General features: G+C 42.0%; 1 protein-coding gene across 1 annotated transcript; it reads right to left on the bottom strand.

The window, feature by feature from the left end:
• Nucleotides 1-6,063: 6,063 nt before the first annotated feature.
• On the bottom strand, nucleotides 6,064-111,996 carry SLC7A14 (solute carrier family 7 member 14). The gene is made up of 8 exons (XM_073232095.1): nucleotides 111,783-111,996; nucleotides 58,248-58,703; nucleotides 37,758-37,994; nucleotides 35,859-36,076; nucleotides 28,803-28,949; nucleotides 26,120-26,328; nucleotides 23,385-24,259; nucleotides 6,064-13,141 (listed from the first exon to the last, which is right to left on the bottom strand). Exons 2-8 carry the CDS (start codon nucleotides 58,549-58,551, stop codon nucleotides 12,819-12,821), a joined length of 2,313 nt encoding a protein of 770 aa, XP_073088196.1. The 5' UTR covers nucleotides 58,552-58,703; nucleotides 111,783-111,996; the 3' UTR covers nucleotides 6,064-12,818.
• Nucleotides 111,997-117,217: the final 5,221 nt, after the last annotated feature.

Genomic DNA, 117,217 nt, shown 5'->3' with positions numbered 1-117,217 from the left:
AGAAACCTCATATGACTATATATACACATATAGGACAAGTACACAACTGACTATGCTCCTCAATCACTATATTCCTGTGTCAACCTCAGCCACCAATTTTGCAAAGATTTGTGTTAAAATTTGGCAGTTCTCCATCTTCCTTGATGCCTTTTAGTTGTTTTTTTCAAGCTGTTCTGATAGGTTGCATTTTTATATTTCTAAAAAATTGTTTGAAAACTCATAGAGACCCTTAATTTGTAAGATTTCTTAGTCAGATTTAAACATCCTAGTTTTCTCTATGTATGGGACCATTTTTGTAGTTGACCCATAGGACAGTAATAAAATCACATATGGGTCCAGATATCTCTTTTAAAAAAGGCCTCTACTGCACTGATTTCCTTTAAAAAGCAATTGCTTTTTTGTGAATTATTACAAGATCTCAGATTAACAATGTTTATTTTGTTTACAAATTCTGGTTAGATGGCAAATTGTTATACCTCTGGCCTCCCTGGTTTTGCTGCAATGGCTATTTTGTGGTTTCTTTACAGGAATCTTTTAAAGTGACTAGCTCTTTATGTGGGGTTAGTTTGGTAAACACAGAAAATGTAATCTGTAAATCCACCTAAATGAGTATTTGTAATATACAAAATATCATGACTTGAATGAAATACTGAGGGTGGAACTGTCTATCCTTCCTCACTGAAGAGGATCTGTGCTCAGAAGCTCTTGGAAACCCTTGGAGGGATGGACTGATGAATATGTGGCTCAATATCATCCATAATAAACTTCATAATAGAATACAAATTAAGCCTTATATTCAATATCTTAAATATTTTATATGTTAATATATATTATAATTAACCTTATATTAATATTGTATAATATTATACAAATATGAAGCTTAAGTTTGTTCTTAACTTTTAGATTAAAATATTTTAGAAAATTAGTTCTAATATTTTCTTTATTGTATCTTTCTGGAGGCTGCTGATCTTTTGCAGGAGAGAGACATATAAACAAATATCTGTTTTCTACATGTAAAATACTATAGACATTAAAAAAAGAGAATGCTATGGGAACATATTGTTGGAGATAAAGGTAGAGCAGAGGTTAAATTCTGGAAGTTCAGAGAGGAGATGCATTTGAAGGGAGCTTGAAGGATGAATGGGAGTTTGCTGAGTGGGCAAGAGCTGAAGGAGATTCAAAAGGGCACAAGAAGACAAGACAGTGGGCCAGACACATGGAGGAATCTACTGCGGTCAGAACATAGGACACTTGGGGGAGGGTTAGACATGAAACTGGAGAGCCTGATGGGATGCAGGCTGGGAAGGGCTTCGTTCTGTTGGCAAAAGGGAGTCACTGGAGATTTTAAGTAGAAGAATGACCTTAGTGAAGGATGTAATTCATTTATAAATCATGAAAATATGTACATTTTGAAAATACATTTTTGGCAGGTGATAATGAAATTCTGTTCAATCTAATTTAACAAATAATTACTGACCATATTCTGTGTGACAGGCAGTATCCTGGAGACAACAAAGGAATGTTGGCACATATTTCTCTTGATAGAAGGACTAAGCTGAATACTGAACTTAGCTGTAATTACAGCTAAAAGCACAAATATCTGCATTTATCCTTTAAAATTGTGATGTCTTTTCAATATCTTTGACCCTGGAACAAATTAACACTAGTATTTAACACCTAACAGTATATAGTTGTCTCTTGAACAACACAAGGGTTAGGGTCAATCTAATTGCCACACTAACCCTCATGTCATGCAGTTGAAAATCCCCATACAATTTTTGGCTCCCTAAAACCTTAACTACTAATAGCCTACTGTTGGTTTTGTGGTAGTAAATGATGAAACAGACTAGCATCTACATCTATTTTATGGGTTCATGACCTACCTACTTTTTAATTTTTTGATATTTCTAGGGTATGTGGTTTGTTGATGAGTTTTTCCAAATTGCTGCAGATCAATAGATTTTCCAACATATTTATTGAAAAAAATCTGTGTATAAATGGACTACCATAGTTCAAACTCTTGTTGCTCAAGGGTCAACTGTATGTGTGAGCCAAGTATCTAAACTAATGAATCTATCTGAGTGTGGATTTCTTTTGCTGAGGGAATACAAGTGTCTTAAATTTTACATATGCCAGTATATGTAAGCAGAGAAATCTGTCTAAGGTATAGCTTTGTGAGGATAGTTTCTATTAATTTGTGTCATTGCTCTGGGAGAGGTGCTAGGGTGCTTTCTTGGTTTGCCATTTAAGAAATGACAAATATCTGAAAAGGCCCTTATGTTACAGAAAATCAAGATTAATTACATTTTATTTTTGAAAATCAAAGTTAAATATTTCCAAATGCTTTAAAGAACATTTGGAAAAACCAGAAAAATATAAAGAAGGAAATGCAAAACCACCCAGATCAGAGTTCTCAGTGGTAACAGTGGTTAACATTTGATATAATCTAAATCTTTTTATATGCATATAAAATAGATGTATTTTCAAAAATCAAGACATGTGATATATAACCTTTGCATCCCACTTTTAAAAGTTAACATAATTAATGAAGATTCTCATGTCATGAAACATTTTTTGAAGTTATTTTTGGATGGCTATACAGTATTGAGTTCTGCAATTACACTATAATTTATTTAAACAATCTCCAGTTTGGAACATTAGTTTATTAAATATATATTTTTTCATATTTGTTTCTATTGCTTCCTATAATTTTATATACATTCTTTGTCATAAACCTTTGGCCACATCTCTGATGATTTATTTTCTTAGGATCAATTTCAAAGATTCAATTTCAAAGATTTGAATTTGAATCAAATTCAAAGTGATTCAAAGAATCTGAAATCTGTTGGAGAGGTAAACTATCGAATATTTAAATACAGTGATTGAAATTGTTTCCCACTTTGACAAAAGTGTAAGGAGTGTCTCTGGATGATTTCATGTCTATTCATTCATTTCTTCAACAAATGTTCATTGACTGCTTCTTGAGTCCAAGCTCTGCACGAGGTGACAAGGTACAGCAGGAAGCAGGAGAGATGTGCTCACTCCCCTCATGGCAGAGATCTGAAAAGTCAGAAATCATGGGTCAGCACCTTGTTTACAGATGAGTAAACAGGGGAAGTGGCTAGCCAGAGTCTCCATAGCCAGCTGTGGAGGGCCAGGACTGGAATACGGTTTCTGTCTTGGAGCCCAAGCCTCTTTGCGCCACACTAGCCATCTCTCCCCTCAGAGTGACCTTGAGGGTGTCACTTCAGGGCAGGCTTACAGTGTCTTCTGCCCTCCCTGTATTTAGATCTGCTCTTGGCAAGGTTGTCAAGTGAATGGGACCGAGTGTGTCTTTGAGACCCTGGCCTCTCCCATCTGCTCCATTTCCCCTCTGGGTTCTCCGACCCCCTCTCAGGCACTTAGAGACCTCATAAGCTATTCTCATGACTAGCGAAATCTTGCTTTCTAAGAAGGAACCGATGTCAACTATTCATATCTCAGCCAGGATGACTTAAGACACTGTGTTCCTTCTTTCAGGGGGAGTTAACAGTGAAGGCATTTAAAAATCTCTTTCTTCCTGAGGGATGCCAGACTTTGTTTCCAGTAGAGGCATTTGGAGCATTGGGGAGCAGATAGGGCTGGTGTGCCCTTCCTCTGCTGCTCACACACATCTTTCCATGCCCTTGCCACCATAGTTGGTTAGCTCAGTCTCACCTTCTTGTACAAGACTGACAAGGCTGAGTGAGAAAGCTGAGGACGTGTATTCACACCATGACCTTATTTCCAGTACATTAAAGGGGCTCTTTGGACACAGAGCTTCAGTGAACAGGGAAACCCCATTGCTAGGAAACCCTTATCCTCCCCACCCTGTCCTGTGAGGAGTGTCTCTGCTAGGAAGGAAATTCAATCACTGTTTTCCAGTTCAAGAACTGAATTTGGATGGACTATTTCCTCTTTGGATTCTGTTCCAAATTGTATTCCTGTTGTGTTTGAAGTTAATTAGAGTCACAGATGATTTGTATTTCCCTTCTCTGAAGGAAAGCCTGCCACAGTACTTATCTCATCTAGTTAATTGACTTACAGAGGGCTCATCCCTTCCTGAAAACACTGTAAGTGGTTCTGATGGGTAAGCAGTTGTGAATCTGATGGCTCTGATGGGTAAGCAGTGGGCTTACACATATGTGTAATAAAATCTCGGATAATTCAAATTTCTAGGTCACAGAAATGGGGATATGTGGTTTTCTCTCTGAGCCTCATAGTTAGAATTTTTCTTGAACTGACTGAGGCCAGTGTGAGAATGGAAGGAACCTATCCTCAGGTAAGGAAAAGATGCATGTGGGCAAAGGACAGGAGGAGCAGTCTGTGAACTACTGATAGCTGGAAATAAAGCATGGGCAAGCTATCAATCTGATGTCTGGGATACAGGGAATCCCTTAACTTTCTAAGGAGGTATTTCATTTTTAAAATGGTTTTGAGTTTTGGTGAAGGAGCAGATGTCTCTAAAGCAACTTTGATACTCTGAATATCCTTTTAAGTTTTTTTCAATTTTAAAAATTATAGTAAAATATATGTAACATAAAATTTACCATCTGTAGCTCCAGGCTGAAGGAGGTTTCAGCTCCAGGCAAGTTTATTCTGATTCGGTGACAATGAAAAATGAAAACGGAATGTTGAGGATAAAAAGGGGCTTATATTCTCATGGCGGTAGGTCAAGGGCTAGAATCCCAGCTGCCTCCATCTCTGCGTCCAGCTCAGGCTCTGCCCCAGGCTTTGGGGGAACTGCAGGGCATTGCATGGAGTGAGATCATGTTCTGAGAACTTCCCAAAGGCAAAGAAAGGAGATTTTCCGGCAGGCTACTAAAGAGCACGATCTCATACCCTCAGTCTCGTCTGGGTCACCTGGGCGATGTGAACTTGCAAGCCCAAATCAGAGCTCTCAGCAGCTCGTCTCTACTTGTCTGAAGTAGGACAGAGAGCGTGAAGACTTGTGCTTAAGTCTAGAAGACAGAATGAAATGGTAGAGTGACAAAGACGCTTACCACTGGACAAGTGCAGAGACAAAATGCAGTAAGTTGAGCAGTGAGAAGTCTTTATTTAAGGCAAAGTACACACTCAAAAAAAAGGGTAGCATGAGCAACCTCAGAGACGAGGTGTGCTCAGAGTCTTAGGATTCTGTCTTTTAAGGCTTTCAAGAATGGGGCAAAAGGTTGGGGGGGAGGGCATAGGCTTGACATATGGCCTCATGATGTGTCTCTCCAGTGAGAGACATTAGGTCATCATCCGTAGTCTGACTTCAAGGTATTCTGTAAGAGAAACTTAACACAAGGAATTTCTTGATCCTGTTCTTCTACAAGATAGTCGTTATCTTCAAGCAGTGGGGGCGTATCATTTAGGACTGCTTGCCCTACCTTAATATAGGGTAGGTTACTGGCTGATTACCATAAAATATGTTAGGAATCTCACTTCCTAACTCCCTGGTTTTTAAAATGGAGTCTCATCCTTAAGATGGAGTCCCTCCTGTTCTTATTATACTATTTATATCTTGGCATTTTTCATCATAGGCAGGAAAAACTAATCATGATGCTTGTCCCATGTCTATGCTCTACCTCAGTGGTGTGCAAAGTATGTGACCCTGCCGTACTACTCTACCTTTTTCATGGTGTTACTACCTGTACCATCAAACAGTAAAATAAATTAAACTACCACTCGTGCTATTGTAATTGTGTTTTGGACTATAGACAGGTAATGTTCCTTCAGTTTGCCCTTAAAATGAATCGGGACAATGAATTGAAAGCTCGGTAGTGCTGAGGGTGGTGGGGGGTGTGGCTGTGACTAGGAGCTGGCACTGGGGTTAATTCAGGAGGCAATGCAGTGAGCAGGGTGCCAGACAGAGCCCTGTTCCTTGTAGAAGAAAATGGTGAGAGGGAGACTGACTCACTTGATGTTTTCCTCAGTGTCCCCTAAAGTGGAACTTTTGGTTCTCCTCATGGAAATACAGGGAATTAAAAAAGTTAGGATGGTACTGATTTTCTTCAAATTTAAATTTTAGTAGTCGATTAGCTGTAATTTTAAAAATATTTTTATTCTGAAAATGAATTTTCCACAATAACGCAGTTAGTTCCAGAAAAATGAGTTCATTTACTTAGCTTTTCTACAAAGGACAATTGAAACATTTAAGGCAAGATTAACTTATCATTCCCATTTTAGAATAGAAAGAAAGTACGAGACTTCAGGGACTGGTAAAGGTTAACAAAATATGGGAAAGTTCCTTTCTCTTTTCTTTTTTCTTTTGGTAGTCTCCTGTGTAAAAGCTTTACATTACTATGGATATTTTATAGTATGACACTTCTATTTCTGATATTCTTTATAAACACACCTTTAAATTTAAAGGCACACAATAAAGCTTTATGCATTTATTAAAATATACACATTTTGGTAAATTAAGAATTTTCCTGTAGTATCTTAATAAATCAATATAATGTCAACATCACAGTCATTTGAAAATAAAACACACTCCATAACATATCTGCATATCATTTCTTTCTTCATGAATACACTACAGCACCCATTGTACAGTGCACCAATGGGAATTAAAACCACAAAATGAACAAACTTTAACGAATACGGCCATTTTGTACAAAAAAAGGTAGCAGAGAACACCACCAGAAATTACCATTTGCAAAAAAGCAAGTTGTGTTTCTCAAGGACCAAACAAAACGAAGCAAGTTAGTTAAAATTTACAAGCTGTATTTATAACTTTGGATATGAATTAAACGGCAATGTTTCTTTTCCACAGTGAGAAAAAGCTAGAATGTCGAGTCCTGTCATCAAGGTGGTGTAACTACATGGGAGGAGGACAATAGCTGCTCTCTTAAAAACCTGCAGCCCCTTCCAGCAGCCCAGACAGTTGAGGTATTTAAGCGCCATCACAGCATTAACAGTGTGTTAGCTTGGGGAAGTGGGGATTTGTGATTTCCAGGAGGGTCTCCCCTTTGACAGCGTGAGTGGATGAGACCAGTGTATTGCGGCAATCTCTTGGAGATGTGGAAGGAACAGTCTCCTCATCGCAATATCAGAATAAACAAAGTCTTCAAAGTCAGCACTTCCTGGAACATTCACATGAGCCACAATTCCTGTCAGCCAATGTCTACCATGTCAATGTCAGGAAAGCATAATAGGACAGAACCAAACCAAACAAACACAGAGGGACTCCCTAATGAAAACCCCCGGGCTGCCCCTGTTTCCTAGTTCAAATACAAAGGTATTTTCTTGCCTTATTGCAACAACATGTACTAGATGGTCTCTTAAAGTAAGATATTACAGGTACCTGCTTCCAGAAGACTTCAAGCCCAAAGCTGTCTTTGTGAAAGTCCTATAAGAATTTGGCGATTCCACGCATGTAGAATACTGTTTAAGGGTTTCTAACACTATTTTAGTTGGTATTGCAGGTTATATGTTTATTTTTGATGGGCTTCAAAATGTCCATTAATCCCTCTTGGGCTTTAAGTCCTTAAAAAAAAGGGAACATTTTCTTGAGAAGTCATTTTGGGAAAAGGCAATTGCCTAGGTATTTCAGAATGAATCATGTGTTACTCAAGCTGAGCAAGAAGAGGAAAGTATTTTATTTTAGGAAGTGGCTCCCGAGGAGGAAAAGAAATTATAACAGCCTCTCTTCTGAAGCCTTAGAGAAAATGCAAATTGACACAGGACTGACAGTTATGTACATGGAAGGGTCTTTTCACTGCCCATCATCATTCCAATTAAGACACATGAAGTAAACTCCGTGGTGAAGTGGCATCCTAGTTCCTGCTTATAGTGAGTGGGGCCTGCATTCTGCAGTGCTGTTTCTGCACTTGCTCATTGTTTAATTACAAGTATTGGCTAGTTCATGGCCAGGCCATTACTGGTTACCAGCTGGCTCCTCTCTTAGAGATTCCAAAGGGACTCTGTGGACAGATGGGTGCTCAGCATCTGGGATACAGGGGAAACCAGGGCTTCCTGAAAATTTCAGATAGAAACATCTTCCTTGACTAGTCTCATTCTAAATGTCATGGAAATGAAATGCTCTGTTGCAGCCCTAGTGGCACACTTTGAAGTCTTGTGTTTCCTTTGCTCGCTTTCTCTCCACCAGCATAAGAAATTAAGGTCATCTCTGGACTGAAAGCTCAAATCCAAGAGTGGACCATTAACTGCCACCTGTACTTGGTGAGCTGACCCTAGTTCTAGCTATAGAGACACTTCCTGATTTCTGAATTCTCCTCCTAATAAGATTTTCTAATATGCGATAAAAAATCAGGTAAATCTGTGGCTGACACTCAGTGGGCTTCCACTGGTGTCTTGGGCGCCTGGTAAAACCTGGTGGGAGAGGGGACAGCAATTTCCTCTAGTTTTTAAAGCAGATTCTCAAACTCCTGTAGCTTTTATTTATAAGGTGGCCCCTTGTAAGGTAGACTTCCAACAAGTGTGAGGTAAGGGAGTTCAAGTTTATCAACTTTTTTCCAGGAGAATAGGGAAAAGACAGTTCTTTGGAGGAGTTTGTGTTTTTTCCCCCATTAACTGCTAGGTTTATATCCTGCTAGACCACATGTTCTAGAGAAGGATGGGTCATTAAATTCAACAACTTCTGTTCTGTTTACTTAAACAGGCTGGACATGACCACTATGCAGACATTTGATTAGCTCTTAGTTTGTTACTAAAAAGTAGAACTGGATTCTTAATCTAATTCTTTCATTCAATTTCTTTTACAAGTTCAGAGTGGCCCTGGGCTCAAGCTGAGTAAAGCCTTGAGGTGAGATTAGTTAGGCATAAAAAGTTAGGTTTGTGTTATTTAAACTAACTGTTGGAAATTTTAAAGTAGCTACAAAAACTTTGTGTTTTCTGTCCATGTGTTCAATGACTATACTTCTTCTAGGTTGATGATGAAATCGGACTCAGGGAAAGAGTCATACATGGTATGGATATTTTCCCTCTTAGTATGTTAAATCAACTTGGAGTGTCTATGTGATTTGCCAGCTCCTTGCACAGGCCCTTGAAGCCACTGCCCTGGCTTTTTAAAGTCCAGTCTTCCCTGATTCATACTCTTGTCACTTCCCCAGGGCCTCCCACCCAAGAAGAGCCAGCTCAGATGACATTCAGCTCTATCTGTGAGTGAGCCCTAACCTGCCTTCTCAGCATTATTTCCTATTGTTCTGTAAGTAAATCATGCATAAATCATAATTTGTTGATTCCTAGTCAGCCTAGTTTCCTAGTTTCTTGCTTTCCCTTGAAGGAGGCACAGCACAAATTATTAGTTGGGAGACAGCTTTTGGCTACAGTCTACACCTTACTCGTGCTGATGCTCCGCTTGGCAAGCCTTTCCCCCATTTCTACCTGATAAATTTCTGTCTGTTCCACAAGGTTCAACACAAGGGCTGCATTCTTTATCATTTTTCCAGTGGAAAGACCTCCACCACGCATTATAACTCCCTCATCTCACCTGTTACCTTCACCATTGTTCTTTAGTTATATGTCCTATATATCCTATTTCTCCTATTTCTTATGCCTTAGCAAATAATAAGCACTCCACAAAATATTGTTGAATAAATGATATTTCTTTTTCCATCCATCCATCCATCCATCCATCTATCCAATTAACAGATATTTACTGAATATCCACTGTATGCCAGGCACATGTGACTGGTAAAATCTAGGCCTGAAATGTATCTGTGGGTTTCAATAATCTTTGCTATTGAAATTTTCTGTCCTCATTGGGAAAGACTGGTTCTTATCATGAAGGAGTACTTACTCTTGTCATTACCAACAATTCCAGTATTTTTCAAGTTACCCCCTCATTGGCAAATTTAGCAATGCATATCAAGGTTCTTCACTTGCACACTAAACATACTTCAAGCTTTGTTTCATCCTTTCTATTTCCATTTTTATTTTCCTCAAGATCCTCATTTAATTTTTTTGGTATTACATGTATTTTAATAGCCACCTTAAATCCTTTTGAAGTGAAGCAAAGTGGCAATAAATAGAATACAATAAAAAAAAATCAAGTGCTTGGCTCCAAACCACATCTCCACATAACGAAACCTCACTGGAAGAGCTCTTGCTACAGAGAAGTACTCAATAAAATGTAGGTCTTCTTTGGACTCCATTCAAGGGGGCTAAGTTTCTATGGTAATGATAAAGCAATCTTACTTCTAGTGTAGCCCCCCAAATGCAGTCTTAAGAGAATTATTAGGAAACACTGATAGAATAATTCTAGTGACTGATGGTATTTGAACACTGCATTGTGAAATCTGGGTCTGTTTCACAGAGGCTAGTAATCATGGGGAAAAACATCTATTTACCTAAAAACTGTTTTTTATCATCTTGACTAATTTTTAAAATAAACCAAGGTTGCTAGGAAGATGACTAATGGACTTTAGAGAAATAAAAAGAGCAAAGCTTAAAAATAATAGATACACTGTTGGGAGAAATGGCTCCTGGAATGAGGATGGTTCCCAGCATCCTCCCAAGAGTAGTGCCAGTGGTGTTCACCAAAGCATGGTTCTCTCTTCTCAGGCTAGAGAAATTCCGTCCATCTGCCCACAGGCTACTGTGACCTGAACTCCTAAACTTCACTAGTGAAAGGAAGCTCTTTCACCCACATTACCATTTTGTTATTTGTGTTCATATTTCTCTTTGAACATTTTTAGTGGACATAGACCTATCCTACCTATCTGGGTATCTCAATGGATTATATTTAAACTAGGCAGATTTGTTGAGGCCTAAACCCAGTTCAAAATAGGTTTTACAAAATTGCCAATGATTAATTTACAGTTAATTCCCCAAGGATATATTTCACAGACCAGACGTTGTGTCTTTATGGTTAAGGTTAGGGAAGAGAAAACATGGCACTGCCATACCCTACATTAAAATAACAAAACGACCTCAGAAAACCAGAATTTTAAGCCATTAATATAGAGGAATAAAAAGCATATCTAGAAAACAGAAGTTACTTGAATTTAATGGCATTCATTGGCTATGGGTGTGATATGCAACTTACTTAAAAATACTAGTTTTAATTGAGCTTTCTTTTTACAATATATTAAAGCCCAGTGCACCAACAGGAAGACCTGTGAGGCCAGGTTGTTTTACATGCTTCAGACTCCAGCACTGCTCCTTCCCTGGGCTGTGAGCCCCCAGGGCAGATGTTACATGACTTCACTCCCATCACTTAGCACTGGGAACATTCTCAGTCAGTGGTAACTGGGTGAAAAAATGCACTTTTGTCTCATCTCCATAATCCTAAAGAAGCCAAGATGGCATAAACCTCAACCTTTAAGAAAGAATACTTAAACCTTAGTTGATGTATTCTAGAAAACTTCTGGCATAATGTCAGATTCAGGAGAGACAGGGCAAGAAATTTTCTATTTTGCTCCCCTTTCAGGAAATTCTCACAAAAGTCTTATCTCTATGCAGACTGTGCCCTTGTGTACACATCTCTATGCAGACATGTGTACACATCAGTGCAGCCCTGCGCATCTCTGTAACCCAAGAGTAGAATTTATAGACCATGTGTTATTTTCCTGATGCAAATTCTCTCATCTAGCTTTTCTGAGAAGAGTCCTTTTAGAGTCTCTCTTATGGCCCAGATTTAGACCTTCCCAGGTAGATATTTCTCTGGGCTTCAGGGAACTGATCTGGGAATAGACAGCAAAAACACTTGTCCCAAAGTGAGCTACTCTGGAGGAATGAGGTTCAGAAGTGAAATGTGATCTCATGGAATGCAATTACCTAAGTAGCTGAGCTTCAACATCTTTGTTTTCAGAGTAGCACTCACCAATCAATGGTTGTGTATTTAACTCCAGAATTTATAATTTCAAAAACCTGAAATAGAATTTGCCATGTGACCTCAGTGGCTGGCTCACTTCTCCTTGTAAAGATTTTTATCTGATTATAAAATAGCCTACATCTTCAAGGCATATTAGTGCCATGAAATCATTCTCCAAACTTTGCCCTCTTGCATCCTATCAGCAGGAGTCTGGTATATGAGAAGGCATGACAGAGAATTGATTTCTGCCAATGCCCTTCTGGCCTTCACTGCAAGAGATGGTTATTTACTTTTTCTGGGTGTTTAAGGTGAGCTTTGATGGTGCTTCTTACCGTGTCATCGGGTTTGCACGACTGCTTTCTGGTGAACCTGAAATTTCTGGGGAAATGATCTCAGAGTCCTTGACCTTTGCTGGATCCTAAAGTTATAGTTTGGGAACTGTGAGAACCTTAGTGAGTGAAAGAAGCATGTGTTTTCTCCATGACCTTGTTTTTGTGAGATTTCAGGAAGAAGGGCCGCTTGCTCAGGAGGTGTCAGTGCGCCCCTAACCACCCTGGCCTCAGGGAGCTCTCAGCCCAGCAGGTGGAGAAGAGCTCAGGTGGTTGAAATACTGCCGTGGGCCCACACCCACCTGCTTTGGCACATCTGCAGGAGGAGCCGCAGTGCGAGCGTGGCCCAAGGAGTTTTCTCCTGGCTTCTTGAGATTTCAGCAAGAAGCAAAAAGATTCAACCAGCAAAGCACAGGCCTAGGGAACATTTGTTGCCATCAGCTCTGATGGGTGCACCTAAGACAGAATGTCTTGTAGCTTCTTGTTTATTTTTTACAAGGGGGCCCATTAGGGGCCCAGGTGAATCCCTTCGACAGAACTATTCTGAAAAGCAAAAGCAGCAAATGACAGGCTATGCGTGGGGACTGACTTCGGGGAAGGTTGGATTTTTGAAATGAGAGCCAAACAAGTTTGCACCTTCCAGCCCACAGATTAGGTTACTGAAAATAAATCACCATGATTTCTGCATATTTCTTGTGTGCCTGCTCCTACTCTGGAGAATAATCCAACTCATCATTTGCAATCAGGGCCTCTGAGTTTTGCTTGTGTTTGCTTTTGCTCTTTGCTTTGCTACTTGTCCGGGTGTTTGCTTTCGCATCTGACATCTGCTGGTAATAGAAGCCTTTGTCTTCAGCAGGCCCGCCCCAGTTCTCCTGGCTCTCGCCTTCTGTGGCATAGGAGAAACCCTCTTCCACCGAGAAAGGGTCGTCCACGTCGTAGCGCTGGTACGTGCTTTGGTGCAAGGCTTCTTCTCGGGCGCTGATTTCCAGGGTGCTGTTCCAGATGCCATACCCAAAATAAATGAGCATACCTGTTGGGGGTGGAGGGGAGGCACAGGTGAGTACGCAGTTGCTTTGGCACCCATGGGACTAGGGGGGAGACCACTCTCAATGGTGAAGGCAGACCTGGCGGTGAGTGTGCTTTCTTTGGTCTACACAGTGTTTGGAAAATATTTGAATTAGATGTCATCTAAAAATTGTGTATCTTGCATTAAGCAAACCATATGTATAACTTCCCCCCAAAAATAAAAAGTTCTGAGAACTCTGTACCCACATTCCTATTTAGCTTGGCTGACGGTGAGAGCCAGCTGCCTCTTTAGACAGTATTTAGTCTCCCTAGGTCACATCAGTCCCCATTTTTCCTGTTGACATCCAGCCCATGACAACTCAGACGCCAGCCAGGAATTGCATTTTCTAGCCTGTTTATATATTTATGGACCACCAACAGTGTATTTCCAATCTTCTCATAGCATTTTATTATCCCATACCTCCACTTAGAGACTCCATCTTTTATTTCACCAGTTAGCAACCTGCATAATTACCCTATGATTTACCTTGCCATTTTTCACTCCCAGACACATAATACGTTACTGGCCACTCAGAGCTGTCCACTTTCTTCTGTGGGCCCTCAGAGTGTCTATTGCATGCCTCTGTTACTGCCTTTAGAACATCTATTGTGTGATTATTTGAATGAGGTGGTTCTAATTGGTAGACTCTGCAGAAAACTGTCCCTTAATATTAGTTGAATGAATGAATGAGCACTCCTGGTAAGCATGGACTTTCCAGTGCAACCTTCTTTGTTTTGATACAATTTCAAGCAAAGTAAGAAGCTTGTTGATATGTAGCATTAAATGGGCTGTTTCATTCCTATCAGAAGTGTTTTGAAATGATATATAAAAATAGTTTGAGAGCTCCCATTTTCTACCTTGAAAAGCTCATGAAGGCTCAGAGCCTGGAAAGCTGGGAACCATAGCTTGAGAGGTCATAGGGCATGATAGGAGTGTAAGCTCTGGGTTCAAATCCTGCCTCTGTCCCTATTAGCTCTGTAACCATGGGGCAGTTACTTAGCCTCTTTATGCCTCAGTTTTCTCATCAGTAAAACTGTGAGAGTTACTGTACTTATAATCTGGGGTTGCTGTGAGGATAAGCAGTGGTTCTCAAAACTCCTAGAGGGTCTCCTGAGGAATTTTTGAACCTCCTTAATAACTAAGCCCCAAGTCTGGAGATCTGATTTAATTGATGTGCAGTGTGACCCAAGCATAGGTTTGCTTTTTAAAGCTTCACAGGTGATTCCAAAGGTCAGCCAAGGCTGAGAACCCTTGAGATCAAGAACATAAAGCTTCTGTTGCATATACTTCACTGCCAACTCTGGCCTATTATGGCCTGGCCACTGGGCGCCATCAGTCATGCAAACTCTTCTGAGTAGCACTGGTCTCTTTGACTTTGCTGAGTTTGTAGGCATCTGCTGGGCTGTTTGCCCAGAACCACAAGATCAAGTCTGCTTTCCCCTCTGGTGCTGGAGAAATCCTGCTCTCTTTCAAGTTTGAAGTGTGTCTTTTTCAGCTCAGATTTCTCCCCTCCCCTCTCCCCATCCCCCAGTGAAATCATCTTTCCAGGAGCCAAAGTAAGCAGAGATTTATTTTCCTAATTGGTAATAAATCCTAGAGTTAATCATTTGCAGATGTAGCTATTACTTCTCAAACAGCCGCTTTGCTTTGGGCATGGATCTCTACTCTTGTCTGCAGGTGGGGGTTGGCCAGGGGGATAGTGATTATCCTTGTGTAGAATGGCATCACAGTAAGGCTTCTTCCAAAAGGGCCAGTATGCTGCTTCTTGCAGAAGGCCTCTCTTGGAAGCATGTTTCAGACCTGAGAGTAAATTTCACGAGACCAAGTGGATCAGTAGCAGGCACACACCTCCTTTTGCCCCATTTTGCTTTTTTGCCATCTTTTCTTCTAGACATCCTGGCAGGTGCCAAATCTTGCCTCCTACTCCTGCTTGGTATCTATTACATCGATTCTTTCCTCTCTGTTCCCCTCTCAGACTCTATTTATAAGCGAGTAATTTCCCTACTGACCTTCATATCATGTTTTCATACCTGGCCGCTAACTTCTCTTCTCTGCTACTGCACAGGCCATCACTCAAGCACTGATTTAACATCTATTGTGATAGACTTTCCTCTGCCTCCCCTTTCCCCCACCAGGTTTTGAGGTGTCAGGGAGACTGATTTATGAGAATTCTCTAAGAGACTTGGTGTGATTGCTCATAGAATCTTAGATACTAAAAGCTGGGAAAGAATCTACAGATCGTCCATCTACTGGAATACCTTCATTCCACAGAAGAAACAGAAGCTGGGAAAGACTGAGTCACTCGTCTGGGTCTGAGAGGGGCAGAATCAGCACTCCACAAGGATGGAGTGAAGGCTCTTGCACATCCAATCCTTCACATGCTGCTTCCCACTGCAGCTGGTTTATAGACTATGCTTAGCTCAGTAAACATGCAGTATGAGGTTAGGTCTACTTTTGGGAGTGGCTCGGCCCAGAAGGAAAACAAGTGTGTGTGTGTGTGTGTGAATGCATCAAGTATGATTACTTTGGGAAAGCAACCCATGGAAACCTGCCACATAAATATTTATGGACCTTTTAATGTTTGCTTAGAGCCCCCTACCGTTTCAAAGGTGTGTCTCTCTGTCTTCAAAAATCTATTTCCATATGAGAGCTGCAAACCAACCAGTGATGTGTGTGCCTGCAGCCTGCAGCATAAATGGTTGGCTGGGCAAAGGCATTCTCCCAGGTCTTGGGGTTCTGTCTGTCCTTATCCCTGCTGGCCCTATGGTTTAATTCAGGACACGTGGAAGGACTGGGGAAAAGGAAGAGCAGAGGGGGCAAAGAAACAGAGGAGAGCAGCTGAAGTGAGGGAAGGAGAGAGGGAAGGCAAGAGGGAGAGAGGGACAGAGAGAGATGTGAGAGAGAGAAGGAGAGAAGCATGCACTGCCATCTGTCACACTTAAACAAGGGCTTTGTGTTGGAGGAGTAAACAGAGCTGTTAAGGCCTCCTGTGTAGAAGCAGGGTGTTTTGTTTCTGTTCCTTTTTTCAGTTGGCTTAGAGAACTAAGCATGAGGTAGTTGCCGAAAAATCTGTGGGGACTCTGGAAGTCCTAAATCATCTAAATTAAACCTCACAGAACAAACACCTCTGAGTGCTGAGGTCCCATAGATGCATAATTTATGTTGCACCTTTCTCCCAAGGAACTCCAAATGTCTTACATGTTATCATGTTTAGACTCCTCCTAGCCTTTCTGGGAATGTGCATGTGCATGTGCGTAAGCGTGTACATGTGTAACGGTTATGTGCATTGCACAGACAGGAAATTGGGGCATAGGACAAAATAAGGGATTTTTCCATAGCAACGCAGTGGTCAGGCTGAATCCTTCAGGACCTCTCCTAATCCATGGTGCTTTCATCTTTATTTCTCTCACCTACCCAGAGGGGCTACCAGGTATGGACTGATTGAAAACAATTTTGCTTAACTTTTTATTTTGCATTATTCCAAACATATACACAGTGGAATCAAGCCTCAAGAGTAAAATGGCTAATTGATAATAACAATATTATTCTATTTGCGTATTTAATTCTGCTATTCCTTAAAAATTTAGCTCCATTGCTTTGTAGTTATACATCTTATATCTGTAATAAATGAAAGGCAGGTGTGATGCTAAAAATCAGAAGGGAATCTGGTTTGTGCTACAGCAGACCCTGGAGGACCCCTGCAGGGCTGGAGGAATTTTTTTCATTGATGGATCATGGTAGGGGCCACTCAGGGCAGCAACTAGTTAGCAGCAGGCACAGAAGTGTTTCAGCATTTTGGCAGCAGCCATGGCTGTGCCAGGCACCTGGCTGAATGCCAGCCCTGGTCAAAGGTGATGGCAATGAGTCCCGTGAAAGGCTGTTTGCAGGCTTTGGCTTCTCCTCCAGATAAAAGCTGGTGGAGAATGTGCCCATGAAAGCTTTGGGCTAGACAAGAGGAAGAACCATGCCTTCAGCAATTGAATAGGCTTTCTTTATGTAATAGAGCATTTTGTGGTCATAAAGCCCTTTATAAAAAAGCATTTCCCTGTCCATCATCTCAGAGAAGGCAAGAACTACACAATAAATGGGTGACTGAATGGCACTGGAGCTCATAGCTTTGAATCTTAACTGATGGCTGTTTCCATCCCACCAGGGCATCTCCAGGAAAGGTTATGAGTGCCAAGCCTGCTTTCAGATGCTGAGGTACCTCAGCATTAGCTGGAGCTGGTGGAGCACCTGCTTATTACACCTGTGCTCATCTATCCTGTGAAAATTAAGCAAATGACCCCAAACCCACAAGTAAGAGGGGGTAGGAGAAAGGGAACTCTGGTTAGTATGGGCAAAAGCCTAGAATAAAAACTCAACTCTGGAAAGAGACTGGGTGACCTGGGGATAGACGATAACAGCAGATTTCCAACCCTCAGCACAAACTGGGGCTGAGGAGCAGGTCCCTGAGCTCTCGAGTCCCCTGGGAGCTTCCTGTCCTCTGCAGGCAGCAATATGCTCAGGGCTGAGGGGAGCTGGGCCACCTGCCCTCAGGCTGGGTGGAGCTGCCTCTTCCTGGGGTGCACTTTCCAGCAGGAAGCTCTGCCCGCTGCAGATAACTAAGGCACTTTGTTATGCCCGGGGTCTTTTTTATTTTTACTGTGGGATCAACTTTCCAAAACAGAATTTACCAATGCAGAAATGAAGTCTGGATAGTAATGAGAAGGTGTCCTCTCCACCCACAGTATCTCCACCCACTCCCACTTTGCTGATTATTTTTATAAATACCACCACCAGCCCTGTTGATTGTAATAACAATAAGGTTTATTTAATATGGTGTGGATAGGAAGAACAGGCTCGGATGGAATTTGGGGATAGTCTCTCCCTGGCCCTGCAACTGATCTAACATAAGTGGCATTACTTTATGCCTCAGTTTCCCATCTGCTGGGGACCCTTTATTTTATTTGATGGGTCTAATGGCCAGGAGACAGAATGCAATCTTGTTAAAGAATATTTAAAAATCTAATAATCCAAGGCAGCAACTCCCCTTCTAATTCAACAGAAAGGCGAGGGAAATGTGTCCCTGTGTCCACCAAAAACGTGTACAAGAATGTTCATAGCAGCTCTATTTGTAACAGCCCCAACTGGAAACAAGGTAAATGTCTGTGGATACCAGAATGGATAGGCACATTGTGGTATGTGGCCACCCTGGAAGGACAGCCAGTGAGGAGAGTGAACAAGCTAAAACTACATGCAACAATGTGGATGAATCTCACAAACTGCATGCTGTGGGGAAAAAGCCTGGTGCTCACTATTTCATGGCGCTTTGTTGTTGCAGGCACACTGCACAAGCCTGCCCCAGGGCTTTTCATCTCTGCCAGGGTCCTCTCTCCTTTCATTCTTTGGTCTCAAAGGAGGGCCAACATTTCAGCTGTCACTGGGTGCAGAGCCGTGGTATCGCCAGGCCCCTTCCTACCCCAGGAGCCTCCCTGCCAGCATGCAGCCTCCACTATGGCAGGATCTGCCTCCACACTCCCTCCTTGGACCCGCACTGGCCCTGTTGCCTCCCCAGTCTGGCCTCCATGATTTTTCTTGCTCTCTGAGCATGATTTTTATGTTGAAGGTGCCACTTCTTTTATCCTCTGCCTACAAGGAGAATTTGTGGGCTGTATCATCAGGAGGTTGTTTAGCCTGGGGACCTCTCAGGTCCCAGCTCGTGGTCCCCTTCTTTCTCTGTCTTCCCTTTGTCACTGCAGCTACTTTGGGGTGATTTCCCACAGGGTTTCAGGTGGTTGCTCAGGTAAAGACCCTAGCGATGCCTTCTCTTTTGAACATTATGTTCTGATACAGACAGGATTTAGGAGACTCATTGCCAAATCAGTGTCTCTTCTCTGAACCCTATAGACAGGAATCTGTTTTCTCAGAGGGGCTGAAAAAAATTCTAGATGAAAACTTGGCACCCTCCAGGGGGACTGCGAGCTGGTTTAACAGATGATTAACTTATAATAAAGTCCTACAAGGAACAGTAGACCTGAAAGATGCCCTGGAAAATACCATTGCACAGTGTTCCCACTGGCCCCTGAGACTCTGCCCAGCCCCTTGAGGTGTTCTTTATGAAACTTCATCAGCTTAGAGAAAAGGAAAATGAAGGGTGCTCATTTGGTTGGGTTTCAACATTGGCTGTTTATCTTATTTCTCTTTCTGAAGGCAAAACATGCAGGGAAATCTTGCTGGGAATTATGCCTCATTTTACTCTGTGAGCCATTCTCTTCTGAAGGTCAAAAGCATCTTGACACATTGTTACAAAAATGCTGAAATTAAGATTCATTTAGAGAAGGTTGGGTGGAAAAATGTGTCTGAGAAGATTATCAAGTTATGACTCAGCTTAACCATGTAAATCTTTTAAAAATGTAGCTGATGTTTCATAAGAGGCTCCTTTTAAAAATATTTCTATTGTTCTCCCCAGGAAAGTTATACTATGAATAGAGATATTAAGAAGAAAAAGCTGACATTTTGGAGGCTCAGAAGTTTAGAGGTGGGACATTTATTCTATAAGATTATTAAAGATTTTATAAGCCAATTTGTGGTTCTGGGATAGATACATTTCATATATGCAAAATTTTGTGGTTGAAAAACAGGGAGTTTTTGAAATTAAATTATCTGTCTTCCTTGCTAATATCTTTTTATTTTTCTTTCTAGATCAGTGGCCCTCAAATCTGAGCATACATCAGAATCATCTATTGGGCTTGTGAAAACCTAAACTGCCCTTAGAGATTCTGATTCTGTAGGTCTGGGACGGGATCCAAAATCATATTTCTAACTGGTTCCATGTTGTTGATGCTGCTGGTCTGGGACCACACTTTGAAAACCACTATTGTAGATCTTTGTAAACCTGGCTGCACATTAAAATTACCTGAAGAAGCTTTAAGAAACACCCACATGTGGCTTGGCCATAACAGAACAATTGAATCATAAAAACTTTGTGGGGAAATCCTGGCCATAGAATGTTTCAGAAGCAACTCAAGTGATTCTGCTGTGGAGTTAGGGTTGAAAATCTTTGTTCTAGGTGATGTAGCAACCTTCAAAGACCCTGATGCCACAGCAGGTAGTAGTTAGCAACTGGGTGTTGAGCTGCAGGCCCCTGTGCCCTCTGTCTGGCCAGCCCCTGGCTGCATGGTGGCACCTTTCCGTGGCAGGGAGATTCAGTTTCGGGAACCAATTTGAAGTGTGTGTTATCCGCAAGATTACAGAAAGCCTTCGGGGAGTTTTCTTCTGCCTGGTAACTGGGAGGGTAGCATTGAATCAGAACAAGTTCACACTGTACTCTGGCAGGTGATAGCTAGTCTAGGAGATAATGAATCATTTTAGATTTTTAAAAGAAAAGAGGAAAAAAAGCAATTTTTACTGCTTTCCCCAATATTTTCCTATTTAAGCCTCAAATAGCAACAAGATTAAGACTGGTAGAATTATCTGCAGTTTAACAGATGAGTAAACTGAGGCCCAAAGGAGTTGAGTGAACTACCCAAGTTTACAAGATGCAAAGGTCACAGAGCTGTGATTTGAATCTGGGGCTGTTTAACTCCAAAGGTAAGGGACTCACCACTTCCGGAAAATGCCTTTGGTGCTCCAGTAACCATAGATTTTATGCAGAATCGACTACATAATTTGTGGGTCCCAGTGCAACATGAAACCATGGAACTTCTTGTTAAAAAAAAAAGTTAAAAATTCAAAAAGGCAGCAGCAGATCTTTAAACCAAGTGCAGAGCCTGTGTGCGCAGGTTATACACCCATGAAGCCTGATGTTATGTGTTCATCCTTCTAAACTGTGTATCAAACATTCTGATCAAATAAGAAGGTGTGCTCAGAGGCACCCTGCAAGGGAGTAGGAGCCCCAGATCTGAGTGAGGAGATACTGGATTATAGTCCCAGCTGTGTGAATAACTTCCTGTTGCTCCTGTTGACCTTGAGTATGTTATCTAACCTCTCAGAGGTTTGGTTTACTAATCTATAAAATTATTGAGGGAGAGAGTAGTGGGGAGGTGGTGGACTATGTTAGCATTTCTCAAACTTTAGTTATATGCCACGTTTTTGATGTAGATGTTGTGGTTATGGACTCTGGACCTACATTCTCTGAATTCTAACTTGGCTATGCTGTATGACCTCAGTCAAATGCCTCAGTTTTCTCATGTATCAAATGGGGACTGTTGTGAACATTAAATAAATTAGTAAAAGTAAGGTGCTCAGAATAATGGCTGACATGTGATAAGTACTATTCAAATGTTAATTATTTTACTACAAACTATATGGCACCTGTACTAATACTGATGTTTTTTCTTTCATTTGAATCACTTCTTAAATTTAAAAATAATCAGCAGATTCATGTATGCACATTTTTTCTAGTATATGTGGAAATGTTTAATAACTATGTAATATTTTAAAAAGTTCATTTATATACTCTATAAAATCAGCCCAGATATTACCAATGGAATGGTCACCACATTGTGGGTAACATTGTACTAGATATTGAAGGCCCCTTCCAGCTCTGATAGTCCAGGAATGAATGAATAAATCCAGGTGTCTTTGTGTTTATCCCTTCATTTATCTGACAGATACGTGACTGAAATATTTCTATCCACTTCACTCATTTCTACCCATAGTTGAATCCTTCCATTGGTTAGCCTCAGGTTCCAGTGGAAAAATGTTTAAGAAGAGAAGAGAGACTATGAATACATCATATAAATGGTTAAAACCTTGAAGAGTGAAGGGGGTCCTCTTGGGAAAACCCTCTCAAGTTTAACAAGGAATGAGACCTAGAACAGTGAAAAATTGGGACAAAATGTTGAGAGGAGGGCATAGGATGACCTTCGGGGGCAGGAATCTGCAGGAAGGCACACGCCCTTTCCTTTGAATACTATGTTTCCCCCACTTCCCTTTATCTAAATCTGATCTCATAGGCCCAGTTCAAATTCTACCTCAAAATCCTTTCTTCTGATTGGAAGTTATTTTTTCTCATCTGAAGAGTGCTTTATAATCATAGAAAAGCATTTGTTAAGCACTTACTATGTCCCAGGCACAGAGGACACAATGTTGAACTTCTACTGATCAATACGTGTCCTTATGTTGCCTTGGCCAGGCAAATTGATTTACGTGTATTCATCTTGCCTCTGCTTAAGGCAGGGGCTACTCATTCTATTACTTCTTATTCCTCAAAGCACCATAGGATTCTCCTTAGCTAAGTATTTGTTACCAGAGACCTCAGCTTGCCAAGTTGTGTAGGCAACATAAAAATAGTGACCAAGGAACTTTAAAGTTACTCTTCACTTAAACACCCCTCTCAAGTTATCATGAGCACCAGTTCCCAATCATCTCATAAACATCAGTGATTCTCAGATATGATAAACATGTAATGTGAATGTAAGTCAAGGAAAATTAGAAATCTTGAGAAAGTAACAGGACTTGATGGTGATGAAAGTGAGCTTAGAGAGCAAACTCTAATGCACACTCAGAGCTGTGGACAATTGAATACCTAATGGAGTCATATCAGTCATGGACAGAAGAAGAGAAAATTAGCAAGGATAATGGCCTAATGGGTACTTCCCAAGAGGATGACTGGAATATCAAAGGATGAAGAAAGGACCTTGGGAAAACATGAAAAACTCTTGAATATTTTATAAAAGTCAATCGAAATGACAGATGTTAAATAGTGCAATTTTTGTCCAGAAAATTATGCCAAAAAATCCATACTTAATTCATACTTTGCTCATTTAAAAAAATTAGGACTTGATCAGTATTTTATTTTAATTTTGTCAAGTATAAGAGAACTTTTGCATAACTTTCAGTTGCATAATTTTTAGTTTATGAGATAAAATGCCAATCAACATGAACACCTCTCTTTTACTGTGCTATTTTTGGCCCTTGTTCATGTGGATTCATTCTAAGTGACCTTTTTATAGTATTAATTATCCATAAGGAGAATGTCCAATAATAGTTTCCAATGAAGTAATGGATTGATTGGCATCATTCTTCAGAACTAACGATCAAGACCTTAGGCAGAAAGGGCACAACTGGCTTTATTGACTGTAACGCAGAAAGCAAGTGTTCATAGAACGAGCCAGATTTCCCATGGAATGCAGATGCCTCATCCAGCTAGAAGGTGATTTTGGGATAGGCCTGTTCAAGAACTTAAAAGGAGCTTTCAAGTTTTCCAAAGGAAGTTGCTTACCCACAAAACACCAGACTGCAAACCGGATCCATGTGATGGTGGAGAGCTTTAGCATAAGATAGATGTTCACCAGCATGGCAAAGGCAGGCACAAAGGGGAGGCAAGGGGCCATATAGGGTAGCTTCTTGGGGTTCTCTGGCTGCTGCAGGATCACAAACACCAGGGCACTGATGAGCAGCACCATCAGAGCAACCAGAAGAATGGCCCACCAGCTCCGCTCGGAGATGTAGTCAGAACCAAAGATGACAAAGGAACAGAAGATGAACATGAGGATGAAGAGCAGGAGCACGCAGATGGTCACCGTGTGCCCTGTAGCTGCCGTGGGACGGTCCATTTTGCCTGGGAGGCCCAGCCGGATCCTCATGGTGTAGTAACGGGGCCCAATCAGCTTCTTTAACTTGATGAGGTAAATGTTTTCCGACTCGTCAGCTTCTATGCCTGTGGTCATGTCCACAGTGCCGTAGTTGGGGTGGTTAACATTGTAGGTTGACTTGTCTGATTTCCCAATGAGCATCTCATTGTCCCCCAAGGAAGGTAAGTTCTTGGCTCCACATGTGTTGGTGGCTGGGCCAGAAAACTCTTCTTCACTCACAGGAGAACAAACCTCCTTCTCACAGTCAGCCAGAATGCTGTCCTTTTTCTTTGTGTGCTCCTCAGATAAGAACTTGACAAACCCATCAATGTCACTCTCTGGTTGGTATCGGAGGAGTAAAACACAGACAGAGACCAAGGTGTAGGCGAGGAGTGTGCCAATGGACATCATCTCTATCAGGTCTCTCAGGCTGACTAACAGCGAGAGCAGAGCTGCCAGGAACCCTGACACAATGCAGGCCACCACTGGCGTCTCTGTGTAGGAGCTCACGTGAGCCAGGAACCTGCAGGGAGATGGAGCAGAGGGTTAGTGGCGGGTTACAGATGGTGGCTGATTCTAACATGGCTTGTCACTGTGCGGTCCTGCCCCTCCAATCTACTTCTGGATTCACTGCTCTAAATTCAGCTGGTATTCTTAGCCCAGGTTTGGTTCCTGGAATATAATTTTGTACTTTAATTCCTGGGTTTTGAGGCAGACTTCTTTATCAAAGTTCCTACTTCATTATGTGGTATGAAGGGTTGATTGAATCTACATGATGTTTCAGAAACCTAAACTGAAGCCCAGACTTTGCTGTGAAGAACTCAGAGTTGGAGAAGCCATACACCTGCTTTGGGGTCCTCTGACATATTACCCAAAGTGCAGTCTGTGGACCAGCAGCGTCAGCATCACCTTGGAGCTTGTTACAAATATGTATTTTTCAGATTTCATTTGAGACCTACTACTATGTCAGAATCTCTGGGAGTGGGGCCCAAAAAATAGGCATTCAAAAACCTCCAGAGGATTCTGCCAAACCTTGAGAAGCACTGTGCTATAGCAAAAGTACAGGGAGTTAGTGGGCAAAATAGCACAATAATTATAAAGGTATTGATAGCCAGCTACTGACTGGAGGAGACCAACAAGAGCACCTGAATGGCAGACAGGTCTCCAGCAGTTCCTGTGAGCTTTGAGTAGGTTCCTGCTCCCCTCTCTTTCCTCTGGATCCCCACTCCTCCCTCTGCTTCCATTCCTCCCTCATTCCCCTGATTCATACAAGGCTATCAGCTGTACTTAGAGCCCCAGTGTCTTTCCTCTTAGTTTTCTTTGGTGGCGGAAAACCCTTCCAGGTGTGTGAAGTCGTCACGTCTCCACCATGGTCAGCCTCTTCTCGGTCTGTTCAGCTCCCAAACGGAGCAGTTTTGACCTGGTGATGACTTCAGAGGGTATACAGAGGGACCAGAGCAGAAGATGAAAGCCGACAGCGGAGGTGCAGTCCTGAGCTGGGTCCCTCTGTGCCCCCGAGAGCTCCTGGGCCTAGACGGGTTGCTCCTTGCTTTGCGTACTGGAAGAGCCTTTTCTGTGGGCACTGGGAACTGAGATGTGGCCACCTGCACTTTGTACCATGGGCAGATAGGCTGCTCCATGCCCAGTGCAGGGGGGGTGGACGTGTCATTATGTTGGCATGGCCAAAAGTCTGGCCTTTGGAGTCAGGGAGTCCTGGGTTCAAATCCTGGCTCCCCTCCCCCCTGCCCTAGCCACTCCCACCCACCCCCAGCATCTGGGAGCTTTGGGACATGTTTTTCTCTCTCTCTCTCTGAATGTACTCACCTAGTATACTCATTTGCAAAGCAGAGCTATTGTGACAACTAAATGGGATACTATATACAAAGCACCTGAGATACACAGATGTTCAATAAGTGGTTAACTATTTTTACTACTATTATTAGGTTCTGTTCAGATCTTCTTATCCTCCCTTTGATTGTTACTTTGAACTTTCTCAACTTCAAGGGGCCGTGGAGAGGGGGGCAGTTACCATTGCCTCAATGTGAGGGCAGGTCTGAGATATCTCTGGGGTGGGATCTTCTTCATGGAGGCCACCCAGTGTAATAGTTTGGCACCTGCCATCTTTTCAAAGGAGTACACAGTGTCAGACAGGAGGTGGGAGCAGTTAGTGGCATATTAGTTTGTACGAGATTGAGGGACCTGGAGTCAAACTGTTTTAGAGTCTAAGCTCTTGTCACTCAGACATTTTGCCAGGATATATGATGCATGCCCCAGTCTATGTGACAGTCACTTACATCAAAATTATAGTCAGGCTGACAGTGGCTGACATTCTCCCTGGACAGGTGTGGTGCACAGAATAAATTCCACAGAGCATAACCCATACCTGAAAAGGAGCCCATCACCAGCCATGGCATAAATGACCCTTGGCATTGGGAAGAGGGAGCCCAGCAAGCTGACTGTCAGTCCTGCAACCGACCCAAGGGCCACTATGAATTTTGCAGCATAGAACCCACGAGCGACAAACATCTCCATGAGCGGGGACTCTGTATCAATGGCATAATATGGCACCATCAAAGTTAGGATCATGCTCACCTGTGAAAACAAGAGAAAACATGGTTGGAGGTAGGAGGGACTGACAGCATGGATGGAAGTCCCACAGAAGAGGAATGAGCCCGAAGTCCCACAGAAGAGGAATGAGCCCTAGACCTGGAGCCAGAGGCCTGCACAGCCATTTGATCTGCTACCTGTTGGCACATACCTTTATTTTAGATGAGTCATGTGGCCTCTGGCGCTCTTATCTCAGTATTTTCTTCTCCCATGTGACTTCAGTGGACTGGACCAGATAATCTCTACTATCTATCTGTGGCCCTTTAATATCTGAAGAGTAAGTCTGCAGGTATTATAGCATGAAAGCAGAGCCACTCTGACAGTTCAGCGAAGGGAAGACACTACCAGGTAGAAGGAATTGTGGCCTATAGCACTGGAACCTGGGCCTGACAGTGACCATGAGCACCCTGCCCAGAGCGACAAAACACATTTCTTTTATACTTTCAGGATCCTATAGACTCTTAGCTGTACTACCTCTTATCCTGAAGACCAGATACTGAAATGGCAAAGATGTGTGTAGGAGATCCACGGCCAGTTAGCTGATGGGATCTTTCTATTTTCTCTGTAGCTCACTCTCAGGAGCCAGGCAGGCCAACAAGCAAATTATGGAATCAGGATGGAATCCAGTCCTCCTCTGGGGCTGTATAACCACTGTGGCTTTGCTTAACCAGGAATCGCCTGGGGCTTTCTGGACCTATCTCTCTTCATGTCATAGATCTGCCATAGCACCCCTCCTTTCAGAATTGGCCCCAGGCAATGAAGCTACCAGTCATATGGCCAGATATGGGGCTACCCTGGCCTGTGACCCAAGGACCACTATGCCAGGTCAACACTGGCATCAAAAAGGAAGTTCGGAGCCTAAAAGGGGGAGGCTGGTGCATTCCCAGGACCACTTCTTTGCCTATTCCTTAGGAGCCCAAATGCTCCAGTAAGCCATGGGCCTCCACAGGATGGACCACCACTGCCAAGAAATTTGGCTTTTCTGGTGGGGGAATGGATGCCTGCTGATGAAACATCCCCAAAGCATGATAAGGCCCATGTGTTCTGGAAGAGAAGGTTTCCCAGCAATATCACCCTTTGGGGGTGTGATAGGTGGGCTGGAGGAGAGTGGGATTGATTTTTACAGCAATTCACACCAAGTCTCCTGCGAGATCAGGAGGTACAAAATGTCGGTAGATGCCCAGAGATACAGCGCCGTGTGTAGTCCTGTTCTAAGGGAGGAAGCCCAGAGGAGGAGGAAGTGGGAGGGAAGACTAGGAGGGGGAATGCAGAGCGGAGTGTCTCTGCTGCTTCCCCCATACCACCAGCCATCCCAGACAGATCTGTCTGCGGGGATGTGAGGGTAGAGATAAGATGAAGCCACTTGCACGGTGTGTGCATGGAGGAGGTGCTAATCGACTCACCCATAAACTTCTGAGTGGGCAATTGAATTTCTAGAAACTGCATCCAAGGCTGCTCTCATGTTTTCCTTTGGCTTCCAGGACAATCCTGTTTTGCAGCTTGCCTTGATGATCAATTGGCCGGATTCTTTAGGTAGTTGCTAAAGATGGTTTTGGAATTTTTTGAGTGGGGGTTGGAAAAGGAGGTTCTTTTTGAATGCTTTGGCAGCAGGAACATCAGGGCGGATAGGGCGCACCCCAGCTGCTGGCTCTTTCCTAACTATGGTGACCCAAGTGAGCAAACCCTTAGGACAGGGAGTCTCTGTGTGATCACACACTGGTTGGCTTGTCAGCGGGTTCTGTCCACTGCCAGGGGCTGAGAAGATGTTGGAAGTGGCTGAACTCTTTCTATGATAGAAATTCTGAGATGGGAGCTGTGAGACGACACATCAAAAGGGTGAGGAGACAAGACCAAAGGCTTTATTGTGAGGGCTCCCCTTAGCAGGGAAACCGGAGAGAGTGAGCTTGAACCAGTGTAAAAAGGGGGAGCAATAGCAGAAAGAAATCGCATTTCCCCTGAGGTTTGATGGGAAGAGTGCCTCTGGAGGATGATGCACTTAGTCTCTCTGGGAGAGCCTCGCCTCTCTGCTGCCGGGAAGCTCCCAGAAGACAGAAGAGCATTGAAGAGGGTGCACAGAGGCCCACAATGCCTCACTCGCACACCCACCTGTTACTGCCAGCCTCTGATCTGAGCTCTTTGGATGGCTGCCCACTCCCTGCACACCATCCCCTGGCAGCAGCAAATATCAAGAGCTTGCCTCTGGGGCAGGGAGGGGATGGAGACTCGGAGGCCATGGCTGAAGTGCGGGTCTGGGGCTCCTCCCATCTCGTTTGGAGTCCTGATATTTTCCTTGTCATTGATGAGTGGGGATACAGGGGGCATGTACACAAGTATACACACACCAAGAAGGCACAAGGAAAGGATTACTTCCTGACAGGAGGAAGCCCAGTCACAGAGATAGATTTTAAGGTCAAATATGAAAAGGCCACGAGGAGGGTCCCAAAGGCACTCATACTTACGGATACATATGCTGTCAGGCAGATGATCAGGGAGGCGGTGATAGCATAAGGGATGGATGTGTTGGGGTTCTTGGCTTCCTCTCCGGTGGTGGCGATGATGTCAAAGCCAATGAAAGCATAGAAGCACGTGGCTGCTCCTTGGAGCACCTGTGTGGACAATGGCATTACTCAGCTTCAGTGTCATGGCAGCACCAGGGCCCTCCATGTGGCACCCACAGTTGCCCAATTCCTGGCAGACATGGCTGAGTGGCAGAGAGGATAATGTAGGGAAATTTATGTAGACACTCAAGTTCTGATCTTCTCTATTCTCTAGCTGTGTGATCCTGGGCAACTGCCTCACGTGTAACATGGAGATTAGAAGAATTATGGCCAAAGAAAATGGGTCATTCAACACATGCAAATCACTTTTGGAAATAAGTGGGGTTATAAATAAAGTAATAAATTGGCTGTTCCTATGTTTTGGGGAACACATTGACCTCCTCATTCTTTATTTTCATTCAATGGTTCTCACACAACCAGGAGATGTATGAACACCCCTAGAGAATGTTTGGAAATGTGGGGAGAAATTCTGACTGTCCCAGAAACACGGGGCGAGTGTTTCAGGCGTGTAGTGCAGGGGGCTCTGATGCTTCTGCACGGAGGAATTGTTCTGCCCAAATTGCCACTGGTGCCCCTGATCACTTCTGGGAACTTCCAGATCTGAAATGATGTAAAATATTTTCAGATCTCCAGATATTCTATTGTCTTCCATGGAAAGACAGGAAGAAATAGTTTGATTTTTCCATTCCTTTTGGGGGCTTGAGTGGCCCCACTGGACCACAAGCAGGAGAAGGTACAAGGCATGAGGCAGTGCAAAGCTGGGGAGGTGGTGGCAGCGGCCCGGACTGGGTGTCTGCCGAGGAGCCGTCCCCGTGGCTCTAGGGAGGCTGGGTCTTGATGAGTCTGAATGGTAGTGAAAATCTTCCTTTGAGGAATGAGTTACTTTCTTTCACAGAATCTACTGAAGTTTAAATGAAGTTTCTACCTTAGCATTCTTATTATCAGCTGAAAGTAAAAAATAGGCCTTTCTGCATGCTTGGAGATGTCCTTTTAGGTCCAGGAAAAGCTCACTGCTGAGGAGAACAGGGAGGGTCTTAAAGAATTGCAGGCTAAGCCTACTGGGGAAGAAGGGGAGAGGTCTGTAAACCAGGCTATGCAGGAACAACCAGGGACCAGGGACCTGAAGGAAAAAAGGCTCAGTGGAAGTCACAGGGGACACCTTCCGATTTCGAAGAGGAAGTTGGAAGACAAGCACGTCCCAGGCTCCAGAGGGGCTCTCAGAGCCATTGGCCTGGGCGGGGGCAGATTGTGCTCAGAGTGCAGGCTCTGCAGTCTGGCACACCTAGGCTGGCTCTGCCACATGCTAGCTGGGTGACCTAAAACAAGTTCCTTACTTCTTAGAGCCTCATTTTCTTTATCACTTAAATGGAGATTAAAAATAGTACTTAGCTCATTCAGTTACTATAAGGACTAAATGAGATACTATAGTAAACTGCAGTCCTGGAGTCCAGTAGGTGCTCAAAAAATATTAGTTCCTACTACCAGTACTTTTACTATTGTAAGTTTTTTGAGAACAGATGAAAACCAGGGAAACAAAAACATTCTTCTCCCTCCTTCTCCTCCTCCTCCTCCTCCTCTTTGTTCTTTTAAACACTCAACATATATTTATTAACTACTTCCATGTGCTTGATGATGTGGACACCATCATAAGCAAAAAGTCTAGAGGAAATTATCAGAACTGAGCTGTGGTATCAAAATGAGCAAGATTAATAAGATTCTATATTATTTAAAAAATACAAATGCTACTCCTTTCCAAGTGAATGAAAGAATGGATGGCAATTATTGATAATGATTAGATAACAGAAAATTAACTATGATCAAGTTAGAAGGGAGAACTAAGTTTTCAAACAGAACGTTAGCCAGAATTTGCCTATGTAGAGCTAGAAAGCAATCTTTGACGTAAGACTGAATAGGTTAAATGTAGGACATTTGGATGTTCTACTGCATTAGGCAGAAAACAGAATTTAACTCAGATGGTTCAAGTAAGATGATTTCAATGATGGGACTACAGGAACCAAGTCTGGGAGAGAAGGAGGGGGAAGTGCCCCGGCCCTGCTCCTCTCTTACGTTCTCAGCTCCTAACGGTATCTTCCAGTGGCTACACTGAATGGGAAGCAACCAGCAGGGGTGTCCTGGAGCGCAGAGCAGAACCTGAAGGCTGGAAAATGGATCTGGGGAACAGAGGCAGATGGAGAAAACCAGCCCACCTGCCCAGATCAAACAGAACTTGGACTAACAAGACATAGATTAAGTAAATAGATTAACCAAGAGAAGAAAATATAATTAGCAAATAAAGGTCACCTTTCCACTTGAATTAGTTTGAATTATTCTTCCTTGCAAGTAAATGATCCCTGATGGGTAAATGCAAAAGAGCCATGAAATTAAACTCTGTATGGGTGTCCCTACCCAAACAGGCAACTAAGAACTGCTACCCATTTCACTCTATAAAGATCTCATACGCAGCCACTACTGTTCATGATGTGGGCACCCTCCCACGCATGAACGAATATGTGTGGCATCCGGGGTGAGTATCTGTAGATAAAATTGGTGGGTGAAGTGTGTGTGTGTGTGTGCTTGTGTGTGTGTGTGTATCCATGTGAGTATGTGTATTTCTGGGTTCACTGGTACTTTATTGTAACATCCCTTTGATATTTTATATAGGTAAAAAATAGTATTGACTTTGAAATTTGATTAAGCGGAAATTGTTTTCCAAAGTAAACCTGATGTAGCTGCTCAGCCAGGTGATCCAGATTATCTGTCCCTCCACAGAGTGGACAGGGCAGCAGCACATGCCTCGGGGGCAGGACGGCTGCTGTTTAAGAAGTTGTTTAAAGCAATGTCATTAGTGGCCTGCTACCATGTGTGGGCTCCCTAAAAGGTGGCCCCGGTGCCCTGCTGATATCTGAGAGGCAGGCATTAGGATGAGGCAACCCTCCATATTTTGCCTTGGCCAGTCTGCCAGAGGCCCAGGACATAATTAAGCACCTTCAGGTAATTCACTCCCAAGATAATAAGATGGAACTCCAAATTCAATAACCTTTTATACCACCCTCACTCTCCAGATCTATTAGCGGCCTGTCCACAGTGACAGTGGAATGTGCTAATAGGTTCCAACAAATGGATTCAAATATGGAGAACATGAAAAACAACTTTTTCTTTGCTTGGAAGCTGTCAGCATTCCCTACAAATGCTCGCTATGGACCATTTTCCTGGGATTTGTTTGTGCTGGTAGAGTGTCTTGTTTGGTTAAAGAAAAACCATAAGATAGCATCAAGAACAAATAACATACAGGGAATACACATCCAACAATTTTCAGGGGCTGAGGAATTGCAGATGGAAGCAGGGGTTCAGCTGAGGGCCAGCAGTTACTTGATATAGGGAGAAGTGTTTGTTGTTCTTAAGCTCTTCACGACCAAAGAAGCGTTTGACCCAGAACCTGTAAGTGAGTAAACCATTCCTTAAGTTATTTTTTTTGGAAGGAAGTGGTTGAAGCAGGGCAAGTAGGCTTATGAGGGGGGTCCACGGCCAGAGGACAGATTGTTCATTAACCCTTTCAAATTATTTGAGAATTGTGTTTCAAGGCATGCAATGGTATCCTTATAAACCGTCCACCACACAATAGCTTTCTCCATCCCATCCTACCTAAAATGATTGGAGAATGAAATAGATTAGAACTCTGAATTAATCTCCTAGACATGGTTAGGAGTCAGGTTTTCCCTGAGGAATAAAGAAGTTCATGCAGCTGTCAATTAGGCAGCATGTTTTTGTTGACATTTGTTCAATAACAGAACAGGGAGTGTGTTAGTTAACTTGGTGGTAATGTGATTGTGAGAAGGTGCCAGACCTTAAAAAATAAGATCTATATTCAAAGTGGCCTTGCTGGACTAGAAGTGACCTGAAATCGGAGGGGAGAAAGAACAGTCCAGGTCCATTTGCTAGGAAGGAAATGCACTGTGCAGAAATCCACGGCCAGGCAGACAGCAAAAAGGATGAGTGAGTCAGAACATCTGCACACTGGGCTGTCCTTTGTGCTCAGATAATACTTTTAGTCACAGTGACCAGGACACACATTTGAATTTCCTGCGGGATAACTGATTTGCAGTGAAAAATCCAAAATCCTAGCCAAGGTTTGGTGGCCTGTGACAAGCCTACTCAGGACAGCTGATTTGGGTTAGAGTGAGGTCAGTGAGGCTAAAGGTACAAAAGAAGGCAATCGGTTTCAGGTGTCCAAACCCAGGGTTAGTAGAGTGAATATGGCCTTTGTCTCATCCATGATTTATGATCTAGAACTGTGACCTTAACTTTTCTAAACTTATTTTGATGTAAAAGTGGGGATTACATGAGAAGTATGCATGAAAGAGTATGTCATTAGGAAAATGTGTTAGGCATGGCATCCTTCCTTTCTTGTTTATCCCTGATTTCTGATCCTTTCTTCTTGCTACAAAGTTAGTGAGAAATCAGGATTTGTAAATGGGAGTTCTGGCTTAGGAAGGCTGGCTCGATCAGCTTCTTCCTTGATGAGGTGGGCTTGGGACTGAGGAAGGATGTGGAGCCCCTGAAAGGGAAGAAGAGATCCCCCCACAAGGAGAACAAAGACCCCAGAAGAAAGCACCAGGGCACTAAAAGACTCATTCATCTTCTCCAGCATGGGCAAAGGGTATTTACACAGAGGATGAGCTCCTTCCAGTCTTTGCATGGGGCCCACACTATGGTATGTGCCATTTAGGTGAGCTATTAGGAGATTTTGAAAATTAAACATGAACTGAGTAATTAAGAGAAGTTTTCAGATTGTTTTGTCTTAGCGAACAATCACACTTGGCCTGGGCTGGTTTAACTATATTCCCAACTGAAGATCGGAAAACAGAGCAGACCACATCTTAATGCTCCTCTCAGCTCCAAGACTCTATGACTTTGTGAAAGCTTAAGGGAAATGAAAATGTAGTATGTCAGATTAATTACCTTATCCCCTCTCTTTTTTAAAGAAGGCTCAAGAGGGAGGGGGTCACCATGCACAAGGTGCTCATAGTGGAAAGAGTTTTGGAGTCACACAGACCTGGAAAGGAATTTCCGTCCTGGCACTGACTAGCTAAGGGACTTCAGGTAAGTTGCCCTGCCTCTCTGAGCCTGGATTCTCCATCTATAAGGTGGGGACAGCAGCACCTGCTTTAAAGTTTTGTTGTCAGAGTGAGATAATAGTCATAGAGCTCAGTGCTGGGCACCTAATAGTCTATGAATTCTAGCTCCTTCTTCCTATAATTATCACTATTGCTAGCCACACAATGTGCACATAAAAACACCCAAGATTTTATTATTTTTTGCAAACATTGGGTACAATTAGTTTTTCTACCTGATGGATGAAAAAAACCTAAAAACTCAGAAAAAGTTAGTCAAAGCTTTGCAGTAAGTCCATGACCCAATAATTTTTATATTGTTAAGAAATGGTGAGAATATTTTCATGTGCTATGAGGAAAATGCAGTTGTTGAGTTCTGGAAAAACATTCTTTCTTTGTCACTCTTAACATTTGTTGTTTCTTTTATTTGATAGGAAAGGAATGATTTGTATTGTAAGAAAATATAGACTTGGGGATCCAGTATGGGGTCAACAGTGTTTCTTTGTCTCTTCTGGTTTTAACCGGTTTCAGGATTTATTCATTTCGAGGAGGAGGGCTGCACTTTGTGGTGCTGTGGAATTCTTACAGATAAGCAGAAGACTAGAAATCTTGGTTTAAACTACTTCCCTGCTTATTCTCTGCATTGGACAGTGTGGCATGGTTCAAAATAAACATGAATGTCGTCCAAAAGAGATTTCTGATCCCTGGACATCTTGGAGGAAAACTAGTCTAAGCAAAAGCCACAAAAGCAATCCTGGTGGAATCCTGAACTTGACCTCTGCCACCAGTGCTAGGCAGGTGTGCCTCCCCTGGTCACAGGTTTTTTATCTTTTAAAAGAGGGGGTAGGACCAAGTGACCGCTAAGATGCCTTCCAGCTCAAAATTGTCTGATGTATTTTCTACTGGGTAAAAAAATGGGCCAGTCAGTTATGCTGATAAATCCAGGCATACTAGAGAAAGCATCTAGGCCTGACTTAGAACTACCTGTCCATATAAAAGGATTCATTGCTCTGAATGTTCCATTTTTCCCACCATGTAGATCATGGGGATGAGATCTGAAAATGTCCTTTTGGTCCAGCCCACTCTCTTGCCAGCCCCTTCAGCACACCAGGTGGACTCCTGTGCTGTGAGCCGTGCCACTGGAATGAGGTTTACACCAGCGCCCACTTGGCCACTCAGCTGTCCTGGGACCTCAGCGGGACTCTCCACCTCAGGTCCAGCATTGGGATTAGATAGAAAAACTATTATTTCCCTGGTTCTCTGGGTAGGCACCACTCATCCCTTCCCCATCCACTCACCCTCCTGACTTCCTTTAATTTACTTCACTGTTTATTTATGGACTGTCTGTCTCTCTGCATAGACTATAGAGAGATTCTATAGAACCAAGCTGTTCATATACAAGTTTTGGAGTCAGACAGTCCTGGTTTTGGGCCCTGACTCTGTCACTTACACTGTGTGCTTAATAACATGTCATTTGACATCTTGTTGATTTTTTTCATCTCTAAGTATCTTCCTTGCAAGGTTATTAGGAAGATTAAATGAGATATTACATGCAAAGCACTTAACATAGTATTAGGCATATTGTAAGTGGCCAACACACCAAATATATTATTGTTACCTGTGTAGTGTGGGATCTCAATAAATGTTTGTGAAACAAATAAATAAAAAAATTATATAAGAACCACTTCTTCAGAACATTCCAATTAAATTCAGATAAAAGGTGATGAATAGGGTGCCATGAAGATGATGGGACAGAGCAACATTTTCTTGAAAACATGTCTCAGACTGTCACTGGGTGGAAGGCAGAGCTTGTGCTAGCTCTCCTGGGCTTTAGGAGCGAACTTACCCCTGACCAGCCATGGGGCAGGAACTGGCCCTCAGCCCAGTATTTCCCATTGATGAAGAAACAGCCTGCGATCATGATGAACACCCACACCGCCAGGTTCAGCACGTTGAGGATGTTGTTGAAGCCCACGGAGTTCTTCACCCCCAGCGCGATGATGACGGTGACAATGACCGCTATCACCAGGGCCAGAAGATCGGGGTATGATTCTTTACCTTTCCCTAGGAGGTGAAAGATGGGAGTTAACATCGTCCAGAGGGAAAAAAGGGCATGCACCGCCCTCCCGCCCCTGCAGGGCATCTGCGCCCAGTGCCGGGAGGGGTGGTCAGTTTGCCAAGGAGTGAGAAGCAGGAGCCGTTTGTGTGTGTGTGCGCGCACACCTGTATGCTGGGCCATAGGTGTCTGTCTGCAAACGGAAGGCTGAGGTGAGCTGGTATCCTGACCCCCAAAACTGGATCCGTGATATGACAACTGCAACAGTGTCTATGGAACCGTGGTGTGGAACACCTGAAGTCGGGACCGCCCTGGGGCATTCAGGGCCTGTGTCTGCGTCTAACATGTTATTTGAAAATGGTTTTACCTTCACCGTTCATCACTTTATAGTCCATACATTTTCCATTTCATTCCAGCAATCTTTTTATTATTAGAAATTTTAAAAAGATGTGTTTTTGTAAACTATTGGGAGGAGGGTGTGTTTTTTCTTTCTTTTGTTATGTGGTTGCAGAGAGAATGACCGGTGAACACGCCCCATCAGCTCGGTCTAGTTCATGGGGTCTAGTTCATGGGCAGCAGACTCCTGCCCTCTGTGGAGCGCAGAAGGCACTGCCCAAGCTGCCGGGCTCCTGATTTCAGCTGTACGTTTGCCTGTCACCAGCTGTGGGCTCTGGGCACCTGCCTCATTTCTCAGGACCTCATCTGTAGAGCAGAGGGTTTAGATTGCTTGATTCTGGAGGGCCCTTTCGGACCTAAACTACTGTGAAATCAGTACACTGAGGAGATGTGGTCTTCATACTTTTTAATCTCATGGTGTCTGGATGCTCAGCATTTTTGGCAATTCCTCTGACATAGGGACATTGAAGTCAAATGACTTGCACACAACCACAGAACTAGTCCTTGAAATTCTGAGGCAACGCTCCAATGCTTCCTCAACTTTTGTTTGGCTTCTCATGATTATAAAAGGATAAAGTCACACATCAGGGTGGAAAGTGGGTGACAAATGATGGATGGAGCCTGAAGTCTCGTGGCATTTGTTATGTGAGTTTCTGATTGTTTAGTATTCACTCAGTTACATTACCCATCCTTGACCTCTGCTAGACTGGAATCCAGTTTGTTCCTTTAAAGATAGATTTTTCTCTTTATCTAAAAATCAACACATTCTTATTTATGAAAATTAAACAATATGATGAAACCGTTGGAGAAGTTTTTTACAGTTCTTTTTTCTGCATTAGTTTTAATTTTATACAGTTATTAACATGATGTATGAATAATTTATATCCTTTGTCCTGTGACATTACATCAAAAACATATTTCATATTATTACAAAATTCTTCCTAATCATCCTTTTGATTGCTAGCTACATAATATGCTTCTGCAATTTACTTAATCATTTGCTCCATTGTTGAAAATTAAAATTGTTTCTAATTTTTGGTTGTTATAAATAAGGCTGTGATGAACATCTCTTCTTGTAAAGTTTTTATGGAAATCAGAATGATTTCTTTAGAATAGATTCACAGGGGAAGAATTACTTAGCCAATATATATATGTATATATATATGTATATATATACACACATACATATTTAAAGCTCTTGATAAATTTTGCCCAACTGTATCCTGAAAGGGGAACCTGCTCTTTTGGTTCAGTAAGTTTACACATGGGGATAAGAGGATGTGGCAGGCTCACCTAGGCCGTTGAGGATTCCCACGCTGTCCCCCATCCAGCGGCTGATGGTGTGGTTTGCTAGTGAGTCAAACATGCTGCTCAGGGCACTGGCACCAGCTGCAGTCCCGATCAGGTACTCCAAGATCAGGTTCCAGCCGATGAAAAATGCCACAAACTCCCCCACAGTGACGTAGCTGTAGGTGTAGGCGGACCCCGTGGTCTTGGGGACACGGACTCCGAACTCTGCATAGCAGACACCTGCATGGGACAGGCACATGTGGGTGATGGGCTTCCGGGGGCCTCCTGGTACCTTCTTGGGTGGAAAATACAGACTCTTTGGGATCTTAGAACAAGTACACAGTTTTATGTATATGGATTTATTCAAAGCCAAGTTGTTTGTCTTTCAACCCCAGTTCTGAAAAACTTTTTAACCTGAATGCTTGGGAAGGCACGCAGAACCAATTCTAAGGAACTATTAGAAGCTGACCTTTATTTAGAAATATTCCCATTTGTTCTATGTGTCTTTGTCATTGGTCCTCAGATGTCATATATCCTGAGTGAATGTAGGCATGATTCATTGTGAACCCACATTTGAAGGCATCAGGATTATAGTGTGTGTAACATTCTTCTCTTTCATTTTCCCATTTGATGAGGTGCTCCTCATTTGAAGGTGATACTTCAAGGGATCTGTGAAAATCCTGTACTATATCTAGAGGGGGTTGATAAAAAAAATGCCCATATAAATAAATGATTAGTTAACAAGGAAATTTAGCACATGCAAAAGATAATTTAATGAACACTTTTAGAGTGCCTACTATGTGCTTGGCAGAGTGCTAAGTGCTGGGAATAAATAAGGCAAGTGAGACATGGCCCTGCCCCTCCAGGGGAGATATATCAGAAAATCACTGCACATTAAAGGCTCTGTGAGCTTGGTAATGCAGAGCTGTACAGGAACACAGAGCAGGGACGAGAGAGAGTTACGTCAGCTGGTGTTGAGGGTTATGGAGGAATTAATTGGACGTAGAAGGTGGAACATGATACAGACATGTCAGAGAGACTGAAGTGTTTGGGTGGAGGGCAGTGTGCATAGGGGCACTGGGAGAGACGAGGCTGCAGAAGCAAGCAGAAGCCATGTGCTTTGCAAAGCATGTCAAGGCCCACTTTCACTAGAAAATCTATTGAATCATAATTTTAGGAGATGGTGATCAGAAATGTACATTTTAACAAGCTCCCACTTATATTTGAAAAACATGAGTATATTGTCTCATTTTTTGTTTGATGGAATTTTAGGTCAGGTTAGAAAGTGACTGTGAATATACTAAAGTTCTGGGAGTTGGGAGAGTTTCCTGCATTGTGCTAGGAAGTCTGGGTGTGGAGCCAGTGGGTGGGGCACCAAGTTGGAGGACAGACAGAGGACAGCTTGGAGGAGACACACCAGGAATGAGGTGAAGGAGGATGTAGGTGGGGACTACCACGTAAATATGTAAACTTTGCCTTCAGTCCCGATTTTGTGAAGGCCAAACCTGAGGTTCTCTCATCACAAATCAGAGAACAATAATTCAGTCTTTTATGGATAAATAGAGTAGGTTTCCTCTCCTTTGAAGGGGTTGAAATCAGTGCAAGGAAGCAAAAATAGAGATGTCAAAAGCCATGACACAATGAACAAGTGAGTGTGATGCAACATCTCTTTTCAGTCCCCTCAGCAGCGTCAGCTGCCAGGGCGTCCATACGGAAGGGGCACCAGGCAGCTGGGCTGCACTCCCTTGTCTCCATTCTACACTGAGCCTACTTACCGCCTTCCATTCAGTTTCCGTCTTTGTAAAATAAAGGAATTGGACTGGGATGCTCTCTTAAGGGTCTGCCATTTTTATATCTAGGATTCTACCTGTCATATTGAGTTTTACTGATTTTGCTGCAAAATATATTGAGCATAATATACTTTTCTTTTACATACTTCACTCTGTTGCATTATAGAGGTGCTCTCAGGGCCAAAACAGCCATTTGTCCCTGCATTGAATGGCTTCCTATGTCAGCCTCCATTTTTAAAAACAGTTTCCAATCTCCTTCTTGGAGGTCAGACTGTAAATTATGTCTTCTCGTTGCTGTCATAGGACTTACCTTGAGTAGTCAGACCACTACCTTTTCTAAATTGCTGCTCCCAACACCTGACATTTAAACTGTCAGTGTGAGTCTAAAAGTAGGAAGGAAGTGGTCTCTGGAGGAAGGTCTGAAGATCTGTGAGGAAAGTATAAGGGATAAGCAGTGCGAATGAGGACCCAGTGGCATTTTCTTGGGTGCTTGGAGGGCTTATGTGCTCTCTTATGAAGAGAGTTGAGTTTGCACATGCACAGTAGGTCGTTCTTTCAGTGCAGTGTGGAAGGGGTTAGGAAGCAATTAGCTTCTGCTCTTCAGTGTAGGTCTACAGCTTCACCCAATGATTCTTATAGACTATGAGCTTCTTCTCTCCACCCTTCTTTACCCACTGAGAGTGTACAAGGCTTATAAATAGAATTTTTTCAAAAAATGCTTTTGAACTGGCATCAATTTGCAAATTTAATTTGGAGAGCTACTATTGTGAAGTTTGGGCAATCAAAGGTTCTGTCCCTAATATTTGATCTGCCAAATTAAGTTAAGAAATACCCAATTTACCATCAGAACCCACTTACCAAAACTCATTAGCAAATAGTTACGTCTTCCTTAGGCCTTGTGAGGGACCAGGTATTGCTGACCTGAGTCAGAGAAAGAGGCCCTGTGCTGTGTATGGTGCCGGAGTGTATGGAATCCTAGTCATCCGTTTCCCAAGGTCCTGCTTGGGTCCCGATGACTGGAGTTCGGGGAGAAGAGTGGGAAAATCAACTAGCCTCTAGTCATGTGAGATAATTTCTGCTTCCAGAACCATTCTTTTGGACACACTGTAAGGGGTTTTATTTTTTAATCCCTCTGATTTATTTGTATGTAGGAATGCAGGCTTTTACTGAGCATTAGTTTCCAGCCTATCACTGAAGCCCAGTACTGAGGAGTGAGTGATTTCAATGTCAAATATCCTGGAAAAAACTAGAAAATGTCAATCATTCAATTTTTCCCCCCCAAAATCTAGTGTTCAAGAGAGACACATTCAATGGTTTCTAATTTTCAATAAGAAATAAAACCACAGAAAGGGAAACCTTGGTTTTTATCCTCAGTTATATAGTAACTGAGTGCAAAAGCAAGTTACTTACCTCACGTGGGTAAAATGATGGGCCAGTTAGCTAAGCTTCAGGGACCCTTCTAATGCTGTCATTGTTTGGTTTCACAGCTGGAATTAGTTCTTACTCATTTGAGTCAATGGAAGAAGCCCTATAGAAAATACTGCAAACTCGTAGTTCTCAACAAAGATGGTACTGCCTCCTAGAGGGAATTTTGGAAATCTGTGGACATATTTATGGTTCTCATGATGATGTGGGCCCTTGAGGCATTAGGCAGGCAGGTGCCTGCGCTGTCAGACAACCTGCATTGTGTGGGACCATCCACAGAATGAGGCACTGTTCTATGCTTTCCATGACTTCTGAAGGCCCCAGTGGAAATTCATGTAAATAAAAACCTGTTTTTAATTTTTGAGCCTGAATCTATCTCCATTTTACATATTAACACCAAGTTGTTCTTTTTTTTTTTTTTGCATGATTTTATATGCATCAACTTGTCCAGGACTGTACCAACTGCATAAACTGAGGGACAGTTGTAGTTTGTTTTTTTGGGAGTTTACCGAGTTAGTCATTATTTTGAAAAACCATATCATCAACAGCAGCATAACACATGGTCTTGGAACTTCAAACAGGACACCTGTGTGAGTGCATTTGTAGCAACTGTGTCATAGCAGGTGTACAGGTGATGGTAGGAGTTTGTGATGACTTCAGTATGTCTCATAATGTCCCAGTATTCACACATTTAAATATTATTTGTATTAGAAATGCATTTTCTTTTATTTCTTCTCCACACTCAGGGAGACTGAAGTTTTAAAAAGTTCAGTGTGTAAGAAAGTAACATTATCTGTAGTTTGCAGTTCAGAATGGTACAGGAAGAATTGTAAAATATTTATTACTTGAAGTTGATTTGGTGTTCCAGCGTGGAGAGTCACTATTCTAAATAAGAACTAAATTTATAAATAGTCTCTTCTCAATTTAGTACTGTATTTAAAAAATTTCTTGCTCTGGAGTTACCTTCCTAATCATATTTGCCTTATGCTGTTGTTAAAGTGATTCTGCATACCTTGGCCACCCACTAAGGGACTGGAGAGGGAGAGGCATATTGATTCCCAAAGTATAACTCTATAGTTGGAGAAAATCAATATGGACAACAATGCTGGGGTGCAGATGGGCATCAATGAGTGACTGCATGCTGCAGACCACAGATGAAAGTTTTCCATTAGAGCTGTTCAGAGATAGCAAGTCTAAGTCCTTAAGAAATGTCGAGGATTCATTTCAGCAGGACTGGAGGGAATAGGGATGATTTCTCATAGCCTGCAACTCAAGTATTCTTTTCTACTATCCAGTCTTCAAGTACATGATAATTATATTCCTGTTTCATTGTGTCATATCCCTAGTGTTTTGCTTTATTCCTACGCCCAGAACTATTTTATTGTTTTACACACTTAGGACTTAACACTTTGAAAAGAAGTTTGGGACAAGATCCCAGGAAAATTCCACATTTGAAATATTCTCTATCAGTCCCCTCTTCTGTACACCAAATGATGTGATTTGGGGTTCAGAGAAATTTGGTGCCTTTTGATGTTAATTTCTTCCCAATTCAGAGAGTCTAGTAGGTATAATAGGCTAGCCTTAGGTTAAATACTTGCAGAGAGCCTGCATTCACTGTCGAACTTTCCAAACTGTGCCTAATACAGTGCTGCCGATAATGAAGATTACATGTTCCTCTCCCCCTAATGTCACTCCACCACTCACAGCCTGCCCTGGCTCTCTCTTACCCTCTCAGAACCAGGAGGCATGATTCTCCATCCTAAGAGGGTATATAGGAGAAAGATCCTACTGGGAGGAGGCATAAGGTAGAGAAATGTTTCTCCACTCAAGAAATATATTCCTTCCACATTCCACCAAAGAAAGCCATTAGATAAATAAATACTTTTAAAAGGTATTTTCATCTGCAAAGATTAAATCATGGTTATCCACACTCAAATGTCAATTACTCAGAGGGGTTTTTCCATTAACATGCAGTTTAATTTATTGCCTAATTTTCTAACCTACTTAGCAACTAACTTAGTAATTCCTTCAGTAACTTCTGACATCCTAATTTCCTTTCTTTAGGTGATGCACATTGTTAAGAGTCAACTAAATCAGGCATTGTAATGAATACCAGAGACATAAACGGTAAGGAAGGCAGATCTCCTGACCTTGCAGCATCTGTACTCCAATCAGGAAAGAGTTTAATAAACAGATGATTGCACACAGCCAGTATTTAATAGTCTAGAGCATCTATGAGCAGCTCTGGGAGCCCAGTGGTATGAGTGTGGTTCTTAGGGAGCAGCGTTCGTTGGCTGCTCGGGAAGCTCTGGCACAGGGTAGAGGCTGTTGAGCTGCACCCGGCAAAAAATGGGAAAGGGTGTTTCAGACAGATGAGAGGGTACAGCTGGGATGACACTGGTGGGCTACTTTGCAGATGAGGAGGATGAGTCTGTAGAGGTGGACTAGAGCCGAGTGATTGAAGTGCCACTGCAGCGTGAGACCTTCATTAACAGGTGGAATCTAGCTAGAAAGGACTGTACAGTTCATCTACTTCTATAGTTTTAAAGCTTTGTCTTGGTTACAAAACTCACTTTGCACACAAAGTCTTATTTGAGAGTCTAAGTCATAAATAAATAAAAGCAGGAGGGTTCTGTTTGGCAGAGGGAGTGGAAAACCTCAGGTGGGTCTGTCTAGGATTTTCCTCATCCCATACCCGCCCTAAGCCCTTGAGCCTCCTCTGTGGCCCCACAGGCTATACTGAGTATGGTGTGGAGAGGGGTATCAACTGCTCATTTGATAAATGATGTAGTTGAATCCCATACCTGAAGCTGTATTTTCAATTAATGACAGAGCTGGGGCTGGAAGTGAAGTATCCTGATATCCAGTTCTAGGTGCTTTCCAATTCATTCATTACATTCATTAATATATTTGAAACATTTAGATGGTACCATCTCTATGCATATATGTCCGATTTTAGGGATTTAAAGTTGAACAGGTGTTCAAATTACTAATCATCAGGGAAATGCAAATCAAAACCACCATGAGATACCACCTCACACTACTCAGAATGGGCACTCTCCAAAAGACAAGAAATAACAAGTGTTGGCACGGACGTGGAGAAAAGGGAACCTGTGAACATTGCTGGTGGTACTGCGAACTGGGGCAGCCACTATGAAAGCCACTATTGGGAATTTACCCAAAGAAAACAAAATGCTTAATCCAAAAGGATAAATGCATTAATGTGTTTATCACACCATTATTTACTATAGCCAAAATATGAAAACGACTTACATATCCATCAATAGGTGAATGGAAAAAAAAGATGTGGTAAGTGTATTCAGTGGAATGTTAGCTGTTAAAAAGAATGAAGTTTTGCCATTCGACAATATGGATGGACCTAGAGGGTGTTATGCTAAGTGAAATAAGTCAGAGAAAGACAAATATCATATGATTACACTTACATGTACATTCTAAAAAACAAACCAATGAAGAAACAGACAAAACTGAAATAGACTCATAAACACAGAAAACAGACTGGTGGTTGCCATAGGGGAGGGGAGTAGGGGCCTGGGTGAAATAGGTGAAGGGGGAAAGAATTAGTAAAAAATGATTGATATCTTGATCTGGGTGATGGTTACATGAGTGTATAAACATGTCAAAATTCATCAAGCTGCACACTAAGATTTGTGCATTTTATTTTATGTACTTCAATATAAAATAAAAGTAAACAAAAAAGGTGAATAAGAAAAATGCAGTTCTTTTTTTATGAGTCTTATGTTCTAGTGGAGAGGACAGACAAGAAAACCAACAATTATAATAAAACAGGGAAGGAGATATTAGTTGCAGTGAGTGCGTGGAGGAAAATGCATAAGCTGCCTTAAAGAACTGTAAAATTGAGTTCTGAAGTAGGTCTTTGGGCAGCCAGTAGGACTGTCCATAGGGAAAGGATATCTATCAGGAGATATGGGAAGGAGTAGAGAGGGGTGTCCAAGAAAACAGCCTGGCAACTCCTCAGTTTCATTCTGGCCTCTGGGCTTACTAACGTCTGGCATGTTACTCAGAGGCCAAACAGACTGCCTTGGGTGACCAGCCACAGGTTGCACATCTCAGGCTTGATTAGTGGTTTGGAACGTTCTGTGTCTGTCAGTGGCCCTCATCCATGGAGCCAGCTCCTCCCGAGTGCCGGTTATGTGCCACCTCCCAGCACAGGATGGACTCAGCCATTGGGTAGCTTACCACTGAGGCCCAAACATGTCTTCAGAAACTCCTCACCAAATACAGCACTTTGCTGAGGTGGATGTTACCCATTTCCTTTTCATTTTCTTAGTTTCTTAAAACATCTGTTCCATTTATAGATTCACAGCTGAGACATGTTGTCTATGTTGCTATAGTTGCTAGTAGTGCTTAAATGTAGATTGGGAGAGGGTCTAAGGAGAAATCACAGGGCCTCAGAGAGAAATAATGCAAATTCTCTCAGAAATGTTTGTTTTCCCTACGACCCTGAATTCCAGATGGTGGGTAATGAAGCATCGCCATCTTTGCTATCCCCCTTGAGAAGTAGGTTGCTGGATTCTGTGAAATGTCTATTCAGCGCCCTGTCCTGTGTGGCAGGACCAGTGATACTGCACCAATGCCCCCTTCCCAATGCTCTTGATTAGCCAAGAAAAGTGGGTTTCTTCTTCAGGGAGTAACCCACCAGGCTCTCTCTCCCTCCCATGTCCTGCTGCTGTCTCTTCTGCCTGAGCCATCTGGGTCTCTCCATCATCTGCCAGTGAAGCCCAGGCAGTTTTTACAAATGCATCTGGAGGAAAAGCAGTTTGTCTGGGAATGCCTGTTTCTTTGCATCTAAGAACACACTTATAATTTTTCTGCCGAAGCAGGTGCCATGTGGATAGTAAGAGCCTGTATGTAGCAGATGGGTAGCATCTTCAGTTAGGGGGTGTGCAGCACTCTTCGTTACTGAGCCTGACAGGGCTCCAGTTAAAGTTGGGTAGGGAACAGAGAACTCACAAGTTCTTTAAACCACAGCACCCATATATCGACATATAAGCAGGAAGGAAAGAAGCTGTCCTTAGTGTCAGAGAAGTGGCCCCTGAAACATGTCAAGGAAGTTTAATGATTTACTGATTAAATGTGCCCAGACTATTTGCTCTCTTCTCTAGATCTCCCTTTATAAAAATATTTTAGAAGTTGTTGGAGGTACAGTTTCCATAACGTGATGAATTCAAGTGTGATATTGTCGGGTCCTGCTGTTGGTAATTACCATCATTGGTGTGCATAGCTTAATCTTACTGCTGTATCAGGTGATGATGAAGATGCTAATAGTACTGCTCATGTGGTCACTTTCAGCCAAAGAATCCCCAGGACTAGCTGTTTGCCTGAGCCCATCTTCTTGCCCAGATTGGTCCCTCTTCATTTCTGAGGTGGCAGGTGGAGTGGAATCGCCCTTCCTCTGCTCCTAAAATTTTTACGTAGGTGACCTCAGCCTTGGAGGGAAAAAGAGCTTGCAAAAGGGAAGTGGTCATGTTTTTGGCATCTCCCTGTGCTAGGCACATTGTACCTGGTTCCTCCTCTGATGCTCGGGTGAGCTGGGAGTGAGTGCCGAGGCCACCATCAGCAGCCTCTCTTTGCTGTAGAAGAAGCAGTGAGGCGTCACAGGAGTGACAGCCACCTCTGAACAGAGATTCACAGGGTGGTTATGACAATTAAATGAGTAATGCACACAGATCACTTTGGCCAGTGCCTGGCAAAGCAATTAATCACAGTAAGTACTTAAAAAATGGCAACTAAAATTACTACTAACTGTGGCCTTGAGCAAGTCACCCTGTTCACTGAGCCTTGATTTTCCCTGTGCGGAAACTGGCTCAGGCGTGGTGGTCTCCAGAGGAATGCCTGCACAGTCCCTGGTGTTCAGTGGGTGCCCCACCAGTGGAGGCCGTGGCGATTGGTACAGATAAGGAAAAGCAGTCTTGGGGCTTTACTTGGCAGTAGCCTCTGGACTGTTTTGCCCTGGAGGTGGGGTAAGAGGTGGGAAGCAAGGGTTGTTGGCTGGTGGTTTGAGGGACTCAGCCTCGGCAGCGGTATCAGAAATCATCTAGAGTGTAGAGCAAGCCCTGCCTGTGCTCAGTTCACTGCTAAATCAGAATTTGGAAACGTTTCTTCCTAGATTTTTAATGTTTCATCTAGAGACATGTGTTCTATTTTACAAGTCCATTTAAAAATGGTGAAGGTGAAGAGAAATTTCCCATTTTCTTGAGGCCTGCAGCCCCTTGTCTTGGAGACTCTGAAATTCTGTATGGAGGGGAAAGGAGAGTAAGAAGTGAGGCCACAGCCAGCCATCCTCTTTCACTCAAATACTTTTCAGTGCATCACTCACTCTCTGGGAGTAGGCGGTGCCCCATTTCTAAGGCAAAGTGGCACTAAGAGAGACGACAGACCTGTGAAGCCTCTGTGAGGGCAGGCCACCCCTCACTGCCCTGAGAATTTAGTGGCCAGGGTTAAAGGTGAATGCAGAGAGCCCGTGTGTGGTCCCCCAGGCCAAGTGACGAGCAGGTGAGCCCTGACTCCACTGGGGTGGGCCGCATCTCAGCCCTGGACGGTGAGACACAGCACATCTTTCACGGGCCTGGCTCTGCTTTCAGGCAAGGCCCTCTGCAGACATCTCGACTTCTCTCCAAACTGGGCCATTGTGCAGGGAGGGCAGAGCAGGGCCGGAGCTCAGGGTGTAGGAAACGGTTGGGGGAACCTTTTGGCTACCAGGATTTGTTTACAGCTCCTCCTTTTCTTTAGTTCTCCTTCCTCCTGTGGTACAAACACCTACCGCCTTCACCTTCTTTCCTCCTTTCTACACCCCAGCCCTCAAACTTGGGAAGAACTTGGCCTTCCCTAGGACTTAAGTATGAACTGTATATTTTCGGGAGTGAGTGCTGCCACCTATTGGTGTGTGAGGAGCGAAGGACGGCGTGTGCTTGGGAAAAGGTACAGCGCCCAGTACCTTCTGTGAGTAGCTGACGAGGATGTGGGGTGACTGCTCTTCCTAAGGTTCTCACCTAGATGGTCTTGATGGATTGCTTCCAGCTGCGCAGCCCCTACTCAGTGCAATAGCAATGGTGGGGTTTGAGCTGCCATTTTTTTCTACCAGACAACAACAATGGAACAGTGAATCCTTGGATATGTTGGTGGCTTCTTGAAAGAGGCATTCTTGTCAAAGAAAATATCAAAGGCTCTTGGCCAGATTTATAGTACTGAATACTCTCCTAATGAGAACATTCTTAGAAATGTTTGCAAAGGAGCAGGCATTTGATTCTATGTTTCACATATAAGACGAAATTCATTATGTTGGTTATTTCTTTAAAAAGTCTAAGAAATTATAAGATAGGGTGTCTATAAATAAGATCTTAAGATAAATAAATGTAGGCAAGGGCTGTTAATGAACATATTCCAAAATTGGAAATTCCTGAAGAGTTGGTAGGATATTCAGACATATTTATGTATGCATATATATACATATACATATGTATGTTTTCAAATACTTTGCAAGGGTCTTTTGGGGGCCAGATCCATGAAAATGGCGAGTGGTGATAAGTGGTATGAAATTTTTGTGATGTACGTTAGCAAATCATTGCTTTTCATGCACATACAGCTACCCATGGGCACTCAATAAACCACAGGAGCCAAGTGTGTCCAGGATGGATGCATACCCCAGGTTGTTCGACCACAGATTCACTCTGTTGCTTGCTGTTACCTCTTCTCCATGCCAGCTCTACCCTTCGTATTGTGATGTTTGCCTACACTGTACCCCAGAAATTGCCGTCTCCCATCCACAGGCTGTCAACTGGCATGGCCTTTTAGCAGTGTTCCTGCAGCTTTTTCTCCCGTGTTTCCTTGTGTAAGAATCTCTTCTCCCCTCAGTTTTACTCCCACTCTCTGCCCACCTTTTTTCTTTCTCCACTGTTGCTTCTTACTTCTTCATCTCCATTTGTAGCTGCTTAATGAAGTTCTGCCCTTAGCTCTCTCCGCTCCTTACACCCTTTGTTTGGTGATCCTGTCCCCTTGCCAGGGCTGGTGGAGTTTGCCAGGAGCTCTTAGATTCCCTCAGGCAGCTGTGGTCCCTTAGCACCAGCCTCTGTGACCCAGCAATGTGAGGAGGGGCACCAAGTGTTTAGAGCAGGTGGCCTAGCACGCGCAAAGCTCCTGGGCTGCTGTGGTCAGCCAGTCAGGCTATGCACGCAGGCTGCCTGTGCCAGGGCCCCCTGGGCGAGGCTGCTCCTGGGCAGAGCTCCTCTCATGGGCTTCCATCAGCACTTGCCCATCTCAGGTAGTTGTCCCACGGTCCTCGCGCCTTACTCATCTCTAGCACCTGTCTCAGTGCACAGAGCTCAGGTTCAGAGGGAATGATTTGTCACGGTACCTTGTTTAACTTTCTCATTTTGCAATTTGCAAACTATTATATGTATTTATTTACTAGCTTTCTGAGGCGCAGCTTATTTGTATGGTTTGAAGCACAATCTTCTTGAAGGGGGCTATCCCGGTAGAGATGGGAACTCTTGGACAAACATCTTCAGATCCAAAAGCATGTTCTTCGCACAAGGTTCATCTGGAGAAAGGGTGAGTAGGAGGCAGGCTTGTTGGGTCTTTTGCTAGATATGCACTGAGGGGTTCTGGAGTCTGACACATGGGCTGCCCATGTCCATTCAGGAACAAACCTAGCCTTTGGAGGCTGGAGACCTGCCTAATAGTGTGGATAATCATGATGATAAGAAGAGCAAAAACTACTGAGCATTTACACGTGCCCTGGCTACACTAGCACTTCACATACGTGGTCTTAATCTTCACTGGATGGTTATGATGCAGAGACTATTATTATTTCCACTTACAGATAATGAATCCAGAATCGACTTCCCAGTCTTTCCCACTTGACAGAACACACCTAGGAAATGGCAACCCTTGCATGGGTTTGAGAAGGAGGTGACTAGCCTGGAGCCTCTGCCCCCTCCCAGCTGCCTTGATGACTGAGGGATCAATACCTTGGCTCTCCTGCAATTTCTGGCAACATGTTTGGAAAGCTCTAGGTTAAACACATTTCCCAAGTCACACAAGTAGTAAACAGAGAGTAGAGCTTGAAGTGAAGGTGAATCAGCTCCAGGGACTAATTGCATCGGGTGCCCAGCGGCCTTGTGGGTTTGGGATGTGTGTAGGAGCTGTTGAGACATGGGAGCTTTTTTTTTTTTTACAAACCTTTCCCTTTCCTGTGTTCATTTTTACCCTAACTCATGCAGGCAATCTATCCAAGCTCTTCATTTTGCAGAGGAGAAAACTGAGGTCGAGAGAAGTGGATGACTTGCCGAGCTGTTGAGGGACAGAGCTGTAACAGAGTTCAGGCATCCCAACTTCCAACCCAGGTCCTGCTGTCTCCTGCAGTGCTCATGGTTATTTCACATGTGCCTGTCTTGTTTCTCTGCATCAATGTCAAGCCCTCCGTCCTAGAATTCCTTCCCACGTTCTGCAGCACCTCAGCCAGTCTGAGCCCAGAGCAGGTGGACAGTCCCTCCTACAGCCACACGAGGTGCTCTTGATAAGGATTGTCCACTCTACCAGGTACTGTAGTAGATGGAAAAGAAGCCCAGGTTCCTGGGTTTGTTGGAGGAAACTCAGTTTCAGAATCAGCAATTTGAGAAACATGAATTTCTACTAAAATGTACTCACCTCCTCTGAACTGGAAACTGACATCCTTCCTACAGGGCTGTCAATCCAGCCCTAAATAGGAGAGCTATGTGTGCTTTGCAGCCCCCTTCTCACTGCTGACAGGTGACAGAAAGGTACTGAGCTTAGAAGTCATTTTTATGACCTGGGTTACAGAAGTTCTGACCCAGAAAAATGCATTGCTAATCAATAGAATGGAGTGAGCTGCAGACTTTTTTTGAATAAGTGTTTTCTTTATGCACTTGATTCTCTTTGGGGAGATTTTATATTTAGGGGGATGTATCTGCCTGAAGTAGGTTGGGGGTAAATAGTTTCTGGAACCAGGCAGAATCAAATTTAGGCTCAGCCTTTGTCCTGCCTTATGGCCCAGGACAGGTCACCTTGCCTCGCTGATTCTCAGTTTTGTCATCTGTGAAATGAGTATCATAATGGAAATTATTTTGTAGAATTTATTGGGAGAATTATGCAACTGGTGTTCAGTTAGTGCCAGGCTATCATGATGAGCCATAAAATGGGGATACTAATACTTACCCAGCAGGGAGGTTGAGAGGACTAAATGAGGTACTAAGTGCAGAGTGCCTGGGGCACAGTATTTGCCTGGTAATAATAAAAATAGTAAGAATAGTAATGGCTAGCATTTATTAAGTGCTTACTAAGTTATGTCTTAGAGATTTTAAAGACATCAGTGGTAAATACAATCATTATTAAGCTTTCAACATACAGCTAGGTATTTATTTGGACAATATTTTGGAGAACTAATCTTCTGGAGGCTTGAAGACTGGCATGCTTTTGTTCATCTTTGAATTTCCTCTCCACCCTTTTAATGTTTCTGCTCCTGTCACCCTTAGTGTGGTTAAAAGCATTTTTCAAATATGTTTGGGGGAACAAATGCAAGTTCGCGGAGTGAATGAGAGCACCTAGATCACAGAGAGTGATCAGTGATGCGAAAGGACCACCCCTCCTGGTGTCCACCTCTCAAGTCTGGCTTCAGTTTGAGGAAGAAAAACTGGTTTGTTCTGAAACACGAAACAAGGGAACTCATCAGAGTATCTAAGTAGACTCTGAATCTTTAGAAATCATCAGTCATAAAAATTCAACATGAGATGAATACTAGAGTGGGAGACTCTGCTTAAGCTTGAGAGAGTCCCCAGAACCAGCCCAGGGAGCAGGTGGGGAGCCTGGCCAGTGGGAAGTCACGCTCCGAAGAGCTCTGCTCCTGCCACGCCCTCCCTGGGAGACAGTTATGGTGGACTCTCCCGGTGACCCATCAGAAGGTACTAAAGAACAATGAGGATAGCAGGAAATGCAAATTACAAATCCTAGTGCTCAACCATAAACTGCCAATAAAAATGTTCCTTAACGTGATGGTCCTTTCTTGCCTTTTGAGCCCTCTCAGGGATTGTGACTTATTAATCCACATCTAATGAGAAAGACTAGTTTCAAAGGTACTGAGGCAGCATGCTGAAATGGAAGAACGTGAGTTTTGGAGGCCTGCAATCTTAGATTTGAGTCCTGGCTCTGCCACTAAACATCTGCGCCTCTTGGGAAGTTGTCTTAATCTCTGACCCTCTGGCTCCTTCTCCAGGGGCAGCACTAAAATCTTCCCTCCCTCACCGGGTGGGGGAGGGTGGCCAGGAGCCTTCCATGGAAACCTGGTGGGCACTTCTGCACATACAACGAGCTTCCCACTCCTCTGGTGTTCGGGGGAGGTGCCCTCTACTCGAATTTTCTGCTTCTGCTTTTACTTTCTGTTACCAGAACTGTGTTGCAAATCTGTTATTCTCCTGACATGAGTTCAAAAACATTCTCGTTTATTATGTATCTTATCTCGGCTAGAAAGAGCTTATCTTTCTCCCTCATCCCCTCATCCAACCAGGCCCAAATCCTTTCTATCCTAAACTTCCCTCTCACCTCTGCTGCCAGGACCTAGGGCATCATAATCTCCTGTCTGTTCTGTACAAAGTGTGTGTAACCCATTTCTCCACCTCTAGTCTCTTCCAACTGTGTCACTAAGACACAGATCCATTTGTGTGGCTGAACTTCTCAATAACACAGAATAGATGTCTAATCTTCCTGGCTTGGACCCCAAGTCCCTCCTCTAAGAGTCCACGTTGTTTGGTGAATTATCTTGATGGACCATTTGGTTAGGGAACAATAGTCTTTAGAGAATGGTCAGGATGAACTTGTAGGGAGTTAGAGAGGTAAGTAAACTGGTCTGGATAAGATATGGACAAGAGTTTTAGGCTTGACAGTGGGCAGGCTACAGTGTGGAAGGTGAGTTGAAGTAGAAAGGCTGCCTATCAATGGGGCTAGAGCCTGAAGCCAAGAAGAGAAGGTTGGGGCACATTCCCTAAAGGCAGGGAGAACTGGAGTGTGTCCTGTGTTCCATGTAAGCTTGCTGTCTGCTGGGATGGACTGCATAATCTGTCCTTTTCTGGCTCAAACTTTCTATAAATTCCACTGTGCATACAACCTTGCTTTGCTGATACTTGGGGGAGAGGGAAGATTGATGGGGCATCTAGTTGCATAATAAGGCAAAGAAAAGGGGTAGAAGCAAATGAAATGTAAAGCAGAAGCAGAGATTCAGAGTTGGAAGAATTAGGAGAAAGTTAACCTTCACAATTTCCTAGGTTTATTGAGGGGGGACACTCTAGATTTTCCAACTGTACAGTACTGAGAATCAGAACCAATTTTACTTAAATATTTCAGAACAACTTGACCTCAGCAAACTGGAGGACTTAGGGATTATGAACTCATTACAGATTGGCAACAACAGCCATTTTTCCTTTTCTTTCCCATTAACAAACCCCTATAATACTGGGATTGGCAATATACCCACTGTGAAGACTACATTTCTCAGCCACACTTGCTGTGGCTCAGGGACCAAGTTTTAGCCAATGTAAATTATAGGGGAGGACTTATGGAAAAGCTAATGAAAAAGCTTCTTACAAAAGGGAAAGAAATACAGGAAATAACCTGCCTCAATATTCTCTTCTCTTTCCTGCTTTCTGGGACTCAGATGTATTGGCTGGGCTCCAGCAGCTCTCTTAGATCTTGAAGTCACCTTAAGGATGGAAACCAAGGATCCAGATGGTAGAGCAGAACGTCAAGGGGCCTGACACTGAGAAGGGAGTGGTGGTCACCACGGCAGAGGAATTGGGGTGGGTGGGCAGGGTGAGGGGGATAAAGAGGCACAAAAATCTCAGGCATAATATAAGTTGGTCATGGGAATGGAAGTGCAGCATGCAGAATATAGTCAATGGTTCTGTAACATCTTTCTATGTTGACAGATAGTAACCACATTAGTTAAGGTGAGGATTTAATAATGTGGGTTGCTGTTGAACCACTGTTTTGTGTGCTTGAAACCAATATAATATTGAATATCAACTATACTTCAATAAAAAAAAAAATCAAGGGGCCCGAACCCTGTGACTGCAGAGGCGCAACAGCAGCCTCCCTCCAGATTTATTTTACACAAGGAAGAAGTGAAATTATCTCTCCTACTTAGGTTTCTGTTGTATGCAATTGAACTGAATCCTAATCTGCTAATAGAGGAGCAGAATAGCAAAGTGATTAAGATGTGGGCTCTGGAGGAACACCGCTTTCACTCGATTCCTTGTTTTGTTACCTCTTAAGCAAGCACCTTATGCAAGTTACCAAACTCTTCACTTCCTCTATTTTCTCATCTAATATGAGGATAACAGCAGCACTTATCAAATAGGGTTATTGTAAGGATTAAATAAAATAATGTGTTAAGCTCTTAGAACTCTTTTGGTACACAGCAAGTGCTCAATAGATGGTGTTGCTGCTGTTAGTATTATTACTGCTACTATCTGTGGGGACTTACCTCTCTATCAATAAGGTATGGATCCTTTAGGGCAGAGACAATTTCTTATGTATTTTTGGTAAAACCCCAGGACTGGTATATGGTGGGCACCCATTACATCTTTATTAAACCATATCTTATTAGACTTTTGACAATAATTTCTTATGAGTAGATGATAAAAATCTTTTGGTATCATGCACCAGACAGGGGATGGTTGCTGGGTATGCCCACTCTCATTTAATCCTTATCAAAAGCATTTGAGATACGGGCTTGAAGGGTTTTAATAATATTAAAATAGAACAGAAATAAAATTAGACACAATGGCAAACTGGCTGTCCTTGCCTCACTCAAGTTCCTAAGAGCCTCCTGGGGCTTTAAGCAGCCAGATGTCCCTGGCATGGTGGCTTTGCTTTGCATTTCATCCCCAGCCAAAAGCATGAGAACCTCTATAAACTTTCCAGCCTCTATCCCTCAGTCTTTCAACAAGGTTGTAGTGGGAACAAGGAAAAGAAATTCTTTTCCCAGTGTGGTTTATTTAATCTAGTATGTACAAAAGGGTTTTCAAAGTTTGGACTGGGCATGGGATCTGGTTGTGGGCTGCTGAGCTATTAAAGCATAGGTAAGGCCTTTTGGACAGAGGGCAGATGCTACAGCACAAGCTGCTGCCCCTGGTGAGTCCCTCTCCGCCTGAGACAGGGCCATGGGCAGTTACAGTGCGAGGTGAGTCCAGGGAGTCACTGTAGCTTTGGGTCTTGTCAGAGAAAGTGGATCTGTTAGTCACACTCATGTCATTTTCACTTTATAAGCTGGTTTGTGTGGTGTGGAGGAGGATGCCACAGGACCAAGAAAATGTCTTAAGAGTTTGCCTGCCAATAGTTTCTATCTTGCCATATGTTTCCTCTTCTTGTAGGTCACTGCTGCGGCAGAACGTCAATTCTGAGTCTTATAGCAGAGCAGCTCTTAACCCTCGTTCAAACTGCTTGGGATTATGGCAGAAAGCAGGCCAGAGAGGGAGGCGGAGAGGTAGTTTTGCGGGGTGAGGAGATCAGAATAAGTGAGCACTGAGGGCCAGGGGGCATAAGCCTCAGGAAGGTGAGTGATCGTAGGTGCTTGAGTCTGACAAGCATTGTGCCATGAGCTTTGCATTTGTTGTCACATTTACTCTTCAGAGCAACATCATCAGTTAAGGACTAATATTATCTACAATTGGCAGGTGTGGAAAACAAAACTTCTATTATTTTTTTTTGAGAGTTTTGAGGGGATCATAACTCCCTGAAGATGGCATAGCTTGGCAGCAGCAGAGCTTTGAGGCGATGGTGGGAGAACCGGAATCTGAGAGAGGCCGTGGGAGGCGGGTCCTCCGGACCTCTGAGTGGGCGAGGAGAGCGTGTGAGAATGGCAGCCTCCCCAGGTCAGACAGGCAGGCGACAGTGTCCTCAGGGCTGGGTCAGATTTTAGTTAAGGTCAGACAGAGAAAAGGACCAGGAATTAAAATGTCTGGGGCTAGAGGGGCATTTGATTATTGTGATATGGAGAAGTGATGGGAAGTTTGGTCAAGGGAGAGGCAATATGGGGAGGGTGACGTGGGAGTGGAGAGAAGACAGCGGGGAGGGACAACAAAGGATATTAGAGTGAGAGACCTGTTGCAGAAATCGGTTATAAATGTGCTAACTTGGGCAGAAGTAATTTTTGTCCTGCCTCTGGCTGAGGGCTCCAGAAAAATTCTGACTGGCCTCAGCAGGGAGTGGAGTCAGCCACAAAGTAGAGAGAAGTGTTAAGGATCTGCCATATGTGGAGGGCGTGTTCCTGAGTGGGGGAGAGGCAGGGTTTCTGCTGGTGCCAGTCACCGCAGTACCAGGGCCTCCAGTGGGGCCAGGCCTGTGCTGTGCTGACGAGGCTTTAACAACCAACTCTGAAAACAAACAACAAAACAAGCTCTGATTTGTAGCATTTGCCAAACTTCTGTGATGTAAATACTCCCACCACAGCCTATTTCAAGTTAACAACTTGCCCTCAGTGAATGCAATGTTGTGGAGAGATGTGCACAGTGGCATGAACTGGCTCTGGCACAATGGTGGCTAGGATAGTCTTGGGCCCGAGCACCGGTGCAACCCAAGTTACATGGCCCAGGGGCACCGCGGGGTGGGGCAGGCTCCCAGAATGGCACTGGCTCTTGTTCTGGTTTCCTAATGTAAGGTAGTACCCTGAAGGATAAGATGTGGGTGATGCATGTGCAGGACTGACCATGGTTTAGGGGCCCAGGCCACAGGAGGACGGCTCCCAAAGAGAATGCAGTCTGCATAGCCTGGGCAGGTCTCAGCTTTCTGCCCTGGGCCCTCAGCAGGACCCGGTTATGTCTGCCTTGTGTTCTACTATTGCTATTCTGTTCTGTGCACTAACCCTTTCAGGTCTAAAGATTTGTGGTGATGGTGGAATCTGGCACCCTCCCCCCAAAATATTTCCTCTGCCGGAGAAGTTTACAAATGATTGCAATCAGGTTAATAGAATTTCAAGTACCCATGGAATTCATCTGTGTGAATGATTATTTTCATCTATCAGGAAAAATATTCTGCATGAACCTCAATTATTAGGATATTCATGCATATTAGAGAATGACATTGGGAAAAGGGGACAGTGGTGAAACCAGTGGGGAAGTAAACCATGACAAGAGGTAAATAAAATCAGTATGGAAATATTTTTCTCATCAAATTAAAAAGATGTCAAATATAAACCAGTGTCCTCTCTGGTTGCATGTTCCTAGTCTGTGCATCCTACATGGCTGCACATGGGTGAAGTCTAGTTACTAGGTGTAAGATATTAATGTAGGACTTTTCTTGTGTTGGTGTGCCTTAGCACACAGAACTCCTGATATAAGTCAGCTTTCCTACTTCTTCTGAAACATTTGAAGAGGCCATGACATTCACTGCCAGGACATGAGTTGTTGATCCACATGATCTGCCACCCCAGACCCCAGCAATCAGGAAGCAGGAAGTATTTTTTCCCCTCTTTTTCAAGTTGTCTGATGACCCATTCCTGGTATTCTGGGAAGATGCTGTGGATCACAACTCAAAGAGAAGAGGAAGGAGGAGGAAAAAGAAAGAGGAGGCATTTCACAAATTATCAACATGTAAGTCCTGTTACCTCATTTTACAAAAAGCACACAAATGAGTTTTATGATTCTTTCTTAAGGAGAAAAAGGCATTCGTTGAGTTACCACTGCAGAATATTAATCTGTTGAAATGCTCAAAGCAGATGGTGCTTTGTGATGCTCATAATGGCTCTACATTTCTGAGCTTGGTTTCCTCTTGCTTGGGGTCTGGGGGAGTCACAGTGCCAGTTTTCGGCTCATTAAATCCCAGTTGTATCAGATTTACTGACTTACCATTTTGCTATGCTATCTATTCTTTATTTATTATCGATATCCTAGCTATATCCACCTCCCCACAAGGGGATTGCCGTATCTTCCAACGAAAGGGAGCGTTATGCTAAAAATAGAGCCACTAGGACATGACAAGGAATGAGAAGTTGGAAGATGGCTGGGCACCAGAACCATTGTTTGCATCCCCAAATCAAAGAGAAAGGAAGCTACTACAACTGAGCCAAAATCTAGCCTTGAACTCCCTGGCAGTAAAGGCAAAAAAGGAGCATGGTGACCACTTCTCTGCCCCTTTGTATGCCTCAGTGGTAAAAACTCTAGAAGGGTGGGCGAGCAGTAACAGGCTGGCAAGCATGCTTCCCGCAGGCCTCGCACTGCACTGAGATGCTTACCTGAGAGTATGGATGCAACAGCTGCAATGATAAAGGACACAATGACACCAGGTCCCGCCATTTCCTTGGCCACCAGGCCAGACACCACGTACATCCCAGTGCCCACGCAGCTGCCAACGCCAAGCGAGATGAGGTCCACGGTGGTAAGCACCTGGGCTAGCTTGGTGCCATGTGCTGTGGTAGCCCCAGTCCCCTCCAACATGGATTCCACTGGTTTAGTGCGCAGGATCCTGGAGTGCACAGCATACCAGGCAGCGCCCCACTGCACCCGCCGGGGGTCCAGGGAGGTGAGGAAGCCACTCATTCTGTGCAATAGGGTTTCCGGTGAAGGTCAACTGATGGAAGAGGGCTGCAGAAGCCTTAGTGGATGATTCTGGAACTCATCTAGTAAACAGGAATCTCCTATTTAGAAAAGATCCAGAGGGACCCAAAGCAGCCTTCTCCTGGCATGAATGTCTGCAGGTAAAACACAGGAAAGGAGAAGATGAGACCAACCAGGAAACAAACCCTGACTTGAAGACATGGCTGGAGGTCAATGCTGAACTGGTAAAACTAGACTATCTCATAACACAGGATGTTACATTTTCCCCTTTGTGTCCCCTCCAGTTCCAAATGCCAGTCTGTAGTCTGCACTATGTCACAGGGTTATTCTGAGGTAGATGGTCTGAGTCAGGGCTCTGCCACTTACTGTTCTGGGTCCCTGGGTAAGTGACTGCATTTCTCTGTGCTTCTGCTTCAGCTGTGTTGTGGGGATCATACAGCCTCCACCTACTGTTGATGTGAAGATTGAAACAGTGTACATCTGAAAAGACCTCAAGACATTGCCTGGCACATGGAAAATTATTTCCTGTCCGAACTCTAAGTGCTTCTTACTTGGTTCTACCAAGACTTCATGATTCTTGGGCAGGTTCTTTGGGGACACAATATCCTTACTTTTTTACATAAGGCTGTAAACTTAGATCTGTGACTCTCAAGAGTGACAGTGCCATCCCATGGGGTTGTTACAGAACTTTGCTCTCAAATGAAATAAAAGATGTTTTGACCATTTTTTTTTTTGTTCTCAAAGATTGGGGCAGGAGGAGTGTTCTTGGTATTTGATGGATAGGTCCCAGAAATGCTAAATGTGTAGGATGGTGTCATACAATTTTCAGGTATCTCTCCTGATATTCTTGTAGATGGAAATGCTGATTATGATAATCTGAATCTAAATCCTAACTCTGTTTTACATATAAATGTGTGGAGTTCTTTGGATGGTTTTAATATATAAGTACATTGTCTTTTCCAGGAATGCAATTAGAGAGTAAATTGATAAAAGATCATAAGTTCTTTGGTTTGGAACTTGAGAGGAGTTCTTTACTCTTTCTGAAATCAGGGACCCCCTAAAATGACCCCCATGAACCTCCCTCTTCCATGCAGCACCACCTGCCTGCTGTTTGGAACCAGCACATTTATAGTGATTCTTCACTGAGTGCAAGCATCTGACAACTTCATTTGTACTTGCCTGAGTGTTTACATATGAAATATGTTGTATACAAGTTGGTTATTTGTGAATTTTGCTTCAGAATATTAAAATGGGGTCTGACAAAACATTTATTACAACAAACAGGTGGTGGGTCTGATAGAGTTGAGAACTATTGTATCAGATGATCCCTAAATTTTTTCAAGTCAGAAAATGCAAAGTTTATATCAAACTACTTTCTTTGGAGCCAGAGGCTTTATAAAATTCTTTAAATAATTTTTAGAGTACAGCCTAACATGGATTCTAAGTATGGTACTGATAAGCCTAGGGCATTTATATTTTCAATGAGTACCAGCCCATGTAATCTATCAGTATTATTAATTAATGCTACTTAGCACTTAATGTAACACTTGTCTGCTTTTAAAGGCTTTGCAAGCATGACCTAATTAGAAGAATCAGGTGAAATGTGGCAGTTAGGTTCCCAGGGGTTGCATGATGGACCTATTGGTTTAACTCCCTCCTAGATTTGACAGTATTGCTTCATGCTGTGTTTTAATTTTTGACAACACCTTATATATCAGTACAGTTGGATGGTGCCACTGTGTGTGTCAGAGTCACTTAAAAGCTTAAAGGGTCAGTGTTCTTAAAAAAAAAAAAAAAGATTTCCAGATTTGTGGGAAAATGTGTCATATGTATACCAGGAAGGCTACAAGAACAACTAACTGATTTACTTCAGCTCTTGTGGGGAAATTAATGTACATATCAATTTAATTTCAACCCAGCCAGCATATATTGAGCATTTATGTACCAGACATGGTGTCAGGCTCAGAGGTGCAAAGATGGGTTCCCTCCTCCCCTAAAGCTTCCAGGGTAGAATGGGAGATGGTGAACACCCAAATCGCAATCTGAGGGAGAATGCTCATTTTTATTTCCTGAAAAGCTCATCTTTTATTACTTTTTGAATTATAAAAGCATAGCATGTCTTCTGTAGAAAAACCAAACAACATAAGCAATGATGTTCAGGGAGGAAAGACAAGACAACACAATACATAAATTGACAAATAAAAGGAGATAATTCCAGAGAGGGATAAAGGCTATATTATGGGTTGAGTTGTGTCTCCCACACCCCAAATTTTAACCCCTGGGACCTCAGAGTGTGACTTATTTGGAAATAGAGTTGTTATAGATGGAATTAGTTAAGATGAGGCTATACTGGAGTAGGACAGGGCACCCACTCCAATGACTGGAGTCCTTACAAAAAGAGGAAATTTGGGTACAGAGAGAATGAGATATGGAGATGAAGGCAGAGGCTGGGATGATGCATCTACAAGCCTAGAACACCAAGGGTTGCCAGCAAACCGCTAGGAGTGAGGAGAGAGCTGCGGAACAGATTCTCCCTCAGGCAGGAGCCAACCTCCCCACCTTGGTCTCAGACTTCCAGCCCCCAGAACTGTGAGACAACGCATTTCCGTTGTTTAAGCCACATAGTTGAAGGTACAGCCATAGCAAACTAATACAGGCTGTAAAGGACATGAAACAGGGTGATGGAGGTGCGAGGGGGTCTCTGTGGCCCTGGCCCTGGCCCTGGCACCTGAGTGATGAGGTGTCAGGGGAGTGTTCCGGAACAGTGGGTCCAGAGGGGGGATGGGCCGAGGAGGAGGTTCCAGCGCTGCGTTAGAGCTTTACGTGGGCCAGAGAACATAATCCTCACAGCAGATCCGTCTTTAGATGGAGCAGCCGGGGCTCGGAAGAGGTCCTGTAACTGCACCGATCCCAGGGAGCCCGTGAGGGCGGGCCAGCCCTTTGCCCTGGGGCCTCCGCCCGCCAAGTTCATGTCCTTACGCCCCGCTCTTCCGGCGGAGGAGCGCGGGCCACACTGCTGAGGGTCTCGCAAGCAAGATGAGGGGCCTGAGCTTATTAACTGCAGTGAGAAGCCCCTGTTGGGCTTTATTCAGGTGGGCAACGGGATATGATTTCATTTTAAAAGCTCATTGTAGCCACCGTGCAGTTAACTGAAGAATCAGTCATGTCCTGCTAAAAAATTAGTCCCAGATGGCGAAAACAGGTGAGTGAGGTGAGGACCTGCTGCTGCGGGAGGTCGCCGAGCAAGCAGAGAGCTACACGCAGCGCCGTTTCAGCGGCGCCAAGAGGGACCGGCTGCCCGCAAGGCCAGGCCGCGCCTCCCGGGCCCCGGGTATTGGAGAGCGGAGAGCGGAGAGCGGCCCCGTGGCAGGGCATGGCAGGGGTAAATGCGGGTGACCTGGACGCCAGCCTTTTGAGGGGTGGTCACAAGGTTTCTGCTTTCCAGATCTCCTTTTCAGGGATTCTCCATTTTGTCTGGGCATAGGAATTACCCAGATCTTCTAGAAATACTGGTGCTTGGCTCCCATTCCAGAAATTCCCTTTAATTGGTCTGAAGTGTGGCCCAGATGGGGGGCTCCTTAAATCCCTAGGTGATCCTAGCAAGGCATGGTTGGGTTCACTGCCCTGTGTCACCACCAGCACAAAAAAACAGGTATTGCCTGTCATGGTCAATTTTATGTGTCACCTTGACTGGGCTAAGGGATGCCCAAGATGCCATTCTTGGGTGTATCTGTGAGGGGCCCTCCAGATGAGATTAGCATGTGAATTGGTGGACTGACTGAAGAAGAAGGCCCTCCCCAGCGTGGGTGCCCATCGGCCAGTCAGTTGAGGGCCGGAATAGGGCAAAAAGGTGAAGAAGAGTGGATTCCCTGCCTCGGAATGGACACCCGTCTTCTGTTCTGGGACACTGGCACTCCTGGCTCTTGAGCTTTCAGGCTCTGATGGGGATTCATACAAGTGGTCCCTCCAGCCTGATGTTTGGGCCTTTGGACTCACACTCAATTACACCACCAGCTTTCCTGGTTCTCCAGGGTGAAGGAAGCAGATTGTGGGACTTCTTGGCCTCCACTGCAAGGGAGCCAACATCTGTAATAAATCCCCTTGTATATATCTGTATATAGCTTACTGGTTCTGTTTTTCCAGAGAACCCTGACTGTTACATTTTCATTTTCCACGTGGAGCCACAAGTCCGACAGGTGCTTCCTATTTCTCTTTCTGGGCAGGTAACTGGTCTCTTGGCAGCTGTCTTGTGAATGCAATGACTATGATACTGCACTGGCTGGAGACACCTGCTGGGGTATTGTCCTAACCAGTCCTTCATCAGGAATTGTCTGGAGGACACTGGGAAATGAACCAGGCTTGTTAGGGAGCTGATGGCTTCTGTTTGGTAGATAATTAGAAACGTGGTGAAAACACAGAGAAACAACTAGAACAAAGGTTGATGGTGGTGAGAATTCTTTCCTGACTCTCTGTTGCTTCCAGGTGATTCCTCTGAGTATTCGCTTTATTGATGCAAACAGGGACTTGGGGCATATCCTTTCTTGGTTGGAAATTTACTGGAGAGAACAAAATGTACAAAGAAAGCATGCTTCTAAGTGACTATTGACAATATCTATATTCATTACCCTCACATTATGTTAACCAAAGAGAGTTTTGGAAGCTCATTGCTGTTGTCTTTCCAAGATGAGCAATAAATGTGTGTTGTGCTTTCTCTAGCATCTAATTCAGTCTTCTCAAAATACTTCACAGCTCTAACTAAGGAAGGCTTACAGGGATCCTTGGGGAAGACAGTCATCATTGTGGTGTTGCTGGCAAGCTTGAGGGTTCAGTGGGCGCCAAGTATAATGATGGTAAAAGCAGGTTTGTGTAAGGATGAAAATAATTATGGCTTAGAAGTTCACTGAACAGGTAGGATTATCGAATTAGTTGGAGCCTGCCATTGTAGGTGAAAAGAGGAAGGAAACACAGGCTAACAAAGCAGTAAACAGCCCATGATTATCTCGCTTGATTTTACAAATACACTGAGGATTATAAAGTCCCTGTATCACATTCCGCATGAATAGCTGTGCAGCCTTTGCGGGAACATCTGGAGCAGAGGGGAACACTGGCCAATAGAGGCAGCCCCTTCACACGGTTGCACAGCGAGGATTGCTACAAAACTCTTCTAGTCCTGTCCCTGGCAGAATGAGGCTGCAGGAGAGAGAAAGGTGCCTGGTTTAATGAGCCGCCCACTGGTGAATGCAGGCTCTCAGGTCCCACCCCATTCCTGCATCCTAGGGTCCTGGGCTAATCCTCCTCCCACCAGCCCACTGCTTCTATCTTCTGGGCTGAGCTTCTGGCTTCTGTTTAAGGACATAATTAAGAGTCAGGAATTCCCTGGGTTCAAGTTCTGGCTCTGCTCTTACTAGCTAAGTGATCTTGGGCAAAGCCTGCCTACACTTCATTTTGCCATCTATAAAATGGGATGATAATGGTGCCTAGGTCATAGGGCTGTGATGAGAAGTGAAAGAATTAATATGTGAAGCTTTTTGCACAATGACCACCATAGCCTTGAGCATCACGGGAGTGTTAGCTAGTATTATCTGCTTTAGGCCCTGACCAGGGCTTTTTGTCCCCTGCTGTGGACACCTCCTCCCACAGCCTCCAGCTCCCTAGGTGGCTCCCAGAGGTCCCTTGGCCTGCTGCCCAGTCTTTAACCAGGGTTTCTCTCTGCTGACACCCCCTTGGGCTTCTTCTGGTTGCAGACCGGTAGGTCCTGGTACTTTCACCCCAAGAGATTTGTGCTCACCTTTCCCCTGCTTGTAGAGAATGGCTTTCTTCTTCCCTGAGTTTTGTTATCTAAGGGGTTTTCTCAGCTGATTTGCTTGGGCCGTTGTGTGTTATGCCTCCTCTCATTCTTTTGTGCCCCCAACTTTTCTCCCCAAGTTGCATACACACTGTCAGGCTGCTGGGACCTGGTGGGGTCACACACACTCACTTCCTATCCCCAAGAACACACCCATTGCTGGTCTTTTGCCTTAGGCTCACTCAACTAGTCTTTGATGGCTGCTTCTCTGCAGAGGCCCATGCTTCTGTTGTCCTTCTGCTCCTTCCAAGCTTGCCAGATAGTGTTCCTGTTTGCACCCTGATGGTGGGTGTGCTGGTCTGTCAGTCACTCTGCCTCTATACTGGGCAGCCCGGGACAGGGCAGATGTGTTTGAATCTCAGGGTTGGCCCCACCTAACAGAACATTGTAGCAAACAGCACTGAGATCTGTGTCCTGGGAACTTTTAGTTGTTGTCCCCAGCTTTGCTGTCTATCTATACAAATCAGGGCTAATCTGTTTAAAGGAAAAGTCTTCAATTTTTTTGAAGACAACTAACATATTTCTTGGAGTCTTATCTTCCCCAGACTAAACATCTTCAGTTCCTTCAGTGATCAGCAGCGTCTCACATGGTACAGCTTCTAGATCAAACACATTTTGATTTGTGCTTCTTGGGCAGGCTGCAGTTCATCATGGCTGACATTTTTTTTTAACCAGGACAGAGCAGTAAGGGAGATGTTTTTTTTGATCACTGTGGCCGTGTGTGTGTGTATGTGTGTATGTGTGTGTGAGTGAGTGAGTGTGTGGTGTGTGTGCCGCCTAAATCATACAATACTGGAACCTGACGAATTTACCCAGATGCATCATTGGCTTTAAACTGAGGATTCCTGAATTTCAGACTGCTAATCTTCCCAGTTATGTCCCTGCTAAGTATTTGATTGATCAAACACACTTCAAGTATTTTTTGATCATTACTTCCAAGGTGCTAGCCCATTTATATTGTATGTAGAATCTTAGGCACAGCTGGCTTTGTTTTGCTTGCAAGGTGTTTAAAGGGGAGTTTGACTCAATGACAATTGAGTAGTTAGCAAAAGAGGAGGTACCAATTCATCTTCCTTTTCAAAGCTTGCTGTTTCTTTTTTTTATCTAAAAAGTTAGAGTGCCTTAATCTGCTTCTACAGTAATAAACACCCTGTTTCAATATGTTACAGCAATGACATTTATCTCTTGCGGGGTCTCTACTCTGGACTGTGGATTAGCTTCATGTCTTTTCCTTAGTCTGGACTGTGAGTCTCCATGGGTCTTCTTATTCTGGGATTCAGGCACATTCCCTCCTGGCACATGCTATTATGCTATGGCCCAGGCGGAGAAATGTGCAGTGCCTCCTCTGCTTCTGGTTGGAGCTGGCATTCCAAGCACTTTTCATTGGCTAAGGTAAGTCAAATGACCAAGTGCAGACTCAATGGGATGGGATGTATGCCCCTCCCAGTGAAGTCAGGTGAGTCACACGGCAAAGGGTGAGGTTGTATACTTTTCTTACAAAGGAGGATGTGAGTCGCTGTGATGATAATTTCATTTATCTCACTAAGCTCCTACTCTATACTAGGTAAAGCAATTGTACATATTTTTTTGAGGCTGATTTTTTTCTGGAATGCGCAGAAGGCTATATATCTGAGGTATAAACGTAAAAAGATTCTGATGTGTTCATTTCTGTACTTCCACAATTAATTCTATAAAAGTATAAATATTGGTTACCCTTAATGACCAGTATAAATCCAAAATTCATCTGCTTCTCATATCAAGCAGAACAAAACAATCTGTCATTTTAATTTTATTTGCTAGAAATAAACAAATCTTTTTTTTAACCTTAGGAGGATAATTGAATATTACCTGGTCTGGGACAATATTCCTGCTTTGAAAAAAGCTTCTCATTTTGTCCTCCTATTTGTTAATACTCCAGGGATTGAGAGTATTATCTGTGTATATAGTTGGCAGAAACTATTGTGAAAACACTCTTAAGAAAATGTTTGGCATCTACCTAGCAGGGGAAGTGAAGAAGGCTTGCTTAGAGATCAGGTTATCCAGCACTGAGATACCCTGAGACCCCAATCAGGAAGGGTATTACAGCCTGACATTAGCTTCCTTTCTTTTCTCCCATTGATCCCAAGTCCAGGGCCTCAGGTCTGTGCATGGCGTCATGTGTTATTCATTGTACATACAGTGATATGAGCAAAGCTGGAGCCCAGTGAAATGAAAAACTCTCCGCTAATGAGATTTCACTGGGAACCCTGCTTTTAGAAGGAACAAATCACACAAGAAAATTAGTTAATCCTTCCATGTCATTGTAAAAGATTTAAGAAACTGTATCAATCATTGTAATAAGCATTTAATAGGTTCTTACTCTGTGTTTAGCTTAATGGTTACTGTCATGGCCACAAAAGAAATTACTAAAAGACACAGAATATCAGGAATTTAGACACAAGGCAGCTTCAGGGGGTGCAGGTGGCCTCTGTTCATCCTCCCAGACCCTCTCTTACTCACAGGCTGACTGTGCCCTGGGTTGCTGGCCAGCAGGCAGCCATCAGAAGCTCCCCTCTGGTTGGGTTGGTCAGTGGGAGGCACCAGCAGGGGCAGTGGGGGCTGGAGGGGAGGGAGGCTAGGTGTTTTCTCCAGCTGCTCCTCCCTGGACTGCTGTGGGTTGGCTGTGTTTGTTCGCTAAAGACCATGGCTCCTGGTGGCCCTCCCCACACAGCCCTTGCTCTCAGCCCGGATACCTCCTCTTTCCTATCAGGAGAAGGTGGTGCCCCCAGAAATGCACTTTGCCTTGTGATCTGTCTATAAGCTGCCTACACCTTTGTATATAGTTATTTGTAAATGTAATATAATTAACTGTACATGTTATTTTCATTAAACTTTCTTCAAACTACCATATTTGAGTGTGCCGTCTTCTTCCTGTGGGGACCCTGAGTGATGCACAGGCTCTCCTGAGCTGGGAGACATTCAGGGCAATCAGCCTCACTGCCTGTGTCTACCGACACACTGGATTTGGAGTCAGCACACAGGTCTGACTCCAATTCTGCTGTGTGACCTTGGGTGAGTCTCAAAAATCTCTGAGATGAATTGCTCATTTGACAGATGGGAGTAATAATAATTACCTTGTAGTGTTGTCATTAGGATTTGTGAGATGATGCTCATGGGTGCAATTTGAAGACTACAAGCAGCTCATCAGTGTAGGCATTGAAAGGGTGACCAATGCCCCATACAGTGGCTGAGACACAGTTAGAGACTGGGTGAAAAAATACAAATACACCAAAAGCTATTTTCCATACTACCTGCCCCAAGGTAGGGTAGTGAACCATTGAGGTTTTGGAAAACCTCTTCACAGGAAGGTTGATATAACAAAATTTTTTTTCAGATTCACATTTGGTTAGCCAAAAAAGTTAACTAGGACATATTTCCCAAGCATTCGAGTTACCTGGAGTTCAACTGCATGCAAGAGTTATTGGGAAATATGGTCAGCTCATTAGGCATTTCTAAAGCACATGCAGATGTTTAAGGTTAACACCGAGAGGTGAAAGGGCACTGTCATACAATGAGCATGACTGTGCATCAGGAGACTGGAGGAGTTGTCCTTAGCCCTTTCACAAGCCAGCGGCAACACTTGAGTAAGCCACGGCTTGTGGAGGATTCCATTTCCTCATTTAGGAAAAGATGTTAATGATTTACTTTTAATGCAACACTACAGGTTGTGAAGTATATTCATAGTTAATGCCTGAAGTGGCTTTTCACACAAAAATTCTTATGTGTGCTTTGAGAGACTATTCTGAGGTAATGGGATGTTTCTGTTTGAGATTGTCCAGCGCAGCACCTTTACGCCATGTGTAATTAATCTGAATGATGCTGGGCCTTCAGAAGCCAACTTGCACTGTGTGGGCTGGAAAACCATCTCAGCACATCCCCAATCCCAAGGCAGACACCCCACTTAGACTGCTAAGATGCTGAAGGACAAGTAGACTTCACTGAAACCTTCCTGACAAAGTAGAAAAATGCTATCCCATACCACACAGAAACGCTTCCTTTATTAGTTCCCTATGGCTGCTGTAACAAATGACCCCTAATGCAGGGACTTAAAACAATACAAATTTATTATCTTATAGTTCAGAATCTTTGCACAAGATGCAGAGTCAGAAGGATGAAGAAGATGGGCCCCTACCCTCAGGAGCTCGCGGGCTGGCTGGGAAGTCAGGCATGACAGTGCAGTGACCACCCAGCTGATGCAGTGTGTCTCCCCACCAGTTACAGTGACTTTACTTTTTAGCCTCTCTTTTTCTCCTTTTCTTACCTTTTCCCTCAAAGCTATCCACATTTGCATATTCTTTGGGGACTCAGCTTGTACCCCATCTGTCATTAAATGTGTGTTAACCAGTTGGGCCTCCTTTTCTCTCATTTTCTTTGGAGCCCCCATCGCAACACACATTCTTCAATTACCTTGAACAATACACACTGGAGGGCTACTATCTCTGTAAAACCCTCCAAATGATTTTTATTGCAAAGAAAATGAAATCTGAACTCCTTATAATGACCAACAGGGTCCTATTCAGTCTGGTGTCTACCTTATCTCCGAGTTCATCTCTTGCCTGTTTCCCCGTAGTTCGGCCACACTGACCTTTCTGCTCTTGAAACACACTACTCTCTGTTATTTCAGGACCTTGTTTCCTGTACTTAGAAATCTCTTGCCCCAGGTCTTTGCATGGCTCTCTCCTTCTCATGATTTCTCAGCTGAAATATCACCTCTCTAGAAGGAGGCCCCTGTGGACCTCCTGAGCTAACAGTAACCCTGGTCATTTGTATCCTTTCCTTCATGTCTGTCTATCTAGCTAGCTATCTACTACCATCTATTTATCATCATCTACCTATCCAGCCATTTTTCTATCTACCTTTTATTTACTTATTTTACATAATTTATCCCTACTTGACATTTATTTATATTTCCATAGTCTGTATTCTTCTTCTATACTGTAAACGCCTTGAAGGTAGGAATGTATTTACGTATTTTAGGTAATTTATTTGGCATTTATTTGTTTATGTTTCCATAGTCTGTATTCTCCTTCTATACTGTAAACTCCGTGAAGGTAGGGCCTCTTTGCTGAACCCCCACTGAGCACAGAAGGTTCCGGCACATACAGGTCATCAACAAATACTTGTGAAATAAAAATTCCTTATTATTGCTTAAAACACTGTTGGGCACCAAGCATTTCTTTACAAAAAACATTATTTGCAATAGCAGTTTGTAATAATCCCAGCTTTCTTGAGGGATCTATTGCAGTATAAAACAACTTTCTTTATGAATTGCTTTTTGTGCATAAAATCACAGGAAACAAACCTCAGAAATAAATCATCTGGTCCAGCTCTCAGATTTTACAAATGAGAAAACTTTTCATTGACTGTCTTCACAAATGCCTATGGGAAACCAAAGTATCCATAAATAAGTGTATTTAATTATAAATAAATTACCTGTATATGTTTTTGGTTCTTTTATATTCATTAAACCAAATGAAGACTGAATTAAAAATCCCTAATAGTATATTAAAATCTTTAATATTAAAATATTAAAATATAGGTCAGGTTAGGGCCATACTTTTTGATGTAGACATTCTATGTAGTTTCTTGTAGACCTCAATCTTTTGCCCAAATCTGAGCAGTAAAAACATTAATCACAGAGTTTGTACCATAGCAGAAAGGTGTGTGTATATACATATAGACACACACACATATATATTAAAAATCTGGGAGGAAAATGGTTGACACTTTTAGTAGCCTAGGAATTTAACATGTTTTTGAAAAATAGAGATCTGCTTTGCCCTATGAGTGCCCTGCTCATTTCTAGCGACCGGGTCTCCTTTGAGGCTGGCTTGCCTTCACTGCGTTGGTTCCTCTGCAGGCCCTGGGGGTCTGCTCTGGATCCACAGCCCAGAGAATTCCTCTTTGGAGGCAGATTCCTTTCTTGCTATCATCACATCTGTTTATTAGGATATCTGAATGCTGGGGGAACACCTTTCACTGCCAACAACACTAATTCACAGAGGAATGACAGGTTTCATTTGGAGACTTTTCAATGAATTTTCAACCTACAAGCTGTTTAACTGAAAAGTGCTTGCTTCCAAACTGTTGAGTTAAAATTTTTTCAGACTACAAGTTCTTGATTGATTTGAATGTATTCCTTGAAGAGCACAGTAAGGAGCAACTGTTACTACAAATATAAATATCCAATAATATGGGACAATATGTCTATTATCACAGGTATTTGTGGAAATGCCAAATAACAGGGGACATTTTCACTTAATAACATGGCAAATGTTAAAATATTTAACACACTCATTGCTAATGGAAGGTGATAAAAAAAAATAGTACTTCCATATACTAATGGCAGGAGTGTGAACTGTCATAAATGATTTTTTGAAAGTAAATTTATTATGTGGAAATAATCAGGTGCAAAAAAACAATTTTTATTCAAGGGGATCCAATGCAATATTATTTGCAGAGGATAAAAAATAGGGACAGAATTAAATGAATTATGAGACATTCTAAGAATAAAATACTAAGCAAAGATTGAAATATTATTTTAAAATAATGCTAATGATATAAAATTATTCAAGATACATTAAATTAAAACAACCATAATAATAAGGAATATAGAACTGCATAGAGTAGGATTCAATTTCATTCTCTCCTGAAACAGTGTGCTAAAATGTTAAAAGTATGGGCTATAGGTGGTGGGATTAAGAATGATTTCTATTTTCATCTTTTCTGTGGTCAGTATATATTCCTTTAAAATCACGAAAGAACTATTTGAAAACCAAAATAAAACACAGAAGGTCCCAGAACAGTGATCATGCTCCTGTTCCTGGCCATGAAGAGATATCTTTGGTTTTTTGTTTTGTTTTTATTTTTTATTTTTCAGATATCCTCAAGTTTTGTAGTTATGCATCTATGCATCTCCATTATGGGAAACTGTTTTAGGATCTTCACCCACCCCTTGGAATTAGACTAGCCAACACTACCATTATAATTCTTTCACTTTGGAGATAGAATTTCAGGCCCAGGGGAAGGTTTGACTTGGTTACAGAACCAGCCTTACACACAGCAGATTCGAATCACCAGGAGCCTGGAGGCAGGATTCTCCCAGTTGCTCCAAGCAATTCAGGCCAAGATCCCTGCTGAGAAGAGAGAATCTGTCCCTAAAGCAAATATCTCAGTCCCATGACCTTGCTTTCTCATAGCTTGGTTTTCTTTCTCTCCATATTGAACATCCTGGAAAGGCAACTAATTCTGATAATTTCAGGGGTTGTTGTAAGAATTCTAATTATTCTCAACAGGTTCGTCTTACAAAACAAACAAGTAAAAACACTCTACCTGCAAAACACCATGCCCTCTTTAATTTTTTTTAAAATTTTTATTAAGGTCTTATTAATATACACTCTTAAAAAGGTTTCACATGAAAAAACAATGTGGTTACTAGATTTACCCATATTATCACAAGTCCCCACCCATACCCTATTGCAGTCATTGTGCATCACTGTAGTAAGATGCCACAGATTCACTATTTGCCTTCTCTGTGCTACATTGTTTTCCCCATGATACCCCATACCATGTGTACTAAATATAATACCCCTCAATCCCCTTCTCCCTCCCTCCCCACCCGCCCTCCCACACCACTCCCTTTAGTAACCACTAGTTCCTTCTTGGAGTCTCTGAGTCTGCTGCTATTTCATTCCTTCAGTTTTGCTTTGTTGTTATTCTCCACAAATGAGGGAAATCATTTGGCACTTGTCGTTCTCTGCCTGGCTTATTTCACTGAGCATAATATCCTCCAGCTCCATCCATGTTGTTGCAAATGGTAGGATTCGTTTTCTTCTTATGGCTGAATAGTATTCCATTGTGTATATGTACCATATCTTCTTTATGCATTCATCTACTGACGGACACTTAGGTTGCTTCCATATCTTGGCTACTGCAAAAAGTGCTGCGATAAACACAGAGGTGCACATGTCTTTTTGAATATGAGAAGTTGTATTCTTTGGGTAAATTCCAAGGAGTGGGATTCCTGGGTCAAATAGTATTTCTATTTTTAGTTTTTTGAGGAACCTCCATACTGCTTTCCACAATGGTTGAATTAGTTTACATTCCTACCAGCAGTGTAGGAGGGTTCCCCTTTCTCCGTATCCTCACCAGCATTTGTTGTTCTTAGTCTTTTCGATGCTGGCCATCCTTACTGGTGTGAGGTGATATCTCATTGTGGTTTTAATTTGCATTTCCCTGATTAGTGATGTGGAGCATCTTTTCATGTGTCTGTTGGCCATATGAATTTCTTTTTTGGAGAACTGTCTCTCCATATCCTCTGCCCATTTGTTAACCGGGTTATTTGTTTTTTGGGTTGAGGCTTGTAAGTTCTTTATATATTTTAGATGTTAACCCCTTGTTGGGTATGTCACTTACAAATATATTCTCCCATACTGTAGGATGCCTTTTTGTTCCGTTTATGGTGTCCTTTGCTGTACAGAAACTTTTTAGTTTGATGTAGTCCCATGAGTTAATTTTTGCTTTTCTTTCCCTTGCTCAAGGAGATGCGTTCAGGAAGAAGTTGCTCATGCTTATATTCAGGATATTTTTGCCTATGTTGTCTTCTAAGAGTTTTATGGTTTCATGACTTACATTCAGGTCTTTGATCCATTTCGAGTATACTTTTGTGTATGGGGTTAAACAATAATCCAGTATCATTCTCTTGCATGTAGCTGTCCAGTTTTGCCAACACCAGCTGTTGAAGAGGCTGTCATTTCCCCATTGTATGTCCATGGCTCCTTTATCATATAATAATTGACCATATATGGTTGGGTTTATATCAGGGCTCTCTAGTTTGTTCCACTGGTCTGTGGGTTGGTCTTGTGTCAGTACCAAATTGCCTTGAATACTGTGGCTTTGTAGTAGAGCTTGAAGTTGGGGAGCATAATCCCCCCAGGTTTTTTGTTCCTTCTCAGGATTGCTTTTGCTATTCGGGGTCTTTTGTGGTTCCATATGAATTTTAGAATGATTTTCTCTAGTTCATTGAAGAATGCTGTTGGTATTTTGATAGGAATTGCATTGAATCTGTAGATTGCTTTAGGCAGGATGGCCATTTTGACAAAATTAATTCTTCCTATCCATGAGCATGGATGTGTCTCCATTTATTGGTATCTTCTTTAATTTCTCTTATGAATGTCTTGTAGTTTTCATAGTATAGGTCTTTCACTTCCTTGGTTATGTTTATTCCTAGGCATTTTATTCTTTTTGATGCGACTGTGAATGAAATTGTTTTCCTGATTTCTCTCTCTGCTAGTTCATTGTTAGTGTATAAGAATGTCACAGATTTCTGCATATTAATTTTGTATCCTGCAACTTGCTGAATTCAGATATTACTTCTAGTGGTTTTGGAGTGGATTCTTTAGTAGGGTTTTTTATGTACAATATCATGTCATCTGCAAACAGGGACAGTTTAACTTCTTTCTTGCCAATTCAGATGCCTTTTATTTCTTTGTATTCTCTTATTGCCATGGCTAGGACCTCCAGTACTATGTTAAATAGAAGTGGGGAGAGTGGGCATCCTTGTCTTGTTACCAATCTTAAAGGAAAAGCTTTTAGTTTCTCGCTGTTAAGTATAATGTTGGCTGTGGATTTGTCATATGTGGCCTCTATTGTGTTGAGGTGCTTGCCCTCTATAGCCATTTTGTTGAGAGTTTTTATCATGAATGGATGTTGAATTTTGTCAAATGCTTTTTCAGCTTCTATGGAGATGATCATGTGGTTTTTGTCCTTCTTTTTCTTGATGTGGTGGATGATGATAGATTTTCGAAGGTTGTACTATCCTTGCATCCCTGGAATCTCTTTAATTTTTAAAAATTTTATTTTATTGAGCTATAATTAACATACAATATAATACAATATAATAATATTTTTTCAAGTGTATAACATAGTGATCTGACATTTGTGTATACTGTGAAATGGTCAGTAAGTCTAGTTACCATCTGTCATCTTACAAAGTTAATACAATGTTACTGTATTCCCTATGCTGTACTTTACATCTCCATGACTTACTTATTTTACAACTGGAAGTTTGTACTTCTTAATCCCCTTCACCTATTCTGCTTCATCCAGTCCCCTCCCCTCTGGCAAACCCCACCAATCTGTTCTCTGTATTTATGAATTTGGGTTTTGTTTTACTTGTTTGTTTTGTTTTATGCATTCCACATATAAGTGAAATAATGCAGTATTTGTCTTTATCTGACTTACTTCACCTAGCATAATACCCTCAAGGTCCATCCATGCTGTTGCAAATGGTAAGATTTCATTCTGTTTTTAAGGCTGAGTAGTATTCCTCTGTGTGTGTGTGTATATATACATACATATACACATACACACACCACATCTTCTTTATCCATTCATCCATTGATAGACACTTAGGTTGAATCCATATCTTGGCTATTGTAAATAATATTACAATGAACATAGGAGTGCACATATCTTTTTAAATCAATGTTTTCATTTTTTTTTTTGGAGTAGATACCTGGTAATAGAATGGCTGGATCATATGGTTGTTTTTAAAAAATTTTTTGCAGAACCTCCATACTGTTTTCTATAGTGGCTGTACCAGTTTACATTCCCACCATCAGTGACCTTTTCTGCACACCCTCACTAACACTTGCTACTTACTGTCTTTTTGGTACTAGACATTCTGACTGGTGTTAGGTGGTATCTCATTGTGGGTTTGATTTATATTTCCTTGATGATTAATGATGAGTATTTTTAATCTGCCTCTTGGGCATCTGTATGTCTTTGGAAAATGTCTATTCAGGTCCTCTGCCCATTTTAAAAATTAGATTGTTTGTTTTTTGTTGAGTTGTATGAGTTCTTTGTGAATTTAGAATATTAAATCCTAATAGCATATGTCATTTGCAAATATCTTCTCCCATTCAATAGGTTGCCTTTTCATTTTGTTGATGGCTTCTTTCACTGTGCAGAAACACTTTAGTTTAAGGTAGACCCAATTGTTTATTTTTGCTTTTGTTTCCTTTGCCTTTGGTCTCAGATCCATAAAAACATGGCTAAAATAAATGTCAAGGAACTTACTGCCTATGTTTTCTTCTAGAAATTTTATGGTTTCATGTCTTACATTGAAGTCTTTAATCCATTTTGATGATTTTGTATATTGTGTAAGGCAGTGGTCCAGTTTCACCCTTTTGCATGTAGCTGTCCAGTTCTGTAACTCTATTTATGGAAGAAATTATTCTTTCTTCATTGCATATTCTTGCCTCCTTTGTTGTAAATTCATTGAACATACATGGAAGGGTTTATTTCTGGGCTCTTTCTTCTGTTCTATTGATCAATGTGTCTGTTTTTATGCCATTACCATACTATTTTGATTACTATAGCTTTGTAGTATAGTTTGAAACCAGGCAAACTGTACATCTGCCTTTGTTCTTCCTTGACTGTTTTGGCTATTTGGGATACTTTGTGATTCCATAAATATTTTAGAATTGTTTATTCTAGTTCTGTGAAAATGCCATTGGAATTTTGATAGGGATTGCATTGAATTTGGAGATCACTTCAGGTAGTGTGGCTTTAGATAGATATTCAAACAATACTAATTCTGATCCATGAGCACAGAATATCTATTTATTTGTCCCTTCTTCAATTTCTTTCACATATTATAGTTAGTCAATGTACAGATCTTTCACCTTCTTGGTTAAATTCATTCCTAGATATTTTATTCTTTTTGATGCCATTGCAAATGGACTTGTTTTCTTGATTTTCTGATAGTTTGTTATTAGTGTGTAGAAACACAACAGATTTTTATATATTAATTTTGTATCCTGCAGTTTTATTGAATTCAGTTATTAGTTTTAATAGATTTTTGGCAGAGTCTTTAGGGTTTTCTATATATAATATTTCATCTGCAAACAGTGACAGTTTTACTTCTTTAAAATTTGTGTACTTTTTTCTTTTTTGTGCCTGATTTAAATTTGTTCCAGTACTATGTTGAATTAATGTGGGGAGAATGGGCTTCCTTGTCTTGTTCCTGATTTTAAAGGAAAACATTTCAGCTTTTTACCATTGAGTATAATGTTAGCTGTGGGTTTGCCATACATGGCCTGTACTATGTTGAGATATATCACCTCTATACCCACTTTATTAAGAGTTCTTATCAAAAGTGTATGTTGAATTTTGTCAAATGCTTTGTCTACATCTATTGAGGTGAACATATGATTTTTATCTTTCATTTTGTTAATGCACCATGCCTTCTCTAGGTATTGACACACTTTAGGTATTATTCTCTAGGGACTCTCTACTTCTTCACATCTTGTCGGTCATGAGCTCTCTCCATTCTTCCTTCTGCATCTCTTGCTACAAATCTGCTTTTGCTGAGGTAATCAGTAGCTTCCATGTTGGTATATCCAATGAACATACTTCAGCCTTTATCACCCTCACTTGACTTGTCAAAGGCATTCAACAAAGTTGTTCAAGACCTCCTTCAGAACACTCTTGTTTCTTTACTGAGAGATTTGCATTTCATCTTATAAAAGAGAGGGCCATAGGTTATTTGTATGTGTATGCCACATGCAACCTTGATGGTGACCTCCTATCATTCTTTTAGGAATAAGCTATTTTTTTTCTTCCTCAGTATAATGGGATTTTAAAAAGAAAAACATATGCTACAGAAGATCCTTACTGCTGGTATATTTTGAGTCTTTAATATGATGTCCCCTATTAAATGGAGTCACAGAATGAAATTTAGATGTGACTATGTATTGTTCAGTATGAGTCAGCATCAAGAAACCATTATTCCATGATGCCTGGGATGTCATTGCTGAAAGAGTTGGTCTAGAAGGGGAAAGAGACTATCCTTTAGTTCAACATGAAAAAGAAATGAGAGAATCTGCTTGACAAATATAAAGAAGAATACAAATACTCCTTGAGGTAGAGGGTCAGGTGACTTACAAACTTTCAGACTGATCTAGGCTGTAGAGTCATCTTTACACCTTGACCAATGCTTGGAGCTAACATGTCTGAGACTTGGAAAGTTTGAAGTACCCTTGCCAAACTAGGCTGGAAGACCTGCTGCCCTCGTGTCTTTGACCTCCTGCCTTTCCCCAGAAGACAGCAGCCCAGCTCTGACCTATTCTTTCATGCCTCATCCAGAAGAGAAGGCCATGATGCTGGTGTTTTACATTAGTGAGATCCATGAGCTCATGGACCTTTGTATACAAGAAACACAATCTCTCTAGAACAAAGTGGGGCAGGAAAGGAAATGGTCAAATTGAGTTTCACATTTTGATAACTGAAGAGTATCCTAGCAAATGAGCCTCTGCATTCAGAACCTGGTATTGGGATTGCTCAGCTGGTTCCACCTGTCTTAGGCAAGTGCTGAGTATGTAATTCTTTCTGCTTGAGGTTTGTGTCTAACCGGGAATTCTATTCATTCAGTTAGTGAGAAATTTCCAAATAAAAACAGGTGATGTCCCCTTAGGGAGCATCAGAAGATTGAAACAGCCCTGATCATTTTGAATTTTAGGGCTCATCTGCTGAGAGTAGATAAAGGGTAAAATAGACAAAAATAGGGTCTCTTATTGTGAGGCTAAAAACTGAGAGATTACATGGTTATATACCTAAATTACAAATCACAGTGCTTAAAAAAGAGGGTCTTCCATCTCTGCCTTCTATATTTGCATATCTAAGATAGAAATATTTTCCCATCCCCTCCTATGTACCAGATGCTGCCCATATCTTATATTGAGTAACCTTCACCTAATAGCCTCATTTATATGATGGTTACTATGTACCAGATATGATTTTAATTGAATTATATATAAATTATTTGTATAACAACCCTACTTTCACTACTGTTTAACTACCTCCAAATTAAAGATGAAGAAAGTGAAGGACAGACCAGTGAAGACGTAAGTTCAAAGTAATGCAGCTACTAAGTGGCCAAGCTGGGATTTGAACCCAGGCAGTGCAGCTCCAGAACAGTGGTCCATCCAGAGCAACACTGTCCAGCAGAGCTCTGTGATGAGAATGTTCCTTGTGCTGCCCAGTATGGTAGCCGCTAACCACATGAGGCTACTGAGCACTTGAAATGGGGCTAGTGCAACTGTAGAAATGAATTTTAAATTTTATGTCGTTTTAATTAATTCAAATTTAAATAGCAACATGTAGCTAGTGGCTATTAGACCGGACAGCATAGTTGTAGAGTCTACACATAATAACTGCCAAAATAGCATCAGAAAGGTGGTGTGGCATTCTTTGCAGAAGAAGACATGGAGAGTCAGAGAAGGTGGGGGATTTATCCAAGTCTCTGAAGCTAGAATGTGGAAGGGCCAGGATGTTAGCTTCTGAAGCCACATGCTGTGGTCACCAGAGATGCACCCGCTGCCCCCCAAATCCCAGCCACCCAGCCACTCTCCTGGCTCTTCATCACTTTCCAAACAGGATCTGAAAGCATATTTTTCTTCCTTACCCTTATCAAAATCTCTTTTTCCTTCCTCTATTATTAATGCAGTAACAGTAGAACAGCTCTTTGTGACAGAACATCATGTTACACAGATGGGGGCTGTGGCATTACCCTGGAGAGTTTAATTGCCAAATTGGAGCAGTTTAACCTGGTAGTGAGTGGTGCACTCACTCTTAACATTCTTAAGGGATTATTCCAAACTTTTTCTGTCACTGGTTTTTCTTTTTAGTTGGTCTTCCCTCCAACCCTACTCCAATTCTTCCATCACTGGTAACAAAATATATACCTCAATAATCAAAACAGCTTTTGGTAAAATTACTAAAATTATATTTAACTCGAGCTTTGCTATTTAATTTGAAATCCCCCTCTGCAAAACAAAACAAAACTCAACTTCCTTTAATTAAGGTTGACTTTAGCTAATATTATTATTAAAGAAAAAATATATAATCATTTATGTTTTGGGGGACTGTCACTTTTTCTTAAGCACGATTTTGAATAAGCCAAGCTTTTGTCAACCTAGCTTGAGTCGAGTACAGTGTCTTGTACCCAGCTACCACTCCACTATCATTAATATTTCATGGATTTGCCTTTCTCTGCCTTCCTTTAGTGACTTAGGTCTTATCTAAATAGGAAACCTCATTTAACCATTGGACATGGACAGAGAAAATAAATTCTGTTCAATAAAGAAAAACCAAATTAAAATAGTGGTGTACCCAGGCTTAAAGCACCCAGGCAATCCTTTCTGGCTTTAGAAGAGAAGAAATGCTGTTACTTTGTCAGATAGTAACCTGCCCATCTGATCACAAGATGCAATCGCTGTCTTATTTGGAGCCAAAGACTGATCTAGCTCCCAGACAGAAGGGGGTAGAATCTAATGTTTCCTGGTGGAGAGGAGCACACCAATATTTCCAATGACCTGGAAAGTAGGCGTCTGTTGGAAAGCAGTTTGAGAAGAGACTGAGGACTCTCAGCACATTGAGAAAATGGGAGAAAGGGCATTCTGCATTTGGGTCTTTTGATGCTTCCAATTCCCCTGTGATGTAACTTGGAATTTGTGAATCTCAAATGATGACTGAGCTATGCCAGTACAGCCAACCTGATGTTACTCAAAAATCCAGAACACTGACTCAGTGTTCTCATTTCCACGGACTCATTTAGAGGGAACAGGTTCATATGGTGGTATAAATGGTGAAGGAGACAGGGATAAGAATCTATTTTATAATTTCTCAAGACATGCACCCTAACATTGTACTTTTCAACAGAAACTCTTTGTACTCTCAAACAATCCGACTTCCAAACCACCTCCTGCCACAGACCCACTGTCAGACTGTGCTGTTTCCTGATGTGCTCACCAATCAAGCCATCAGAGAGGGGAAGCCCCTCACTGATGGACAGCTGGCTCTAGAAGGTAATTTGGAGCAGCCTTTTACATGACTGTCTTTTCTGTCTAAACTAGTATTGCTGGTGAGAACTGTAGGGTCATGAATAATATCACGTGCAGGTGAGTGATGCACAGATCTCCTCGGTCTTTCAAGCTGGACCCCCAAGGGTTCTCAGCCCTTTAGAATCACTTTGAAACTTTAAATCCCTTGGGAGCTTTTAAAAATAGCAATGTCCAGACCCATTCCCAAGAGATTTATATTTGATTGTCAGAGGTGGGAATGTGGCATCAGTGATGTCAGAGGCTGTCCAGGTGATTTTGGTGTGCAGCCAGGGCTGAGAGCAGCTGGCTGGAGCAGCCAGCAACCTTAGGTCATCAGAACCCCATCCTCCTCCTCCTCCTTTCCCTTCTCCTTGTTTCCTGCAGTGACTCAGTGACCCAAACAGAGCAGCTTCCACTTTCTGAAGTAGAGGGTTTTGTTTTCTTTCATGAATATGAAAATATTTCCCATCGCCTATAAATAAAACAATATATACCTATTGTAAATAATTTCAGACAATTTAGTAGAGAAGTCTGAAAAAGAAAGTGAGATGGGTGCAATAGGTAAAGGGGGAAATTTAGTGAGAATGGTTGATATCTTGCTCTGGGTGATGTTTACATGAGTGTATACACATGTCAAAGTTCATTAAAAAAAAAGTCAAAACCATCCATTATCTTCCATTAGGGGTAAGAACTCTATTTTGGTGTATGACTTTCTAAAACATTTCTTTTTAACCCATTCCTATATATACAATATTTTTACGAAATTGAGACACTATTTTATGATCTTTCTTTTTTCACTTAGTGTACGAGAGATATCATTCCAGGACAGCAAATGTAGATGTACATCATTTGAAGGAGTGCAAGAGCTGCTTATTTTATGTATATTAAGCAATTAGTTTAATCTTCTTTTAATGGAAATTGGAGCTCTTCTCATTTTTCTCTTATAAACATTGCCATGGCGGACATATACTTTGCAGACATTTCTATATTATGCCTTAATCTAAGTTCCTAGAAGTGGAGTTACCCAACAGGCAGGCATCTTTTATGTTCAGGTGTTGTGCCAGATTGCCCTCTTAAAAGACTGTGGTTTATATTCTCTTCAGTCTAATATGCCTGTACCCATTTCCTATCTGTCTTGACCATCTCTGAACAAGCAGTTTCCATAAAATAAAAATCTGCATCTGTAAAACTTGATTCAAGCTATATATACAAAGTGTCAATTATATGTCAGGTGCTAAGAATACCAAGACATGTAAGCCAGAGTTCTTATCTTCTCTTACCCAGTGCTTTTGGGTACTTAAATGTATGTAGATGTTGTTAAGATTCAGTTTCTGCCTTTGTAAGCCTGAGATGGGGCCTGAGATTCTGCATTTCTAAGAAGCTTCCAGAAGATGTCTGTGCCTGTGCAGTTGGTCTGCATCCAGCAGCAAGACTCCATCCCACCTCTGGGCCTTTGCAATAGCTGTCCCTTTTGCCCGTTTTGCTCTTCCCCCACTCTTTGCCTAGCTCCATTGTTCCCATACCTGGCTGCTCATGAGAAATCACCTGGGAAACTTAAAAAAAACAAAAGTACAAAACCTAGCTCCTCAGGCTTTTCCATGGAGCAGCTGAATCCACATTGCTGGGAGTGGGGTCCAAGAATTAGTACTTGAAACAAAATCATAGAGCAGACTCTTGGAACGGCTGTTTAGGTTGCTCCTAGTGACCCTTAGGCCTCACCCTGAGCATCGCTTCTGACCTGCAAGTGAGCTTAAGCCCTGTCCCCTCACTATAATCTTCTCTAGCACCCTGTGCTTGTCCTCTGCAGCACTCCACGTAACAAATGAACTTTGTTGTGCTGCATGAGAGACTGTGTCCCTTTTAGTCTCTGAGTTCCATGAGTACAGACCAGTGTCTGTCTTGAGCACTGTAGCACCCCTGGCACCAAGCCCGCTGGCAAGCAGGTGGCACTTAGGACACAGGTGTGAATAAATGAGTAGACATACCCTATAAAACACTTTGTAATTATTTTCACATTACCTTGTCACGTCTGTAAGGCAGGAGTAGAGCCATTAATATCCCCATTTCACAAATGAAAAACAAAGGAGAGAGAAAGTGACACATTCAATAATGACACAGCTTGAGTCCAGACTTGGACATTGGCCTTTTAAATACCAGAGCAGTCTCCTCTCTGCCTCTCCAGGCAGCTTCTCTACAGCATTTACACTCAACCTGAGCTGAGGAAGCTTGTTTAAGTGTCCCCAGTGTGACACTTACTATGATTACAGAAATTAAAAAAGCTAACAGTTATCCCCACCCGAGAGCCTAGGGGGAGGCACTTAGCTTAAACAGTGACCTGAAGATTGCCATCTTTGGCAATGAACAATGGTTACCCAGGTCACTTCAATGTTATACTTTTTAAACGTGAACAGGGAGAGGAAACATATGTAATTCCATCAGCAAAGATCACCTTTCCCCAAACCCACAGAGGTGTGTGTGGGGTCTGAATTAGCACAAGGAGAGGTAAGCAAGTTCAGCTCTGTGCAAGGAAATCCTTACAGCTGCAGGGGCAGTGGCCTGATGGATGAAGGCTTCCCTCTAGGGGGATGCCCAAGCTGTGGTTCTGGTGCTTTTAGCTGTCTGTGACTTTATGTGCAGAGGGGAAAAGAGGAAGACCTTGGGCTGTGACTGGGCGTGTGTGTAATGAGGGGTTGATCTGAAAATAGGTCAGTGGTCCTCGATTCTATTAGCCTTTCTGCCACCTTTTTCATAGTGCATATTGCGTTACAAATATGATTTGTTTTACAAATGTAATAGGGCATTACACCTGTTCCTACCCTGACATGATTCATAGATAACATAGCCAATCCACAAACATTTAATGATCTAATTTCAATTTTATTTAAGAAAAGCCGATATACTGCACTCATAATTTGAATAAAAAGAAGGTAATTAAGTAAATTATAGTAAAAATGTTCTCCTAACTATAAATGCTTAAGCACAATATAATGAAGTACTCAAACTTGCATCTATGCATAGAATCACAGTGATATCAACAACCACAAATGATAGAGTTATGGGGTGTTGGTGACTCAAACACTACTGATAAACACTTATGGGTGAAATGATTTTCTGAAATGTTGAACACCTTTGGTAAAATTCCAAATCAAATCTAATACCATCTGTCCTTGGTTCGTGTGTAGCTGCCTCCCTAAAAAATTAGTATACGCTTTTAAACACATATAAATTTTTAAATGGAGGTATAATTTACATACCACAAATTTAACTCTTTTAAAGTGTATAATCCAGTCCTTTTGGTGTATTTACAGAGTTGGGCAACCACCACAATTACCTAATCTCAAAACACTTTTATCACCCCCCAAAAGAAACCCATACCCATGAGTAGACTCCCCATTGTCCCTTCCCCCAACTCCTATAAACCACTAATCTGTTTTCTGTCTCCATGGATTTGCCCAATTTGGACATTTCATATAAATGCAATAATGTAATATGTGGCTGTTTGTATCCAGCTTCTTTCATTTACAATGTTTTCTAAGTTCATCCATGTTACATTATGTATCAGAACTCATTTTTTTTATGGCTGAATAATGTTTCATGGTGTAGAAATATGGCATTTGGTTTATCCATTCACTAGTTAAAACTGCTTAAGTTGTTTACACTTTTTGGCTGTTACAAATAATGCTATGAACATTTGTGCACAAATTTTTGTATGGACACATGTTTTCAAGGCTGTTGGTTGTATACTAGAGTAGAATTGCTGGGTCACACGGCAACTCTATGTTTAACATTTTGAGGAACTGCCAGTCTGTTCCAAGGCATCAACAGCATTTTGCATGTCCTTCAGCAATATAGGAAGATTCCAGTTTCTCCATATTGTCACCAACACTTGCTGTGGTCCATCTTTTTGACTACAGCCATTCCTAATGAATGTGAAGTAATAGCTCATTGTGGTTTCTGATTTGCATTTCCTTAATGGCTAATTAGCATCTTTTCATGTGCTTGTTGGCTTTGTATATCTCCTTCAGGGAAATGTCTATTCAAATTCCTTGCACATTTTAAAAATTGGGTTGTCTTTTTACTGTTGAATCATAAAAGTTCTTTATATATTCTGGATATTAGATCCTTATCAGATTTATGATTTGCAAATCTATTCTCCCTTTCTGTTGGCTGTCTTTTCACTTTCTTGATGGTACCATTTGCAATAAATACCATTTTTGGTTTTTATGTTATCTAATTTGTTTATTTTTTTAAATTGCTTATTCTTTTGATGTTAAATCTAGGAAACTGTTGCCTAATCCAAAGTAATGAAGACTTATGCTTATGTATGGTTCTTAGATTTTTATAGTTCTAAGTTCTAACTCTTATACTTAGGTCTTTGATCCATGCTGAGTTAATTTTTATATATGACCTGAGATAAGAGTCCATCTTCATTCTTTTGCATGTGGATATCTAGCTGCTCCAGCACACTTCATTGAAAAAATTATTTTTTTCCCATTAACTTGTTTTGGCACCCCTGTCAAATCAATTGCCCATAAATGGAAGGGTTTATTTCTGGACTTTGGATTCTATTTTATTGATCTATATGTATATCTTTGTAGCACATATAAAATTTATGCACAATATTAACATGTAAAATGGAATTTTGTTCTGTATTCTGACAATTATTAACAGGTTTTTCACCTGTATGATTGTCTTGTGGCACATTTTAAAGTCATGTAGTAGGCAGGGCAGTTCTTCCTGTGGGTCTATGCTGCCCTTTGCAATAAATACATCTAGTCTCACTAGCTCCAGTCTACTAAATACCAGACAATTAAAATATCTCATAAATATCTATAACACTCCTCAAGAAGCAATACCACTTTAGAAAGCTGGTTCTCTAAAGTTACCTTCTGCACCCTTCAGCTTATTTCCTTCTCTGCCTTCTCCAGCCCATCTCCCAGATGGCTAAAATGTGAGTCTTTCAGGTTATTCCTTCCTTGAGAGCTTTCAAAAGTTATTTTTGCCCTGTGAGGTGAGGTTTAAACTTTTCAGTGTGGCCCATCAGCCCTCCAAGTCCCATCTGGCCTGTGGGACTGGCCCTGACACTATGCACTGTTCCTCTACTAGGCACATCGACAGCTCTTTGGAAGTCACATTCACCTTTTGGGGCCAGCACCGTCACCTCCTTGTGGAAGCCTTGTGGATCTCCTCTCTAGCTGGTGGTCCCTGCCTCACACTCCCGAAGCACCTCTGGGCGACTTCCATTCTGGCATTGCCATTCTGAAATGCAAGGGCTGGATTCTCTTTCTGCCATCAGCTGTGAGGGCCCTACCTTGGCATCCCTGGCTCCACCTCAGTACCAAGTGCATAACCTGGTACAGTGTTGGGGTCAGTAATTTTGGTTGAAAGAATGCATTCTCATTATTGCCATAAGTTCTCACTCACTCCTTACTCTTAATTCTTACTCCTAACTGCTCCAGTTCTCCTGAGACATTGATTAGCCTTGTAGCTCATAAAGATTTATTGCCATTTATTTATATAATGCACATGCCTTTATTTGAGAAGACAGAGGTCTGTATGTATAACCCAGGGTGTAGGGAAGAAAGCTCCAGTTCCAAACATCATCATCATCATCATCATCACTATCATCATTATTAACAAAACAACAGAAAGTCTTCCTGATACTAGAAATTCTCTAATGCGCCAAAGCCTTTTGTTCTGGAAGGAAAGAGGCAGTAAAATGCAAATGCCCCAAGTGAAATATTCAAGGACAGTGGAATGTCTGATGGAAGATAAGCAGAGGCTATGGAGAAATGATGAGGCCCTGGGGACCTAGAAGGAGCCATAGTAAGAGAACAGTTGGAAGAATAACTGAAGTGGCAGCTGCTGTGTTTAATTGACTTGTTTGCAAGCATTGGCAGTGGAGGCAGCAGCCTCAGTCACCAGTCTTGATACTGCAGTTCTGATGTCCATGCCACTGTTAAAAAAACAATTTTTGCATGATTTGACATTTTAATATTACTCTTTCCCCCCAAATTAATACACATTAATTGGAAACTTCTTAAGAACTATGGCTAAATAAGCAATGTCCATCACCAGGAAGTCCACTGCCTACAGATAACACTGTGAATGTTTTGGTGGATATGCGTCCAGTAACTTTGTTTCTCTCTAGTATTTTTAAGCTCTTTGGAGTGATTCTGATAGTCATTGGCAAAACTACAAATTTCAGAGCTAAAAAAGAAAAACAAAACGCAAGACCAGGAAAAGGGAAACTCAAAGGTAATGATGAGTTTGTCAACTCTTCTGTCTGGGGAGTGCACTTGGCATGGCTAGGAGTGATTAGAGGATTGATTCTATTACGTCTTGCATGGCACAGCCGAGACATCAGTAATGCAATTCAGAATAGCCACAACAGAATTAACCATGAGTCAGATGGCAGCTTCTGGTATTTTAAGCTAAGAGAAATGGTTTCTGTCGGGGTTTATTAATTCAACATTTTCTCCTCTATGTCTATGTTCCATTCATTCAGTACCACATGCATGGGGCCACACTGAAACAGCATCTAAACTAATGTTCATTTCCTTCTCCCAACTGGGGATCTTTTCCTTCAGCTCCAAGAACAGCCAACACCAGGCCCAAGCAATGTCTCCAGCTCAGCCCCCTCCTTCCTTCCCACAGTGCTCACCCCCATCAGCCTTCAGGAGCCAGGCTGCCCTGACCATCTGAGGCCTAATCAGCCTCTGCTTTGAGCACCCCTCTCCTCACCCCCAGCAGACGCTGCCTCTACAGCTCAGCCCTGGCTCTTATCTCTTTGCCAGGAAGACTTCAACAGTTCCCTGATTCCAAGAAAGAATGCAGTTCATGCCCTTGGCAGGTGATTTGCCCCAGGCTACCTCTCCATCCTGAGTTCTGTTACTTAGGTGGCTCCAGTGGAGAGTAATCTCTTAAGAGGCTGCTTAGCACTTTGAAAAATATATCATGTATTTAGCTAATTATGAAAGCTATACTTTCATAAGGCTCATTGTAGACAATGTGGAAAATACAGAGTATAAAGCAGAAAATAATAATCACCAATATCCCACTGCCTAGAATTAGACACTGTTTACATTTTGGTGCAAAATGGTTCCAAATTACACTCAAATTGTACATACAATATTGTATTCTTCTGTTTTCACTAATAATGTTGTGGGCATTTACACAAATCATTATTCTTATAAAATAATGATTTGAATGGTTGTTCAGGGTTCGATTATACAGTTGTGCCAGTATCAATGCAATCATCTATTTATTGTTGGTATTGTTAGACATTTAGGTTTCTATCAAATTTTCATTATTATAAATAATTCTACAATGAACTTTCTTGCATATAAATCATTGAGCATGCTTTTTGATGTTTGCTTAGAAGAGATTCTTAAAAGGTGACACCTTACAACTTTTCTGCCTATGAAGTTAATAAGTGGCATGTTTGTTTTATTTCCCCTACTAAATGTGTGTCTGCTTGTACAAATTGGCACCAAGTTCCACCAGTAGTGCATATACTACACAGGTTGATTGAATTAAAAGAGTTTCACCTCCCTGGGTCTCATTTTCCTTCAGCAATTTCCTCCATTTGTGAAATGAAGATATTGAATTACATTACCTTTTGGCAATGACATTCTATGGTTTTTGTACCTTGGGATTTTAGCTAATGACATTTATCTAAGACATGATATTCACAAATGGTCATGATCACAACCCATTTCTTGCATGGGCAACTAATTTCTCATGGGTTTCAGGATGGCTGACAGCCTGTGTAAGGACTGGGGTCTTGCTGTTGGGAGGCAATATAGCAGGTTGGGCAGTTCATGGGGTTTGCATTCCTTCAACTGTGGCTTCAGTTTCTCCTCTGTGTGACCTTGTACCTTAGCCTCTCTGGATTTCAGGTCTTCTTCTGTAAACACAATTAATCATGCTTACTTTGTAATGTTGATAGAAGGACTAAATGGGGTGATGTATGTAGGGCTCCTTATAATAGTGGGTTTTAATTGGCATAGCTACTATTGTAATGTACTTTTCCATAAACTACTTAGACATCATGTGCCCTAGCTGGGAACACAAAAATCTGATATACCAGGATTATTCTTTGAAGAAGGAATCAATCCTCTTTTTCAACATCAGTGCAATGAATGGTGAGTCACCGTATAAGCCTATTTTTTATATGTTCAGTTTTCATAGCAAGTACAGACATGGGGCCTACTTAGGCTTTCTCAGAATATCTAGAGGAACTAGGTACTGATTTTGCTGTACCATAGACACAAAGACACACCAAAGGAAGTCATTTCATTGATTTTTCAGGTAAATTATTTCAAGATCTACATTCTCCTTACTGAAATATAGCCTATCAGGTTTCCCCTATTACCCCCCATCATGACCGTTGTGATGAAATAAAATGAAGACTACTGTGGGGAAAATGGAACTTTCTGACCAGGATTCTTGTCTGGCTTTAATAGTGCCCATTGTATATAATAAATCATTCTTGTACATTTATGAGATGTTTACCAGTGACAGAGCCACTGGTCAGTCATGGGAGTACCTGTCCAGGAGAAGGGTAGAGAGGAAACACCCATTCTGTCCTCTGCCTGTGTAAATGGTATGTAATTGGTCTGGCATCCACCAGTCACTGGGGACCAGCACACAGAGTTGTTCTTGGATTGTGGGACCAGGGAGCTGGGCTGTAGAGAGAGTGGAGAGAGCTATGGAGCCCTGGTGCTCCTGGAGAATTTAGCCTGAATGTGTGAGCAAGGAGCCTGGAGGGTGGGGAGTGGGGCGAGGCTGAGACCCACTGCCTAAGGGATTAAGCTTGCTCTGGAGAGCAGAACCTATAGCTGGCCTGGGGAGCACATTAGAGCCAGCTGTGTGTACCAAGTTGCCTGTAACCACCATGAAACATAGAGAACTTGCCCTGGGCATGGAACCCCTTCCTTCTGGAGCCACAACCAGTAAGGAAGTAAGGAGAAAAACAAGAGGAGTGCCCTATTAAGAGCCCAGGGGAAAAGATGAGTAAGCGGGAGTCTCATTTAAAAAAAACAGTCTTCAAGAGGCCTTTCTGGTCCCCCTTTTTTTTTTACCTGTCACAGTCCTGATCAGTCTAAATAGTGGATCAAACTTCCTATGGGTTCTCACTGCCTGCTTCTAGGTGGAATCTGAGCAGAGTCCTCCTGTTAAGTGTATTTCTGTGATAACTCTCTGCATTTGTGGAGATGAATTGGTTGGTCCCCTTCCTGCATGTCAGGGCTTCCTAATGGGACATGGTATGTGGGTTCACTTGCAAGCTCATCCTTTTGAACATGGAGCCCACTTCCCCAAAAGCCACACAGTGAGGGACTGTTCTACTGCCCAACTGAACCTGAGTCCACAGGGAGCCATCAGGAGAGGCTTAAGAAAGGAGAAAAGTGCATCTGAGGATCCCTCTGAGCAGCTGGAGTGGGGGAGGGGTGTGTCCAACACGAATCTTTACAAACAAACTGTTCAAGAGATTTTTGGGGAAGAAAAGTCCAAATGGCTGAATTTACACAGATCTTCTATTTGTAGTAGTAAAATACACACTTTGGAAAGAGACATTCCTGTGTTCAAAGCCTGTCTCTAGCACTTCCTAGCTGCATGAACTTGAGCAAGTTACTCTAGCTCCCCCAGCTCTACTTTTGTCATGTGAAATGGGGGTAAAAATAGTACCTATCAGTATAGGACTGTTGTGGGCAATTATATAAAACAACGTATGTGCAGTGCTGAGCACGGTTCAGGCGCATGGGAAGTGCCAAAGAATCAACTGCAAACACACCCACAAATCAGCCTTTTTATTAATTAAAATATGGCTTTAGGCCAGGATGTTTTGAATCAGCCTTCACTTGTAACTCTGAGTTATGTAATTCCATATTGATTTTAAGAACAGTGAAACTGAGTTGCCTACCTTTGTTACCTATAGAAGGTCAGTCCCATTTATCTAACTCTTAACAGGTGCTGATTCTGTGCCAGGTGCTGTGCTTGGCGCTGGGGCAGAAGAAGGGCCCACAGCTCCTGTCCTCAGGTCCTCATATTCTGTTGTTTCTAGCCTGTGCAGCGGGAATGTCATTGGACTGGGAGATGTGGACTGCAAGAAAGGAGTATGACTGAGTAGATAGGAGTGGAGTTCTGGCATCCTGCCACTGCCGTTCAAAATTCTAGTTCTGTCACTGACCAGCTATGTGACCTTGTAACTTGAGCTCTCACCATCTCAGTTTGATTTTAACCTTTTGTAAAAAGGGGGCGGGGCTAGCATATTTCCTAAAGGTTTTATAAGGAGAAAATGAGATGCTGTCTGGAAATTGCTTAGAAAATGTAGGGCTGATAGTAAACATCAGTAAATGTTGTTTATTACTGTCTCTTGAGAGGCAAGAGCCCTGAATTCTAGTCCTTTCCCCCTGTATAGTTCTGTAATCTTGGGCAGGACTTATTGTACTGTATCAAAAGTGAAAGAAGTTGGTGGGGGAGGTGTGTGTGGGGAGTTTACTGTATTGGCTATGCTGATTGGTCCTAATGATCAAGGAGAAATGGGATTATACTCAGCACTGGGGCTAGAAGGATTTGTGTGGAATACAGGAGCTCCCCTGAGGTATCTCAGTACTCCTCTGTCCTGTGGTTAAAGTCAGTGGGAAACTGCAATCCAATTCAGGCATGTCTGCCTGGAGCCTTTCTCAGGGATTGACAATTTAAATTCCCTTTCAAATTTAATCCACAAGGTCTAAATTCCAATTCTACTTATAACTTGCTGTGTTTTATACACAGAGGTATCTGGGCAAATAGCCAGTTTTATTTCCGGATCACCATGATAGATGTGAGTAGCTCAGTAATGAGACTGTGTATGAAATTTAAATAGGAAACACACCCACTTCGTATGAGAAATGTCAAATGACAGAGTTAAACATGATGTTTTTCCTACAATGTCATTCTGAATGGAGAATTACGAAGTTGGACTTTTAATGACTGGGCTTTTTGACTGGCTATAAATACAAGGTTATAGTATAAGAATGGCTTATTTAAGCTTCTCCTCACACCTTAACCAGAAGGGGTGGCAATTCCATCCTGTTAGAAGAGTGCTTAGTCTTGGTATAAATAGTCCTCCCTGTGCGTGGCCCTGCTCAGCTAAAAGATGTGAGCTGTTGATTTTCATGCTAGTTGCTTTCTGGCCAAGTGACTGTCTTGGGATGTTTATATAGGAGTCCAGCTACATGAAAGTTGGGTTCATAAAACCCACAAATCACAGAGTGCTTTCTAAATTTGTAACTCACAAATTTTCTAATTAGTTATGTTCTTACCTATTGCCAGTATTAATACTAACAAAAGAGATATTTAAACAGTGCATTAGTGGTTTCAAAGAGTTGTTTCAAATTTTAAATTTGTTCAGAGGGAAGACATAAAATGTAATTTTTTTCTCTTTTGGAGAGGTAGATTTTTGTTAAATTAAAGCTGATTTCTTAAGCAACTGTAAGATTGTCTTCTGGGTAACAGACAAGATATAGTTCCCTTAATCAGTAGAAATCATTGGTTTCAGAAGGACCCTTTTCCCTAAAAATTTTATTACTATAAAAGTAATAATTAACTGTCATCATGGAAAATTTAGAAAGTAGGAAAAAGACTTATAATCTATCACCTTAACATGCCTAGTGTTACACAGTTTTTAAATCATTTTTATGTAGGACATATAGCATTCACAGAGCAATTTTTTGTTCCTTTCTTTTTCTCTGGCCAATTTTTTTTGTTTTGTTTTGTTTTTAATCCCTGAACCCTCACTGGTATGCATTACTCAAGAAAGGGATACTGATTAATCCATGTTCTAATTAAATGCCATAGATTTTGTACAAATTCACTAATTTGAATATCTGGGTTAAAAACCAAACAAACAGATCAAACTGACAACATCCCGAGTTTCTCTCCCTCTTTCTTTTTCTCTTTCTTTGACTCTCTCTCTCTTAAATTTGGGAGGCCACACTGGTTGGTTTTATTAAGTGAGAGTCCAGTCTCATACAACATGTAATGAACAACCAAATGGAACCAAATCCTTTCTGTTCACTGGCATTTCAGAGGTGAGAAGGACTGGCTCAGGTCTGGCCACCTCTCTGGCCTGGCTGAGTCATCCCTTAGGACTTCCCATGACAAAGCGCCTGTGGCTACAGCTGCCAGCATCTCAAGTCTTGCAAGAAAAAAGCACAGTGAGAACAGGGCTGGTCAAGGTGTGGGAAAGCCTGCCTGGGGAGCCTGATGTCTTATGATCTCCCACCTCTGTCCATGAGGCTGGGACCTCCACGACTCTCCTCTCTCTCATGAATTGTTAGGGAGACTTTCCTCTGATTTCCCAACCTCACTGAGGCCACCCTGATGCTTTGATATGGGTTCTGGCACAGTGCCTCTCCACTAAAAACAAAATAGTAAAACATTTAAATTATGAACAGTTTCAGACAGATGCAAATGTATAGAAAGCAATATCCTATTTAACATTTAAATATCCTATTTAACATTCTTTGTTTTAGATCTCCTTTTCTGAAAAGAAATAAAAACTACCAGTTAACAGCTAAGGCCCCCCTATTTTTTCTTCCCTCTTTCTCTATAGAGGTAACCATTATCCTGGAGATGGTATGTACCATTCCTTCAGATGTTTAAACTTCTTTTAAATCACATAAATTGTATGCCTACAGATTATTGTTTTGTGGGTGTCCAAAATGTCTCAGAATAGTATCAATAAGCTTTTTCACTCAAATTTTTGTTTTTGAGATTTATCTGGATTTAGATGTACTGTCTTTCTGAACCTCAGTATCTTTGTCTATGAAATGAGGATAATATATCTGCTTGTTCCACAGGGTTGTGATGAGGATGAAATGCAAACTGATGTGGAAGATGGAATAAACTGTAAAAGGCTATCCATAGGGTCTTGTTGATAATGTGCTATAGTTTGTGGGTCAGAACATTGTAAACCACAGAGGCCATAATAAGATTTCCTGATTTCTCCTGCAAAACGCTGCTCATTCTGGCATTGTCTGGTTGCCAGCCATGCCACAGAAATACTATTTTCACTTGTCAAACCTCCTTTCATGGTTGACACGCTGACCATTGGAGTCTTGTTGATATGTAAGCTGGCTTAGATGAAGCTTCACTTTTGGTCATTTGACTCAATGGAGTGCATTAAATGTCATCCTCTCTTTCAACAACATCCTTCCAGATTTTTTTAAGTCAATACAATATTCACCACCATAATTCCTTTCTAGTCATTCACATCTTGCCTGCACCTGCCTTTCTCCTTCCCTTACCAGTGTGCCTCTGCATAGATTCATACCAATGTGCATCCCACCCCACAAAAACATGTTCACATCACTTCAACAAACACTGGCTCCTAAAGGTTGTATGTAAAGCAAAGTTTGGCCAACAGAGTATGGTATTTTCACATAAAGAGCACATGTTCCACCTTTGGCTGTGAATCGCATTCAGTCAGCATTGGATTTCGTATCTACCTTTCCACCGAGTTCAGTTTCTGATAAACTGTAAACATGCACTATTTAGTAATCCTAGTGATTCCTTTTATTAAATGAAGAATCCTTGCCAGTAAATAAATCTGGCCCTCTCAACCATTAACACGTCTTTGTAATGAGTTGTCACACAAGAGGTATGTGGGGGTGTGTAATGTTTATCTTTTCTCCTTTTTCACTTTTGAGTCACTACCCTCTTTAAAGATGGGGATGACGAATATTGAGCACAGATCCTCTCTCCAGTGCCCACAGAGTGCCGTGAAGTGGAGGGCTGGCTGAATAAACAGTGGCAAATGCCACCTGAGCTAGCCCTGGTCAGTGGGTAATCAAAATCGTAAAAGTTATGAGTTTTCTGGGGAGAGCAGATTTATTTTCTGAGTCATTTCCACAGCCTCTGAAGTGGCACTTCCTGGGTAGAGATCTGTTGTGCCGAGGTTAGGTTTTAGCCACTGGGTCCCTCGGAAGAGACACACAGAGGTTAGGAAGCACCCTCTGAGTGCCGGCAATGGGAGAAATCATTGGCTCTGGCAGTCTCATTTCATAGATAAAAATGGTAAAACCCACAAGATGTGCCAGGGTCACATGCTAGTTCTCTAACTAGCCCTAGAACCAGGTCTGCATCCACTTCGTGGGTTTTGGGTTAATTTTACTGAGTTTAAATGTTAACAGTTTATCCTTTTCCAGAAGTAAGTCAGATAGATCTGTGTTGGAGTCCCTGCCCCACTTTATTTCAAGTTTAAAGTCTTTCTGAGCTTCAATTTCTTCATTTAAAAATGTGGATAATAATGCCCACCTTGTAGGATTATTGTCCTAATTTGTGTTAATGCACATGAAGTGCCTGGTACATATTAGATCAAAATACAGATGTTATTGTTATTTCTCGAGGAGACAGGAGTGGCCCAACTGCACGTCTAGTCACTTGTGCTTTCTGCAGCTCTTTTTGGGCAGCTAAGTCTTTTCTCCTCTCTCTAGCTTTGGGTCTATGGAGATTCAGTTTCCACATAGGTCTGTCTCTCTTGGGAATCAAGTGTTTCATTTGTTTAAGGGTTTCTAGGGACCCTGTCATCTAATTCTTGTTGCACAATCCTGCATTGTTAGGAGGAAATCTCAAACCTCCTTGGGCTTTGAGGACCAGGAGAAATATATCCTGCATTTTTCTCTTAATATTTCAAGAGCAACTTCAGTTTTCTAAAAAGAGAACCAGGCTGGTATGAGTAGTGAGGCACCCAAGCAGTGGGTCGAAAACCCTGGGCTGGGGTGGGGGTGGGTAGGGTAACAAGGTAGGGGGCACCATGCCTGAGCTCAGTTTCTACCAAGTGTGCAAGGCAAGGTGATGATGGCTCTCAGGGCAGTACTAGTTGAGGGGGGATTAAAAGATGACTGACTAATTCAGGGTCTGGGCCTTTCTTGGGAAGGGAGCCCCATGGCTGCTGACCTGCTGGATTTGGGCAGGTCAGGGTTAAACGGAGGCAGCTGCAGATGGGAGACTGGGGCTGCGTGTGTACATGTGCATGGCGGAGGGGCTGCTATCAAGCTAAACTACGGCATGACTTGTGCAAATAGCCTCCCTCTTTATTGCTTTTCGTAGGAAAATGAGATGACAGCAGTCACCTTGCTTGGCCTGGAGAGAGAGAGTTGCTTAGAACATCTGGGAGCCTGCAGCTTGGTGGAGAAAGCAGTGATAAAAAAGAGTCAGTCAGAAGGGAGGCTGAGTTCAACTTCCTCCTCTCGCTGGTGCAGGGCTGAGGATCAACCACGGGATGGTGACTGGCTAAGCCCGGGCTCCTCCTTGTCCTGCGGGTAAACAGATGACCTCAGCTTCTTGGCCTTTGAGGCAGCCCCTTCCCTGTGTCGCTAGGAAATGAAAAAAAAAGATGAAAGAGGGGAAAAATACTGCATCAGAAAAGTAATGGAAAAAAACAAGAAATGGAGGGCAGAAAAATAAAGTGAGGGAATAAAGCCCTTAAGAGCTTTGGCATTTTGTACAATGATCCACCCTGGAATTGAACTGAATGAATATGATCCATGAAATGCATCTTTAAATTAATAATATGCTGCTGATGTTATAAATTTTCCAGCTGGAAAGAACCATGGCAATCATCGGTGGCAGCCTTTTCTGCCTTATTGATGAGGCACCTCAGACCCAGAATAGCAAAGGGCTCTGTGTGAGGTGAGGCACACTCTGCCCTTCCACTACGTAATGGGGCCTCCTTCATCTGGTTTCCCCTCTCTATACCTCTGCCTATCCCTGCCAAGTCTTCCACCACCAGTGGAGAGTGGCTCCTGCCAGCTGAGAGAAAGGTGGCCACTAAAGGCAGGGCTGGAGCCAAGGAGAGAGGGGTGCTCTTTCCCCAGTTCTCAGAGTCGTGCTTATCTCAAACAAGATTGGGACTACATGATTCAGCAGGAGCCGGGAAATAGCAACAATGACCCCTGATTCTACAGCTATGAAATATTCTTTTTCTTGCACATTTTCCACAGTTCAATCTCCTGACTTACTTTTCTATTTCCACACTCTCTCTGAATCTCCCTGGTCCATCCCACTCATTTTTGCTACAACCTTGTCACTCTTCTTGTCATAACTCCTCTGCACTGAAATCTTTGGTGGCTGCCATTGCTTGTGGCTTAAGGACTAATATCCTTAGCTCAGCATTCAAGATCCAGGAAAGATGAGTTTTACTCATCTTATAACCACTGAGCTTGTAATGAAATGTTTTCTAAAAAACTCCAAGAAGATGAGCCCAAAGAAATTTTGGTAGGGATCACCTTATAGTTTGTTAAAACACAAAAAACAAAAAGCCAGGCCTTTAAGTGGTATGGACCACTCTGAGTGATATGATGCAGCCATGCCCTGAGTTACACTGTAAATGTTTCATTTACAACTGATAGTTAGAAACTGGCCCTGCATGTAAGCTGAACTGTGAGTTAGGCTGGCAAATTTATTTTCTAATGACAGTGGTTTCCCCTTGCCTTGTTTTTTTTGTTTCTGTCTTACTAGGAAAGGCTTGAGGTCCCATGTCTTGAGAGGAGAAAAGTCACCTTGACAATCCAAATAGTTTTCTGTCTGTAGATTAGGCCTCTAGGCTTGGTATAATTGGGATTCTTAGTTAATGGTTTCCTGATGATGTCTGTTGTAAGAGACTTCTGGCAACTGGAGACAAATTGAATGATTCGGAACTGAGAAAACCAACTATGTTGAGAGGTGCCTATTACTCTTAAGCCTGGGACACTGGAAAAGACTTTGATGAGGGGGGAGTGAAATGCACCTGCCCAGCAAATACACCCTCAGCCCCCACCCCAACTCTTCCTTTTAAGGGAAAGTACTCTGGGAAGAATGTATTTCTTCCCCCCCTCCTTGTTCTGTTGACTTAATATTCTTTTTCACTGTCTCATTCAACATTTCCTTAATATGCTCTAGTCCATCAGCAATTAGATTAACTTAAGAATTCTCTTAAACTGAGCAAAATGGCCTTCCAAAAATACTTTCCTTCCTTTCAAATCCCCATTCTGTTTTGCTTAATAAATATCCCTTCTGCCATCAGTAGTCCCATTACAGCTTATTAGTCTTCCTGAACTATGTCCTTGCTTTGAGGCAAACAATCTTAGCCTTTGCTGAAAGAAATGAGCTCATGTAGGCAAATGAAAATGTACCTTGAACTTTCAGAATATTTAATTTAGTTTAAGTCTGGAGATGTGCATTGCTGTCAGTTTAGGGCAAATTTTCCAGAAACCACCCACAGGAAGCTTGGGGGTCCTACTGGGGGTCCTAGACCTTTGCTTTATTGCATTACATTGGTTAGTTGGGCCTATAATTTTGTTTATTTGACAGTTACATGGAAAGAATCCAAATCACATCTCTGATTCTGGAAATGAAACCAAAAACAACCAATCTTGAATGCAATGCTCCACATTCCTTGGCATGGAGATACGGTATTGTTTTTATCTGAGCAACAATATTTGAACAGTCATTCCTATTTTTATTTACAGCTCCTAGTCTGTGTTTTTTCCCACTTGAGCATCAGTCTTCAGCACATTGGTTGAATGAATGACTATCTAATAAATAGTCACTGTTGTCATGCATGCCCTCATGTAAGATCCATTAGGAGTGATCTGTCTCAGAAAGAATTCATAAATTGCGGATGTGCAGTATGTGTGGAGAGGATTTTGGTGAAGAATGGCAAAGCATTTGATTCTTGACCGTACCCTTCCCTGGCTATGAAGTCTTGGGCAAGTCGTTTAAATTTGATAATCATCTTATGTAGAATCAGGATAACAATACCTAATTCATAGGATTAAATTCAATAGGATTATTGTTAGTATTATCAGAAGTATTATGGTATAGTTATCTAATTACCCTTCACTTTAAAAGAAAACTCAATTACTTGCCATATTGGGGTCATATACATAAAGAGATGACATCATAATGCTCAATGGACAAGTTCTCCCCAGATTCTTAATGCCCTGTGACGTTACTTTGGTATTTATTTAAACTGTGGTTCGGAATAGACTTGGGGGCAGAAAGAAAGAACACAGGCTAGTCACTAAGATAGTATTGAAACAGAAGTTTCGTTTCTATTTTGACAGTTAAGTTCTATAGTGGCATATTTTATTTGTCTATATTAGGAATTCATTTCTGGCACAACAGTCTACACTCATTCAGATATTTTCTTCTATGTTCTGATGCTGGAATAGAAAGTGTGTCAAAAGTCTGTGTGACTAGGAAAGAATTATTATGAATCCCAAACTGTGTAGTTTTTGCCTGCTTGGAACGAGGATAACTGGTCAGGTCAAGGGGAAATAAAAATAGTCCAAATGGTTGTTTGGCCTCTTTCAGAAGAAATTGTCTGATTTTTAAAAAAATCTTTTGAGAGTTGATTCCTCTGGCATTTGTGGATGAGTCATAGTCACCCCATGGATGTTTTCTGTATTGAGAGTGACTAATGGATACAGTTTCAAATGTCAGGTTCACACACTGAGATGACTGACAAGGATAAACCAGACCCTGGTGTGCTCAGAACAAGGTCAGACCATGATGCCCTCTGAGGCAGAATAAACAGAACCACCTTACAGAAGTAACTCAACCACTAGGGTGGTTTATACATGACTAAGAGTTAAGCTGGGGCATCTACCAGGGGACTAGCATGCAACTGACATGGGCTAGGCTATCAGAAGTTACACGTCTGAAGTTATATCCTAGCAGAAAGTGGGGACTGCAGAGAGAGTAGATAAAAAGTCCTTATCTTCTACCAAAAGAATTTGTGAATATTTCTCCTACATTAGGGAAAGGGGAAACTAGAGCCTTTATTTGAAGGACATAACTATTCATTCCTTGGATGGAATTTGAAGGAACTCTCTAGTCTCCCTCGACAGCCGGATGGCACATTTCTAAGGCTGTCTGTTCACCTTCACCAACCCTGAGGCTGGGCTCACAGGTCATCGTTGGTGCCTCATTTGGTTTTCCCGCCTGCCCGAGCAACACGCCCAGCATCCCCCACAGTGGTTGCCAATCCTGGCATCTAGTCTACCTACCAATCAGGTTCTTAGGATTTGGGAAGCATGGCTTGATTCTGCAAAGAGGACTTTTGATAGAACTGATAAAATCAAGTTTTTTTAACTAATTAATCTGGTGAGATTATGAGACAATCATGACCCTATGAAGCCTGGCCTGAGAAACCAGTTCTTGGGTAATCTCTGCTTTTCTTTTCTGTCTAATGATTACTGAAACACCACCTGTTTTAGCCTTAAAATGATTCATCAGAAGGAATTTAAGCAAAATGTGAGTTCCACTGATTTTCTTTAAAAAAAAATCTGTCATTGTAAACTTTGTGTGCACTAAATTACATGCACCATGCTGATCAATTCAGGCAAAACACCTCACCCCTGAAGCAGTAATGGTTTGGGAACTGGCTTTTTTTTTCACTTTCTTGACTACTACCAATCTTGCTTAAACTCATCTAATTACCCAGTTATCTGATGTCTGGGATTATGAATCTAAAAATCTGCCACTTAGGGTGAATTTTGGATATACTGTGCTCCATTATTAAATGGCGGGAGTCATGGACCCTGCCCTCTTTTTCTGGAGCATACTGTTTTCTGTGGTGATCTCTACCTGAGCCATAGCATTGATTGTATATATCCTCTTGACTAGAAAGTGTGTTAAACTCCTCCCTAACCAACTGCTTCATATGATAGATGGACCAGCACAGTATGGGAAATCACAAGTAGTGGGTATTCTAAATAGGGTCCAGGAATAAACCTCTGGGGACAGCGCAATCAGTGGTTTCCATCCGACCTTATGGGGTTATGCAATGAACGGGGTGGAACGGGAGACTGGGAAAATGCTGTGTATCTACCCTTGAGAAATAGCAGCTTGGTGTGGAGGAAAAGTATGGGACTGGGAGCCAGAGAATTTAGTCCCAGTGGGGCTTTCAGCTGCACAACCTAGTGCAGAGGTGTCTTCACCTCTCTGGCTCTCAGTTGACACTCTTGTGAAATGAGCGGATTGGTTTAGATGATTTCTGTGGCATGTACGTAGGATGAGGGTTAGAGGAAAGGTGGCCAGGGAAAGGGCAGTGGGAGCTAAACAGTTTCAGAATCTAAATATGCACAGACAAACTTGACTGTGAGGTGAAATTTAAGACTATAGCCTGGATAAATTGTTAGGAGTGTATAGATGGGTGAAAAATTCAACCCTATTACAAAAAGAACTGGCACTCTGGAGTCTGAGATCCTATCTCTGATGAGCTCTGTGAGCAGGCAACTTCATCATTCTGAAGCCTCCCTCATCGAGAAAATAAAGAGGCTGTGATTATTCATATGCAAGCATGAACAGCATATTATTTACAGAATCACCAGCGATTAACATGCCTTCTGTTCAGGCTGTGCCTCTATAATCTCTGGCAGTTTGAAACGAGGAGGCAGGGGAGGTGTGTGAGGTGGGAGAAGAATGCTATGCCCATGTGTTGGGTGTGCTGTTTCTGTTTCTGAAGAGAATGCTCTCATGTAGAAACGGCCCAGGATCTCATCTATCACCTGGTTGTAATGAAGGAACTATATCTTCATAATGAGCAATGGAAAACTTGGAGTTTCATAAATATTTAATAATCACATTGTATGTTACATTGGATAATGCTCAAATGATGAATAAAATTCCTGAGAGCAGCACAGAGCAAGACAAAATGCTACAAACCAAAAAGATGGACAAGGCTCTAGGCTTTGTCCAGTCACCAATTTGTTGACTGACCTTGGGCAAGTCACTTAACATCTCTGGTTTTTTAATTACTTCAACTGCAAAACATAGGGTAAACAGAAGTCTGGTATGTTTTCTGAGATTCCTTCTAGCTGTGAGATTAGACTTCATGATTCTGGTATCTGCCATGAACCAGCCCTGAATTCAATGATATTCCCAGGATACTCATAAAAAGCCTGTTTGAAAGATAAACTCTAGGCTGAATAAATATATCCACCCAGCTTCATTCAGGTTTCTTCAGAGTCTTTCCCATAAGACCTTTTACCTTTTCTAGCTAGGTCTCTATCTGATCACATCAGCCGTTTACATTCACACTTTCAGCATTTCTTATGCTGTTCTCATTTCTATAATATTCTTTAATCTCATTTATCCACAGGAGAAAATATATGTCATTCAAAGTACAGTCAACTATAATTTCTCTATGGAGGTGAATCATTCTCTGGTCTCTCCTTGGAGGCTGTTTTATAACACATGTCATATATGGTGCATACATAATTAGTGGAGTTCATGTCTGACTGATTGTCAGGTTATTGCTGCCCTGAGGGCAGATATTATGTCCAGTGTTTAGCCAGACCCATGCTTGTCTCAAACTAGGGGCATAACCCAATGTTTCTTCAATGAACTGCAAAGAGGGTGGTTTTCAAAATCATGGTTCACTGATTTTGGGGCCCCCAATGTCAACCTTTAGTTTTAGCCTTGCAATATGGTCATGTTAACTTGTTGGGACTCCTTGCACCTGCAGAAGTTGAAGGAGGCTTCTTGTAGAAGCTTCTGAGGGTCAGTTTGAAAACAATTATCTCTGACTTTATATGTGACTTCTCAATAAAATTACTGGAAGCCCAGTAATGCTTCTGAGCTTGTGTATATCTCACGTGGGTATGGCTGTATTTCATCTGGGGGAGGATACCAAAAGTAAATTTTCTCTGTCTGCATTAATTGGTGAATTATGGACCATGAATGGCATATGAACACCATTTCTCAGTGGAGGAGCAGTGCTATTGGCATTTTGGATGGAATAATTTTTTATTGTGCAGGATTGTCCTGCCTAATGCAGGATATTTAGCATTCCTGATCCCAGTCCACCAAAAGCCAGTAGTACATTCCAGGGTCTGTGACAATAAAAAAGGACACCTTAGTGACTTGGAACTGCCACAGGTTGAAAACCATTGATTTTACAAGGAACCAGCAAGCCTCCTAAATACCATTTTATAAACATGCAAGTTTAGATCTAAGATCTTAACCCCAAAGACTTTGACTTAGCTGTCAGTTCTGGCTCAGGACTGGGTATTGGCAACCTGAAAGTTATTTTTGACTGAGAAGGACTGAAAGGATCGAAAACCCATTTCTTTCTTTTGCACAGACTTTATGGCTTACAAGGAGTTGTAATAAATGCTATGTCACTGGTCCTTCTTGGGATATGAAGGGTAGATTCCATTACCCCTAATATTAAAGGTAAGAAAACTGAGCCTGGAAGAAGTTGAAGGGTGCTGGCTGAAATCTTGCAGCCATTTCAAAGCTGAGGCAGGAAACCCAGTCTCAGCTGATTCCTAGATAAGCCCACTCCCCACAAAGTATTTAGAAACCACAGAGGCAGATGTAGAGTTATGCATTCTAATTGGCTTTGGTATTGGTGGGATATGGGGCTAGTTTACCAAGCTAGAAACTAGAGCTAAAGAATAAAAAGTATTTTCTACACACACACACACACACACACACACACACACACACACACACACACACACATTTGGCTGCTGTCAGAGTCATTCTCAAGTTATTAGACATTCCATATTAAGTGCTGGATGCCCATGAATGGATTTAGCACACATTAAACTCCACAGGGAAATAGATGGGTACTGTGTTGTATTATATTATGACAATTTGGTAAGGTAGGTTTCATGTGAAGAAACTGAATTTCACACATAATCCTTGAAGTTTTAATCTTACAAGTTTTAGTCTTACTTTTGACTGAAGCCCACCACCAGGAAATGACACTCTGAAAACTCTCCATCTCAGCCTTAAAAGCTATCTAGATTCTCACTCTGAGTCAAAAACCTAGAGGCAGAAGCCAGAAGACTCAACTGAACAGTGAAGATGATTAGGCTGACTTTTGTAGCCTTAGAAGATGCTGGGTCTTGCACCAGCATCCATACATTTCTGGCCATGCAATCTGTCCACACATTCTGGGAAAAGAAGCCAAGTGGTCCTCATCATATGCAGCAGCCTGTAGAGCACCAGCATTCAGTACTGAACCATTGAAACAATTGATTAATAGTATCAATCGCAAAGGAAGAGATCCATCTTGCAGAAAGACAATGCAGATCCCTATATAGCTTCATCAGAACCAGAGCCTTGAAGTTCTCTTCACCCTCTTAATTACTCTTCTAGCCAGAAAATTCAAGTAAAATGGAAATTCTCTAGAGAAAGGGCTTGTATGTTAATTGGCCCATAAATGATGCAGATCAGTTACCTAAGAGACTGGTGTTTTTCAAGTGACAGTGCGGTATGGTGGTTAAGAGCAGAAAACTGTTAACTGTGTGAATTTTGGCAGGTTATTTAACTCCTTTGGGATCCAGGTTTCCCATCTGTAAAATTGGGATAATAACGTTACCAACATTATAGGGTCATAGATAATGTAAATATGTAAATAATATTAGCTATCATGATCATCATCATGATTGTTGTTGTTATTATTATTACTCCAGGAAAGTACTAGCATGATATGCCAGGGCTTCAATAGGTAATGCTATAAATATTAGAATGTTGATTTATTTTGATTATTTGGGCTGAATGAGGCAGAGTGTGTATTATTCAAGCCCTTGGCCCCATTTAATAGAACCATAGAATGTTATAGCTTCTAGGACCTGAAACACTATTTAATGCCAATTTCTTGTTTTAGAGATGAAGATGATAAAGGTAAGAGGAGTTAAATTAAATCCTTGCCCAAATTCTTGCAACAGGGATTCTGGCATTTTGAATGCTTTTCTTCTGACTCATAGTTCCACCTAAGAAATTTCTACTTGTTGACTATTCTCAATCAATAGTTCTTCCACCCAGAGGTGCAAAGGGAAATAATATGAAACCTAAATACATGCACTTTACCACTTGTAGCAGCTCTGGTAAAAGTTTGGCAGCTAAACTCATAGATCAAACAAGTTTTCATGACCAATAAAAAGATGCATGATGTTAAAAGATGCAAAGAGCAGTGGATTGAGAGAAAGGAGGCCTGAGTCTTACTTCTGCCTCTGCTATTAACTTGGGTGACAATTTTCTGTAAAATAAGAAAGTTGGGCTATGTGATCATAACAAAATATAGGCACAACAATACATTGTATAAATATAATTGCTAATGAACAACTAAGTCTTTACAACTAGGAAGACTGTTTTGTCATCAAAATGTTTAAACACCTGGATACCAGTTGTTTTTTAATTTTGTAATTATTTTAAAAACATGCAAAGAAAGAAAACAATTTTTAAAATGAACAGGCCATGGAAACCAGCTTGCTCATTTGTGGGACAGTTTATTGGGTTGAAATATTTTGCCTTTGGCAAATAAGAGTCAGATCATTCCAAACATCTGCTTATTGACTTGCTAGAACAGAATGATCTATTTTTCTTTCATTTTTGTCAGTAATAGCCAGTTAAAGCCCTTAAAGGGAGGTCCAGTTGTTCCTGGAAAAGGATAATATTCTGGGATCCAGAATCTGGGATGAAATTAGACTGTGATTTCATCAGTTCTCCTCTAGTAAACATATGAGCTTTCATTCTAAGCTGAACTCCTTCTGAATTTAGTATAGTAATGGCCTGCAACAATCATGAAGGCCAATCAACTACTTTCTCAAGGAAATAACAGCTATCTCTTTAAGGTAAAATGGAAAATAACAAACAACTCCATCTAAGCCCTGAGTTTATGAAGTTGCTTCATCACAGTGAAATGTAAGCTCCTTGGGCTGATGTGTCCCTTGTTCCCTGGAGGAGGGCAGCAAGATACAGTTCTCAGGAGCAGTCTGTCTTGGCCATCACTACCTATGACCTCAGAGGGGCTAGGAGTTGGTTTTCAGGGTAAGATTTGATATTCCGTGTTTGTCTCCTGACTTATTTGCTAAAGGAAAATACTACAGGGAATACTCCTTGCTTGCCTAGAAGAGTATATAGCACAAACTAACCAGAAAAAATGACCTGAATTCAACAAATATTTATTGAGAGCTCATAAACCAGGCTTCAGGAGTTCCAAACACCCATGACCATAGCATTTCTGTGCCAATATAGGACACTCCTTAATTACTCTATTGATTAAGTGAATAATTGCATGTTTCAAAGCTAAGCATAATGTAGCATAAGTTTCAAAGCTATATTGTTTGTTTTCCTCATTTCCTAGGGTATAAAATCATTGAAATCCCTCAAGCTAGACAGTGAAAACGAAACTCTTTTCAGTTAAGTCATATATTTTCCCTATTTGAAAATCCAGGCCCTTCTAAAAAGTAAACAATTTCCATGAGATGAATAAACCATGATTACCAACAAAAGGCATTTATTATTAAAATCAGCATGATACTAGAGGCCAGGGTTGACAATCTCACTAATTTTCCCTTTAGTAATATAATTCCATATGCAACAAAGGCCTGAGAATGACATACTTGACCAGCATCCAGGGCAGAAAGTATGCCTCAGTTATTTCTCTGGCAAAGCATCTTACAAGTTACCATCCATGCCTTTGTTAAGATTTTGCAAAGTCTTCACAAAAGGAAACCAGGTCTTTAAGAAAGGCAATAATCTGCTAGAGCTCCTGGAACCAGAGAATGAATCTAGAGCCCTTGTCCATACTCAGCTTGATTTCTCAGGTGGTTTGCCAAAAATAAATGAAACAATAAACTAGTTAATTGACATTTTGGGATGAATAGCAGCTGTAATAAATACAATTAGGTATCATCTGCTGGAATAAGCCTTCCATTGCAGGCTTATTTTCTCTAATTCTTGAGCATTGTGTTAACCTTTGTATTGTAAGAGAAAAATATTTAAGTATCAAAATATTTATCTATTAAAGATGGCATGGCTGCATTTATGTCATCTCTGACCCAGTCAGGGATATAAAAAGAGCACTCCTATTTAGGCATGAACATCACAGATCAAAGTTCAGGCATAGGCAATAGATACGAGGTTTGGGAGTAAATGTTAGCTAGGTACTTAGGTTCTACTCATGATCAAATAGATTTTACCTTAGAGAATGGATGGTATAAAGATCCCTTATTTAAGGTCAGTGCCCCTAATGGAACCTCACGAATTCAGTCAAATTAATGGTCTTTACTTTTATTTTGAGTTAATCAATGCATGAAATAAAATTGTTCCTGTTCTCATTCATGAGATGGGTAGAAGCTCATTTCAATTAGTAAATAGTAAAAATATTCCTTTTAAACTATCTCCTTCACCCACCCATGCTGAGGGATATCCACAATACTTTTACTATTATCTTTGGACCTCTATTATCATGACAACAGTTATTGACTATTGATTTAAGGCTCAAGTTTCCCAGTGAAAACGTCAACTGTGAAGATCCAATGAAATGATTTATGAAAGGACCTAGCATAGTGCCTAACATTTGCTATTAGTAAAAAGTTGAAAGTTGCTTCAGAACCATAGAAATTTCTTCTTCTTATTTTTTTATCTTGCAGGAAACATTCAGGGTCAAATAAGAAAACCACAAACAATATGTTGTATTTTAATTCACAGGACCTAACCAACTAGAAATCTCAACAACCAAAAAGGATCTTTCCATCAGCATTCCACTTTTCAGTGAAAAAATGACAACAAAAGTAAATCATATTTTTATGGGGGGATTAAAAACATTCAGAAATGCATTCAGCTTAAACTACTCTATTTGTCTATATGCTATACTATAGCTAATGAAATTGTCAACCATTACAGATTCAACCATGTTTCTTACAAATTACTTTCATGTATCTACTCTTTGGGTCTCAACAATAGCCCCTTGAGATAGGTAGTATGGTAATTCTCATCACTATTTTACAAATGAAGGAATGGAGCTCTAGAGGGCCTTATAATGCTACCAAGTACTAAATGATACACTTACTACTAACTCCAAGTTTAGTATTATTTCCATATTTATTAAACTATGCACACACATGAACACACATACATGTTATTATATATGTGATATTGTATGTTATGTGTTATATATATATCACAATAGTTACATATATGGTATCTATCAACTATCTATCTATCATTTATCTATCTATCTATCTATCATCTACCTATCTGTAACTGTCATCTATTTATATATCTATATATATACTTGAATTCTGAATAATTTCAGAACTTTCAGGTTACTTCTAAGTTGGAATTCAGAAAACCAGCAAGACCCATTCATGGAACATTTTACTCTATGGTAAAATGGAGTCCATATGAAGTAAACTCAGAGGTCACCAGTTCCTTCAAGAGACATGTGCTTTCCTTGCTAGCCTTATTGTTGAGCATCTTTGGGCTTCTAGAGCTTTCCTCAGCACAAGTGGCTTTTTCCCCTTTCTTGGCAGAAGTTTTAAAGCAAAGTCCCAATTTCTTCCTCCCAATTTCAAGTTCTCAGTTGCTGTGAGGTTGTTGTAAAACTTTCAAAGCAGCATTGTCCAATAGAACTTTCTGCAATACTGGAAATATTCTATATTTGCATTGTTCAATAAAATAGCCATGTGACACATATGGTTATTAAACACTTGAATTATGGGTAGTGTGATGAAGGAACTGAGTTTTTAATGTTTAAACTTTTAATTAATTAAAATTTAAATAGCTACATGTGGCTAGCTACTAACTAACGCATTGGATGGAATGTTTCTAGACAGTTTAAGGTTATGGTTTAAGAGTACTTCAGCAAAAGTATCCTTACAGGATCACCCAGTGAAGGTACAAAAGAAGCTATGTTTTTAATTGTGAGTTATGCTTTAATTGGTTCTAGAGAGGCTTTGAAGCAGAATGTCAGTATTAACATTAAGAAGATATATGGCGATCTTTAAGCAAAGGGTAACAAATTTGGGGGACATATGTTGTGTTAAATATTAAGAGATAAAAGAAAAAATCAGTGTCATTGAAGTGAATTTGGTTTCTAAATTCTACATTTTGATAGAATAGGATAGAACAGTACAATTCAATATAAAAATTTCCTCCTTGCCAATGCAATTACTAGGGTCACAAAAATTCAGTTAATGAAGGTGAGATTTTACCATTGGCTGAAAGAGAAACAAAAATAAGTGAATAGAACATCAGGTCTGCTATTATGTTAGAGTGGCCTAGAACTTTAGAGCCATCTTTTTAAAACGTTTTTTATTAAAGCATCATTGATATAAAAAGAAAGAAGGCCTTCTCCTTTGACATTCTCTTGTGACAGTTTCACATAAACAACACAGTGGTTTCAACATTCACCCATATTATCAAGCCCCCCTAGCCCACTGCAGTCACTGTCCATCAACGTAGTAAAATGCTATAGAGTTATTAATTGTCTACTCCTTGCTGTACTGCCTTCCCCCTGACCTACCTATATTGTGATTGTGAATTACAGTGACCCTTAATTCCCTTCTCTCTGCCCACCTGCTTCCCCAACCCCTCCCATTTGGTAACCACTAGTCTCTAGGGCCATCGTTAATGAAATATTTCCTTGACACAATTGTGAAGATCCAATGAAATGATTTATGAAAGGATCTAGCATAGTGCCTAGAATTTGCTATTAGCACTTACAATGATCACTTATTTCTTTCTAGATCTTTTTAAGACCTCCTCCAAGTACCTGTGAGAATATAGGAAGATGCTTAGGGCAATTGCTTTTGGGAAAATTATTTTTTTGGGAATAGATCTTAGAAATATAGACAACACCAGGGCAAGGAGAGAGGTTCTATACCACCATCTCCCCTTGTGAATTGATGTCATGGGAGAACTGTTACTCAGGAAGATGAGTCAGACATCCTAGGTGTGTTGGGACAGACAACACTGGAATAGTGAGACCAGAGGAGACACAATAGGAAGAAAAAGTAGTTAAAATAACTGCTTATATTTTATATGTTTGTATTGTGGGATGTTACTAAATATAGTTCACTGATGTTGCTGTTCCTGTCAAAGATTATTGGGGAAGGCAGCATGGAAGAGTATTTGAGGCATCTTGAGGGAAGTGGAAAGGGCACTGTCCCTGGATCAAATCACGTAGGTTCCAATTCTAACTTTCAATCATATGACTTAGACTAATGACTAATGACTATCTTTTGGTCCCCAAATTCTCCTTCTTGTAAAACAATGATACTGAATGATTTTAAAGCTTATTCCAGCCATAAAACTCAAGAGTATAACTCTAAATATGAGAGTACAGTGGACTCTAGTCCACCAGATTCCCTGAAGCACTGCTGCTCTTTCAGAAAAGCCTGCTGTTTTATTCCTCTAAGTTGTTTCTGTAATTCTGAAGCTCAAGTTGTGTGAACAGTGGTATCTCTATCAGCATGCACAAAAGCAGTTGGTATGGTGGGAGTGAGTGACAGTGGGTGGGTGAACAGATTATAGAGGAAAGGGTTGGGAGGGAGAGTACTGTGTATGAAAAAGAAAGCAGGCCTTCTCCTTTGACATTCTTTTCTATATTCCCCAGTAACAGCTATCCAAAGTCAAATGCCAAAATGAGGACATGAAACTAGCTTCAGCCTTGGAGTTAAGCAGACCTGAATTTTAATCCAAGCTCTGGATTTGAGATACCTAACTTCAGCTTTCTTATATTTGTGATACTTATGGTTACCAGCTATTGTGACACTTAAATGAGATCATACTACCCTGCCGACAGTAGGTAAATAAACATAAGTATAAGAGTTTAGTAAATATGCTTTTAACTTGGCTTCCTAAAATTGATTTAGCTTTTTCCTCATCTTGCCCATAATATAAAAGACTAGCCAAAGGAGCAAGCATACAGGGCTGCTTAGAGATCTCTATCTAGAGGATGTAAACAATGAACGATGGGGAGAGAAGAGTGTTGGAGAGAAAAAGCCATAGCCAGGAATAGAAAGCCAAGTCTCTCAGTCAATGAAACCTCTTCCTTTGTGTAACTTCACAATTTTCTGGTTCCTGAATGCCACAAATGTGTTTATCAGAACAGCATCCCTGTTTTTCTAACACTTTACTAATGGGAAGATTCACCGCGCAGGCAGAGGAAATAGAACAAGGTCTCCTTCCCACCCAAAGTTAGCAAAGCTGAATCCTGGAGTGATACCCGCTCCTTGCTCTTCTACTCAGTAGTGCGGAAAACCTCTTTCCGGGCAGTGTCCGTGGGAAGGCGGGAACCAGGGAACACAGAGCACCTTTACCCGTCTCTTGGTCGCTTGCCCCACCTGACCCCCTTTACGTGGTTTTAACGCAGTTACTGCTTGTGAGAAACGCTGGCAAGCTGTGAGTCGCCAGTTCCTCGGCGGCTTTAGATCCAGCCGCGGGGACCTTTCAGCACCGCGGACAGAGCCCTTCCCGCTGCCCGTTCTGTAGCCCAGGCTCCTGCGTGCGCTCTCCTGCCGCGGTCTTCTCCCGGCCCCTTACCGCGTTGTGGGGAGAGGTGGGTATCATTCTTCAGTCTTTCTCCAACTCCGGCCAGTGACTGGCTCCTCCACTCTGGCGCCAGTCCCACCCCAGAACCGGTTCCTTTGCGCTTCTCAGTTCAAGACCTTAGTGAACAGATTCGCACAGACAGTGGGGTGAGAAGTGCCAGTAACAGGAGAGAGCCCTGGTTTTCGAGCCATCCCCGCATCTTTCCTCCGCTTCCAGTCATTTGGCGATTTCTATTTTACTTTTCAATCACAATGCAAAATACACGTGTGTGTGTTGGGGTGGGCGACTCAGGAGGGAGAAGGAGGTTCGGCGCTGCGTCGCGAGAGGCCACACTGCCCTACTCCGCCCTCTGGATTCCTAGGCAACTGCTGTGCTTTGGGGAAGGGGGAAGAGAGGAGGCTCTGACCAGGGTGAGAGAGTGCGGACGAGAGCCCTCTCCCAGGAGCTGGCCAGGAAGCTTCCCTGGACACTTCTGCCATCAAATCCCCGCGGTCCCCGGCGCGTCGCCGCTCTCTGGGGATATACGCCCCTCGGAGAGCGCCGAGCTCAGCTGGAGTACCTTTGAAGAGTTTGTTTGCTGTCAGTAAAAGGATAGACGTTGTCCCCGCCCTCCCCCCAGAGGTGAGGCCGGATAAGCTTCTCTTTCTTTCCGTAGGCTCATTTCGAGGCCGAGAGCCGGGCTGCGGGAGCCGGGTGTGTGAGAAGGCAGGGAGGAAGGGACGGGCCCGGCGTCTGTGGAGACCCGGGCGCCCGAACGTGGCTCATCGCTCCCTCCTTCGCCTTTCGCTCTGGCCGCGCCAGGGCTGCATGTGCCCAGCAGCTCCTGGCAGCTCGCGCGAGTAAAAGCCTCCGTTTTCCCGACCCCGGAGGCTGTCCAGGCCCCATTCCAGGCCAGAGCTGGAGAGGCTCCGACCCAGCTCCTTCCTTCTTCCAGGGGACCCCTTCCCGGAGGGCGCCCTCAGCCTCCGCGCCATGTTACACTGCTTCCCCCCTCCCTGTGGCTCTGGCCCTCTGGTTCATTCAACGAGAGGCAATCATCCTGCTCGCGGGGATCCAGCTGGGGTGCAGGGAGCAGGGAGGCGGACAAACTGCGGCGAAGGGGTACGTTCACTTACCGGAGGCTGGAGGCGAAGAACTGGCTTGCCGGGGCTGGTGGCTGACGGTACGCACTTAGAGCGCAGGGCTCTCTCTCCGAGTACGCTGCGGGGTGGTGATGGCAAAGGAAAGCAGGAGGCAGCCGCTGCCGCTGAACAGCTCCTCAATTATTCAGATCGCCCTCTCCCCACCCCACGCGGCCTGTCAATCCACCCTCCAGCTCTCTTGTCTCCGCCTTTCTGGAGTCACGTGGGCGGACCCCTCTCCTTACATTATTTGAGCCGAAGCCTCTCACCAGACGCTCCCGCCCCCAACACACACACACACACACACTCTCTCTCTCTCTCTCTCTCTCTCTCTCTCTCTCTCTCTCTCTCTCTCTCTCTCTCTCTCTCTCTTTCTCCTATCAGCTACTGTCAACTCCTCCTTGGCTTTCTGACTCCCCGCTTCCAGTATCTCAGGCTGCCTAAAGGCCGAGGGGGCCAGAGCTGGGAGAGTTTTCTGCCCTTGGAAATCAGGACCAGGAAGGATTTGTGGGCAGTGTCTGCAGTATCCGTGTGTTGAGAAGACATCTGCCAGCAGATCCGCCTCTGCTGGACTTGGCGTTGAACAAAACTGGCTATCCAGACCTGCTTCATGCCCTCTGGAAGCTTCCCTCCTCCTCCACGTGGGAGCCCTTGCTGCTCTGAAATTTCTTTCTTCTCCCTTACAATTATTAGAAGGAAAGAATGGGACCAATTCATTTGCTCTCTCCTAAAAAAGACAAGACCCTCTTCCTAATCCAAAGTTCAAATACGGCAAGTTTTATCTTTGGGTTCTTAACATCTTATGAATGGGAAGACCATGAATTTTAGACTTGAAGACTGACCAAGAATTACAGTCTGTGTGACCTTAGGATATTTAACTTCTCCTAACCTTTCTTCTCTCATCTGCAAAATAAGCACTGCACAGGACAGTTATAAGAATAAGGAATGTTCTTGAAATTGCATAGTTCACTGTTGGACACATTTTTGGAACTCAATACATCAGAATTCTTCCTCTGCCTCTGTTAAAATAAATTTCAGAAAACAAGAACATTGTGATTTGTGCCAGTAGAATGCAGATATCTTTTGTAAACTTGGAAGGGAGCATCTTTGATGTCAGACAGAAAACCAGTCTGAGTGGGGACTGGAAAGACATGCAGCTTATATTTTTCACTGGTTCCATTAACATGAATATCACAGAGCTATGTTGTATTCCAAAAGGATGAGGTATAGATGGTACCAACCCAGGCATGTGTGGCCTCATCAGAGAGTGAATTATTTAACATGCATTCAGTACATTGATTTAGATGGAATGTACCTACATGAATTCTTGCGTCTTTGGTCCAAGCCCTCAAAACACTTGCCCTTGGAAACAAATTCACTGGGCTTGTGTTTGACGGAATGCTGGATGATTGAGACCCTCTCCCTAGGATGGAGCATTTCAAATCTACCTTTAGGTTGTGGATTCTAGCTCAGAGGCCCTAGGTCCTCACCAAAAAATGACTGATCACTGCCAGGACAGTCTTAGTTAAATCCACCTAGCTCAAGCTCATTATTGCCTTGGATCAGCGTCCAGGGCTCAAATCTTGGGACAGTCCCATTATTTAAGCTTATAAGAGTCCTGCAGGGTCTATTAGACTTCCTGACATACCCAAAAAGCTGTGAAACATTGCAGAATTAGAGAATCAGAAGCTTGGAGTCTTAGAGCAAGCCCTATCAGTTATTTATTGTATAATCTTTGGCAAATCACTCAAACTTTCACAGTCTCATCTTTAAAATGGTAATAGAATGTCTATCTGCCTTCTCCATGAGATAGATGTAATGTTCAAATAGGATAAAGTATGAGAAGCCACACCATGGAAGCTAAGAATAAACAAATGCAAGCAATTAATATTACAGAATGAAGGAAACCCTGAATTTATTCTAGTCTAGATGCATTATGGGCATGCAGGGATGGGAAGATGGTATCTGTCATGGAATGGGCAGCTAATAACATGGTGTATTTCTGTAAGTCTGTGGTGTTCATGTGGTTCAAGGAATGTGGTGTTCTGAATGCTGTTTTTTCATTTTCACTCTCTTCTCTGACGGGTACCAGAATTAAATCTTATTTTTTCATGCCTTTCATTTTTAGAACAATACCAGACACAATCCACAGTGGTTATGAATATTTCCTATCTGAGATAAATTCGTGTCTCTGTTTCAGGACAACAGGGTTTAGACCTTTATGCCTTTGCTAGGTAAAATTGATTTGGATTGGAAATTCAAAATGGATTTGATTCCAAAGGAAAAGTATTTAGCCTCCAGGAACAACTTCCAGTTACTCCTCAGCACCTTGACTGGTGATAGGCCTCTCCAATCCACTGCCAAAAAACCCAGTGAAATTCTTGCACAAGTCAGGAGCTCCCAAGAAGCTTCCCTTACTCTTAAATAGACCCCTGTCTGGTGAGTATTCCTTTTATTCTTAAAAAGTGTCATTCTAAACTTCTTTATTTTTTATTTATATTAGGGAGATCAAAAGACCAGAAGGTGTCAACCCATGTTTGTATACAATATAATTTAAAATTATGTCCAGGCTAGATAAAATGCTGCCTCTGACAGCTACCCATCTCTGTGTTGACATGAAGAAATATAAGAAATGGAAAAATAAGCATAAAATAATTTAATATTTGCTTTAAAAATGGTTCCATATAAGTGATTACTTGGATAAGCAAAAATTTCAGAAAATTTTGGACAGTTTCACCAAAAGTTGCTCTGGTATTCTCAATAATTTTTTTAAACCAGTTTTGAATGTTCAAGTTGATTTACCTAAGCAAAGGGCAGGAAAGGGAGCTTGGGGGACAGATCTTGCATAGATTACAGTAGAAACTTATACTTTAACAATCATTTCTTAATAAGGTTTCCCTTGAGTCCTACTCCTTTACTTATAAGCTCTTATCTTTTGCCTGTTGATGATTGCCTTTGTAAGTCACTGCAGACACTTTCCAGCTGTTGGCGGAGTATTAATGAGTCAATGAATAGAAATGCAGTAGATAAAAACGTAGTTGAGCATTTAGAGCCACACACAGCAAGAACAATTGATGCATATCTTAGTTCTAGGGTTAAGCAATAATACTGCAGAGTGACTGCTAATTAGATCATGGAAATACACATCCTAGTTTCTTGCTCCAACACTGGAATATGGGAGTGTTGTTTCATTTATTCAGTATGTTCTAAACACCTGAGATTCAGCATGAACAATGCAGAAATGACTTCTGCTGTCCTTGAGCTTACAGTCTGGTGGAGAGAGTCAGACCATAAGCAAGGAAACAAAGAGGTGTACCACACCAAACCACAACAAAGGCTGAACAGCACTATAATGAGGACTGGAGGGGCGCCACTTTGTTGAGTAGTGGAGAACCGACAAGAACAAATGCAGGGGCCTGGAAACAAAGGTTATTACTCTCCAAGGAAGGAGCAATACCTCTTACCTAAGGCCTGTCGTTAGCAGGGTAGTCATTAAAACCCTTCATGACTGACCTGCTTGAAAGAATTATGGTTAGGCTACTGAGGGATAGGCCAGATTCCTTAAAAACAATTGCTTGTTTTTGTCTCATGATTCATGATGATGAATACTTGATGCTTTCTTCTAGAAGGATCCTAAGCTCATCAATGCTCCTGACTGTTGCTCTTGAGCAGACTCAGAAGCTGAGAGAGCAAACACTGCAGCAGCCTGGCCATAGGCTGGTCCAGAGCCCTCCAAAGGGAGAGGTGCTTCTGGTCAGCAGAAGAAGAAGAGAAGACACAGAACCAGAACCCAGCATATCACAGACACAAAATAAAGATATACTGAATAAATAATCTGCTGCAAGGATTCTACCAATTTGACTGGGAATTTATAAGCCAATTGTCTATGAGAATTTATCCTCTAAGTATCCAAATTCTGAAAAGGATGCTGACCTGATCTCATTCCTCCCAAATTTACAAAGAGATATAGCACTTTACTCACCTCCACCCCCTGCAGAGAGAATAAAGTTGCCTAAAGAGGAAGCTGTGGAGAGAAGTCAGGCATGTCAAATCAATGAAATTCCCTGACATGGAAGGAAATAAAGCAAACATTTCTTTCCATATTATTCTCTTCAAAAACATTCACTTCTCTACCTAAATTATTTTATTTTAAAGATGTTTCTATCATTAAATAGAAGACTGGTATCAGTTGCCATAAATACAAGATAACCATTTAAATAAAGGCAACAAAATTAAAACAATGCTATTATAGTCAAAATAAATACTACTTCCTGCCCAGACTTGAGCTTGCTTTCTCTTTGTTGAAAAAGAAAATTAGCAACTGTTAGAGAGGTGTTATAGACATATTGGCATCAAACTGAGAATTTTCCTCTGTGAAGTAATCAGAAGGGTTGAAAGACAAGAGAAAAGAAATAACTTTTTCACTCTGTGATTATAGGCCATTTAGTGCTTTCTGAGTCCTCATACCACCTAAATCAGTATTTCTGCTGAGTTTAATGTATGTAGGAGTCATCTGGGGATTGTAATAAAAATGCAGAATTGGATTCAGTATGTCTGGGACCCAAGGATGTGCATTTCTAACACAATCTCAGTGACGCTGGTGCTGCTTTTTGGTATACCACTCTGAGTAGCAAGAATCTAAAATACCAGTGATGGTATGTGTACCATTTTGGGACACACTAATTTTTATTTTATAGATGAGGAAACGGAGGACTTGGAGGTTATGAATGACCTAAGGTTCCTGTAGTTGGTAGGTGGGCCAGAGTTAAAACTCATTTTGCAGGCTTCCTGTCTCTCAGTCCAGTTCTCTTTTCCAAAAGATCTGTAAGGTCACTGACTTGCTAATAGACACCCACCCCTCTCCTAAGGAAAAAAATTTTTTTTAAAGATCTATGACATGAAAGCCAAGGGTTGGATTATTGTATTCTATATATTATGTTCTGGTAACAAACAAGCCCAAACTCTCATTAGCTTAAAATAACCAAATCTATTTATTGTTCACATTATGTTTCCACTGCAGGTCACTCTGGGCTCTGCCCCATGTAGTCACTCTCACTCTATTCCATTTTGTGATGCCCCATCTCAACAGGATACTTCAGAGTTCACCTCAGTAGGCAGGACTAAGGCCAGAGGACCTTGTACTAGCGACTAATGCTCTGGCTTAGAAGTGATGCATGTCACTGCTGTCCACAGCCTATTGGCCAGAACACGGCTCCACTCAGTTGCAAATACACAGGGCTGGAGAGAATAATACTGCCATTTTCCTGAAGGAGAGTAAAATCAGATACAGTGAACATTAAGTTTCTACCAAATATATATTTTTCTACCACTAACAATCTTTGATTCGACTTGTCAATCTTTGTCTTCTTCTCCGGATCTCCCCTAGCCAAGTTTCCCAAGCCAGTGGGGTCACCCTTAGTCCACCCCAC

This window comes from Manis javanica, chromosome 3 (assembly GCF_040802235.1).
Source record: "Manis javanica isolate MJ-LG chromosome 3, MJ_LKY, whole genome shotgun sequence".
NCBI lineage: Eukaryota > Metazoa > Chordata > Mammalia > Pholidota > Manidae > Manis > Manis javanica.
Note: the sequence above shows the minus strand (reverse complement) of the source record. Positions and strands in the feature narration are given on the sequence as shown.

Bases quoted from the DNA above. Each gene is read 5' to 3' on its own strand.
- SLC7A14 (XM_073232095.1), bottom strand. From the start codon at position 58,551: ATGAGTGGCTTCCTCACCTCCCTGGACCCCCGGCGGGTGCAGTGGGGC. The intron at 26,329-28,802 runs GTAAGTATGAGT...TTGTTTTCACAG, and splicing joins GCCTGACAGCATATGTATCC to GTGAGCATGATCCTAACTTT. The intron at 13,142-23,384 runs GTAAGCAACTTC...CACCCCCAACAG, and splicing joins TGCAGTCTGGTGTTTTGTGG to GTATGCTCATTTATTTTGGG.